Below are 144,179 nucleotides of genomic sequence, written 5' to 3'. Positions count from 1 at the left end.
CTTCCCATGCATAGTTTCCTGACCATAATATCTGCAACCACCAACATAATCCTTGAAAATTACTAAACCTCCAACTGTTGTTCCAACAGCACTTAAAGCAATAACTAAACGTGATGGTCTGTAGCGAACCATTTTCTTTTTGTAATCTGTAAACAAAATAAAGAAAAAAAAGTTTGTTCTTTTTGTATTATAAACAGAAGTTTACAAGAATTAATGTGAAGTTACATTATATAATAACCCTCTAAAGTATATCATGAAAACAAACAACTTTTATGTAATTCATAAGATGTTTTATCTTGTTGCAGAAAAATTGGGCATGAAAAATAAAACAGAAAATATTTACTTTGTTTCTTAAAGCTTCAGGTACAGTCTTCAGTTCATAAGTTAATTCAATATATGGACATGAGAATAATGAGATGACATAAGAAAAGTTTTGATAAAATAAAAAAGTGCCATATAACACATCTGTTCAACATGACTTTAATGGCACAAACCATATTATTAGACAAACGACTAAACAAAGTTGTAACTAAGCTCTGTTCAAATATATCTCTGCATCTATAGGCTTCCACAGCTTCAATTTAATATATCTAATCCCTTCTTTTATCTACTCAAACAGGTCAGTCTTGGAAAGAATGTCCAAACCCACAAGCAACTTTCAACAAATAAATAAAGCTTTTCGTATTGCTTTTCCAATCTGGTTTGTTTGTTTATGAATTTTGTGCAAAGCTACAGAAGAGCTATTTGCACTAACCATCCCTAATTTAGCAGTGTAAGACCAGAGGGAAAGCAGCTAGTCATCACCACCCATTGCCAACTCTTGGGCTATTCTTTTACCAATGAATAGTGGGATTGACTGTCACATTATAATGCCCCCATGACTGAAAGGGCAAGCATGTTTGGTGCAATGGGGATTCAAACCCATAACCCTCAGATTATGAGTCAAACACCTTAACCCACCTGGCTGATTCCACTCTGGAGAAAATAAATCTAAATCTGCCTCACTATACAGTTTAAATGACATGCACCAGAAATCTTTCTATTCTTATGCCACTAAATGCTGAGAGCTGACCCAACAGTGAAAACAATAAGCATGCATGTAATATCTATAATAAAAATTATGCTTCAATGCAGAATTTTCTCCTGTGTTTCTTAATTAGTCCACTATGTATTTCAGGTGAGATACATTTTAAACTAGCATTTCAAATTATCTTTTACTTTTTATACCACACTTTACTGCTCAGAAGACCTTCCATTTAATATCAAAAATCTTTATCTGAGCTGGATCATTAAAGAGGTTAAAATATGGTCCAAAAGTATGGAATTTTTACTTTCAAAATAAAAAAATTAAGTTTTAGAATTTTAAATTATCTGCTATAGCAACACCATAAAGAAATGATTAATCTTATTGAATTAATGGGTAACCTACACACATATGCATGGTTATGACACATTTGTAACCTAGATATTCAACATAATCAGTAAATGTACAATCTTGGGCCTGATTAAAGTTGGGAATATTTTCATTTTTGTTTAGACATTTTAACATAAATAGTGGCTGTTATTAAAATATACACAGTAAGTCTCTTATACGTAGTTTATTTTAAAATCTACCCAACGATATAAAAGTCGTACATTATTAAATGGCGAATACTTACGTCTATATTTAGGGGTATAGTCTAATGTTTACATATCGAGACGCAGATCTTAGGATCCAGATTCAAACGCGATGCCCTGAGCACACTTCGTAAGTGTTATGAGGCTAGTACGCCAAAGTCGAAACAGATGTATGGTAATCATTATCAGTATTTCGAGATAAAATCACACACTCTAATTTCTATTGTGTTTTATAATACTAGGCTATAGTGGTCAAAACTCGTGAATTTTATTAACATAAGTTCAGACAGTATTAACCTAGCAGTAGCATTCAGATATGGTTGGCATTCTAGCCTTTTAATATTATTTGCTAAATTACCTAAACATTTTTTATATGAAAAAAAAATCATTATACTTAAAAATAAATTACTAGAATCCTGGTGGCAAATTTCGTGTCAAATTTATGTATGTTACAGTTATTAAATTTGTCTTAAATATTGGTAATTCAAATACAATGTAATGTACACATTTCCATTCAGTATTAATGATAACTTGCTATAAATTCACATCCTGCTATTTACATAGCTCAAAAGTCTCTTGAGCTACTCGTTTTATTTGTTTACGGCTTTACAGCATATTTTATAAAGTTACTTGGATTTAGTCTGCCAATTGGAAAACCCCGCTAATACAGAGGTAAGTCTACAAACTTACAACGCTCAAATCAGCGGTTCGATTCCCTTCGGTGAAATCAACAGATAGCCGGATGTGGCTTTGCTATAAGAAAAAAACACATACACACCCAAATGAGAAAAACGTTGTCGAAAACATTTTTATTTGTACATTTCCAACTCAATTAAATATGATTAAATCTTTTGCATTCATACACCATATGTTTGTTGAATTTTTTGCAAAACTACTCAAGTGCTATTTGCACAAGTTACCCCTAATTTAAGATGAATTATTGGGATTGACTATTACATAATAACGTCCACCTTGGTTAAAAATGCGAGCATGCTCAATAATGGGATTTATGCCCATGTCACATAGTTTGTGAGTTAAGTACCCTAATCACGTCCCAGGTCATGGATTTAAAGTAGCACATATCATATATATTTTCTATGAAGGTGTTAAAGACAACAACTTAAATTGATTGAGAAATATCTTATAAATAATTCACAAGGAAAACAAATGATGCAAACTCATGTGTATTTTGTAAAGCTACAAAATATGAGAAATTGCAAAATAAAGGTGTTTGAAAACTGACCACAGAAATACACATTTCATAAACTCTAATTCACTAAGAGATAAAATAAAGACAATACGTAAGACAAGAGTTTGCTAAATTTCATGCTAGGCTATTCAAGATATATATGCTAACTATTCTTAATTTTCTAATGATAAAAGGAAGGCAGCTAGTCACCACGATCAACTCTTGAGCTGCTCATCATCAATGAATAGCAGCAACTGAAATGGTGGGCATGTTAAACAAGTTTTGATTCCGTCATCTTCAGACTGCAAGTTGAGCTTCCTAACTATCTAGTCAAGTAAAAATATTAAAGGACAGTTTATTGAGGCAGTGTCAGTGTTTTGTATATAAGAAAGGGCCAGATACTATACAGTAGATGTCTGTAACTTGTTGGAGATAGATGTAAACAATAAACAGACAGTACACAATCTACTTGTTTTAATATAATATATTCAAAACAAGTCAAATGTATAAACAAAATTTATTTTTACTATTTGTTATCAAAGCTGTATCTAAAGCTTTAAATATTTATCTTTCTTTGTCAAAAGTCCACACAGGGTGGTTCAGTTAATACAGAACTAGACTAACAAGATGAATTATTTCTTTTCTTTCTCTCTTTCACAATAAAACCAGTGATAAATTCACTTACGTCACCCTATGAGTTAACATAGTCGTATTTAGAACTTTAAATAATTATCTCCTTTTCATCAAAGTCCACACAGGTGTGTTTAATTGCTTCAAAACAACCTTTCACAAGACAAATTATTCTCCTTATCTTGCTTAAAAGTGAAACTCCCTTTAAATGTCACTCGTTACTATGAAACTAACAATCACACGATCTAACTTTGCTTTTACTGATTTAACTTTTTCTAACTTCACCTGTTCTCACTTGGTTGTGGATATATATATTACCCATCTGATGATTAGAACTTTCAACATACTACAAGTCACACTGTTGTAACTCAAGACAATGATAAAAATGCAGTATGTACAAGTAATGTGATGTCAAACTACACTAAAATGTACGACTCTTACCGATTTATGTAATGAAACTTGTCATAATTATTACTTTTAAAATAATCAACTTTCAACACTTGTTATGAAACTAAATAATTACATTATGTAACAAAATTTTTAATTTTTCTTCTTCCTGGGAAGAAAGTGTTATTTCCCACTTTCTTATGCCTAAAGTAAATGAAAAAAGACCTATATTTCTCTTCAAACTTTGCTTTTCTGACGTGAGTTATGAAATTTTCAAGTTTACACATTTTCCAGAACATTCCAGGTAGATTCAGTGCTAAGTAGCTGATAGAGAACTTTCTCGAATTTACAAGAATTTTCAAGAACTTTCTAGAATGCTGTAGAACTTACGAGGATTTTCAAGAACGTTTTAGAATTTTCCAGAACTTTCCATATATACATGGACTCACCACTCATCACTTCAATTTAGTTCTAGCTGCCTAAGTGAACACATAGACCTATCTGATTTTATCAGAGATGGCATCAAGAAGCTGCAAGCATTCTCCAGATGCATCCAAAAGCCTCAAAGCTATGCTGCTCCATAACAGGAATAAGTATCCATCTCTTCCCCTGGCTCATTTGGTGCACATCAAAGAGGAATACAAAACAGCGTCAAGACCTTGCTAGAAGTCTTGATATATGATGAGTATAGCTGGAAGGTTATCACAGACTTTAAAATGGTGGCATTCCTGATGAGTCTCCAAGGGTGCTTTACCATGTTTCCCTGTTATCTTTGCCTTTGGGACAGCAGGGACACTGCACCACACTACAACAGGAAGCACTGGCCACAATAGACCGAGTTCTTTGTGGGGAGGCACAATGTTAAGTGTGAGCCAGTAGTGGACTTCCAGAAGGTGTTATTCCCACCATTGCACATAAAATTGGGTCTTATGAAACAATTTGTTAGAGCTCTTGATAAGGAGTCTGCAGCTTTCAAGTACCTTCGAGACTTCTTCCCTGAGCTGTCTGAGGCAAAGGTCAAAGCTGATGTCTTCGTTGGACCATATATAAAGAAGATCCTGGAGTGCACAGAATTCCTCAAGAAGCTCAGTAGGAAGGGAAAAAGCTTGGGGCAGCTTTGTCGCAGTGGTATGGGACTTCTTGGGCAATCACAAGGCCGAAATTTATGTGGAACTGGTTGAGGCTCTGGTGCAGAACTACAGCAAAATAGACTGTAGGATGTCCCTGAAAGTCCATATCCTTAACGCTCATTGTGATAAATTCAAGGAGAACATGGGAGCATACTCGGAGGAGCAAGGTAAGCGCTTCGACCAAGATATACTGGACTTTCAAAGCCGCTACATAGGAGCGTATAACGAAAACATAATGAGAGACTATATTTGAGGGCTGATACGTAAAAGTGCTTTACATTACAGTCACAAATCTCGAAAAACTACTCACTTCTAAACATGTTTGTTCATTTTTGTATAACTTTAGTATAAATACACTTAAATCTTGATTCATGTGTTGTTTTATTCAGACCTTATGTGAATAAAAAGGTGCAAATTTGCCCGTTTTTACACAGAAAATAGGTAAATTTCTAAATTTGACGTGAATAATGACCATTTTCTGTACTTTTACAACATAAACAATTAAGAAATAGCAGATACTATCCAGGAACAAAATTTGTGTTAAATAACGTAATTAAATATTAAACCACTATGTACTAACCTTTATGCCCAACAATCTACTATATGTCCAACGCCCAGCATGACCAGGTAGTTAAGGCATTCGACTCGTAATCCGAGTGTCGCGGGTTCGAATCCCTGTTACATCAAACGTGCTCGCCGGTCATATGACTGTCAATCTCACTATTCGCTGGAAAAGAGTAGCATGGCATGGCGATGTAGTTAAGGTACTCAGCTCTTAATCTGAATGTCGCGGGCTCGAATACCTGTCACATTAAATATGCTCGCCCTTTCAGCCGTGAGGGAGTTATAAGTGACAATCAATCCCAGTATTCGTTGGTAAAAAAGTAACTCAAGAGTTGGCATTGGGTGGTGATGACTAGCTGCTTTCCCTCTTGTCTCAATTAAGGATGGCTAGCGCAAATAGCTCTCGTATAGCTTTGCGCGAAATTCAAACCAAATATATCCAACATTTATTCCATAAAGGACATAATGCACTATGTTCTTGAAAGTTGTTAGAAAATTTTTACGAAATCTCTAAATGAATCAAATAATTCATGTTAAATGGTATTGTACATCCAACAATAATTCCTTCTTTAAAAAGTTATAATTTTTTATTTGGTTATTAATTCATACATTAAGTCTCCTCATAGTCTGCACCAACATTTGCAGTTCCTTTGTCAGTCTCTCTTCCTATAGGGCCTCTAGTAGAGTTCTACCTTGACAGAATAATTTGTCTTCATCTTGATTTTATGTTGCTTGTTTGTTTGCATGCTTGTTTTTAATTTCGCGCAAAACTACAGGAGAGATATCTACACTCATCATCCCTAGTTTAGCAGTGTAAAAGTACTAAAGAGTAAGCGACTAGTCATCACAACCAATTGCCAAACGTTGGGATACTCTTTTACCAACGAATAGTGAGATTGACCATTTATTATGCCCCCACGGCTGAAAGAAAGAGCATGTTTGTTGTGACGGGGATTCAAACCCGCGACTTTTTGTTGCCTGAGTTCAATCTCTCCTGAAGTATCTTTATAGTGGTGCAGTGGGTTTTGTGCCTCTATTTTCTTTTTTTAGTCAGTTCTTTACTTATGTTGTGCATCACATCTCTTCCCAGTGATCTTATGTCTATCAGTTCTTCATTTTCTACAACAAATTCACCAGCTTCTGGTTCTGCATTTATGACAGCCACACCTGCAATGTCCATCTCTACCTCGTTAGCTGCACTCATTATGTCTTTTTCCCTCTCAACAACAGATTGGCATGCTAGATCTCTGTCTTCCCGTTTACTTTCACCTTATAGTGCATTCAATTGATTACTTTCTGTAGTGCAAAATGTTTTTTTTTTCACTTCTTGGGCTAGTTTGTCGTTGATTTTGAGAAGCAGAACTAAGACCTACTGTCTGACCTCAAAATGTCGATCCTTGGCATTCTTATTGCCTTCGATGTCTTTAACTTCACCACTAGAACTGCTTTGATATGTCTGGTTCAATACTCCTTTTTATTCTTCTGTTCCGTAAGTCTCTTTCCATTTTGTATTGTACTCGACTTTCTCTTGAGCACTTTTCCAAAGTTTCTGCAATGAAGGGTCTTTCTTCTGCACTTTCTTCATTTCCTGTATACCTACATTTAAAATGTAACTTTTTCATACTTGCAAGTGGCTTTCTGACTTTCTTGCTTTTCCTCCCTTCAGTTATTGTAGTGACTGCAAATGCTTCATCTATTTTATTTCTGTCTAGTTCCTCTAAATTTTTACTGGTTGGTATTTTCCAATCGTCAAGTCATATTTTGATAGCTTCGTACACATAGCTTCAAAGTCTCCTATGCAACATGGAGTAGTCACTTTTATATTTGCTATGGAAAGCTTTTTCACTGTCTCTTATCTGTCATCTGATTATCAAATACTAGACTGGTTTTCACCGCTGCACTACGGCACCCAGTGTCTCGTAGGACCTTCAGTTTTTGTCCCCGATATAGCCTTCATAAATTGGCATATTGTGATTTGTTATGATCTCTCCATACTTGTTACATGCTCCAATTACCACTGGCACTGCTAACTTCAACTGACTATTAGTCATACATTAATCAAACATGAAAATGATACTTCCCTCTTGCGTTGAATCTGACGTGTTTTCTTTATTCTGTTTCTTATGAGAACCACACCCATGTTGACAATTGCTCTTTTCTTGTTTCTTGTCACCACCATCTTTGTAGGTAGACTCAGCTGCTCTATGTCGATATTTCTACTGTTGCTTTTGATGATGGACTTGTACTCCTTTGCAATATGCCCTACTTTATAACAAATATAGTATCTTTTCTCCCATTTCTTTGTTAACCTCTTGTCACCTTTAGTTGACACCTATTTCTGGTCAGTCACCACTGGTTTTCACTTTAGCTTGTTATACTTAGATTCATCACTAAATAATCCCTTCATGTGTTTCAATACAGTGTTATATCTGCTTTGTCATTTCGTTCACATCATTTGGTACTCTCTCCTTCAGGAACAGTGGTATGTCAGTTGACCACATGATCACGAACTGTCTACGTATTAGTAGATCTCCCATTCCCTTAAAATGATTTTCACACTTGATCATGCCAGTCGTCTTGTGCGTATAGTCATAGATGTGTTGAAAACTGAAACAGTTTCTCCAGGGTCAGGTTTGACTTTCCTGAACTTTTGTGAAAATCTTCCTCATAGCACTTCAGCAAAGCCACTTTTATCTTGTTATATTTCATGGCAACTTCTGACATTATGCCAACATGTATCAGCAGGTCTTTTCCTGTGAGAAGTGGGCTGAGACACATTGCCTAGTCACCTTTGTTCCAGTTCTAAATTTGGGCAAATATTTAACATCTGTCCAGAAAGTAATCCATGTTATCCTTCTGTTCATAAAATCTGGGAAGCTTGTGTTGGCTGGTCATTACTCCATTGTTATTTTTGCGTCTTTCTTCTTCTTGTTGGGCGAGTTTTTCAATCTGAGATTCTGCTCTTTTATTTCCAATCTTTACTTTCCCTCATTTTCTTCGTACTTTCTCTGTCTAAATTATTCTCTCTCTAGTTCTTGTTGGTTAACAGAGTCTTGTAGTTTGTCATCTTTGAGCCCAAGATGCTCTCCTCTTCCTATCCCTTCATCAAAATCTTTTTTTTAACATATTTATAGAGCATGATTGTAATCCTTACACTCTTTTCACTACCACTACACTTGTGTGTATATAGGCCTACTTTTGCTGTCATTCCCATCTTCTTTCAAAGCTGTTTACCACTGTATAAGCCAAGCAGCATTTTTATAATGAATTTTGTATTTAATCTCATGTTAAAATCATATTTTTGTTTCTGAAAAAGAATTAAGCATCTGTATATTAATAATATTAAATTTAACATATACGGGCTTGTGAACAGTTGCATCAACAGTTCTTGAATTGCAGTTTGGGCATGACCTAGTAGTTAATGTGTCAAATTGTGGATTAGAAGGTCTAATGATTGTGTTGTGATATGCTACTGAACATGCTCCTACACTGTGGGTGTGTTGTAAGAGAGAGAACCATTTTATCATTGGTTGTAAATTCTACTCCTTGTTTGCCCTTTTAGATCGTAGTTAAAAATTAGGAACGGCAATACTTGAATTTGGCTGTTTAGTTTTTGTGTCACACAAAATACTCTAGTTCAAAATGTCGAACGCCTACACTTTTGTTTCCAATTGTTCCAATTATTACTGTTCTTTTATTATTATTCCAACTATCCAAGCAACATATATTGTCATTATAATTCATAATTATTTTGGATTACTTAGAACTTGTTCTGCTTAGTAGCTCAGTGTGATGACAAAAGAAATAATCAACTTATTGAAACTGATGCTTCAAAATATTTTTTTAATATAATTCCAATTATACAAGTAAACAACATATTGTAAGTAACCAGTTATATTAATGTCCTCGCTAATGCTTACCTTATTTGAATGAAATAATAATGGTTGGTTGCTGAGCGTTTTGTGGTTCAAAGCACCGCTGTTACCCTCGCTAAACAGTTTAGTTAAAAAATAAATTAACACAACCCCCAGCAACAAATTAGCAACCCTTATAGTATTCACTATCACCAAACTAATTTTATGTTCAATGAACAAAACTACCAACAAATAAATGGCTTGAGCATGGACAATCCCGTGTCACCAGTTCTAGTCAACATTTTCATAACACAGATTGAATCTCAAGCAATAAATTCATCCTTACACCCACCACTATACTGGTACAGATATGATGACGATACAGTTGCTTCATTCAAATCTACAGAACACACACTTATTTTTGTAATCACGTTCACTCCATACACCCCAACATTAAGTTCACCCGTGAACTCAAGAAAACTAACATTTCTCAACTGCAAGATCACAAGAACCGATACACAATTCAAAACAGAAATCCAAAAAAAAGATCAACCATACTAAACTATACATTCCCTGGGACTTAGCACATGTTTCTTTGGATTGTTTGTTTGGAAATTTCGCACAAAGCTACTCGAGGGCTATCTGTGATAGCCGTCCCTAATTTAGCAGTGTAAGACTAGAGGGAAGGCAGCTAGTCATCACCACCCACCGCCAACTCTTGGGCTACTCTTTACCAACGAATAGTGGGATTGACCGTCACATTATACACCCCCACGGCTGGGAGGGCGAGCATGTTTAGCGCGACGCGGGCGCGAACCCACGACCCTCGGATTACGAGTCGCACGCCTTACGCGCTAGGCCATGCCGGGCCGTTAGCACATGAAACAAAACAAAAACTCATCATATTAAGAAACCAAATAAACACAGACATAAAACTGTGCTCACCTGATAAAATTAATGAAGAAAATAAAACAACACTTCATCAACATCAACAAATTTCCTTCAAAAACCGTTGAAAAAATTATAAACACACACCTCTATCAACAACACAGTCAACAACAAACTATAAAACTTTACACTGCTGTATACCATAAATTCCCGATAATAGCGAAAAATAACCAACAGTTATTTGAGGGGGCTTACAAAAACTTAACATTCCGGTAAACACTAAATTTATTTAAAAACCGGGTACAAAACTAAAGCCTATACTATGTTAATTCTACACTGACAAACGTAACACCAACATTATGTATAAAATACAATGTAACAACTGCCGCGACTTCTATATTGGAAAAACAAGCAGAAAAATGAAAACAAGATGTGAAGAACACACGAAAAAAAAACACCTTCGCGCGTTTTCGAACATTGCTTATCGAATAATCACAATATAACCCTAGAAAACACTGAAATACTAAGTAGAAAAACAAATACAAGCAAACGCAAAATCAAAGAAGCCCTACTTATACAACAACTAAAAACTAAAATTGAATAACACCTTTATACATAAATTAATTAATAACATCTTATTGCATCGTTCTCTACAATCTCTACCCGTTTACACTCTCGTCAGTTGCAAACTCTCTTTTATTAACTTGAAGATGACCTAAGCAAAGTCGAAACGTTGTTTTTGTACTATATTTTAATTAAAGCTTTAATACCCATACCAGCCGTCTTTAAAATGAATAAAATATGTTGAACAGGTATTTCAGACAGATCTATTATATTTCTGGAAGTAATTACCCATGCATATTATTTTAGATAGTGCTAGATTGATAAAATCAGTGATTTTACAGTTTAAATGTTAACCTGTTGGATGAGATGAATATCATAAAATAAATATATACATGAGTATCTGAAGTCTCTTCTTTTCTTTTCTTGAAATTTAAACAAACTAATTATTTATTGATATCGTGGTTATATATTACATTTAATTTCAGGAGAGTTTAAATCTAATTTCTTTCAAACCGATGTTTCTATGTGCCAGCCCTGAAAGAGAGAAATATATTTAATAAATTAGCTGCTTTTTAAAGTTAGTTTCAAAAAAGTATTTTTATGAATTGCATACACATTTTGGGTTATAGCCAGATGGGTTAAGGCGTTCGACTCGTAATCTGAGGGTCGCGGGTTCGAAAACCCATCGCACCAAACAGGCTCGCCCTATCAGTCGTGGGGGCTTTATAATGTGACTGTCAATCCCACTATTCGTTGGAACACCTTAACCACCTAGCTACGCCGGGCCGACTTACAGAAAGAAGGCAGCCAATCAGAAACACATTCCATGTACGCTAAGTGATTGAATGTTACACTTGTAACACATCCAGATCTTAAAGTACAAGATTTTCTTTTTATATTCTACGTATTCAGATATTTTTGTCAGTTTCGTCACTTTATTTTATAAATTTATTTGAATGGTTAGTTTTATACATATCATGTAAGAATCATTTAACAGAGATCACTTCCATTCGTATCTTTCTTTTTGATTTGGTTCTGTAGGCTAAATTCGTTTAGATTTAACATCTTTAACAAATAAAAAAACAATATCTTAAACAAATAATTTCGTTAAAAGCATGAATGAAACAGTCGCTTAAATTTCCAGACCACAGAGTTTCTCCCAGTAACTCAATTTATACTTTACACATTTTATTTGCTTACATTAATTTTATATGGTAATATTTCAAATGAAAAATACATTTACAGTGTTTACTGCATGTAGTTTGTTTTAAAGAAGTAGGACGGAAATTATTTTGTACAAGTGTTAAAGGTGAATTTTCAACAAATTTAATAATTACCTTAGAAACTGTACTTTGGTTAGGTATAATTCTTGTGTTGTTACCATATTTTTAAACATTTTAGTTTTTGAGTAAAAAATGAAACAAAATATGCGGGTCCTCGAACTCAATTTCCTCTCGGTCGTTCGGATGTTTCCGTGACGTTTTACAACTATGACGTAATAGTTGCCAAACACGCTTCGCTGCGCGCCAACCATTTTGTTCCTTTCAGTGCTGGTATTTTATGTAAATCTATCGGTGCTTTTTTCGGATTACATACTTTGTGAGACTAGTTTTTGTCTTGATATTGCTACTTTATGTTTGTTTTATGATAACATGGTTTACTGCGTTGCTTATGTTTGTAAAAACGATTCGGCATTGGGCCAAAGCTTCTTCTCGTTTCCGTGCAAGGAGAAGGAACCGGCAAGGTGGCGACAGTGGGTACGGATGATCAGTAGGAAGAACTGGACTCCTTCACACCATGCATAGCTTTGTCAAAATCACTTTGAACGCTCATGTTTTGTGTCGGATCCCATTGTTTTGGATTCCATGAGTTTTAAGCCAGGCATATTGAGAAAAAAACATCAGCAGTAGACAGGATCGTCCCCACCATCTTTCCTCGTGTAGAACTAAGGACTGATCTCAGCCTGCAGCGTACAGGTTCCACCCCTCTAAAGCCATCCCTTAGCATCACGAAAAGAGCAAACTCGAAGGTATGTGTGCAGTATAAAGCGATAAACAATAACTAGTATAATATAATAATTTAAAAAGTACAAATTTTTGAACAGTGTAACTCGACATACACATTTCACATTCATGAGCGTGTTTTGCATTCGCGGCACCTGAAAGTTAGTGAAACCTTGATTTCCTAGTCAAGACAGTAGACAAATCTGTCCCAAATAGAGTATATTCCAAGTTTAAAAGCTGGTAGATCATTATGCAGATGTTTTTGTATCATTTTTACATATGGAAAAGTTTGAATACCATTTTTTTTCAAATTTAACATTTCAAGATAAATTGAAATAAGACTATGTCTTGAACATATTGAAGTAATCAAGTACATGTTATGTATTTAAAAAAAAACAACTTTGTAGACTTGTAAATAATCAAATATAAACTCCATAACATATTTCCATAAATCATCATAATAAAATTAATCTTAACACAGTATTTTGGCATTGTTATATTAAATGTAAATCTCATAAACCTCATAAAGCATGTTGTTTTAATATATAATCTTATTTCTTCAGTATCACTCACAGTTCCGCTACTCTCGCTCGTGGAACTGTCTTCATCACTAGAACTTGTCAGATATGTGTCAAAAGTAACTGTTCTAGGTTCGTTCAGAGTAGGTTGGAATTTATATGGCACTACTCGACACTGTTCAAAACACAAAAGTCAAAACAGACTTCGCCTCTGTTTCTCCGTATGCACTTGCCATTTTTATTTACATTCAACGCGTTGGCGTTGGCGGTTTGCTTGGCAACTATTACGTCACAGTACTTTTCCTAGCGGCAAACGTAAAAACTAAAATGCTTGGGTTGCCGCTCGGAAAGGGCTCTTTCTGCACCAACTTCTGTTTTATTTATTAGCACATATTTTTTATAAAAAATGTGAACCTGTAAAATTAATCAGTATGAGTAGTTATTTTGACTGCAAATTTTTCTTTTTCTGTAATATTCACCTTTAATAATTGATTTAAAATCACGAAAGATTATTTCGTTTATAAATTGGAGTAGATTCATTTGATGTTGAAAGGTGGCGCAAAATATCGAGACTTGTTCTGAATACCAGTTTTCGAAAGTTAACTTTTATATTGGTAATATTTTAACACTGTATTAACATACACATTGTTAAATAACTTGCATACAGTAGATTTTAGCATCAGTTCCATCAAAGTAACCACTTTTTGTGTAAGGTTCCCGCGCTTTCTTCCATAATCCAGCGTCGCAAAGTTGATCCACACCTTTATCAAAATTATCATTTTGAAAACGTTCAGAATACTGACTGTAATCACGCATTGTCCAGCAAATGTATCCGTCTGTTGTGAAAAGAACAAACAAAAACCAAAAATACACACGTTATATAATAATAGCATGTCACAATGCTTATTATAACGTTATAGACGATTAATCACTAGATTTAAATTTTAAAAAGAAAGAAATTATATCATTGCAACTTGTAATAATACTAACTACTCAGAATGTAAATTTTATATAAGAAAGTAGTGTTAATATAGTATCATTACACGAAAAAATCACACAATTATAATAATAAAATGAGTTTTATAACCTATCTCATATTGGTAACCACTACATATTAATTATTTGTCCATATATATTGAATGACTATTAAAAATGTTTATTATATTGTTGATAGTTTAGTTATAAACTTACTTTATGCTTAATTTCTGTTGTAATGTTAGCTTGTTAGAACATTGACAAATCTATACCGTACCACAGATTAACGTATTTGCTTGAATATAATGTGCGCTTTTTTCCCTCCAAATACTTCCAGAAAAAATAGACTGAGCATTACATTTCAATTTTGTTAAGTATTTTACTAGAAGCTCCCACTCGAAATTATTAAAGGTTTCAAAAATGCTTCTTGCGGGTAAGAATACCCGTCACACCAAACCTGCTCGCCCTTACAACCGTTGGAGCGTTATAATGTTACGATCAATTCCACTATTCGTTGATAAAAGAGTAGCCCAAACGTTGGTGGTGGGTGGTAATGACTATCTGCATTCCCTCTTGTCTTACACTGTTAAATTAGAGACTGCTAGCGCAGATAGCCCTTGTGTAGTTTTGCGCGAAATTAAAAAAACAACAACAAACAAACAAAAATACTGCATATTCAAAGCAATGAATGGGATGTATAATTACATGTCGTAGGGATCAAAAGAGGATGAAGCAAAGGTTTAAGGAAGAAAATCCGATGTATGCGATGGTAGCCATATTTGTAGCGATGACGAAAATTTATATGAAGATAATGATTAACTTAGTGCATTGCCACGTATAAACTTTTCAATACATTTCGTAAAATTGACACGTAAAAATATCAATGAATGATTTAAAAAAAAAGTATTGTATCGATAATTGTTACTGTATTTAGAAATAATTCAATACATTTTGTAAAAATGATGTGTTTTTTTTCAATTTAGCTTTCCAAAACTGGGCGCGCATTTTAATTCGGGGGCATATAATATTTGGGAAAATAGGGAATCAGATGCTTTATAGTGTCAATATAAAAGGAGTATATGAAGTTCATAGTAATCATGCTTTAAGTGTAAATAAAAAATAAAGCTATAATACACATAATGATTATACACAATACATTCATACATGTTCGAAGGAAGAAATACAGAGGTTATCCAACAATAGCAAAATGTCAGTGACGTATTATGATTTTAAGTCTAAGCCCTTACATCGTGATATATAGATTGGTTTGAAAACCAATAGACTACAACTACATGGTGAAAGAGTTTGTTTTGTTTGTTTTTGAATTTCGTGCAAAGTCACACGACGGCTATCTGCGCTAGCCGTCCCTAATTTAACAGTGTAATAATAGAGGGAAGGCAGCTAGTCATCACCACCCACCGCCAACCCTTGGGCTACTCTTTTACCAACCAATAGTGGGATTGACCATTACATTATAACGCCCCCACGGCTGAAAGGGCGATCATGTTTGGTGTGACGTGGTAAAAGAATAGCCCAAGGTTGGCGGTGGGTGGTGATGACTAGCTGCCTTCCCTCTAGTCTTACACTGCTAAATTATGGTCGGCTAGCGCAGATAGCCCTTGAGTAGCTTGCGCTAAATTCAAAACAAACAAACAAACAAATAAAAACTAACAAAGCCAACAATCTCTTATTATTATTATAGATAATTCTGAATTATTGTTTCATTCCTTTAATCGTACTAAATGTTATCGATGTGTTTGAAAGAAGAAACAAAAAAGTTAATAATCACAAAATAATTAGACTTTTTTAATAATTAAAGTCGAAACTACGAAGGGGCTATCGATGAAATTGCCTGATGCGCAAAGTGATGAGAAACCAAAAAATGGCCCAAATGGCTCGTCATGGAACTTACTTGGGGCGCATAAGTGACGGTCTGACCTAGGAGCTGAATCATGCATTTAAGATTGTATTTATAATATCTTCAATTTTATTAAAAAGAAGCTAGAAGTTAAGATTCAACTAGATAAAAATTATTGTTTCTCATACATCTATGTAACAGAGATCATACGATGTACTTCAAAGTACATTTATTGGCCACTCTATTAGGTACACCTATATAGTACAGGGTAGGACCCCCTTTTTTCTCCAGAATAGTCTGAATTCTTCGCGGTATGAATTCAATTGAGCAATACCATTTCTTGGGTATTTTGGTCCATGTTCTCTCGATAGCATCACCCAGTTCCTGCAGATTTGTGGGCCGCACATTCATGCTGCGAACCCCCCGTTCCATCTGATCCTAATGGTGCTCTAATGGATTGAAATCTGGGAACTTTGCAGGCCATTGGAGTACACCGGAGTCACTGTCATGTTCATGGAACCAGCTTGAGATTATGCGTGCTTTGTGACGTAGCGCATTATCCTACTGGAAGTGGCCTTTAGAAAGCGGGTAGACTGTGGCCATAAAGGGATGCACACGGTTAGCAGCAATACTCAAGTACGTTGTGGCATTCAAATGATGCTCAGTTGGTATTAAGGGGCTTAATGTGAGCCAAAAAATTCCCCGTGCCACTACACCACCCTGTACCGCTGGCACAAGGCAGGATGGATCCATGGTGTTTATGCCAAATTCTGACCCTACCATCTGCATGTCGCAGCAGAAATCTAGATTCGTCAGACCAGACGACGTTTTTCCACTCTTCAACTATCCAGTGTTGGAGATTCTGTGCCCACTGTAACTTCTTTCTGTTCTTACTGACAGCTGTGGAACCCGCTGTGGTCTTCTGCTGATGTTACCCAGCTGCTTCAAGGTTCGACGCGTTGTGCGTTCAGAGATGCCCTTCTACACACCATTGTTGTAAAGAGTGGTTATTTGACTTGTCGCTTTCCTGTCAGCTTGAATAAGTCTGGCCATTCTCCTTTTACCTCTCTCATTAACAACGTGGTTTTGCTTACAGAACTGTTGCTCACTGATGTTTGTTTTTCTGACCATTCCCTGTAAACTCTAGAGGATGTAGTGCGTGAAAATCCTAGTAGGTCAACAATATCTGATATGCTGGCACCAATACTTCTGATACCAACAATCATTCCATGGTCAAGATCGCTTAGATCACGCATCTTCTCCGTTCTAATGTTTGGTCGAACAACAACTGAACCTCTTGACCATGTTAGCATGCTTTATATATTGAGTTGCAGCCACATTATTCTCTGTTTGGCTACTTGTGTTAAAGAGCAGATGCATCTGATAAAGTGACCGCTGAGTGTATCTTGTACCATAACAATGATTTTGTGATGGCAACATGTTTAACTGCCTTATTCTCAAGTTTAAATATTCATGTGTCAAAGATAATATGATATACCAAGGCAATTATTATTTTAGTGTGTGTATATATATATAAATATTCCATGGTATATAAATAAATATATACACACTAAAATAATAATTATTTGGTGATAACTTGCTGGCTTACAAGTTTCCACTTTTCCGTTTGATGTTAGTAAATATTCAATCACAAAATATAATAATCATAAATATCTCTGTTCACAAGTTACGGTGTGATAAAAATAGATTTGTAGTGAAGGCCACATCTAAGTGTTAACTTAATCACACAAAAATAAACTGAAGTGTTTTACAACCCAACATGAATAAATGTTACCTGGTTTGACAATTCGTATCAGTTCCGGAAAACTATCTGTGTAAAGATGACCGGGAGCAAAACCTCCACAGACAACTACAACATCGTAGGTAGCTGTTATTAGAAAAAAGTAGAACATCTGAAGATCAGAACATTTGCACACAATTACATGATATTACACAATTTCAAACAGACTGCTGTTTACAAACACATCAAAACTGAGTGCTGATATCGAAACATCATTATAAACAACACATCAGAGATAGTTTCATGAACACTGAATATATCACTAAAGTTTTTAGGTCGTAGATGAAGTGAAACATAGAGACATCACCTATTTAATTACATTTTAGAAAGGCTTAGTTATATTTCACATTACTTTTGGCGTACCATGTAAGATATACTCTTAACACAGTTACAGTTCATAGATTTATAATATTCTACATATAATACGAGTAAAGTAAATACCAGAACTATTAAAATGCTCTCTTAGGTCCTCAATGGTTACGCACTAGATGTATGACCCATTATGTAGTTTTGCGTTAAAAAACAACATTGGAAATCGCGCAGTTTATAGACGTCAGTATCGATATTATTAGTTCATTCAATTCACTATAATAAAGTAATAAAGAGAATAAATCACTTTACAAATACGAATGATGAAGCATAGTATTATTTCTTTAAATATTTTATTTAAGGAAAGAAAAATTATTATTTTTTCTCTGCAGGAGTACTGTTTGTCTGATCTAATAATTCTTTCTCAACATATATCAACCATACTGAGTGAAATTAGAAACTACTAAGTAAGATTATACTTCCTGATCAACGTTACATGATTAGTATTTTAAATATGACGTAATTTCTTCGCTGATATTTTAACACTTTAATTGCAGGAGCAGCTCAGAAAACTATTCAAAGCGTATCACCTTTTTTGAAATTTTAAGGATGCAGGAATGCTAACAGTAACAACAAGGATTATCTTTGTTATGGTAGCTATAGCAGTACAATTCTGGTTCTTTATTCTCACCATTCTTAATAGATGATTTTCTGTTTTCTCCAAGTAGAGTTACGAAGTATTTATTATAGATTTTCTTTTCTTTGGCAATGTTGAGAAGCTCTTGGGATCCATCCAGAGCATCAATATCAGTGTATCCTTTCTTTTTAAGCTGAAAAGGAAAGTGAAATTGTAATAACACTACAATGTTAATACAATGAAAGTAAAATATATTATTATAAGTAATTTTCTTGCTCTCACTGAATTCTAAATGTTAAAGTCGTGGTGATAAAAGTCTCACCAAATGTGTGCCAAAGTATGGCAAGTGTTAATAATAGATTAACTCTGTGATTGATGCCAGAGTTTGACCCATTATTTGTTCTGTGTGCTGTGTCAGTCCTGTTGGTAATTTAGCTTAATTTCCAGTTGGAAAGTTGTATTACATAAATAAAGTTATCTGGAGACCATTTAAATATTATAATTTTAAATTGAGAAAACAAAGAATTTCTCTTTCGTTGTTATAATACAAGTTTAATCATCCTTGTGTGTGTTTCTTATAGCAAAGCCACTTTTGACTATTTGCTGTGTCCACTGAGGGGAATCGAAAGCCTGATTTTAGCGTTGTAAATTCGAAGACTTACCGCTGTCCAAGCGGGGGACTAATCATTCTCAAGTAAAAAATATTATTTTGCTATCTCTCCCTCAGAGGATCAGAAATAAACCTAAAGACTTACAATACTAAAAACCGGATTTCGATGCCTATGTTAGGTAAACATACACACACACATAGCTCGTCGTGTAGCTTTGCGGCTAAAAACAAAACAAGAAGAAGAATTGTAGACTAAATAGAAACGTGACAAAAACAATAAATTATCTAAAAACCATCAATTAATACTAAACATATGCCAAAACAAATTTCAGCTTTGACTTCTGTAAAAAACCGCCAAGGAACATTGAATGTGCGTCAAGTTAAGCCTCGTATTATGAAAAACCCATCAAGGAACATTAAATAAACATCTTAACAAGGCTTAGCCATAAATTATGTAAAATCAACCAAGGAATGTTCAGTATAAACCTTTCTTCACCTTCCCCGGTGTGGCTTTGCTATAAAAAAAAACACACACTCTGTACACCTCAGGAAATTGAACCCCAAATTTTAGTATTCAAACTCCGCAGACACACCAAGGTACAAGCGTTGTATTCGTAATTTAATCATAAATTGTATGTTAAGAAAACTATGGATAAAATTCAACATTGTTAATTTTTGCCTGTCATAGAGTTAATTTTAGATACACATACACACAGTGTAATAACTTATAACAAATGAAATCGTATCGATTTGAACCTGGTTCGTTAGCTTCGAAATCCATAAATTTATAACACAGACCATCCACGCATTACTCGTTTAACAACTCATGAAGCATACGATAAACAGCTCAAGCGATATCTTATTACTCTTGTTTCGCACTCGGACAGTTTTTTAGATGTTATAATGAAATTACCAGAAGTTGTTTTGGTCAAGCCAAGCAAACCTCTTCTTGTTGAAGTTTTTGTGTTTGCATTTCAAGATGATCAAAGTAATCTACATGAAATAATATAGATTTATAAATGCGTAAATCCGTTTAACTGAATAGATAATGCCACTTTGTTAAAATTTAAAATGGCAAATGTACTGTATGTAGATTTATTTGTTAGGTTTTGTCTGTTTTGAAAGCTTCACGAATGTTATCTGCGCCAATCGTTCCTAATTTAATGGTGATAAATTGAAAGTAAGCAGCTACTTATCACCACCCGCCGCTAACCCTTAAACTACTGTTTTACCAACGAAGAGGGGTAGTAAGTAAACTTTATAATAACCCCACGGCTGAAAGGGTGAGAACATTTGGTAATAAGGATTTGAACCCGCGCTCTTCAGATTGCGAGTCGAACAAATTAACTACCAGAGTACGTGTTTTATTTGTTAATAAATCTATTTTTAAACATGTTATATTTTATGATTATTAATTTAGTTATATTTTGGAAATAATTTTACTTGAGTCTGTATATATAATGTTTATATAAGTAAAACTAAACCACTGTACAAGATAAATATTAGATTACACCATTTTTTTCGTGAAATGTTTTAATAATATATATAGATTTTTGAATAGTTTAGGCAAATTACCTAAAGTGTAAAATAAAAGCTCTTATTTAGGATTTGGTTTGGTCCATTTTGAAATTCGCGCAAAGCTACACGAAGGCTATCTGCGCTAGCCATCTCTAATTTAGCAGTGTAAGACTAGAGGAAAGGCAGCTAGTCATCACCACCCATCGCCAACTCTTCGGCTACTCTTTTACCAACGAATAGTGGGATTGACCGTCACATTATAACGCCCCAACAGCTGAAAGAGCGAGCATGTTTGGTGTGACAGGGATTCGAACCCGCGCCCCTCGTTTTACGAGTCGAGTGCTTCTTTAGGGATACACAGTTTTATGATTTTAGGTTACAACAAGTACATAACTAGAATTTTTCCAAACTTTCAAAGCGAATTTTCAAAATCTAAATAATAATTTAAAAAAAAAACTCTTTTGGACCCCTCAGGTTTTAAAGGTATATTATAGTCTATGCTATCAAACATTGGTATAGAAAGCAAAACTAAACTCCCACAGACTTGCACAACAACTAGTAGCATTTATCATTTATTTTGGGACCAAACATGGCTAGGTGGTTAATGCGCTCGACTCGTATAGTGAGGGTGGTGGATTCGAATCCCCGTCACGCCAAATATGCTCGCCCTTTCAGCCTTGGGAACGTTATAAGTGACGATCAATCCCACTATTCGTTGGTAAAAGAGTAGCCCAAGAGTTGGCAGTGGATGGTGATGTCTAGCTGCCTTCCCTTTAGTCTTACACTGCTAAATTAGGGACGGCTAGCGCAAATAGCCCTCGTGTAGCTTTGTGCAGAATTCAAAAAACAAAACTTTTTTTTTCAGCGTAAAATTATAGTAGCAAAACAAATGGTATGCAAATCCAAGCACTAGTCCAGTGTTTTATTTGGTTCAAGAAGGAATATCCAAATATAAGAACTGTTAAAGCTGACTAAACAATGCACCTTTCACAACAATCGAACTGCACTGAATGAGATTTCGAACCAGTTACTGAAGTGGGTTTAGTTTTTAAATACAAGAACACTGAGATATCGCCAAGAAAGTATAGCTAAAAGCTTAGTTTAGGTTTGTAATTCATTCTTTTTCAACTCAGTTTCCTTAGTGATTATCCTTTTAACAGCAAACCCCTAAACAAAATGAAATTGTTTCATTGTCTTTGTTAAACAGAGGAATACAACTGCACATATGAATGGACCTCTTAAATCAAGAGAAAACCAATACCCAAGTTTCAATTCAATCTGAAGCAGTATACTGACAGAACTTAACAGTTAATTACACATAGATGGTAAAAATGAAATTACTACTAATTTACTCCTATTCTGAGTAATTATTCATATCTATGGAAAAATGTTACTGGACGTTATTTTCAGATCAGTGATCCATCGGTATGTCAATTATTTTCACGTTATTACTGACAAGTTTACAATGCTTATTTACAAATTTTACGAATTAACATGTGACATGTTTTAATGCTTAGTTCACTGACAGACTTACTTTCAGTTTTAAATTTACAAAGACTGATTGTGTACATCATGACTGAAGATGGTCATACCATCACCTAACCCTCTTTTATTCAACTTATCTTGAGAAGCTTATTTAACATTAATGAGAAAACTGTAAAAGAACGGTCACTGTGATTCGATTATAAACATGTATTTTCCAGCGAGTTATTTTAATTGCAAATGTTTCACGTCTTGTTAAAGAAAATTTTAATATCACATGCCAAGAGGTATTTTTTTCTTTCTGTCTCTTTTTTTTAAGTAAAGAAATACATTTTGACGCGTTCACTCTAAGCAGTTGCTTCACGGGTAAGAACATTATTCACTGTATTTATATTATTTTAAAATGATAAAGAAAAAGCTGTGTCTCAGATTTAAAAAAGAGGATACAAACCTCTATTCCTACTAATCCTGAACCAGCAGCTACGTCGAGAATCCGGGTATGTTTTGGTAGATGTAAGTCCTCAACTACGTCAGCCATTATTTTGGGAGCATTGTATTTCAGTTGCATACAATGCTGTGGTCAAAACAAAAAGGAATGGAGAAAACATGTTAAATAAATGTCATTATAAAGAAACATAAAACTAATATTTTTTCAATTAATTTTATGTCAAAAATTTAAAATTTTAATCTTTAAGCATGTATTTCGTTGATATAAAAAACAGTAATGATAAATCATAAAACCGAAACTTTTATTTAATATTCTCAGATAAAATGTTAAAATATTAAAAAGGAAAACATTTAAAAGCTGGGCCATCTCACATTCTTTAAAACCGAGACTGGCATCAGAATCCATTAAAGTTTCAGTTCCAGTTCTGATATTATGTTTACCGATATAAATCATTACTATAAGTTTGAACTTTATCATTCAGCTCTTTATCACAAGTGCTTTCGACTTCTTAAGTATATTTTTAACCATATTCCGAACCTACCTGTAGTCCATAAATCGTTTTACTTATTTGTCATCTAAAACTGATGACACTTACAATTAATTTTATCACTTATGACTTCAGTAAACAACTGCGTTTAATATTTGCTAATATCCTCATAAAAGAAATTCAGTGTTGAATTCAGGAGAGTGCATAAGCAACATTTTGCCTTGTGCAAAAATCCCTCCTGGAAATGCAGTATTTTCCCCATTTTGTGGAATATACTTCATCCCCATCAAGCTTAAACATTCCTCTCCTCCCTTGTGGAAAGGTCTGAATTCAACATTGGTTGAAAGAGAGTGATTTAACTCTATGATGAATAATATCATTCTAATACCCTGACACTCCAGATGACACTGGGGACCTGGCATGACCAAGTGGTTAAGGCACTCGACTCGTAATCCGAGGGTCGTGGGTTCGAATTCCCGTCACACCAAATATGCTTGCCCTTTCAGTCGCGGGGGCGTTATAATGTGACGGTCAATCCTACTATTCGTTGGTAAAAGAATAGCTCAAGAGTGAGCGGTGGGTGGTGATGACTAGCTCCCTTCCCTCTAGTCTTACATTGCTAAATTAGGGACGGCTAGAGCAGATAGTCCTCGCGTAGCTTTGCACAAAATTCAAAATAAATGAACACAGGTTAAACGGTAAACCTTTTCAAGTTTTTGATGAACACAACAGCTCTGGTAGTAAAGACGTTCCAGGAGGACGACAATCCAGAAATTGACAGACGACAGAAAGCTGTACGTGGTCTGCTCTGACGAGAACTTGATATTAAATAAACTATGTTGAAATGAATATACATGCAAATTTGATAAATACACTAGACAGCATCGATTTATTACTTAACTAAATCTCATATCCAGGTTTCAATTTAACGTATGTACATCAGTTTTTAATAACTACTTTATGCTTAACAGCTAAAGCCTAACATATTTAGCTGTTCTAGTTTAAACAGAAATATAAAAGACCAGGAAGTGACTTTATAATATGGCGTTTGCCCGGTTAGTACGATAATACTTGCCTACCTATTATGGAAGAAGAAACAAGATCGTTGGATATTCAGTATATTTGAAAATGTAACATTTCACAATCGATTTCACCGCATACAAGAATATATTGCGGTTTGCACAGTCAATGTTTATTTGTTACGCAAAGGGGTGAAGGATCGTTTGCACCTTCCAGTTCAATTTTGATAATACGTAATGAAACACGATAAATATAGATTACAGAAGTGATATTAGACCATTATGAGAATCTTAATTAACTCCTAATAAATAAGTTGTGGCGTTTTGCTGAACACAAATAAAAAGTTAACTTTTTCCTGTGCTTAGAAGCGTTAGTGTTATGTACAACATCGGAGAAAACTGTGCAATGTAAAGTAAAGTAATGTAATGTAAAGTAAACTGAATACTCTTTAAAAAGGAAAGTCATGTTTCTGGAACAAGAACAGATGTATTTTACTACTTTACGTGTGTAAAACATGAATAATACATTTAGTTGTATATTATTTGTTTGCGTTTTCTTATAGCAAAGCCACACTAGTATATCTGCTGTACCCAGCGAGGAAAACAAACATCTAATTCTAGCGTTGTAAATCCAAAGACTTACCGTTGTGCAATCGAGAGACAAGATATTTTTTGTTGTTTGTTTTTCATTACATGTTCAACTAAAATATTACATTTTTCTCAGTTTTCTACACGTTTCTATTGCATCTTTTTGCTTAATCCGGAGTATATCTTTCATACGTTGAATCACATACAATTAGTTGCTTTGTTTTTGTAGTAAATGATGGATAATTATTAAATACATAAATATATATAATTTAAACGGTTAACAAAGGATATGTTGTAACAAAGGAATAAAATAGGAAATTTCTAAACAGTATTTTTGTTTTCTGATTTGATTATATATGTATAAAAACTATTAAGTTCCATACTGTATCTAAGTCTTTCGCCCAGTTCTTGTACATCTCCATGGTTTCGTGACACGAACGCTCCTTCACAGCATTATTGACAGCATTAGAAGCTACATCTGCCATTTTCTTTTGGAAGAGCTCGAACAGGTTGTAATCCTAATAACGAAAATTTCCATGGTTACACAAGAATTGTCAAACTCCGAATTACATATGGTTACACAATACATGGCCAACTCTTAAATAGATGTGGTTACACTATAATTCATTAAATCTGTAAATTAGATATAATTACGCAATAAATAACCAACTCCGAATTAGGTGGTTACATTATAAATGATCAGTTCTGTGAATTAGATATGGTATACAATAAATGACCAATTTTCTAAATTAGATTTTTTACGTAAGTGTGTGTGTGAAAAAATAGGGAATAATTAAATATTTTGATTATAAATGACGGGAAACCAACTTAAAGTAAAAATGTGTCTCAAGACAGCTGGTATGAGTATTAAAACTTTAATTCAAATAAAGTACAGAACAACGTCACGACCTTCTCATGTCATCTTAGGTTAGTAAAAAGAGTTAATTATGGCAGTTGCAAATTTTTCTTGTTAACTTAAGATGGCTTAAGAAGGTCGAAACGTTATTTTGTACTTTATTTTAATTAAAGTTTTAATACTCATACCAGCTGTCTTGAGAACACATTTTGATGTATTGGATTTAGAATGTCCAGTCTAAGGAAAACCTGTAATTCTAACCTTAAAAACAAAATACACAAACATGAAATGCCTACCATGTGTATTAATAGTAAACCATAATTATAGGGCCCCTTCGATATAGTGGCCAAGGACAACAAGAGTGAATACGTACCCACTTAACAGCTGAAATCAGTGAACTAATATGAAAGTATTCAACGTTGAGTGTCCTGTTTTTTCCCTACATCTGCGTTGGTATTATTCCATCCTGACATGGAAAATTCCTGCTTCGTAGTTGTGATGTACACAAGCCACGTGACATGAAGATTTTAGTACAGGTCAAAAGTCGTAGAAAAACAGTGTTTCTGTACATATATATATATATTGTAAAGCATGAGCTGTGGCTTAACTAAGTGATGAAACAATGTGAAATGTAATGATGTATTTAAGTAACTTGAACGTGAGGACAGTAATCATTTATGTTTGTTAGAAGACAATAATAACAGAAGTCACGACATCATTGCTATGTAAATCTAATGATGTTTGCTTTTCTCAATTTTGCATTTTCTTTCACTCCAGACGATCTAAGCCTAATGCTTTGTTCAACTGTCTTTTAGTGGTAGTATAGTGTTTTTAATATTTTATTAATTTAACAAATTTATTCCTGACAAATTACCCTTAAAATGTAAAAAAATAAACATATTTCTGTCACTTTAAACAATATAACATAACCCTTACACCAAAAATAAGTTTCTGTATAATTCGTGTTAAAGTCTCATAGATTATTAGGGTGTTACATTAAGATACTTTTTTACATACAGGATGGCGAAATATATATATTCAAATTACCTGTGGAAAATGTAAGGTTCAATATGCAAGACCGCCTTCGCAGTATTTTGAGAGAGAAATGTCCCCAAAGCCTCTATTAAAAGTAGTCCCACAACTTTCCTCTCTCAACACTTTGACTCTCCAAGACATAGATTTGAATGTTTTCGCATACAAGAATAGAACACATACAGTGAAAATATTCAAAGGATTTACGTGCTAATCTAACAGAAAGAGAAGGCTACCAGATCAAAATCCTAGTTACGTTCACCGCTGGTTTGTTTGTTTGTTTGAATTTCGCACATAACTACTCGAGGGCTATCTGTGCTAGCCGTCCCTAATTTAGCAGTGTAAGACTAGAGGGAAGGCAGCTAGTCATCACCACCCACCGCCAACTCTTGGACTACTCTTTTATCAACGAATAGTGGAATTGACCGTCACATTATACAGTCCCCATGGCTGAATATGCGAGCATGTTTGGTGCGATGGGGATGCGAACCCGCGACCCTTAGATTACGAGTCGCACACCTTAACCCATCTGGCCATGCCGGGCCTCACCGCTGTTACAGCGATAAGTCTACGGATTTACATCGCTAAAATCAGGGGTTCGATTCCTCTCCGTGGGCTCAGCAGAGAGCCCAATATGGCTTTGCTATAAAAACACACACACACACACCCTAATTACAGTTTTTTCCTCGAGGCTTAACAACCGAGTTTAAAATAATAATGCAATATATCTCATGGCTACCAATTTTTAAAAAAAGTCAGCATTTTTCCCTTAGACACTTTCTGCACGCATTTACGCTCGTGACTGCGAAATAATTAATTTCAAAACATTCTAGAAATCTATCAAACAAAATGTCTCAGACGTTTGCAAGTTGTCTTGTAAAGCTTTTCCTTAATAGACTTGCCTTTATAAATCGAGATGTGTGTTTTTCTTATAGCAAAGCCATATGGGGCTATCTGCTAAGTCCACCGAGAGTAATCGAACCCCTGATTTAAGCGTTGTAAATCTGCAGACTTACCGCTGTACAAGCGGGGCGGGCAAAACATAACCTCGTCCGAACAGGGACTCAAACCCTGAACCGTTAGGTTAAAAGCCTGACGTTCTACCGACTGAGCTACCGGGCGTTTATAAATCGAGCGTTAATATTTGCAACAAGTTTGGTAAGCGATTTAGACTAAATATTATATCCTATTTGTCATCACTTTAAAACCTTAACAGCTAATAAACGCAAGGTTACAGATTAACTTATAGTTACGTTTATGGGGACAAGTATACAACTAATTCGTGTAAAATCGACAGAAACATACACTTCAGTATAACACCATCTGTTACCAAACGCTAACAGAATGACACATTTGAACTATACAACAACACCTGTTACCAAACACTAGCAGAATGACACATTTGAACTATGCAGCAACATCTGTTACCAAACACTGCCAGAATGACACATTTGAACATTACAACAACATTTATTACCAAAAAGTAGTAGAATTACATACTTGAACCACAACTGTTCTTACTTAAGGACCATTGGTAGTAACAACTTTAATCATTTCAAAGTGTTATATAACAATTGGTGAAGTTTTATACAACAATTTATCCTCCAAATACGAATGCAATCCCTCCCCTTACAAAAATTTACTGTTTCTTTTATCAAGTGCACACTCGTGATCCTAGTATCGTGATTAACAGTTTAAATATCTAAGTTCCAGGAACGTCCAAAAGTTAATTGTAAGTGCACCAAACCGATACTTAGTACATCAAGCAGAACAGTTTTACACAGCTAGAGGAAAAAGAAATGTTAAAACTGAGCCTATTCAGTGGTGTAAGAAGAATTTATAAAATGGAGGTACTTGGCTAGACATGTAGATTTTATAATAAGAGATTAAAAATATAAGGAGAGGTTAAAAGCGGTTCCCCGCCATACCAAATATTCTCGCTCTTTCATCCGTGAGGGCATTATAATGTTACAGTTAATCCCACTATTGATTGATAAGAGAGAAGCCCAAGAGTTGGCGGTTGGTGGGAATAACTAGCTACCTTCCTTCTAGACATACACTACTAATTAGGGACGTCTAGCGCAGATAGTGCTCGTGTAGCTTTGCGCGAAATTAAAAGAAAAAACAGAGTAGATAACGATTTATTTTAACTTGTAAACGTTTTATTTTACGACTCGGACTTATTTAAACCTTCTGATATCAAGTTGTTTGTAGTTAAACACAAAGCTACACAATGGGCTACTAGTGCCGAGCCCATCACAGGTATCGAAACCCAGTTTTAAGTTTTATAAGCCTTCAGAGTTACCGCTTTGATGATGAGGAGTGTATTAACGTGTATAGACACGTTGAAGTCGTTATAGAAAGTATCTTAGATAAACGCATTGCAGTTTTAGAAGTAAAAATAAAACCGACGTGTTCACAATGCGCTGATGAAATTTGGTCAATGTCTCTTCCAGCAGATACAAAGAATTCCAATGTGAGGTAATTTCAGCCCACAAATAATAGATTCACATTTATTTGAACCAAAATTTTCACACATTACAAACCTTATTAAGATTAAGAAAGATTGCACTTAGCCGTGCTCATGGATATTTTTATTCGTTTTACAAGGTTACGGCCATGTATCATAAGTAACCAAAATACACACACATACACACATAAAATGTTTTACACAGTCATCAATCCAAATGTAGAAAAATGTTTGGAGTCATAATTCGAAAACTTTAATTTGAATAATCTGAAACTAGTAACAGTCCAGATGTTTAGTTTCATTTGATTTAAAACAGCAGAAGCCAGGTAGTTGAAGTATTTTGAACTAATACACTTGTCAGACTAAAAATATATTGCGGTGACGTAGGGAGTAATGACTTGAGTTCAAGAGTTCGCTGCTACTCTTATTTCGAATTATACAAGTTGTTTTGTTTTTTTTACGGTTATACACCAGAGCTCACTCTAAATACAACAACAAAAACCCTTCTACTAAAAACAGAACACAATATTTGGATATCGATATATAGTTAATTCAATATTCGCATTTAAAATTGTTAATAAAACTGAAACTTTCAACTTTGAAGCTAATGTCATTCCATTTCCAACTACGAATATTCCAAAAAAGTTATATCACAATTTTTACTTCTCACAGGTTATTAGGCACAATATAATTTGCCCATCGAGGTTTCACATTACACAAAATGTATTAAATTTTACCGAAAATTTAACAATATAATTACCACATGTTACAGGTTTAGGAATATTACAGAACGTCATGGCCTTTTAAAATCCTTTACATCTATATCTTAATTTCTTGGGACTTTGTTTAGAGTAATAGTGAGCTGTTTTGGTGTATTAACTATTGTTTGTTCCTTTTATCTACCGTTAGTTCAAGTTAAATTATATAGCTTATATTAAATATATACTAGTTCTACATATAATATGACATAACGTCATTAGTTCGGTCATATTACTTTTTTATGATTACTCTCTTTGTAATATTAATAAGTATCAATTCTTTCCATTCTGTTATTTTTATTTAACTTTCTAGGAGTTTATTTGTACTTCGTTTGGTTTTTACAGAATATTTAGCATTTTTATTGCTTTCTATAGCCAGACAAATGTGTTTGTTACAAGGAGTAGTTATTAAAGTAAGAGTGTTAACGATTTAGACACACCACGCATTATATTTAGCAGACTGTTTTCTGTGTAAAAGTATTTAACGTTGCTATATATTTTTGGGCAGATCGGATGTTATTTTTTAATTTTGTATCATTATAAATATAAGTTTCTTGTTGTACTTTCCAAAAATTAATGCTACTTGTTCGATTTGGTTTAAACAGTAACTTGTGTTTCGTAAGTTATTCATCTTTAACCGGCCCAGCATGGCCAGACGATTAGGGCACTTGAATCGGAATCTGAAAATCGCGGGTTCGAATCCCCGTCACACCAAACATGCTTACACTTTCAGCCGTGGGGACGTTATAATGTTACGGTCAATTCCACTATTCGTTGGTAAAATAATAGCAAACAAACACCTCTAACTTTGTTGTTTTGTTTTTTTTAATTTCGCGCAAAACTACACGAGGGCTATCTGCGCTAGTCATCCCTAATTTAGCAGTGTAAGACTAGCTTGCCAACAGCATCCACTGTCAACTTTTGAGTTACTCTTTTAGCATCACATTGTAACGCCTTCATGGCTGAAAGGACAAGCATATTTGATGTGACGGGAATTCGAACATGCGACTCGCTAATTGCGATTTAAATGTAACATTTGAATCAAATCTTTTATATTCATTCATAGTATTTGATATTTGTGTTCGCTGCTTAGTTGACTTAACATTACATATTGTCAGATATTTTAGTAGTTTTAGACAATCTGTCTCTAAAAATTACACTATTACCATATTAATCAAGCATGACTAACTATGCTAGCTTGCTATGTCCCATAGCTGTGGACCGTATGTTGTCATCTATGCACTGTTAGATACAATACATTTTCTTAGCTTCACTGTATAAACAATCGCCAGCAGAATTCAGCCAAACTGAGATGTTTCAGACTAGTCTAGGTTAAATACAGCCTTTTACTGCACAAAAAACATTAATTTCATCAGATGAACACTAAAAGACAGACTATTACAATATTCTATTAGTATTCATGAGATGATCCATTCTCTACACTTGACATGACAGAAAGAAAAGCTGAGACAAAAGTACCCTTTCACTAAGATTCACAACCAACATGATTCATATTCTGTGCTAAAAAATACATCTTATCCATAATAAATGGGATAGTTGAATATGTATTAGTATCTACTGAAGACATATCGTGAGCAACACACAATATACTCTAAAGAAATTCTTCCGTTACTCAGTTAGATAATAAGAACAACCTTTACAAAATATCAGACGAATATTTGCCTTAAACAATCTCTAAAAAGCTTGGAAAGTAATGGTCAAAATGCTCTTTCAGTTCCTTTAATCTTTTGCTTAATGAATCATACCAAATTAATAATAATTAAATGGTTGACAGACGATGTAATAACTACATTTAGGCGTAAAACAACACTTGATAGCTTTGAAAGCAAGTGTTTGCAAAAGTTGACCACAGAATGTTAGTAATATAATGTAAAACCAAGGAAGTGATGCATCAAACATGATAACACAGCGCGTTAATCCTCACAATTGCTACAATATATGTAGGATCAATTGAGACTCTATTTCTACCCATAATGCAACACTTACATGTACATGATTACACATCTTCTTAATTTGAACTTCAAACTTCCCTTTCTTGTCCTCTGAAATGCAAAACCCAATATTTAAGCAACAGACTCAAGCTCACAGTCAAATATCAATACATCATTTACATAGACCAGTCATATCTCCTGTTGCAGCCTCTTCAGTGTAAACTACATTATCCTCTCAAAAGTGGTGTGTGAATTACTAAGACCAAACACCAGACACAAAAGTTCTACAAACCGTAAGGAGTATTGAAAGCAGTCTTCGGTTCACTCTCGTCATCCAATTCAACTAGTCAACATCTGGATATATGGTCTAATGGTTAAACTACTTGACACTTTCCATTGTCCCCAAACACTAAACTATCCATAGATATGAAACTGAATTAGTGTAGACATTCTATTCATCTACCTAAAGTTCAACAAAAAACCTCGACATATGCTTCTTTGTGCTGTATCTTAGCACTAACTATATCTCTACTGCTTTAGTGAATCGTTACTAGTTGTTGTTAAACTCTATTACATGTGGAAGCGTACAGTTCTCCAGTGTTTAGATAAAAACTGCATATACAATTTCACATTCTAGTTAAAAATCACAATTATTATTTAATCTAAACAGTTTGTTTAGTTTAAAATATAAAATAATTTATAATTCGTAGCTTTGCAAGTTTCATTTAATGTAATTTGTAAATAAAATGTATTGAAAATGTTTAAGACTTGATCTCTGTACAGTTTCAAATGGTATCACCAAAAACAGTGCTGTAACAGATGTGTTTAGAATTACTTTCCAATCCCATGATTCATCATTGTTTTATTCGGATCCCGTTACCTATTAGAAATAGACTTATACAGATTTTCATTTTTCACTTGGCTTTCCTTTTTTCTAAACATATATTTAAAAACTGCGAGAGACTTAGTGTTTTACTGCAAGTTTGTTAAAAAGTAATAAGTATTAGCTTCGAAACAAAATAGAATCGATACCTGAAGATGGAGACAATAGCTCTGATTATAGTAATTGTGTAACTGAAACTAGCTTTCTGTAACTAATAATATTTTTTTTTCATTGCACCAAAAATGTCAGTTTCTTTACTCTTAATTTAGTAGCAAAATGGTCCTGAGAACAAACTAAGAATGTACCAAATTTCATGCATTTACAATAAATTTACACTAATGAAATAATACCAAATTGGATATTTTACGTGCCCTTTTCAATCCGCACTCCATCAACCCTATTCAGTGCAACCGTATCGTGTATTTATCTGTTGTTTATGCAGTTAGTTTAAACATTTTACAGTGAGAAAAGAATCAGATAGGAATTACACAGTGTCACCCTATCGAAACTGAAACGGTTGATTAATTAATCTATTAATGAGATATGAATTACCTGTGTGTATATACATATATGTAATGATAGTGAGTTACATTCGCCCAGAACAATCTACAATCTCTTCCAATAATAAACCAATATATTCAACCAACAAATCACTGATCATCTTCTACTAAGTTAAACCCAGATTACTTACACAATCTTTAATCAACAACTGGATTTATTCTCAAATGTGGCACAACAGAAGTAGCCGTTGTGGCGCTACTAGTTTTATTTGCCTCAAATTCATTCAACATATTGTCATGCGCTGTGGTGATAAAACCAACACATGAAGTGCAGTTTTGTTTGTCTAGAAAGCTGAAAGTATTAGCTCAAACAATAATCTTTATGATAGGTTATGTAGTCTTAATGTTCTGAAATTATAGAAAGTTAACTATTCATCTTCCAGCTGGACAACAAACAGTACATTTCATGTATTGATTCCACTGCCACTTCACACGGTAAAAGTGATCTGTACCTTATCTTTAGTAGAATGTAGAATACCACTGTATGTTCAGAGATGCTGTGACATTCTGTGTAATGTTCAGTTATGAGGTCCGTTGTTCCTGGGCCTAATATGGACGGCACTGGATGACTTTCCAGCAGAAACATAGTTCATATGTTACAAAGTGAATAACAACCTCTACAGTATGTCTATCCCTAGAATACCAATAATATAACCTAGGTAAGGGATGACTACATTTGCTAAGTGATTAGCGTGACATAAATGCAGTCACATCTATCTAGTTATCTTATTACAAACTATCAGAATGAAGGCAAAAACATGTGGTTTCACTCAGATTGCCTAATGCACAGCAAGAATAACCAGTATCATAGCAACTCTGTACTAACCACGAACTCTGTCTTGCTCCGGTTCCTCTACTGACATATCCCAAACTCCACTCAGTCTCGAAATAGTTGGGCTCTCCATCAAATTTTTGAAACAAACTGCCCACTACACTTTTCCAAATCAATGCTGAGGCTAGATATGGGTTGCATTAATTTTCTGCTGTGGTGGCAAAAGCTTCAGTGCAAGACAGGGCTAGTTCACTTTGAAGTGATTCAGTTCTCCACTCCAAGGTATGTGGGCTGCTTGTTTGTCCTTGCTACTACGAGTTCTTACTTTTTTGTAACTTATTCAAAGTTAGAACTTTGAAACTGTCACAGCATAATATGTTTCACAAACCTATTAAACACCTAATTGCCTCACTAGGTAGTCCCTTCATAAATTTATCTATGATGCCCTCACAATAAACTAAAGCCACTTTTGGATAACCCTTTACATGCAAACTGTTTAGATCATCCACACAAATAGCCAAGCTATCGGCGGACCCTATATGTAAACTATACTCCATAAATAGCACTGTTTTTCATTAATGAAGTCATCAGCTAAAATGAACGTAATCGTATTCCAGTTCCAGATATTTCTTCATTCAAGATCTTGATAGAGTCAAGGGCTGGACCATTCAAGTTCAAGGTCAAGCATTGTACTACTTGTTTTTAAATTCAGAAATTAAAATTACTGACTTATTTGAAATGCTTCGGAAAATATTCCATATTCTTTTCAGCTACAACTCTAAACATTGAAGGAGAATCCGTGATGACGAGAAAACCCATTTGTATAGAAAAATATATATGTAAAAACGACTGGTATGGATTGAGAAAATTCTGTGTAGAGGAGCAAACAACGTTTCGACATTCATAGGTCATCGTCAGGTTCACAAAGAAAGAAAAAGGTAACTGACCGACTGCTGACCACATGTTTGATGGGGATGGTGTAGCTGAGTGTAGGAATATAGAGGGCGTGCTTAGATGTTTGATTATATTTATTAATATAGATATAAAAGTGTTCCTTTGTATTGATTTATTTTGGGCTTGAGTTGTTGCATAAGTAAGGCTTTTTTAATTTTGCGTTGGTTTATGTTTGTTTCTTTATTTAGTATTTGGGTGTTTTCTATGGTTGTGTTGTGTTTATTTGATTTGCAGTGTTCGAAAACGTGTGAAGGTGACTTTTTGTGTTCTTTGAATCTAGTTTCCATTTTCTACTTATTTCTCCAATATAGAACTCGTGGCAGTTATCACATTGTATTTATAAATAATGTTGGTGTGGTGTTTGCCAGTGTAGTTTTTACATAGTATGGACCAATAATTCTCAATCTGTGTGCCGCGGTGTTTGTGAAATACATTCAACTTTCTTGGGATTTTACAAGCAAGTCGAACACATTAGTTAATAAAATCTACTATAGAGACACTCTGAAACCTTCCAAAACATTCGATGGTTTTCATTGAACTCGAGCACTGAGAAGCTCATACTTAAATTTCATTCTCGACTGCAACGGTTCGACTGTTACTTTAATTGCGGCGCAACAAGCGCTTCGTACGTCATAAATGATGCATCAAACAATCAAATTGCTTTCATTCTGCGGTAAGCTATAGCTGCTACGCTGTAGGTAGGAATTTTATATCAACTGCAGAACTTCGTGCTTATCATGTATGAATTAACTATATCATTTATCCATGGAAAAATGTTTAAGTAAGTCTGGTGCTGCAAAGGACAATGTGTTGAATCAAAAGCAAGGAATCAAACGAAAGTACAAAAACGAATACATCGAATACGGCTTTATCGCTTTGAAATCGGAACATTCTCAATTACCATTCTCCCTATTCTGCAATACAGCTTTATCGAACGAGGCGCTTGTTCCTAGCAAACTGAAGAGACTTGGAAACAAAACATTCAGCTGTGAAGGATAAACCAAAAGAATATTTCAAGAATCTCGCGGCTCAACAACATGAACAATCAAGGAAGCTTGTGAACCATGAAGCTGCCCGAAAAAGGATTGATTGCAAGTTATAAGGTTGCTCAATTGTTGGCAAAATTGCAAGAAAGCGCATACGGAGGCCGGATCAGTCATTGCGCCAGCGTTAGCAATCATCGTTGAAACTATGCTTGAAACGAATGTCGCCAAAAAGGTTAAGCAAGTTCCACTGCTAAATGACACAATTTCGCGCAGAATTGTAGACTTATCGTCGGATTTGAAGGATCAAGTTTGCGAACACTTCGTAGCACCTGAAGATGAATTGTCTCTGTTATGGTCTCTTCAGGTTGATGAATCTACTGACGTTAGTGAAAAAGCTCAAGTTCTGGCTTTTGTTCGATTCATAAAAGATGGAAAAATTATAAACGAATACTTATTTTGCATAGATTTTAAAAGTACAGCGAAAGGCCAAGGCATTTTCGAGTTGGTGAATAAAAACATTTTGCTCTCCAAATTACATTGAAATAACTGTGTCAGCGTTTGCGCCAATGGCTGTCCTTCAATCCAAGGAAAAAAGAAAGGGTTCGTCACTCTGGTGCGTCAACAAAATCCAAACATTAGGATTGTTCACTGCGTGATTCACAGAGAGGAGCTCGCCTCCAAATCTTTGCCGAGAGATTTGCAGTCTGTTATGAATCAAGTTATTCAAGTGGTGAATTTCATCAAGTCTCGGGCACTTCAATCTCGTCTTTTCTCTCTTCTCTGTGAAGCGATGGATTTAGACTACAAAAAGCTATATCCCAATAAAGTTCGATGGCTTTCGAAAAGAAAGGTGTTAAAGCGTATTGTCCAACAAAAAACTGAAGTAATTTCTTTCTTGGAGGTTGAGGAAGCAGGTTTTGATTTTTTTTCGTGATGAGATCTGGTGGCTTAAGATTCAATTTCTCTCCGACTTGTTTGACAAATTAAATTATCTGAACTTAAGTCTGCAACGACCATCTGAAAACATTATTACTGCAACGTCCAAACTGAAGGCCTTCGATGAAAAGGTGACGCTGTGTAAGAATAAGATATCGAAAGGAGTCCTTGATTGTTTTCCTTCTGTTAACGAATGTCCGTCAAAGAAATTGTCCCTCAAATTTTGAACACATTGAAAACATATGTAAAAACCACAAAATCGTTAAAAATCGTTACTAGTTTTTGCCAAATGTTGGTTATTTTTCTGCTGATGTCGGAAATATATGGTATACAGCTGTATATGGTTTCGTGATTTTTTTTAATTCATGGGGTATATTTACTTTTGTTAGTTGATTTTGCTCTTTGTCTAAGTGTGTGAATATAATGTTTTCTACGGTTTGTGGAGGAAACTTATTGATGTTGATGAAGTATTGTTTTGTTTTGTCTAATTCGTCGTTAATTTTATCTGGTGAGCATAGATTTATACCTGTGTTTATTTGGTTTCTAAGTATGTTGAGTTTGTGTTTTGTTTCATGTACTGAGTCCAAAGGAATGTATAGTCTAGTACGAGTGATTTTTCGGTGGATTTCTGTTTTAAATTGTGTATCAGTTCTTGTAATTTTGAGGTTAAAAAGTGATATTTGATTGCTATTTTTCCTGTTCACATGTGAATTTAATGTTGGGATGTATAGAGTTAATGTGATTGAAAAAATTAAGTGTGTGTTCTGTAGATGTGAATCCCACAATGTTGTCGTCTACATATCTGCACCAGTATAGTGATGGATGTAATGCCGTGTTAATTGCTTGTGTTTTAACTTGTGTCATAAAAATATTGGCTATAACTGGTGATACTGGGTTGTCCATGCTTAGACCATTTGTTTGTATCTAATTGTGGTTGTTCAACATGAAGTTTGTCTTCATCGTGGTAAATTCTATGAGGGTTGCTAATTGGTTGCTGGGTTAGGGTTTCGGATATAGAGTTCTAAGGCTATCTTGTAGGCTTCAGCGGTTGGGATTCTGTAAAGAGGAATATAATATCGAAACTGGGCATTAAGTCTTTATGACTAAGTTGATTAAAGTTTGACTTGAAATTAAAAGAGTATTTGATGAATGAGCTGGCTGATGTTACATATTTGAAGAATGCCCATGCTATGTATTTACCAAGATTGTAGTTAAACGATTCATATGTAGACATTATTGGTCGCAATGGACAATCTGGTTTATGAGGTTTGGGGATGCCGTATATTTGTGAGTCGGTCTTGCGCAGGTAGGAATAAAGTGTTTTTGAAATTGTGTTGGCTTGTTTCATCTTTAATAGTATTTTGTTTAGTTACATTTCGTGTGTCTTTGTTGGATTTAGGTGTATTGGTTTAAATTTGTTTGTGTGATAAGATGTTCTTCGTTTTTTGGATGTATTCATTCGTGTTCATTATGACTATAGCGTTTCCTTTATCTGCTCTTAGAATGTTTTTGTTTTGTTTTAGATTTTTAATAAAATTAATGTCTCTTTTTGTTCGCTCCTCTACATAGAATTTTCTCAATCCATACCAGCCGTTTTTACATATATATTGAGGGTGAATCCTGTTTAGCCTTGCCCGCGTGAATCTGTAAGTGTGGCATAAACTCTATTCCACGGAATCTCATTCAACACTAGGTGGAGACTTCTTAACTGTTTGTTTGTTTTTAATTTCGCACAAAGCTACTCGAGGGCTATCTGTGCTAGCCGTCCCTATTTAGCAGTGTAAGACTAGAGGGAAGGCAGCTAGTCATCACCACCCACCGCCAACTCTTGGGCTACTCTTTTACCAACGAATAGTGGGATTGACCGTCACATTATACACCCCCACGGCTGGGAGGGTGAGCATATTTAGCGCGACGCGGGCGCGAACCCGCGACCCTCGGATTACGAGTCGCACGCCTTACGCGCTAGGCCATGCCGGGCCCTGTAAGACTAGAGGGAAGGCAGCTAGTCATCACCACCCACAGCCAACTCTTGGGCTACTCTTTTTACCAACGAATAGTGGGATTACGAGTCGCATGCCTTAACCCACCTGGCCATGCCGGGCCCTTCTTAACTGTTGAAGAATATGATTTAATTGACAGTTAGACAAGATCTACAGAAGAATGGAAGTTTCAAGCAGATGATATTTGCAGAGTTATATTGTTTGTTTGTTTATAATAACTGGCTTGTGTAAAGAAAGAAACTGTTTCAATCTACTTTGTGCTCAATCTTTACTTAATACAAAACACAATCAAAATGAGTGTAGTTATGTATGAATATGCGTTATTGAAGCTTTTACAAACCAATATAAAGACTAAGCATAATATATATATATATTCAGAGAAAGCACAGCATAATGTTTATAAAACAGTAAAGTCGCACTTCTCTGGCCACCTGCACTATCTACATCATTGTTGGACTTATCTATTGAAAAATAAGGTTGGTTGCATACTCTAAGTATTGCCTGATCTGCCAGTGTAAAAGATTGTAGTCTACTTTTATATAGTACATGTTTAACTTTTAAAAGATCTTTCTTATGACAAAGTGCACGTTGTACCGAAAGGGAATGATCAAGAACTATCAGTAACGAAAGCGAAAGGAACTTGACAAATATTGTATAGTGGTAAGATAATGAACTCTACTCTCATGTTATTACGATTTTATTTTCTGTTTATTTATTATTCCTACTATCGTTTATTTCAACTATGGATTTTTAGTTATATTAAAGTGCTAATACATCTTATTCCTAGAACACCTTGAATTTAAGTATGTTTGTATTATGAAACTGTTACAAGCTTCTCCTAATGGTGACGTACATATATAAACATTGTGAAATATTATGTAAATTAGCTAGTCACGTGAGATGTAATATCGTGGTCTAACAACTAACAACACTCTATCTTGATATTAACAAAACTCTACCTTGATATTAACCAATTCAGTTCATGAAATAAATAGAAAAAGTTATTGCCGATTTTTACTCGATAATCAATATTATCAATATTAATATCGAAGTTTTTGGAATCTGAATTTTTTTAAGGAGGATTAGGATTTTTCTTCTTTGGGTTCTTTTCCCTAATTCACATTTTTATTGAAATTAACAACATTGATGTTTATGTTTTATAATTTACTCACGTTTGTATCATTACATCGTCAGGCACGGATTTACTAACGTTTTTTTTTATTAAATTTGTATTCCAATTGTTTTAAAGTAGTCTCGTTTTGGATTTCTGTTGTTACAGTTTAATAAATTGTTTGTTATTTATCCATGGTTGTAGTGACATTTGTCTTGGCCCGTTACGTAGTTAAAACTATATTTTTCACTTATATAAGTAAAAGAATTGAGTGGTCTCAAGATGCAATAAGGTAGAAAATCCTATGCTTACATACCACAAATAATAATATTGAACCACGTTTGTTTGTTTTTTGTTCATTTCTGCATTAAGAACAAACCTATACAATAGGTTGTCTGTGTTGTACTCATCATGGGTATTGAAACCCAGTTTTGAGCATAATAAGCCTTCCAATTTACCGTTGAGCAACTGAGTTCGTCATATGTTAGATAAGATTTTAGAATCTAACACAAACAACTTATTATATTATTAAGTACAGTAGTACTTAATGGTAGGAGTCGACAAGAATTCCAAATAATTCGCACATCGAAAAAATACACTATTGAATTTCTAAGCGAAAAACCAGCCATTCAAAGTATTGGTTACCACATATTATGCACACAAACGCACACACATATACTAATGAGGCCCGGCATGGCCAGGTGGGTTAAGGCGTTTGACTCGTAATCTGAGAGTCGCGGGTTCGAATCCCGGTCGCACCAAACATGCTCGCCCTTTCAGCTGTGAGACATTATAATGTGACGATCAATCCCACTATTCTTTGGTAAAAGAGTAGCCCAAGAGTTGGCGGTGGGTAGTGATGACGTGATGTCTTTCCTCTAGTCTTGCACTGCTAAACTAGGGTCGGTTAGCACAGATAGCTCTCGAGTAGCTTTGTACGAAATTCAAAAAACAAAAACAAACATATGCTAATGATACGTTAGAAAGTTCGCTAACATTTCCGGTATAACACTTCAAATTTTCTATAACAGCAACATTTGTTTACCACCAACCTACGTACCTAATTACGTCAGCGGGGCTAGCCCCTATACAACTCAGACTATTGCTAGAAGGTGTTTTCCAGCTTACACGAGTAGTTTGTGGATATTCGCTTTTGACACTTCTGTTTGTTTGTTTGTTTGTTTGTTTTGGAATTTCGCACAAAGCTACTCAAGGGCTATCTGTGCTAGCCGTCCCTAATTTAGCAGTGTAAGACTAGAGGGAAGGCAGCTAGTCATCACCACCCACCGCCAACTCTTGGGCTACTCTTTTACCAACGAATGTAATCATTCATAGAATTGCTATAAGAAGTATCGAAAACAGATTGAGTGCTGCAATAAAAAGTACACAAACAAGTAAAGTGATACTAGTTTGATAGATTTCAAAACGATTTTCAATTCTTAGTTTGGTTGGCCTTGTAATCTGTATAGCTAAATGAAGCAGTGTATCCAACATTTTTTTATTTTCCGTTAAAATTTGCCACCCAGTGACAAAGCGTTATGCTTGCGGATCCACACCGCTAAAAACCAGATTTCGATACCCGAGATGGGCAGAGCACAGATAGCCCATTGTGTAGCTTTGTGCTTAATTCTAAACAAACAAACCGCTGAAATTTTATTTTCTCTCCTATTGATATTTTAATGGAAAATATGATTATGTTTTAGATACATGCCGGAAATAATAAATTTTAATGTTTGTGTGTTTGCGTGAATTTCGAAAAATATTGAAATTATTTTGATTTAAACAATATTTTAAATATGATTATATTAATATTACATTAGCATTTCTCCATTAGATATGTGTAGAGTGTAGGATTTGTATTTAAATCTCAAAAATATTTTGTTTTTGAAAAATTGATAATTGTGCCATACAGTAGCCTACGATAATCTTATGACTTGATAAATACAGTCAAAATTGTAACAATTGGAGAAACTAAAATGGTAATACATGTGACAGCTGTATTTTTTGCATCATTCATCCTCTACAATGTTTGGCCTGGATCAAGTATGTGCTATTTTATTTTTAAGGGATAAATAGAAGTGGTTTGGCCAATGTACTTTATAGGATACTAATTATTATGTCATATATCTTACAGACTAAAGATGCTACTAGTAACAGTATTACCCGTTGTTCCGTGTTAGTGCTGGTTGTAGTTAGTAGTAAAGTAACCGTGGCCTCGAAACATTTTTCTGTGTCTAAATCCCAATCGTTTTAATTTTTGAAATTTTAGTAAATGTTATTTTTTCTAATTTTATTCATTCAACGTTTTGTTTTCGAAAACCAGATTTTGCAAGTATTTATTTGCGTGACATAAAATAATATTGAATCTAATCTTTTATTTGTATAAATTATTTATTTTCTTCATGTCAAGACCGATTCTACAAGTATATTTATTACTGTACTTTAATTAACAGTATAATAACATTTATAGTGATGTTTAGTAATGCTAACAACATGCAACTAAATACACCAAATAACAATTTCATACCTTATAATTGTAAATATATTTTAACGTTTGGTTATTTATCAAAATAAAATTAGCAACTCATTATGTTTGGAAGAAAATTCGTGAAAAGTCATTGTGTTAATGGACAATTTATCTACACTGAAACTTCTAACACTAACAATGTAATAGTAGTTTTGTCGGTAATAGCAGTAATATTTAACTGTTAATTTCTGTTCATCTAAAACCAAAGTCTTTGATGTGTTGTTGCACTAGAACCTTGAAGAATGTTATATTTGTTTTTGCACAGAGTCAATTTTAACTTCACAGTTCATAGAATATGTCCACCTCTAAATCTTGTCTCATACATTGCTTATAATCTAAAATGTAACTCATTATAGCTAGAAATAAAGGTTAAAATTGTAAGTGCGTGGTTGTGTTTTTATCTTAAAATTATGTATTGTTCTGTGATATATGTTTATGTATGTGCAGCTTAAGTTTGCATTGTTTCTCTTATTCGTTCCAGTTTGAATGTGATTGTAAGGTAACATTGAACCAGGACTTGTAGAATGCATGCCAGACTGTCATGAATGTGCATGGTGCAATTAAGATGCTAACATGATAGTAATATTCCTATTAACATGACTAGGTATATATGCATGACATGAAAGAGCCTTCTTTATGATTTTTGTATTTGAGAACCATGTTTGCAATATTAATGTTTTCAAGTTTTAAATGAAATGAATAGAAGAATATTTGTACTGATTGGTTAAATTTCTTTTTAATTTTTATAATTGCTGAAATGTAAGATGGAATTACAAAACTGTCATTTTGTTTTCTCAGAATATGTGTACAAGTATTTAAATTTGTGTAAAGGACTTAGTTGTGTGTGATGTGACTAAAATATTGTTTGTATTTTTATAACTTTTTTTTTCGTACATGTTGTAAAAAAAGATATACAATACATGTCGTGACCCTGTATCAGAGATAGACAAAATGAAATAAGATTACATTCCCTCACATAGAGATACATTTCCTTATGAATTGTTTTGTTTTTTAATTTAATCCATGCAATATGTTCACTTTCATTGGTCAAAATTAAAGGAAAACAGATGGACCATGCATTCCTGATTGGGAAATCCAGTTAAGAAGATGAAATTCTCAAGAAAAATTAAATTATTCAAAAAATACAAGAATGTAATGTTTCTGTGTATTAAAGTTTACAGAAATATGATTTTAAAATGAGTCTCAAATTCAACAAGCTTAAATATGTTTCATCAGCATACACCATTTAAAGATAAAGAAGTGTCATCTGTATCTTCTACTGTATTGTGTAGATCTGTAGGAATGGAAACAGACAATCTCTTGAAGTCATTTTTCATGCAATGGGAATATGCAACAAACCACATAATACATATGTTAAAATATGCAACAAACCACATAATACATATGTTAATTCTTGCACCATTCCTGCACTGGTATTTTTTGCTGAAATGAATTAGAATAGGTATCTAGACTGTATTTAACAGTATTGTTTCTCTTGCTGACCAAAAATTCTATTGTATATTTAAAAAAATGCCCATAGGCACAAAATTCTGTTTGTTTAGGCTAGTAGACATTAACTGTAATGAAACAAACTTCATCTTCAGATGGTTTATTTTTTCTTCCAAGATATGTTGCCAGTTTTATTAAGTCCAGAACTGATAAACACCTTAGAACCAAGTTGATTACATACAACATAAATGTTATAGAATTTCCAATAACATGGTAATGAGAAAAAAAAGCATCTAACATTACTATATATATAAAAAAAACATTCTAGTTCCAGTCCATATAATGAATATAGTAATTGGATGTTTAAACATTTCAGTTCATATAATGAATATAGTAATTGGATGTTTAAACATTTCGGTTCATATAATGAATATAGTAATTGGATTTTTAAACATTTCAGTTCATATAATGAATATAGTAATTGGATGTTTAAACATTTCAGTTCATATAATGAATATAGTAATTGGATGTTTAAACATTTCAGTTCATATAATGAATATAGTAATTGGATGTTTAAACATTTCAGTTCATATAATGAATTTAGTAATTGGATTTTTAAACATTTCATTTCATATAATGAATATAGTAATTGGATGTTTAAACATTTCAGTTCATATAATGAATATAGTAATTGGATTTTTAAACATTTCAGTTCATATAATGAATGTAGTAATTAGATGTTTAAATGTACCAGTCCATATAATGAATATAGTAATTGGATGTTTAAACATTTCTGTTCATATAATGAATATAGTAATTGGATGTTTAAACATTTCTGTTCATATAATGAATATAGTAATTAGATGTTTAAATATTTCAGTTTGTGTAATGGATATAGTAATTATGTTTAAACATTTCAGTTTGTATATCAATATAGTAATTAGATGTTCCAGTTTGTATAATGAATATAGTAATTAGATATTCAAACATTCCAATAAAGTGGCACCAAAATACATAATAAGAAATTTAAATATAAAAAAAATTATTTAAATATCCCACCAATGTGATGTATTTAATGTAAATACAAATATTTAACATATGAAGGAAGCATAAGTTGTCACTAAAATGTTTAACAAACTCTACTATAGTGTTACCACATGCAAAATATGATAGTTTGTATACACCATCATACTTTGTAACTTGCATCTTAGGGTAGCTAGAAGAAGTAAAACATTTGTGGAACTGGTAACATCCTACCCAATTCTAAATGTCTTCATATTCTGTTGCATTTTAAGTTGATACTACATACAACAATGAGGTGTAATGCAATAACAATGTGAAGTTGCCAAAGATGCTACAGAAAGACTACAGTTAATAGAACCTGTCTGTGTGTCAGTACTTGTATGGTCACTGACAACACATTTTTTATTATGAATAAAGAAGCCAGGTTATCTGCTTCTGAAGCTGCTTATTTGCTGTTACATCCAGGACTGTCATATATACACAAATTGTTCTTTTTATATGATCAATGTTGGATAAAGTTAGCCATTGGTTTTTATTAATACTTAGGATATATATATACATTTTCTTTCTGGTATACCAACTTTTGAATTTTTAAGAACTCTTTGGCAGAGATACATTCTGAAAGCTATGGATGTAAGAAAACTAAAATGTGAGAAAGCCAGTATAAAACATGTTTAATGCACAAATGTGCATGGGCCAGTGTCCTTACATGATAATGTACTTCTCTTAGGCTCTACATAATATACTTTAGAAATATCAGAACCTTACCTAACAACTTACCTGTATTGTTTTTTACCCCCTTTTATCTCTTCTCCAATTGTAACAGGCACCATATTAAGTTTCACAGATATAACTACCCTCTGGTGTGATTGCTGAACCTCTGAGTATAATGAGTAATCAGTTTATGCATGATGCATGTAATATGGTAGTTAAATTCTTATTTTATATTTTTAATATGAATCACATAAGAAGAGACTTGATGTTTCTATCTGTTGATCTGCATTATATTTTGTGTATTCTCATGTGGTGCATATCAGTTTTTACCTGCAAAGTACCTTGCATCAGGAATCCTGAACACATGATTGGTTACATGTAATTGTTTTCTGTTTGTAAGTTTCATAGTAATGCATAATTTTGTATTACGTTTAGTGGATATCCAAGCATTTGGGTTGGGCACCAAATCTTGCCATTTCAGGATCTGAGGTAATACTGTCTGTATGTATCTGGACCATTTCCACTGTTTCTCCTTAACTTTCCTTAACCCTTAAATGGCTGCCATCATCAATTTATGCTGCTGCCTACATCATTCCCACTGTTTAAGGGTTATTGTCAATTTCCTGGATAATTTCAGTGTTAGTGATTACTTTAGTATCATTTGATGGTTATATCTCAAGTCTTATTTCTCGTTTCAGTTGCCCTTTAACTTTAAACCATAGTCCCCTTTGTTAGTGAGTTTTAACCTTTCATTCCTCTTTATATATTAATCAATATATATTTAACCAAGAAATTCTAATATGATTACAACCTCACATTATTAACATGTACAGCTCACTGAATGATGATTAAAGTTAAATTAAGTAAATAATACAAACTCTTGTATTTGGTAAAAGGTATTTTTGGAATTATAGTTACAGCAGATACACTGAAATTTTGTACAACTGTAAAAGAAGTGAGAAGAAATAAGCTATGGAAAATCGCAAGCTATTCAACAGAAAACAAAACAAAAAAAAGCTAGTGAATTTGATAACACATGACATTATATAGTTACGTCCACTTTCTATTATTGTATGTGTTTTTTTTAGTCACCATTTTATATTTCCATATAATACTATAACCCTTGAGGAAGGTGTAAGCCAAAATGTTAGGTTTGAATTGAAATAATTTTATTATTTATAACATGAGTAGTTTTTTGTAAGCATGGTTCTAATTTTTCAGTCAGTTCTGCAAAGTTTTAAATACTTGTACATATTGAGGTAACAGCCCTAGTTCTAAAACAAAGGATGAGTCCACTCATACTAATGGAATTGCATCACCTGATGAGGAACAAACACCATTGGCTTCCCTAGCAGCTTGCTACTGGGGTAGCAAGGATTTTCCCATACTCCATTAATAAACAAAAATAGTAGGAGGGAAGGAATTTGCATGGGGGTTAACACTGGAAAGATGCAGGTACTAGTGTCATCAGCCACAATAACCTGGAACTGTGTTACATGTTAAGAAACAGTTCAGCAGGTTATTGCCACTAATGACAACATGCACAAGCTATGTGTGATGGCAGGCACATTCCTGTTGTCATTTTTTTTAAGTGAGAGTGGCCTGTAAGACATGTAAACTTGCTGCAAAGTAGTCTTACAGAAGACCCCATCTCATTAGCAAATACTGAACATGGGCAGATGGACTTACCACTTTCCATTCTCTCACACTGAATGAAAATGTTGGGTATTCTCTTTGAGGCAATACCAATTACAAGGTGAGTTTTATTTACATAATTCAATATATCCAAAGGCACTTACCCTGGGTGTCTTTTGCCTGGGTAAACTGCACTTGACTATTCATTGGTAAAAGAGTAAACTAAGAGTTGGAGTGGGTGGTGATGTTTAGTACAGATGGTCCTTATGTAGCTCTGCAAGAAATTCAAACTAAAATAAACCCAGTTGAACTGCACATAATAAAAAGGGAAAGTGGTTGCATACACACAAACCTTTTTGTATTTGTCAACATCATACTGATCCATGTTGTAGTAATCTAGCACTTTCTACACTGATTCATTGGTGTACAACTCTTTATTGGATTCAGTTGTGTCTGTCAATTCAGTTCTGCCCCTGTTGTGTTAATGTGTTGATTTCTGGATGAAAAGTTTACCTGTTCCGGAAGTGTTCTTTCTTTTCATATTCCAGTGCACTCATTCTTTCACTGCAATCAATTTCCTCTTGCTTTAAGATTACCACACCTTTACCAACCCCCATCACTTTGGCAATGTGGGACTTTAGCTTTGGTTGACAACAGGTAGTACAAATTGGGAATTTTGCTACATTGCTAATGTATTTTCAATAGACCCCTACCTCTTCATACCCACTTACAACCCCTCCTCCCCACTCAGATGCCTGTATTTATGGTTTATGTCTGCCAGTTCTTGAAAATGAGGATTGTTTTAGAATAGTAGAAGGAGCTGGCTGTGCCAGTATAGACGGTATAGTATGTTTGGTGGAGGGTAGTTACATGATCAGCATGTGTTCTGAAATGCTGAAAAACTGATGATGTAGAAAGACTAATGTGCTGTAGTGGGCAGACCAGAAATGAGATAGGAATAGTATGCCTTGCCCCTACAGCTTTCAATCACTTTGTTCTTGCATATCATCATGCAAACTGGCCTTTTCTAGACCAACAGTTGTTGTGTTCTGTTTTATCTGTTTAGAGAGGCTGTTCCTAAGTCTCCTACATATTTACCAATGTCCAGATTTTGTGCCTTCAAATTACCCTTGCAACTCATTTATAGTACCTCTATACCATCTCTCTTTCCTTTCTGAGGCTTTCCACTGAAAACCTTAGGTTTTCCTGGTGATATCCTTTCTCTTCTTTCCTCTATGTTGTGACTTGTTTTTTTATCTTTGGTCCTGGCTTCTCATACTTGGTTTCTGTTGTTGGGATCTAGATCATAATGCAGCCTTAACTCATACATGTTTGCAGGATGTATGTATGGTTCTATTTTTACATTGTTACATATTTGACAAGATCCCTGAGTCCTTGCAATTATGTACAATAACAGTCCAGCCCTTCCATTCTTGTTACCCATTTGTCTCAGTAAGAGCCCAATATGGCACCCGTTCTTCCTTTTCTCTGTCCTTACCTGTTCTTCCTCCTCAGGGTGCCTCATGTTGTCATTTTCTTAGAAAATACATGTCACATTATCAACAGTGTTGGTGACTACTCAGTGGGATCTTGTCAGGTAGGAGCTTGACTTGCTGATTTTCTTCATTAGTGATATCCTTTTATTAAAAATCATTGGGTCCTTCAGATTTTATAGGAAGGATTTGTGGTTCCATTTCTTTCCACACCTCCCATGTCTCATATACCTGCTTCCTTTTGCCTTTTGTGCATCCTTCTTCAGTGGAGGTGTACCAGAATGAATGGAATATGTTGCACAGTTGGTCTGCTACTCAGAGATTTCCCACTAACTGAATAATATGGCTCATGTAGCTGAGTCTCTCACATTGCTTTTTGACCAGGAGTCTTGAATATCTTTGATCTCAAATTATTGGGCTATCTTAGCATATACCTTTTGTTTTTCTTCTAGCACTGTCATGTTTTTGCTTCCCTTGTTCTTACCATGTTAAACTGCATTCCTTCCTTATTTTCTGTACCCTCAGGTGTCCTAGTCTTCTTGACTGGGATATTAATGTGGCCCTACAATCCCTTAATCTACCTCTGATTGAACCTATTTCCTTGTGCTCCATGTTTCACCTTTTTCTAAAAATATATTTCCTTCTCCTCTTAGCATTTGGATGTCAAAGGTTTGCTTTTGGCTATTGATGTTTCACATATGCTTCAACATCACACCTATCTTCCTCTTTATCTGGATTGCTCATTCCTACCAAAGACCTTGGTACTTAGGGAAGGCAAATTTTCTTTTTCACCTCTTTTTCCTTTTGTTTCTCAGTTCTACCCTCAACCATGATCTGGATAGACTTTTGTGACCTGTTTGTACACTTTTTTGCTATATTGCCCACATGGCTTTCTTTTATGGTACCCATTCATGGCTCTTTATTCCTTGGCATTCATATGCTATTTGTGATCTATCACCTTCATCCCTCACCAGTTGGGTGTAATGTTTGACTCATATGACTTATTCCTCCTTGTCATCTTCCTACCTCATCAGGTTAGACACCTCACCTTTTCCCTTGCATGTGGACTACATCTAGTACACTCAGCTCCCATTATTTACACAATATTGTGGTTTCTTCTTTCTCAGGTTTTTGTCTCACACCAGTGGCTGTTCTTCAAGCTTTGATGCATCTTTGACTGGGTAAATCTATATTCATCCATTCTTTTCATTTCAGAGGCCTATGTTTCTTCATTTATTCTTTACATGGATCCCACCCTGTGGTGAGTGGTGCCTGACTTGGTATTCTTCAATTAGGAATCTGTATTGTATAGCCATGATGGCTCACATTTTGACCTCTGTAGCTTTTGGCTTTACAGTATGCATTGTTGAGATCGGATGTTCCATAAGATCTCTTGAATAACCTTGCAATGTAATTGTTTCATAAACTTTCCCATACTGGACTGTACCACCCATGGACTACATGGGTAAAGCATAAGGAAATAGCTGCTCATCTCTATCATTTGGTGTATTGAATAAACTGGTATGGTTAGGATCACTATCATGCCTCATTTCTCCCCCACTTGGATATGCTTCTCTCTTTCCACTCTTATCTACTATACACTTACTAGATGGGCAAACAGTATATCTGGTCAGAAGTGATGTGGTCCCCCTCAACAAATCTTCAGATCTCACTCTTACATTTCCAGAGATGTCCTTTGGATGCTTTCAGGGGGTACTTTTGTCATTCCCTTGCACTGTTTCTTCCACCTAATTAATTTGGGATTCTAGCTAATCTTGTGAGAAGAGGGAAGTGCCATTTCATAAGTTATGATTTCCCTATACTAAAAATGCATTTCTGATAGGTTCTTCCCTCCACTTGCACTTTCTACCATTTCTCCTTGCTTCCTCCGGTACTTACATCTGCTAAACTTCAAAGTGATAATTCAGTAGGATTATGTAGATGGAGTCACATATGCCCTACTCCTATTGATGGAGAAGTGGTGCATGATGATTTACCTGAGAGACATGTTGGAATCATTTGATTCTAATAGGAGGGAGGAGAAGACTTGTAGCATGTGTGAAGAAAAATGTTTGCACATAGAGAGTAGCACTGGACAAGAGTAGATAATAAATTTTTGTTGTTGTTAATTTCCAATGACATTAGAATGATATTTCATCAACTTAACTTTTGTTCTGTCAATACTTAGATACTTTTGTAAATTAAAATGCCACTAAAGTTGGCCACTACCCTTCTTTTCTCAAGTAAAAATACATTAAATGGTCATAACCTATCCCTTTAAAGTAACCTGTTCTATTATTTCAATCATCCTGGGACTCAACACATCTCTCAATACTTTCCACCAAGTCATTATCCTCCGTTGGATATGATGGGTGCATCCAGGAATGTAAGTAACCTAACAAGTGACTCATAATTATTATGCCTGTATGTACATTTTAAAATGTAATTAGTTTTATTATAAGCAACAGAGAACTGACTTGATAGTATGAGTAACTTACTGATACACTAATATACTTTTGTTCAGTGATGTTAATGAATGGGTTTTCTTCCTTGTTAAATATGTGATTCAATTTATAATCTAAATGCATTTCTGTGCTCTTTGTTTGTATATGGCCTTTAATTATATTAGTTTTTCATTATGCATACTAATTGTAGTACTTCAACATCTCTAACACAACTAGAAATACCCAATGGTTCAGTGTCATTAGGAAACTATACTAGTTATGTCCCTATCAATATTTTTAATGTAACTTGGGTTTAAAAAGCTAAAGCAGCAATGACCCCCTGAGGCACAACTCTGATAACAAATGTTTAATTTAACTGATTCATTTATTTTTTATAGTTTTGCTTTCTTTCACCCAGCCACTCTTTGTTCTTTTTAATATTTTGTACCATATAATTTTTTTCAGGTTTCTTTTCCTGGCATCCAACATGCATGTGTCTTGCAGTAAGTGTCTATTTTATTAGATTTTATACTGAATATCTAAAAGTAAAACTTGTATGTTCTAACTGTATTGCTTGTTACTTGTTTTCTAATTTTTATCATAATTAATGTGCTATCTCCTAAAAAAAAAGAAAAAAACTGTTGTAGTAGAAAATAAAACATTATATAATTGCTTGGTTATTTATAGGCTTTCACAATTAGTTATATTTTTTGTATCCATACTCTTACATGCATCTAGCTGTTCAAATCAGACAAGTTATATTTGTTTTATTGAACATGGAGAATTTTTGTAAAAGTTTACAGCAAATGTAGTGTGCAAGAAGTTGATCAGACTCGTGCTAGATCCTCATAAAGTTTTTAATTGGTCATGTAAACTTATTTTATCTTTATTCACATAGATAATTTTATATAGGAGGATTATAATTTGCTTCCTAGGTGCTAAACTACAGAATATTGTAAAGTATATTGATGGCCCAGTTGCTGCTATTAAGGGGAACATTCTTTGTTGTTGTTGTCCATGCATGTTATTCTTGGATTAACTGATTTAATCAAAGAGTATTTGGATGGTTTTCTTTATAACAGAATCTTTGTGCTAGATAATTAGAACATATACCTACAATTGACCAAATAGTCAAGTTTTACCCAAAGAGAACGAACCGGTTGGACATATGATGTAAAGTGTAACCTCTTAGTAACCTCTAAATATCATCTACTTGGATAGTGAAGAATATTGCCATCATTTTTGCTCAATGTGCAGAATTGCTGCAGTATCCTAATGGGTAGAGTAGATACTATCTTCCAGAGAACAACAAAGATAACTAGAACGAAACTAACTCAGCTGCATGTAAAAGCTGCATAGAATTAGACTAAAAGAAAAAATCTTAAAAATTTCTATGTTAATATAAGAAAGTAGAATACTCACTGTTCCTGCAAACCACAAATGTAGCAAAGAATGGTGATAGAAACTGTAAATCTGAAGAGTTGGATTAAACAGTGTTAAAAGCTGCTACAGAGGACTTGGGTTAGAAATATTCAGGTGCCCTTTCAGAAGTGCTAATTCATGTCAGCTGCAGTAATGAATTAATAGCAAGACCTAAGGCTTTTAGAGTAAGGATGAATTATATGCTTAAGCTGACCTATGTAATAGGATGTTTAGTGAGAAAGCTAGGAACATTGGAAATAAACAGATTTATTTGACAGGTAGGGCAATAAGAAGATTGGAAGTAGAAGCTTATGGCATTATGAATTAAATAATAGTTTTAATGATAATACAATTATGTCTGTCATATTTTACAGCTTGAAATTAACAGAACTGTATTAAACACTGTATGCAATGGGTCCTGACCTTCACTTCAAGCATTGAAGCATTGCATATGCTTTTTAATTTTCTCGTGGGAAAACTGTATATTTTGTAAATCCATCCAGGCCCAAGAAATGTTGCAAACAACATATGAAGCCTCATTGTTGAGAAATTGAACGAAAGTTCTTGAAATTGTCACAATTTGCTCATAAGGGAGTTAAATATTTAGCTGTCCTAGAAAAGGGGATAAAATAACTTAAAAGCCATCAGAAGGGGGAGGGGTAAATTATGCTGTTTTTCTAAGGAAAGGGATTATTTTGGTACAATTAAACATGCAGGTATCAGTGGCCTCTGTATTAAATGTGGAAGGTGGTGGATAAGATGAGATTTCAAATTTTTGTTTTGGTGGTGTGAAAATCAGTAAGAGACACATGGGTCCAAGGATATTTATGGTGGGACACAGCCTGGAAGTCAAAGACTGGGTATATGACAAATAAATGAGGGGGGGTGGAATCTGGTATTAATGTGAGAAGGAAAAGAAAGAGAGAGAAATATAAGAAAATTAAATCACACTGTCCTGATAACTCTCCACTCTGTCAGCTGGACCATGATTATTCAGCCAGATGGAATCCTGAATTACATTGATCATTAGAGCATTATTAACCAAGGATTACTTTGATTTATGACATGGTATGTCACTTTTGGTTTTTGTTTCTACTGTGGTCTTTCAAATGTGTACAACACTTTCAGTTGTTTTAATTGCATAATTGAACTAAATGGAGAAAGAAAAACATGATGATGGTTGAATGAATGTGTTGAGTCAACAGTAGGTTGTGTGGGCCCACTGTTTTTTGCCAAAAATTTAAAGTTCTTTTTCATTTAATGTAAAACAATATTTGTACTGTATCCAGCACTGAGTGACCCAGGTTAACTTTGAATGTTACACTTTATTGTCTTCTATTGATTGTAGCTTCAAACTTCTTCTCTTTTACTATAAGAACATGGCAATTTTCAGGATTTCTTCTGTTTAGTTTTTGCTTTTCAAAATAAAGTACAAGTTTCCAGAGCAGAAGTTCTAAATTCACCAGGTGTGAAATGTGACAGCTCTTTAAGTTCAAAGAGAGAATGCATCAATAAATATTGAAAAAAAACAAAAACCTGTTTGGACACATTGTGTTGGACTGTTTGTCTGCAACCACCATCAACCAGACATACGAGTTTTTATCCTATTTATTTGATGAAATTGAGCATCCATTGTACACCATTGTATTCAACATACTAGACATTAACACTGCTTTACAGTATATTTTATTTGTCCTATTTGTCTTTTTTTTTTAATCAGAATTTTATTTTATTTTTTAAATTAATTAATTTTTGACATTTTATCTCACAATGAAACTTTATCAGTATACAAGTAGGAAAGGTCTATGGGTCACTTTTCTATGGAATAAGGGAAAAAAAAATCATGGCTCACCTAAGTTGCTGCAAGGCCACCAAAAATTTCTCTTAAGTTGTGTAGCTGGCTACCCAAAAAACAAACTTAAAGGGCAGGTCACATATATAAAAATAGTGTTAATAGCATTAAAATGATTGAGTTGAGGCTGTAGTTGAAATGAAAGACTAGTATAAAGGGAATTACTGAAACTTTTGTTAGATTTGTAAAACACTGACAATAGAAATTAGTTTAAAATTCTAGAATGTAAGTCACTTAATAGCAATAGACTTTTTTAAAATGGACATAAGGATGGCTGTTATATATAATTATGATAATCAGCATGTTGGAATGATGATTTAAAAGATGATAATTGAGATATTTGATCTACATAGGTTGTAATAGGGAGTTTTGAGAGTACAAAGATTTTAACTAGCAGTTGTTACAGGCTGCTCAATCATACAGCTCATTGAGAAATAGTAAAATGAGGTCAGGGCTGTTACTGATATTGATGAGATAATTCAAGAGGGTTTCCCTTTTTAAATGGTTGAACACTAAACCAGAAGAAATACTGTTTTACATTTGTTGTTAACCATGAATGAGGATTTAATGCAATAGTTGAAATATTATGGAAAGAAAGGACCTTGTTGTTCTGGTTAATCAGACTCTTAAGCCATCCAAGCAATGTGTTGTTACTAGTGGGAAAAGTAGTTAGGGTTTAGGTTTGTATCTACTATAATATGTTAAAATGAAACAAAGAAGATTGTGACTTGTTTGTATGTATCTCTACTCAAGCTTTATTTATAGTATTGTGTTCAGCCTTGGACTTCATTAAGAGGGTATTAAACTCTTGGGAAATTTTCAAAGGAAAAATTAAGCATTATTGAATTTTCAAAATTATAAGTGTATAGAAGTGATCCATCGCCTTTCTATTTATTTCTTCATAATTAAGGATAAAAGTGGTAGGTATAGGAGACATAGATTTTGTGTTCAGTAGGATATAAGTCATCTGTGTATTAAGTATTTTTGAACAAGGTGGCTAACCTTTGGGATGGTTTGTCTTCAAGATGTGCAAGATACAACAGGGTGAGAGTTCAAGAGAAGGACTGATTAGTATGTGGAGAGTCAGGGTTACATATAGATCAGGGGTTCCCAACCTTTTGGCACTTGCAACATGAAAATGTAATTGATGAAATAAAATTAATGTTATCCCAAGCTACTTCTAACAAGGCTACACGACTCCCCTGCCAAGGCTTTGCTACCCCCCTGCCAGGGGGTCGCGACCCACCGGTTGGGAACCCCTGATATAGATGGATGATTTTTGATGAAATGAATAGTGAAGAGAAAGACTCCTTGTTGTCTTGTCCCTCAACTTTTATGTCATGTTTTGATTTGTAACTAGCATATCCTTGAATTCACCATAAAGTTCTATTTGCTTTGTTACTACTGTCTCAGTGGCTTCATTTACTTAACCTTTACTGTGCCAACATTTTTTTTTCAATCATTCTATTGAGTTAGCTTCCATATATCTCAAAAAGTCTTATCCATCTTGCAATAAATCAAAGGCTAAGAGCTCATCCAACAAACAAGTGCATAAAAAGTAAATGTTAAGAGCACATGTGTACTTTCTCTTCAGTGTAGGATAGTCCATTGTTATTAAGTTTAGAAATATCATTTGCCATTAGTTCAAAATGCTAAACAGCTAATATTCACCTTGGCATAATTTAAAAAAAAAAAAGAGTATTTATTTATTAGCAACTGAGCAAAATGATAATTTTTTGTCTAATCATAATTAAACTTACTACATGTAAATACATTTATGTGTATAAAGCATGTTTTGGAATTCACGATGACAAGAAAACCACTTGAATTAAAAATGTATCTCAAGACAGCTGGTATAGGTATTAAAACTTTTATTAAAATAAAGTAGAGAACAATTCAACCTTCATCAAAATCTTGTTCTCTACTTTATTTAAAAAAACGTTTTAATACCCATTCCAGGCATCTTGAGATACTTGTTTCAGAATGTTTTTCATACCGTGGAAAAGTTTAATGGAAAGTAGTGTCATTCATTATATGTGTCACAGCTTCAACAAATGTTGCTATGAAATTTTGTTTGCAACATGAAAGATCTACAATCAGATGGTATTTATTCCAGTGTATCATGTTACACAAAATTTTGTTTCATTTCTGTAACATGTATGCATGTTTGTTAATTTATATACTACATAAAACACTTTTAGGGCTTGACTGTAATCACTAACCATATTTTTCAGTGTATAAGACATCCCCTTATTTTTAAGGCTATCTTCAGGAAAAAAATATATTTCACAGTTATCATTTATTTATTTGTTCAACATCAGCCTAATCTTTTATCATTCTTTAGAATACTTCAAAAGCAGTAGAGGTATAAAACTTTTGACCTTCAGTGTATAAGACATAAATTTCTTATTTTGTTCATAAATTGTTCTTATAAATTTCTGCCTATATACGGTATATAGTTTCTGGAAAAATAAAGTTAATAATGGTTACTTAAATGTTAAGAGGTAGTGAGAAAAGTGTTTGGAAGCTACTAATGCATGTACTTGATTCCAGGAAAGCTGTATTCTTATTCTTTTAAGGTTACAGTTGGCTTACTCAATGTTTGGATCCTTTATTTTGAAACCATGGATGAATTTAACAAGCTAAATTACCTTCTGTCACCTTATGATGTGAAAAAACAAGGAAGAATTTCAAAAATGTTTTGATCAGAAGATATGTATAAGTACTGTGATATGATAGAGATGTTTATTAATATGTATAGTTATTTGTATTATATATATAACTTGAACACTTTGTTTCTTATGTTGTAGTATGGTTTGGTAATGTATGAAGCTATCCTAGTACTGTCTCGACAACCAATTTTGCACATTAAGTGGTCTACTAAACTTACAATACACTGGATATTGCAGGTATGTTTATATCATATTTCATATGACAAGTATAAATATATTTAGTTATCATTGTTATGATTTGTCTTTTTTTTATTTACTTGTTTATGTATATTATATTTTAAATTATATGCAGGAAGGAATAATTTTTGTGTGTATCAATCCTCTATATTATATTCTTTCTTTCTTTCTCATGAGCATAACATATGCAAGTTTCCATAATTTGGTGTAATTAATATGTGAGTAAGAATGAGTTATTTTTCCATTAAATTAACAGATATATCTAAAATTATTGTTCATTATTCTTGTAAGAGTATCTCCCAAGGTTTGTCATGAAAAATGACAATGATTTTGAATAATTTGAAAAGCACCCACAGAAGCAGTTTATTGAAACCTTTTGTTCACTAAAGATAGCATTTCATTGAACAAGTTTGAATGTTTTTATGCTATCATTATGTTTAGCACATGAAAAGTATCAAATACAAAAGCTGTGTGGTTATCTTCAATCAACTTTTTTCTGGATCTTAAAATGATATTTTATAAATATGATTATAAACGAAATCAGAAAAATATGAAATGTGTAAAACGATGCTATTTTACATATACTCAGTCAGATTGTATGTCTTAAAAATTAGATCACCAAGGACTGCAAAGTTTTGTTGTTGTTTTTCACTATATACAGTACGTTTTTCTTGTTCAATTTTATTGAATTAATGTCAAGAGAATGTATTTTGTGTTTTACACTATTTATGATAGTGAATTTGCAATTCAACTTTCATATTTTAAAAACTGATTTAAAACATACTACTGTGTGACAGAAGTTTTGAGATTTTCAAACCAGAAGAGTTGTTATTTATAGTGGGTAATAAATGTTTTGAAGAGAATAAATGAACCAAGAATATTTTTAAATTGTTGTTAAATCAGATAATAGCAAGAAGAGAAATAGCATGTATTAAGCATGATTATTATTGATATACTGATTATATAATGTTTTTAAATATTTTAAAGTGTAAGTTGTGTGTGAAATTTTATTAATCAAGAATTAGTCATTTAGATAAATAAATATCTTCGTGTGTGTATCCTTCATTTTCTCTGGAGATTTTACTTATCTCTGGCTTATTTGTACTTCTAGGGTATGGCAGTTTTGCTAGCAGTGGTAGGATTCCTGGTGATTTACCAAAGTAAAATTTCCAAGGGAAAGAATCACTTTGAAACACTGCATGCTAAGCTAGGACTGGTGACGCTTATCGCCACATCGGTTCAAGCTGTAGGAGGACTCTGTGCCAAATACCCAAAGCTGATCAGAAGACAACTTAGGCCATTAACAGTCAAAACACTTCACAGATTAGCAGCATGCATTACATTTAATCTAGGATGTATTAGTTTAATAACTGGTTTGTTTTCTAACTGGTTTCTTGATCAAATGGCAGATTCACACCCCTGGTGGAAATGTCTGGCAGCACTACCACCTCTTATGAGTGTAATTGTTGTGCTGCAGGTTCTTAAGTCAGTTTTACCTTATTTTAAGAAAAAGTAAGGTTGATGCACTTTATTTTGATAACTTAAGCAGCAATTTAAATGCTGAACTAACTTGGTTAATTTGTGGCTTCTGCATGTGATTGAAAAGGCCTTCTTTCATATCATAAAATATGGAAGACAATGAGCCTTTTGGTCAACTCAAGGCTGTCATTGCACACCTACTTTTTGGAACAATAAAGTTTTAAATCTAAATCCACCATTTATTTTTCAGGAAGTCAAGGATTACTTTCTTAAAGTCTTATAAAGTGTTGACTTCCACTATTTTCACCAACAACTCATTTAATTATCCAATCAGCCTGCAAGAAAAATAAAAGTGTCATAGTTGGACTTGAGCTTTTGTTTTTCAATACTTAAAAATGTGTCTCTTGTCCTGTTTAATGTGTTCAGAATATAGTACAAAAATAATTAATAGGCCTTCATTCTGTCACTTCCCTGGATGATATTGTAAACTTCAATAATACCATTTCTTACCCTTCTTTCCTGAAAAGAAAATAAGAGCTTTTTCTTTATTTTTTCCAAGATAACTCTTCCATTTCTGGAATAATCTTAATAGTGCTCCACTAAACTCTTTTCAATAAATCAGTATCCTTTATAAGGATACTAAAACTGAACATAGTGTTCCAAGTGAAGCTCAAATAGTGATTTATATTTAGAGAGAATTATCTCTTTTGATCTTTAATCAAAGTCAATAAATAAACTAAAATTCCATTAACTTATTACTAGCATCACTTAAATGATATCACCACCACTACACAAAGGTCTTTTTCTTTTGTCATGTTGTTACATGGGTTTCATCTGTTAAAACACGATGCAATGTATGATAAAACAAATACATTATATTGCACTTGCATTGTGAAAAATCATTTGCCAAGTATTTATTCATTTTGCCATACTAATTGGTTCAAGTCATTCTCGATGGAACTCTTCAAAATTGTCAGTGCATCTACAAGAATTTAAGAATTTAATTTCACAACAAGCACTGATCTCTGAGGCACATCACTGATAATAATATAGGTCCAGTCTGACTGGACTCAGTTAATAAGGTCCTTTCAGGTGCTCTCATCTAAACACTATATTCCATTTAGTAGGTCTTTTTCTCAAATTCTAATAATTTGATTTTATCAGCTAATATTCTTTGTCACACCATATCAACCAAAAATGTCCTACTGAGCACTGATTTCAGAGCTTCAGAAAGTGAAAAGCCTAATTTTTTTATTATGCTAAGTTTTTGAAGTATTTAAATAATAAGTATTGCAGTATTTGATTAAATATTGAATATAAACAAGACATTACACTTTCTTTCTAAACTACAGTAGTTTCCTATGACTTTGAATGTGCAGCTTTCATGAAAAAGTATTTGCTAACTTGTATTTCAATTTTACAACCTACTCACCATTTTTATTCAAGGAAAGCTTAATCAACGTGTTAATGCACTGTGCAAATAAAGTATCCAGAACCTCCATATTTTTGCACGAAGAGCTTGATAACACCAAGAATTTATTATGCAGGAATTATTTTCCTGTCCATTTCTTAGATAGAGTAGTTTGTAGCTATTGTATCAAGTGAAGTTCCTCGACCTTGGACTTTATAAGTTTACCATGTATTGATAAACATACCTTGTGTACTAAAAGAGCAAACTGTATATCTTTCTTAGATTGGCTCTGCATGTACACTGTGTTGTTAGAGCAGGTTATCACTGACAACATCAAGTATAATTTAGTGTTTTGAACAAAATAATATTTGATTTACTATATCACTAGGTGGCTGCAGATGTGAGTGAAAGAATTTCCAACTTTAAGAACACTAATTCAGGTTTTAAAGATCTTAACCTTGCCAGTGATGAACAAGGCCTATGTGTGAAAGAAAATTGCGTATTCATAAATAGAATCGGCCACTAACTTAACCAAGTCATTTTAATATACATACTGTTTCTTATATTGTACGAATAAAGGAAATATATTCACATAACTATGTTTATACTCTGTTTTTTTTTCTGTAATTTCATAGATTCTCTAAAATTAGATTCTCTTAGACACATATTGCTGAAATTGTAGAACAATATCTAAAGAAGGAAGTACATTGTGCAAGGTTGTAAAAAAGTAATGATAACACAGCATCTTAATTCTTTAATAATTTATACATTATCATGCTTATGTGTTGTTATGTTTTTTTAATTTGGAACATGCTGTGGACTTTTGCCTACTGTAATACTCATTCTTATAATTTTAATTGAAAAGAATAAATTTGTGTAATTATGTTTTCACTTTACTCATTTTATTTTACTGGGGTGATTAATTAATTTTGGAATGTGCACAAATCCATAGTTTTTTCTACTCAACATTCTTATTGGTCTTTGTGTCTGTTTAAGTGTCTTGTGTTGATTCATGAATATTTGTGGAGAAATATAACATATGTACTGAGTTAAAGAATATGCTACTAATTTACCTTGTAATTAACCAGCAGGTATATTGTTCAAAATGCTAGAACTAAATATGAAGTTCAGTTTATCACTTAGTTTGCTACTTGTCACTGAGTTATACTGGTTTTAGGGAGTTGTGTCTACTGTCAGTAACCCTGGACAAGGTAAAATAAATAAAAAAAAATATATATATCAAATTTAAGTAATTGTATCATACAATAAATAACAGGATCAATGATGAAAGGCCTAGCATGGCCAGGTGGTTAAGGCACTCGACTCGTAATCTGAGGGTTGCAGGTTCGAATCTTTGTTGCACCAAACATGCTCACCCTTTCAGCCATTGGGACATTATAATAGTGGTCAATCAGTGGGTGGTGATGAATAGCTGCCTTTCTTCTAGTCTTACACTGCTGAATCAGGGACAGCTAATGCAGATAGCCCTCATGTAGCTTTGTGCAAAATTCAAAACAAACCAAACCAATGATGAGAATAAAAAAAAGTCAAGTGAAAATAAATCAATATGCATGTCAAGAAAATCTCTTGCTTAGATTTTACATATAAAAGCAAATAAACAACAGAATGACCAACTATTATATGTAAAAGAAGCCTATTTGTGTTTAGTTTCTTACTTCACAAAACAAAATAGTTATTTTTGAATCTACATTTTAAAAAGGTATTTTTTTGCAAATTATAATAAGTAAAAATATTAGTTTTGTCTTTTACAAATCATGATATGAATGGTTTTTCTTCTTAGTATTGACAGATGGATACTAAGTTACCAATGAGACTAAGAATGCGACAACGGTATCTATTCTCTCCACTTTTCAACTCCATGTTCTCTTCACACCTTGTTACCTTAATATCCATTTTCCTTCAGCTGTCATCGCAACCATTAGATAAAAGTGTAACTTAATCTTTTTCACAAATTGTACCAAAAGCAAATACTGTTTTTAACATTCACAAGTCAATAAATAAACTACAAGTGAAATCAGAGATATCTTTACATGTTTTAACAAAAATAATAAGTAAATACTCTCAAACTTTCACAAATTACATCAATGGTTTGTATTAATTGCTCAACTCCTACAAGTTATCATAAATCTGTATTCACCTTTTAAAATATTTAGTTGGCTTCTAAGTTTATATTGGGAACTTGAATACAAGTGTACACTTTTCCAGGTTTTCATTTTAAATATAAAAATTGAACATCTTTTTTATTTTAATAATAGAAATGCTTGTTCCTAGTCTTAAGTCCTTCCTTACTCAGTGTGCTATGGTGTTGCCACCAATGAAAAAGTGACCAAAAATGAAAATACTAACCAAATTCAAGAAAAATAGACTTCTTTTCCAGTCACAGGCTAAGCCCAGTCCTTACTTATTACAGTTTCTTCATAATCTAAAGACATTCTGCCCTGTTGAACACTATGACCAAGAAAGTACACACATATAAACTTCAAAAAACTTGGTTCTTTATCCATTGAAATACAGCATAACTTCTGTAACTAACTGAGACACCTTCCCCAAAAGAAACCACATAATGAACTAGTTAAAATTAGTGTAGAATTTAATTGGTAGTTTTGATTATTCTAACTATTTAAGTTCTATGTGGAAATATTCAATTAGCTGAATACAGTTGATTTGTGAGCCCAACAATTAATTAATTAGTAAGTTCTATTAGTCACCTGGCCCTAATGGCAAGCCAATAGCCTATTAGAATAAGACTGTCATTTGTGAACTGGATGCAGACAGGCCAGTAATGTGTATATATGCTCCTACCATAGAGAAGCATCCATAGCACAATATCATGTCGGTCATCTCTATTTACTAGATGTACTTCCATAAGGCCCTCAAAAGTGTTCCATTTCGAAGTAAATCACCCAATGTTAAAAGTAATGATATTTCTATTTCTTGCATTTGAATTTCATATGATGTGATGTGTTGTAGTTTGTCAAGGGCATTATTCTTCTTATGATTCATTCATGGCATGTGGTTGTTTTACTGATGTCACAATAGTTCTAATTGCAATTTTAAATGTCTGTTATACCATTTTAATATCTACTGACTGATTGATAGACAACCTACTACTATATAGCTGTGTGAGTGGCTAATACAGGTGGCCAATGGTGCCCTTTTGGGGAAATAACTAGAAACTAGCCATTGCTACATTGTTTCCTCCCTCTAGGAACACCATGTAGAAAGGTGTCATCTTCAGCATGTGGTACTATCTGCAACAGATTGTGAATGTGAGTTGTGGTTTAATCATTGATCTCATATTCTAGAGATTTATATGCTATAATGTTTCATACAACTAGGCTCCTGATGGTTTAACACTAGCCCTGCTCATAACAGTAGCTTCATTTCTGTCACATATAAGAAGCTTTCAACATATACTAAATTAAGGTAATTCTAATATCAGTGATTGTACTTAGAACTCAACTGACATTAACTAATGTAATTAACGCTAATCAATAGAGCTAGAACCAACACTTACTAACAATTTGTTACTTCCATAAGTGTACTTATATCATTGGTAACTGCAATAGACTATGTCATATTGTACTTGTACCTTTAACTTATCATTTGATGTGTGTGTGTATTTGTATAGCAAGGCCTCATCAGGCTATCTGCTGTCCATATGGAAAACTAAATGACCAATGTAAGAATTAAATAAGCTACACCTGTTCAAACATGAAATACTTTTTCCTATCCAATATAGAATGTGAGAATTTAATTAGTCTATATCTATTACTGTTGTACCATTTGTTATTATAAGATCTTCCTGGACAACTACAACCCTGGTATTACCAAGTCAAGCTCCAAAACGTTAGCTGGCCAGATGAATAACATTAACCAATTGAGAAACCAACAGACTATGATGGAAAATTACCATTAGAGTCAAACTAGGCTCAATTTGAAATCATTTTCAAATTGAACAAGTGGAATAGGGAATAATAAATTAACAAGCTATTTGGTTTGCTGCCAGTTTAGAAGGGTCAGCTTTGACAACATTGAGTAATCTTCCAGGTGAATGCCATAACAACTGTCAAGCATTGATAGTCGTCTTACTCAAAAGGTTTAGAACGGCACGCTAGAAGAAAGTATCCAGAGCAATGTTCTGAAACAGGATACAAAAGAAAAAAAGCTTTTAAACCTTTTGAAGATATGGAAAGGCTTTCCCAATTACATTGCTGGAAACTTCTTAGGAAATGATGGATTTTTTAGCACACAACTAATTCACAAATGCCCTAATATACAAGAACATAAGAATTAGACTGAAACAAAGTACATTTACATCTGAAAGAAGCTCAGTTGTTAAGTCATGGATAAACAAAGATGCCATCATGAAATTAAAGGTTCAATATATTGAGTATTATTGATACTTCATCTATGGCTTTCAGTCATATGAAGGATTTATTATGAAAGTGTTCGAATACTTTACTGAGTGAAAGAGTAAAAACAATAAAAATACTTATTTTTATCTTACAGTTTTTATATCTAATTTGCATAGTCTGTTGTACCTCTTAAATGGATATGTAAAGTTTTTGTTTATCTCTTATTTTATCTACCTCAACATTAACTCTTGTTACACCAAACACGCTCGCTATTTCAGCTGTGAGTGAGTTATAATGTAATAGTAAATCCTACTATTCGTTAGTAAAAGATTAGCCCAAGAGTTTGTGGTGGATGGTGATGACTAGCTGCCTTCTCTCTAGTCTTACACTGCTAAATTAGGGACGGCTAGTGGAGATAACCTTCTTGTAGTTTTGTGCGAAATTCAAACCATTAACTCCAGTGAAATTATTAATGTATAGTGAAACTGAAAATTAAATTAACTGATAAAACCTTTAAATGTGTAATTTATTTACATTTACACATTATAAGACTATCAACTAGTAATCTTTGTAGTGTATGTTGTGTTTTATGTCATTTAGTTGCCTCACTTTGGACAAGAGGAATAGTTTTATTTTCTATAAAAAACAATAAATTATAGAATATCTCCTTAGTCGTCACTCATGAATGACGTGATTTTTACATAAGCATAAACCTAATTTTTTCTTAAATTTGGCCCGGCATGACCAGGTGGTTAGGGCACTCGACTCGTAATCTGAGGGTCGCGGGTTCGAATCCCCGTCGCACCAAACATGCTGGCCCTTTCAGCCGTGAGGGCATTATAACGTTATGATCAATCCCACTATTCGTTGATAAAAGAGTTGGCAATGGGTGGTGATGACCAGTTGTCGTCACTTTAGTCTTACACTGCTAGGTTTGGGATGGCTATTACAGATAGTCTTCATGTAGCTTTGCGCGAATTTCAAAACAAACAAATCTCTTAAATTTGGGTCTTCAGAAAGAATTTATGTAGCTTTTAAATTAATCAGTCACTGGTATATAATGATCCAAGACTACTATAATTTACCTGGCCTTTTCAGTATGCTATCAATAGATAGAAAAACTCATTATACTTTCAACAAGGAGTATAAACTTCACAAACGAGGAAACTATGGCAGATTATTATTCTATGGCTACTAGGTGGTATGTCTGGAAAGCCGTCATACGTGTACGCATTTCCACTAGTTATGTTTTCATGTCTGTAATCACTATTGCATTAATGCGTAATGCAGTACAATATTTCGAAGACGTGAAACTTCTCATAGTAAAATTCTTATTAAAGTTATTGTAAATAGTAATTTTTTTTTTCTTGGATGCTGTTCAAGACTGAATAAATGTTACAACTATGATGTCACAGACTGAGCCTCGTTTTGGAGCTATAATTTACAAATGTCTTTAATAACACAGGATAAATAGCTTAAAGTACAGGAAATAATTCCTTTAATACATAATAGCTTTTACTGTCACATTTGTAAATCATAGTTTAATATAAAATACAACATCATGATCATAATATCTTTCAATACAAACAATAATGTTATAAAAACAAGTTAACAATATTGAAACTTTTACGACAAACCAAATTTAAAACATATGTAATTCGTTACAGTATTTATGAATTTAATGATTTCAGTATTTAACTTCAGTATGACAATATATAAACAAAATACATATTAATGTTGTAAACAGTATGTGTGTTTTCTTGTAGCAAAACCACAACAGGCTATCTGCCGTGTCCACCGACAAGAATCGAACCACTATTTTTAAGCGTTGTAAATCCGAAGACTTACCGCTGTACCAGTGAGGGGCTTTAAACAGTAATCCATCTTAAATTACAATGATAATATATGCAATATGATTTATTTGATATCTAAAGGACTAGACTCTCATAAAGTGAAATGAATAAGTAAATAATTTAATAACCATATAACAGTGCACTGAAATCAGGTAAAATGTGTCTTTAAGTGTAAATAGGGTGTTATTTTTTACTCTCTGTTTTGGTAATGCTAATTAGTGTTTTCGTATCCTAGCATATTTTCCTAAAATACGTTATTCTAATTGCATGCTGAAAACGTATTAAAATATCTAAGGTTTTATTCTTCATTAAAAAGAAGTTTAACGTTTCATTATTGATAAATTCGAGAGAAAACTCTATAATTTTACAAAAGGACTTTTCATAATCGCGTAAATATCCATAGCTCTTAGGTCAACCATTTGCTCATAATGTTAAGCAAACATTTTTTTTTTTTAATTTCGCGCAAAGCTGCACGAGGGCTATTTGCGCTACCCGTCCCTAATTTAGCAGTGTAAGACTAGAGGAAAGGCAGCTACTCATCACCAACCCCCGCCAACTCTTGGGCTATTCTTTCATAAACGAATAGTGGGATTGATCGTCAATTATAACGCCCCCACGGCTGAAAGGACGAGCATGTTTGGTGTGACGATGATTCGAATCCGGGACTCTCAGATTAGTAGTCGGGTGTCTTAACCACCTGGCCATGCCGGGCCCCAGAAAAAGAATAAACTTCATAAAATTATATTATAACCACATTTGACTTATTTTTCATCTCATTAATAGACCACATAATAATAAAAGTTATCTCACCATCGAAGTGATTACACAGGAGTGGTATTCTTAAATTGATACAGAGAGAGAAAGTTACTTTACTGTTTCTCCTCAGGAGCAGAACAGAGTGATTGAATTTCCTCAGGTTTAGAATTTTACACTTGATTAAATTGAACAGTTATGTACATCTGAAAAATTTGTTGTGATTATTATGAGATGACCAATAGGATACTCATAGTGCTTATTCATTCATCCATGGACGCAAAGTCGATACAATTGATTTTTTTACCTTCCTTCACATCATACAGAACTTTAATAGAGTTAATTGTACTGCCATAGATGTTTCCCCATGTATATATCCAGGCAAGAAAATTATTAAATTTGTATCAGTGTGTTATATATGATTTAATTCATACTCCCAGATCGAAATAAACGTATATCCCAGAGTTTCTAATTTATGTTGCCGTCCAATCTACGTTTTATAAAAAAAAAAAAAAAAAATCACATTGGTATATTTAAAACAACATCCATGGTGTCATGATACTAACATAAACTATAACCATGATAGAAACATCTGTAAAATTCATATATAGTGTTACACTCTTTACAGCAATTGTCAAAATATTATTTGAGATTCTAAACTCGCCATTGTTAAGGAGATATTGGTAATTACCACCACCTTTAGACTGTTTCATGTAGTCTAACCACTGTATACTTGCCTGACTATAGTTGTTAGTTGTACTGTATCCATGGTTAGGTACAAAAGTTTTAGACCACGGTTGTATAAATTTGCTTCAAGATAAATGCTGAAAATGACAAGAAACTCATTTCTCTACTGTAGACGCCAGTGAAAAAGTATGCAAATACCAAGTTAACAATATCTAATGACATAAAATAAATAACACGTGTGCTTCAACAAACTTTAATAAAATGTACACTTTGTATTTTATCATAATATAAGCACACTGGTAGGATTATGTATTTTTTTTCAGGTATAATAATTTTTAGCAATATAACTCTCAAGAGAAGATAATCTTACTGATACATCTTGTTTTGAAAATCAAAGATATACCCATCCTCTCGACACTGTCAGTACCAGTCAAGAAAATTCTCTCTTACAAGTATTGCCATGGTTATTGCTAAATAGAAGCTCATATACGAGACCTCAATACTTTTGATTTGACCTTGTGTTAAAAAGATGATGAAAATATCCTTTCTGCAAATTGGTTAAGGCAAAAGTTATATGGAACAATGATAATAGTATGGGGATAAAGTTGAAGCTATTAATGAACCAGGTTTTAAGGGGTTTGACAGTTATAACCATTATCTATCCACCATTAAAAATAATGCCAAATTATAGTCATTGACAGATAAGATAACTGAAAATGTCAAATCCTTTCATGTTAAAAGCTATGGCTGTGTAATAGTTATGTTCTCTGGAAAGTGCAAACTCACGAAACTTATTACATGCATAGTAGCCTTTAATTAAATGCTGTCTCTTTACCATTGAAATCATGTACCACACAATAATTTACTTCACGAGTTCTCGTTTTTTGATCAGTCTCAAAAAAAAATTAGACGAGTCTTTAATATCTTTTGAATGGAAGAAGAATGTAGAGGGCAAAGACATTTTTTTAGATTTTGCACAATGTGTTTTGCTACACCTGTGAAAATAACGACAATGTTTTTCGATAATAACAAAACATGTTTTACATTGAAAAAATGTGTCCCACATTAAAAACACTCGTTTGCTACTTGTTGATTTATGTTTACTGTAACAGTATGCAGATTCGCAATATCTATTACAATAAGCACAAAGGAGGGGTTGAGTATTTATGCATCCGTTACTGTAACAAACATTACAATAACTCTATTGGACTTTGGCCGTCTTGTTTCCGTAAGGTTTGTTTGTTTGTTTTTGAATTTCGCACAAAGCTACTCGAGGGCTATCTGTGCTAGCCGTCCCTAATTTAGCAGTGTAAGACTAGAGGGAAGGCAGCTAGTCATCACCACCCACCGCCAACTCTTGGGCTACTCTTTTACCAACGAATAGTGGGATTGACCGTAAATTATAACGCCCCCACGGCTGAAATGGCGAGCATGTTTGGCGCGATGGGGATGCGAACCCGCGACCCTCAAATTACGAGTTGCACGCCTTAACACGCTTGGCCATGCCAGGCCGTTTTCGTAAGAATCAGAAGGAAGAAGTTGTCATAACTAGACTACGCATTAGTTACGGTATTTTCACTCACCGTTTTTTTTTTTTTTTTTTTTTTTTTTATCTGAGACTGATGCACTCAAATCACAATAGCCTACACTTTACATGTGTCGTCGTTACGACTCTGAATGACGGCACGATTTTAGACATGTTTTATCCACAGGTTTAACCCTAACGTTGGACAATGTCATTGGTGATGGTGACACTGTCCGCCTTATAAATATTTTTAAATTTTTGAGGGCCATTGGCCTTTTTAATGTTATTTAAGTTTTTAAGCAAAAAATTGGACGAACTTTGATTTGTTTTGACATTATTCATTTTGACAAATTTTAATAATTATACTTTATTTTTGATTTTTACCTGTTATTTGTGGCAGATAGCCTAGTTGCTTTGCGCCATAAAACTCCAACCAACCAACCTCTTCTATTCTACAAAGACTAACTGTAATATTACATGAATCGTGGAAATCGTTGTAGCCATGCATGTAAGTAATAATCTTCGTTGATCACTAATATATTTGTAACAGATGGTCTTCTGAAATATGTCAAACCTATACTACCATTTCTTGGATATGGTGTCAATCCTACTGTTGCTTTTATACATGGTGCCTATGTATTTAATAATAAATAGACCACAGTTTAAACCATCTTAGGGTTAATGAAGAATGGTTGGCACAGCTGAAATTGTCGCTATACGTTATTGCCAACAATGACTTTTTTTTTTTTAAAACGATCAGCCACAACATTAACCATCTTAGGGTTAATGAAGAATGGTTGGCACAGCTGAAATTGTCGCTATACGTTATTGCCAACAATGACTTTTTTTTTAAAACGATCAGCCACAACATAAGTTATCTTACAAATGCTACCTACAGATACTTTTACAATTGTGATATCAATTTTAAATTATTTATCTGATGTTAATCTTTTTTAACCCGATAAATCATTTTGGTATTTGACAGGACCACGTGAGACGAAAACACAACCTTGTCTTTAAAACATGTGCTACCATGGGCCCAAGAGTTTACAGTCTGCTACACAAATCACTAAGCCCAGACAATCAGAGTGGTTAAAAATGTCACAAAAGCAGTAAAGTTGAACTTAATTCGTATTTCTCCACAGATCAATTTATGTGAGGAAAGCATTATTTAATTAAGTTAAAAGACAAAAAAAGGAGGAAGTAATAATTGAAAACATGATTAATTAACCTGACATCTGTATTCTTTGAAGGGTGGTATTGGCAGAATATTCATATTGAGGTGACTGTGAAATGGGTGGCAACCGCCTATTAGAGAAGCACTTGTATTAATGACCATATATGCCGGGTCCCTGCTTAAAATAAAAGTCTAAAAATATTAGCATATTTGTGAAGTCTTTAATATTTCATCAGAACTTGTATTTCTTAAAGTTCTATTGATATAAATGTTTGTTACTATTCCTTTATTTAAAACTAACGTAGTATATAGTTTGGCATAATTACCATTAAATATATATATTTTGAAAATATATATAATATCTAATCGTTATGATGCCAAAACTGGCGGTTTTGGCTCATCATCTTCCTCTATCTTCTCTGCTGAGATAACTTTTTTTCAAAGGTTGACAATCCAGCCATTCTGTTGTCGTGTGTAACTACATTTGTTTTTCGTGATGACGAGAAAACCCACTTGTAAAGAAAAATAGAGATGTAAAAATGCTGGTATGGGTAGAGAAAGCTCGTTTAATGCGCATCATCCTTTATACAAACAGTTTGATATAACTTAAAATTAATTTACTTTTTCCTAAATCCCCTTATGGAATAAATTGTGATGTATGGCGATAACGCACATTTTCAATTCTGTTCAGTTTAAAGCAAGTTTATTTGTTTTACTACGCAAATTGACTGAAATTTGACTGCCATTATTATATAGCGCAGTCAGAGACCAAGTGTAACAATGGGACGCGAACTTGGGACTCTCAGGTTTACAATTAAATAACTTTAACAAAAGACCACTGTGAATCGTCCTTGGAATAAAATAACTAAAATATCATGCTCAAGAACAGCTTTAGTTCCGTTAAATAGAATAGGTATATAAATAAATAAACAACTTTCAACACCAGGCGATATTCGTGAATGAGATTGTACTTTCCATGTATCGTTTAAGTAGTAGCGTAGGCCTCTAATGGTTCGTGATGGGGTCTGCGATAGTAGACAAAGTTGTTGAAGTTGGTTTGTTGTAATTTTAATGTTTTATTTTTGCTGTCTGTTTATAGAAGTAGACTTAAAAGTTCGTAGAATTGGCAGCAGTTTCTGTTTTTCAACTTATAACAACAGTGATCGTTAGTGGGTGTCTCATTCAGTTATTGACTTATTCAGCCGTTGTCACATGAGTGTTGGTTGGCAGCCGTGAAACAAATAAATTAAGTTTTATAGTACTTCGTATTAAAAATTAAAATGTTTCCGTAGTGCAGTACTATACATTAGTAGTATAAAAGTCACAATGGTAGTCCTATCCTTTCTTCTAAATTTATGCAGAAAATCTAAAATTTGAGAACTCGTGGCTTTGGAACCATCTTCTAACTAAACTTATTGGTTATCTTGACTACTACGCTGTAGTACTGTTACTACTAGTGCTACCCCTGTAATAATTACAGTAGTAGTGTTATTAACAACAATCAAGTTTACTTTTAAATGTAAATAAAAATATTGTTACAAATCGAAACCAAACCTAATATATAACAAAGACAAGAGTTTCATAAAGTTCTGAAAATGACTGATTCGGGAGATTTGGAGTACATCTACGATGACGCAGATAGCCACACAAGTGAGATTGCAGGTATGTCTTGACATTGAAGGCTCTCTCCGCTAATTGTTTATTTATTACAATAAATTCACATAAATGTAAATAAACTTTCAGTTTATTTTACCATTATTATTATGTCAACACTATTGTTCTTTTTTTTGATAGAGCTACTTGGAATTTCAGCAGTACTATAACATTATTTATGGACAGTAAGGAACCATTTAGATTTTCGATCTCGCCTTTGAGAAAAATAGAAGTTTAAAGTAATCCTTAATATTTCAGAACTAATCAATTTCCATCATAAACTTGTAAAGTGCTGGCTTCCTCTACTGCTGATGGAAACTTCTTCCCTAAGCCTATCCCCTGTCAGAAAAACAAGATCGTCTAAGTTACATTCTAGACTGTATTTTCTAAATCTTTAATTTATATACCCTTACACTGTTAAAATAAATCATATCTTTTTATTCATAGTATAGATAATCTCTTTTTTTTTTTTTCAAGAGGATTAAGGGAAGAGATCTTAACGTTATGAAATAATTTTTCCATCCTTGGTTTCATCCCAGTAACTCTACTTTGAACATTTTCCACTGATTTTTAGAACAAAACTCTACACAGCATTCCAAATGAGACCTAATTAACAATGTGTATAGAGAGTTATATTTTTTGCTTGAAAACAGTGTTTATAAATATATCGTGACATTCTGTTGGTTATATTAGCACTCAGGTTTGTCTTGTATGGTGAAACTTTCAGGCATAGACTTGTCTAGTAAGTTGTATCTGACAGCCTAGAAAAGGAATAAGTAAGAAGTGTACATATTAGCTACTAAATGCTAATATTTTTAGTTTTTCCCAATGACGGGTGTGAAAAGATGATGAAGAACCAAATGATCACTTGGGTGTAGGTTATAATAATAAGTTAAGATGTGGGACAAATTATGGAAATTAACATAATTTGTTTTTAAATAGCCATGTTCTCAAAAAGTAGAAACACTTGTCTTCCTATCATGGAGAAACTGCTCAGAATTATCCACACAATACAAACAAAAAAGTTGGACAGACAGGATGCATGATTCTTCCTGCCTCCACAAATTTTGGCTTAAGGCTCATCCAAGCAGTTTTGTATTTGATTTTTTTATTTGCACTACTCATCTAATGACAAGAATAAAGGTGTAAAAGATTACTAAATTTGTAAAGGCCAGTAGTGGTTCTTTCATATTATTTATATTTTATCTTCTATGATTTTTTGGTTTTGTTAGCCATGCTTGTACATTGTTCTAGCATTAGTAAAATAAACATTTTGACATGCATTTAATAACAGATAAATTGCATGAAATCCAACACTTTGTTTTTTATGGCTGCTTTTTAGATACCTGTAAAAAACAAAATTATTCTTGTACACTTGTGTAAAATTATAAATAAGTACAGTTCAAAATTGCAGCCTTTTAATTTTCACAGTAAGATTCATTTCATTTTAAACTGTAGATCAGTATATGGTTAATTTTATTTATGGTGGAAAATGTATTTTGCTTCTTAATTCTAAGATATCAGTGCTAATAACTGGTGTTTTTTTTTTCTGTATAAAAATGATCAAAACATTTTTTTCTTATATTGGTGATTTGTTTATAAGATTATACCCAGAAAACTTCATTGTAGGACATTTTTTCAATAATTCAGCTATGATGTTGTGCTGTTTCTCATGTAGTGTGTTTTTATCTGTTGGGAAGTGAAAATATTTGAAGATAATACATTATCTTTTGTGACATTATTAATTAATATTATGTTTTAACTAAATTTCTTCTTTACCCAGTACTTGTAAGAAATTAACCCTTTGTGATAGGCCACAGGTCAAAGTTCATGTTGCATTGTTGACTTGCATTCAAAATTGTATTTAACGACTGTGCTATGAATTTATGTAAGTAAGTTTGATATCAAATTATAGATCATAATACAAACTTTATACCTGAGATAATTTCTCAATTTAAAAAGTAAATATTAAAAGAACACATCCAAATATAGATTTTAGTGTCATGTGGTATGTTGAATGCAGCACTGTTTAGAATTAGATGTTTGTGATGTTCAAATACCCAGTTTATAGTTTCATAGAAATTAGGAACTTAAATTACTAATATTCAAGTTAGAATATAAAATATGAACCTCGTATCTTTTTATTTTGTTGAGATATGGCTTATGTACTGAATCAAACACAGTGACCCTATTCAATATATGATATGAATAACCAATCAACAGCTTTTTTAAGTCTAAATACAGCTTATTACTAAGCTTAATAAATTATAGTTGAATTCTATGGAATCAGTATAGTTATTTAATATTTTCTTTTAAAAAAATTTGTTTGATGTCTTCCACGTGTGAAATTTTGAAAGGCTTAGCAACCTACGTGCAGCAGCAACCAGGTACAAAGTTCATAGTGGAGGAGATAATTGTTTGCTTTACTTCTTGATTTATTGTTCTGTATTTTAAGAAAAATAAGTTTAATTATTTATTTCTAAATAGTTGTAATCTATATATATAATGTATAATAATTGAAATGTTACTGTATATTACAAAATACTAGTCCACTAAAACACAGCCAAGACAGGACGACTGAACATCAGTTTTATATTACTGAATACGTAGCATAAATGCACATGCATGACATCAATGTAAGTTATGTAATGTTAGGTAAGTGTGACTGGAAGGCCATTATATTAAAAAATAATAAATATATATACATATTCATATATAGTGCTATGAGACTTAAGCTACTTAGACAAAATATTTGTATTTTCTTGTTATAACAAGTCATCATTCTAGCATGCAAAAAGCATAATTTATATTTATTTTCTAATTTTTTATGATGGTTACAAGGTTGATCAATTGATAGACCATCCCCATAGTTATAGAAAATAATGTATAAAGCATTACTGAAAACAAAAATTTGATATGTATTTAGGAGGTTTTAGAGATTATGCAAATAATATTTGAGAATTCTGGGACAAAGAATAGTTTTTAATCATAACATGAAATCACTTTCACTCAGACTACTAACAAAATAGAATATATTTTTGTAGACAAATCTTTAGTAAAAATATTTCATTGAAGAATCTGATTTTGTGTTTACATAATACTTGTAATCTTTACTACAAGTCTACTAAATTTTGTAATGATATACAAGCTGTATCAAAGTTATAATGCAAGTATTTAACCTGTGCAAATGTGTAGACAAACTCATGTATATTACACCGAGTCCATAGCAAAAGGGTTAATCAGAAATACTAATAGGATATGATCCCATTATGTGATCAAAATCATTTTATTATGCACATAGGTTTCTATTTTCTGTTAAATTGTGATTTTAAAACCCTTTCCTTTACAGCCTGGCTGCTTTTGTTATGTCAATTGAACATAACCAAGAGAAAAAGAAATTTTGTCAAGAACTTAACATCATTTAGTAATCATATGGAATTGTATTTGAGTTATAATGAATATCACTATAAATGCTTTGAGGCATCATTAAATAATATGATATAGAAGTCACTCCTGTATACAGTTAGTAAATGTTTACATTAATTAAAACATTTAACATCTTTCTTTTACATTCAGAATATGTGAAGAATTTATGTTCTCAGCTTTTTCAGGCATAATGTGAACCTGACGATGACCGAAGAAGGTCGAAACGTTGTTCACTCTTCTATGTAAAATATTTTCTCAACCCAAACGAGTCGTTTTTGCATATATATTTCTCTACAAGTGGGTTTTCTTGACATCACTGGTTCTCAGCTTTTGTTTGTGCTCATGGTGTCCTAGGTTATCAAAATAACCATGAAAAAATTTTGAAGTTAAACTAACAAAAGTATCCATTCCCAGTGATGGGAAAAGTTTTTAAGTTAATCTATCAATTGTAATTATTTCACAGACTTTAAAAAGATTTAATTTGTTGTACTTTTGGTTCCACTCAGAGCAGAAGCTCTAACCTTTTTATACTTCTTATTGCAAAAAGTAATTGTTGAGCATTTCAGTCATGCTAAGAGCCATTTATCAATAACATATGGTAAATCTACAATTTTTGGTCTTTAAGTTATGTCACGTTTTGAAATGTGAATGGTAGTGTAATTGACACCTAACAGTTTAATGTAAAATGTTCTGCTTGATAAGTAAAATATGGCATAATTTCAAAGGTGAATGACAAGCTATGTTTGTGTGCATAGCTTTTCTAGTGCAGCACAGGAGACAAACATTCAGACAGAAATCATGGGTCACAATATATATACACACACACAAGACCTCACAGCTTTCTTTGACAGGTGGTTATGTCATCCTTATGTTTTCATTTCTCTGTGATATTTCATGTAAAGACTGTTACATGTTTCACCCATTTCAGTAATCCAGTGATATGATTTGAAAGGCTAGATGAATAAACTGATATGTGAAGGTATTTCTAAAGTAGGATAAGAGTTGAATGTAATTTCTGAAGCTGTGAGAAAAGGCACTAATTAAACCATATGTGTTCTAAACTTCTTAGTCCACAAACATTTTCTCTAATTCTTTTACATGTCATTTATTCCTGGCAAAATGAGGAAAATTTCTTTAACTGTAATTTATAGTTTTCTTGTCATTTTGAAAATATTAATTTTCAATTACACAAAAAATATTAACTGTTTGTATTTGAATGCAAAAGAGCTTAAAAGGTTTCTTTAATTTTGTAACTCTTTTAAGAACCATTATCTAATGAGTTTGCACTGTAGTACTTATGAGCTTGACTTTTAAATTTAGAACTGTGTTATCTAATCAGGCTATGGAATTGATTGCCTGTTAACACTAATTACATTGCTCAGTGTTTCTTAAACTGATTGTTTAATTGAAATTACAATCAATTCAGTTAATCAAGATTAGCATTTCCAATTATTGTAATAGTTGATTAATCAAACTTATTAAAGGAATTATCAAGGAAGTAATCAACTAATTGAAATTAGGGTTTCCATTTATCTGTGTTGCATTAATAAACATGTGCATATGAACCACCACATCATCAGAAAACTTTCCAGTAATTTAAATTGATATCTATTAATACTTTATATTTCAGAATTGTCTGGTTTATATTACGTTGAAGTAAGTGTAATCATTAAAATAGACTTGTTTATGACTTATCAACTTTTCATTGTGGTTAAAGTTCTTCACATCATCAGTGGATCAGGTACAAGTTTATGTAAGTGGTTTTTAATTTCAGGCACATGGTAAGAATTGTGCATGTTTCTGAAATTAAGTTCCTGTAGTTCATGAAACTGTGTAGAATAGGAAATTCTTTTGTTGCAGTTAAGACAATTGATTACAATGAAATGTTATATTTGTATTCTGTGCATGTAAAGTTGTTTCAAAAAAATTGTTTTAGTTTACATTTTCCTTATAATTTCTGCCATGTTAATGTTATTAACATTAAACATTAAAGCAAAATACATTTTGTAATGTAAGATTAAATACATCTTGTGTTTCATATTTTTTAAGATTTTGTGTAATTGTTGATAATGGCATTGATTTTATGTCTTTAGAACTTTTAACATTATTGTTTTTAATTCTTAGAACTTTATAGCTATACAGAAGAGTCAGAGTTTTTGCAAAATAAGAAAGCATTTGAAGATTTGATGGAAGAATATGGTAAGTACTGTTGTTATGTGTATACAAGTATGTATGCAGTAATATATATATATATATTAACATGTATATTTTGAAACCATCTTTTCATTTTTTATTTCCACTCCTGCAAGATTTTTAATTAAATGACCTAAAAATATATAAAAGCTGAATAAGAAATAAAAATGATCACAATTTGGAGAACAAAAACCATGAACTTGCTGACTTATTAAAATGTCTTCCAAGCAGAGGTTAACTGTATGTATTCTAGCTAATGTACCATTGGAAAACACAGGAAAGATATGGAATCAAAATAATCCAGATTTCATTTCAGTTTAACGTTCTTTTAAAAATTGTTTTAAATTTATTAAAAATGTGTTGAGAATATGTAAATAAATTTTATGTCAGGTACACTTGCTTGTGAAATACTGAAAGCCAATAGGCTTTGGTTTGGTTTGGTTCCTACTGTTGACAAAATGAGACAGGAAATTTACAAATGTCCTTACATATTGAGAGTACATGTAACTCAACTTTCTATATGACTTACTACAAAAGCATCAGCGGATCCTACAAATGTCTTACTTTCATACCAGCATTTATATATGCATTTCAAAAGTCATGTTTTTAACTTGGTTTGATGTTCTGATGCAACTATTTCCACCATCTTTAGAATTTCTGTGCTATTGTTGGAGGCCGCACTTGAACGTTTTGGTTAGTAGCTTGCAGTGTAATATTGTGCACGCTCTCTAGGCATTATTAATGTATTCATGCCATTGTATGCTGATGTTCCTGGTGAGTGTATCAATCATGTGGATGTTTAGTCTCTGTAACACTCAACACTTTCTTTTGTTTTTGATAAAAGTCTTCTTTTTTTTCTCCAACTTAATTGCCTTCTGTGTTTACAGAGCTTGACTTGTGTGCTATAATGTTAGCCCTAGTGCTTCAATATTTCTGCTGGTAACATTTTTAATTTTTCTCAGGTATATTCTATATTTTCTCTATTAAACTATTTTGGTTATGCTTGAGGTTGGTTATGAGATTATTTCTACTCTTAAATTTCTTCTTTCCCAAAGTGATGTTTTTAGTTTGAAGATATTTTTTTGAAACTAGTACTACATTCATATGTTTCATATTCTCCTTCTCAAGTTCTTGGTTTTGGGGGTGGGAATGGGTCTTCCACTTGTTTTTTTTTTACTTTTGCCCATTACCAGTTCTCTGACTTGCATGCTAAGATCTAACTTGTTTACAAACATTCTTTTTCTTTACTATTACTGGTTATTCTAATTTTCTTGATTATTTTGTTGAGGGTCATATTTACTTTGATGTCTTCTCCCATGGGTCTTAGTGTTATTGGTTCTATTACCATATGGCTTTCAAGTTCCATTAACACTTTTACCCATTGGGCTTTGTTGCAAGGTACTATTATTTTAAATAGATGGTCTATGTATGTAAACCTGATTCATAAATTTCATTGTAATTTCAATTAATCAGTCAATTTACAAAGTTAATTGATGTACTTGTTGCTCATAGGTAATTGATTATATTACACAGTTCTGCTTGCATCTACTCAGTATTTCATTAATATGAGATTTCATGCTGACACTTTTGAATTCTTCACCTGTCTCCTTTGGATTTTTAGTCCCTCGGGTTTTAGGTGAACATACTTCTCCATCTGATAAACACAAATTCTCTCTGATTTGGGAATGAAGACTCCTCTTTAGTGGCAATTCCCTTGGACTGTTTTTACTCCATATACTGTCAATGGAATCTTGCCCCTCTATATAGTTTGTCCTTAAACTTGTTGTCTTTTGAAATTTTTCTTACTGTCATCAGATATCTTCAAGTTTTTCATATGCAAGTTTCCTGTTGAATATTCTCCATTTTTCTTCTAATTTCTAATATGGTTATTTTCACTTGTATTTATCCCCAGAACTAGAATGATATATTGGAGGACTGTTTTTTGTAGTGTCTGTAATCTTCTCAGATATCCCATTGTTACTTTATTTTATTATGTAAGAGATTTGAACTCAGTGTGAATGTCAGATGTTTCTATCCTTGTTATATCAACACTGTATTCTTGTATTTACATAAACTTCAAATATGGTGTGTAACAGATTTACTATTTTGCATTTATTTTTATGACCATGCTTGTTTCTGCATAGTTTTCTTTTTTGTATGTGACATGTATTCTTAATTGCATTGTACAAGTCCCACCTATTCTTGAAATTTGTAGAACATTCTTGAGTGTAAAAATCAACAATTCTAGTTTAATGAAAGCATGCTAGAATATTGTTGAAATTTCCACAAACCCATGTGAGTCCTATAAAAAGTAGCTAGCCGAGAGACGGAGGTGAAGAATATTATTGGACAACTACAGTCAGTGTGCTATAGGCCTAGGAAGCTATAATTGTGATTAATGTCTATTAATCAGAATACTACAGAATTGGACCAGGAACATTTATAGGTTTCAAACATTAAAAACTGTCAAAATGAATATCTTTGGACATTAGTACTTTGATAAGGATATTAAATATCTTTATCTGCAAGAAGTGAACTTGGAAGCAGTATGAGGCCAATCAAGCCTAGCTAGCTTAAGTGAGGTGCAACAATATTCACTCAGATTTACTTTGCTTGTCATGGACCTGGATCACTAATAAAATATTAAATTCTAGACTGGATATAAAACTCAGTATTGTTTGTAAGTTTGTAAAACTCTTGTATATGAACCATCATTTGTAATAACTATTAGTAATAACCATTATTATAAAATGTATTGCTTTTATGTTTGTATATTAAATTGTATTTGTGTTAAAAAAGGAAATTGTATGTATCAATCTTTTTGACAAATAATATAAATTTGGTACATATTTACATTTTATTATCTTCTAAATTCAAATTTCCTTTTATTTAAAATAGTAACACATTAACATATGTAACATAATAAATCAGAGACTTGTCTAAAATAAGGTATAATACATAACTGGTGGCATATCAATAAGTAGGGTGAGATTCAATCTCTCAGCCTTTATTTGCTGTGGCTTTTTTATCTTCTTTTGGCAACAGTAAAATCATGACTTTAAGGTGGTATTTCATTACCTGATGTATTTGCAATAACATTGTATCATCTTCTGATGCTTTGTTTTTTGCCAAGTCCAGTTTTTATAGCAGTAAATGCTTTGAGTATGTTAAGGGAGAATGTTTTTCTACACGCCTCACAATTCCTCAGTTTCTTTCTTAGGTATTAGCCGAAGTCAGTTAGTTCCATTGTCCAATACTTATTGTCTTGTGCAAACCTGTTCCACCATAGTGTTTACTCCTCTTTGTTCCATACAGCTAGCTTCATAGCTGGTTGGTGTGCAGTCCTTTTGTTAGTGTCACAGCAGTATATCTGTGATCTTAGTAGGAACTAAATTTTGATACCTATGGTGGGCAGAGTACAGATATTCTATAGTGTAATTTTGTGCTTAATTGCAAACAAAACAAACATCCTTTGTTACTAAAGCTGGCATCCTTTGATTAGTCTGATTAGCTACATTCCTGCAGATGTTCTTCCTTGGAATTTTTAAAGCATACCAGAGAAAAGTGAGTGCAGCAAAACATATAGCAGGTAAACTTGATGTAGTTTTAAGCTAAAATTACAGATATTCCAAGAGGTAGTTGTTATATGTTAATACTTCTAAGAATCATTATTTTTCTTCTTTTATCACCTTAAATATTTGAATCATAAAATTCCACTTTGATGGAGGGAATTAAAATTATTTAAATATACTGTGAATTTTTTGCAAAGTTTTAAAAATTTTATATTTTTAAGCTCTTTCTAAGCATCAGGGATGAAATGATATAATTGAGGTGTAATATTTATCTTGAAATTCAGCCTACTGTGTAGAAAGTAATTTAATTTGTTCAAATCAACATCAAATGCTACTATTCATATATATGTTCAACAACTTCTAGACAAAGATAATCAGTTTTGTAACAAAACAACAACCCAGTCTTATATCTTCAACTGGATAGTTTTAATACTTGTTTTGTCATTGATTTGTAGAATTTTTTGTTAGATTCTGCTTGGGGTGCTTAGCCTTGACTTCCTCTTCTTCAACTGACATTTAGGTCATCTTTTCCTTTGCTTCTATCTCTGCCACTCTTGCTCCAACCTCATACCTTTTTTATCTGGGAGTATCATCCTTCACCTTCAAATGTAAGATTTTTCTGGTCTGTTTCTTACCAGTTGTGCTTCTCTGATTGCATAGCCTTCTATTATTCTATTTGTGTTGCCCTTCTACTCCCTCTGTTTATGAACAAAAGTGGTATGTTCTTCTGTTGATGGTCCATATGTGACTCTCTACCACTAGGCAGCCCTACTGTTTTCCACCTTTGATCTTTTTTTTTATGTGATTGTTTGACCAAGAATTGTTCAATTCTACCATACCAGGCTAATGTGTTATCTTGTCAGCTACCTTTTCTGATTGTTTCTTTTCCTCTGCTATTTTTTTTTCTTTGTTTCAGTTTTTCTTCATTCAGTGTGCCTCTTGTGTAGTTTCTTTGCTGAACTGAACACAAGCGTGGTTCTACATGCACACGTGCGCACGCGCGTGCACACACACACAGACCCTGTTTGCACAGTTGACCACTTGTTCCTTATACCATCTCTTTTCAAATATTTTTCCTTCTCTTTCTTGCCAGTGATTGTTTTAGATATGATCCATATTTAGTAGATGTCTTCTACATTTTGTTTCACATATCTTCCTTGTTTTTATTTCCTAATGGTTGCTTTCTTCCTACAGTTTGGGAGGGGAGGAAGATTGTACTTTTTCTCCTTTATATCTTCCATCAGCTTTGGTGCTTTATGGTTGTATAGACCCAAATCACCTTTTATGTTCATGAGTTTTGGGGTTCTAGCAACATATTTTTGCCATGAGATCCCTCTTCTTCGAGTGATCTTTCATCCTTTATATTCACCAGGTGGATTTATCAATTCGTCTTTGTTGTATATTCCTCTTTGGATGGGTATATGCACATGCTGCACTATGTCTCATCACATTAAATATGCCATTGATTCACTCTCAGGCCTTGCACTTTCAATGACAATTGGACCAAATCCTCCAAGTCAGAATATAAAGTACACCCCATACCATTGTCTCCTACTGCCTCTTACATTTTGCAGTTCTGTCTCCCTCAGAGTATTGTTTACTTCCAGTTGTCATTCTCCATTCTACTCACTGTCTGGTGGATGTTTCTTTTACTTCATTACTCATTTCTAATCTTATACAATTTGCTTCTCGAAACCCAACTAGTGGCAGTTATTACCTCATTGTCTATACTTACTTTTCTAAACCAACATCAAATCATGGATAACAAAAAAAGTGTTAAATCCATCTGCTGTGACTCTTGAAGTATGCACTGTTGAGATGAGATTATATATATTTCATTTTCTGTTCAAAACTCTACCTTCAACAGACTGTCATGAAGAAAGCCAGCACTTTGGGAGTGATTGATCATTTTATGGTCATCTCTTCAAATTAGGTATCATTGTAACCCATTGCAATTTCGCTAGTAAAATATCATTGTGATGGTTAGGTCTAATCTAATATGAGCATCTTCCTGGTGTCTCCCCAACATGATTCTTCCTTTCTAGGGTGGTCAGTTTATAAAGTCCTTCATCAGTTGTGTGATTCTTTTGGAGAAATTCCTTGTAGAGTGCAGTGGGAAGTGAGATAGGAGTGTCCATTTCAGTGTAGTGTACTTGTGTGGGCCCTTTCATCACATCAGTGTGGCATTGTAACTATTGTATCTAGAGAGGTACATTTATTGCTTCTGAAGTTGATATTTTTTTTACCCAAAAGTATATTTCCAACAGATACCTTTTCACACCTTTCCACTTATTCTCCCCACCACCAATTTGTATAATTTTTGCCTTATCTAATAGTGAAGTTCATTTCAAGTGCAAGTGCTTATGGGGATCAACCACACATGAAAGATATGTTGTCCTCCTATTAATGGGCTGCTAATTTTCATATGATAATTATGTTGCTCAGTAATGTAGTTCTTGTTAAAAGTTGCCTTAGCTGGAAGTTGTTTCAAGGTTAGTGGCATGCACAGAATCTCAGAAGCAGACACATAAGGAATAACTACTGTGTACAGAATGATAATTTTAAGTTAAAGTAAATCTTGTGTTAATATAAAATTTAAATTATAAAATACAGTTTATTGACAATGTATTTATTTATTTTGGTAATAAAGTAATATAAGTTTTGAATGTGACTGTAAAAGTTTGTTATGTATCTTGATTCTCCTGTGTCTGTAGGGTTATGTGAACCATAAGACGAACAAGTTGATAAAAGGCACGTATACAAAACTATTACGTGCTGGTACTTTTTCTTTAAAAATTTGGACAAAAATTTTTTCTACAATAAAATTACTTGAATAGGGTGAAATCTTCTAAAGACCTAATCACCAATATTAAAACTAGGTGACTAATGAAACTAGAGAACTCATGAGCACAAATGTAAAGAGTGTTTAAGTAACATCATCTCCAGAAAATTCAAAGAATGTTTGACCCATCACAATATGTCACTAGCAAAATAAGGTTAAAGCAGCCCAGGGCTGAGTTATGTGCCTGCTTTGTACATGTGCATGGCATAACTGCAAACATATTGGAAATTTTGGTGAACAAGAAATGTTCATCTTTTTAAATTAGAAGACAAAGAAGCAACATCTCTCATATGCTGAATAGTTAATAGGAAGTAATCCATTGGTACTTTACTGTTGATATATAAATTGCTTATTTTTATTCGGTTGTTAGGGTTTTGCACTTCTGAGGTTTTCAAAACTTTAACAAACAGTTTTGTTCAGTAATTTTATCAAACTTACCATATCTTGCCTTAAAACAAACTAAAGCATTATATGTGTCTTATGGACAAGAGCACAAGGCCTATAATATGGCAGTTTTAGGCTAGTTATTCAGAGATGTGTTGGTATATAAGAAGTGAATTTGGAGCAGCTACTTCAAACATTTTGAAAAGCAGAACTCTTATGACAAATATAGGGGATTATCTTTTTAATGATACCTAATTCAACTCTGTGTCCATCACTAGACAGCTTGTGGTAGAGATATAATTGTTATTCCATTATAGTAATATTGACAGTGTAAAGAAACTATTTTTAAGCATAAAATCTAGCAAAAATTTGTCAGTTGCACTTTAGTTTGTCTCATGAAACTAACTCTTGCATTAACGTTAATTATTGAACAATAACCATATGTTACACTAAATACTTTTTACATAGCTGTGAGAAGTAAACATATTTCAACCTCGGGTTTTGATGTTAATAACTAAATGAACTTCATAGGCTCATTGTTTTTAACTCTATCTCAGCAGTTTACTTTGCAGTGTTTCTTTTGTACATTAAATTGTTATAGTTCTCTTCTTTCCCGGCATGATATCAGCATTTAAAGATTCCTTTGTTTTTCCTTTTGACATTTCATGATGGTACACTGACTATCTGTTTTAGTTAATGAAATGCGTTTGAATTTATTTTCTTTGTTGAAGGCTTGAAAGATGTACACAATAGTAATATTTGTTTTTTTTTATCTATGAACCAAGGTTCTCCTGAAAAGTGGAATGAAATGACTGAAGATCAAAAGCATGTTGTAGTCTTAAAACTACTTGATGCCATAGAAGTTTCTCAGCGAGCCTCTCGTATGCTTGCTGTTCGGGCCATTTTGTACTTAGTACAGGGTGTTTTTGGCGAATGTTTGACTCTCGATGAGCAACCTCGATTAGCCCGAGAAAATATTTTTCTACTTTATGAAGCTGGCGTTTTCCATACCTTCGTACAGCTGTTAAATATGGAAGCAGAGTAAGTTTTTCACTTATTTGTGAGACCATTTTCAATTTACTAATATTCCATATATCATATAGTTTGTCTCCCACATACCAATAAAATGTACGTATTTTGTAAATTTATTTCTGCCCACTTAATATTAAAGAATATTTCCTATCATGAGATTTTTGTAATGTGTTTAGTTTAAGATCAGAGGTTTGAAAAAGCATTTGCACTACGTTTGTTCCATAAACTAAACATTTCCCCATAATTGTATTTAAACTTTTTATGTACTGTTTCCATTCTAGAACATACCTTAAGGATTTATCTGTTGAAGGACACTGTATATCTGTTTTTATATGTGATTCAGTTTACAAATTCACTGAGATAGCTATCATGTGAGAGGAAAGTGCTATTTTTATTGGTGAATCTACAAAGTTGAGTAAATGGTTCTAATTGAAATACACCTTAGGTAGTCCTATTCCAGTTATAACCATAGCTAGTTGGCACAGAATTCACTCTTGTGATTGTATTTGTATGTAAGCAACAACTTAAGACAACTTTACATGCACCATCTTATTTTATTTTTCCTTGCATGTATTTACTTGTAAAATAAAATATTTTCATTTGAAAAACCCTTGTGCCTCAACTCCTACTAATTTGAAATAATTTATTCATAATTGTGGTTAATAATTCCTTTCAAACCATTATACATTGTAATAGTTATACCTTTTGGTTAATCCTATTAAAGAAACCATATAATAGTGATTTCTGCAGTTATTAGGACTTTTAGATTGTTTTGGAAAAGACAACGTAAAAACCCACAGTAGCATAAATAGCAATTGCTGGAAGATTTTTTATTCTAACAATCTGTGGTGAATTCTCATCTTGTATGACTGTGGCATTTCTTGATAGAGACTGAGCAAATTATGTGGGTCTGCTGTATAATGAGAAGTTTAGCAAGATATGTTCCAAAGTAATTCTGAGTTCTACAAAAGTAACTGAGATTGTGCTAAGTAATAAATGGGCTGAAAATATTTTGTAATACTCAAAGAAACAACATTTATTTAGATGTGTATAGCATCTTTGAATAACAGACAGTCGTTTTTACTGGAGTTGATTATTGACCAGACTGGCAATACTCTCTCAAAACTTGTTTCCAAATTGACCAACTCACTCAAAATGATGTTTCAAGCTGCTTGAATCTCACATTAATTAGTTGATTTGGTAATGTTGGACTTACCAAGAATATCTAGCTCAATGCACTAGACTGGTCATCCCCATTAAAACATAACAGACAGTTTAAGCCTGAGATATCACTTGACTTAGCATTGGAGATCACTGCTGTGGATCTTCATGCACAAAGCATGGCTTTACAGTTATACTTCAAATTGTCAGAGCAGATGTTATTTCCATAGACTGACAAAGAATGAAGGCATCCAGAATGAATGCAACTTAATGTCTTTCTTGGCCACATGTTATGTGCAAACTCACTAACTAGAACAATAAAATAACTCTACATAAAATCAGAATGTAGAAATGCATTTAGGTAGTTTCTGTTTCCAAGCATTGATTAGTTTAACTCCTTAATTCATATCTGGCTGTGTTACATTTAATCCCTGCCAGGCTATGTTATATTTAATTCCTGCCAGGCTATGTTATATTTAATCCCTGCCTGGCGATGTTATATTTAATCCCTGCCTGGCGATGTTATATTTAATCCCTGCCTGGCTATGTCATATTTAATCCCTGCCTGGCTATGTCATATTTAATCCCTGCCTGGCTATATCATGTTTAATTCCTGCCTGGCTATATCATGTTTAATTCCTGCCTGGCTATATCATGTTTAATTCCTGCCTGGCTGTGTTATGTTTAATCCCTGCCTGTCTGGGTATATTATGATTTAATCCCTATCTAGGTATATTTAATCCCTGCATGGCTGTGTTATATTTAATCCCTGCATGGCTGTGTTATATTCATACAGATCCAGATTATTCTGTTCAATGGTAAGTTCAGTCTTCTCAGTGTACAGTTGTAAGATAAATATTTGGTAGAAGTTTGTGGTTACAGATATTTAATCATTTTGATTATCATTATTTCTAACAAAAAGAGTTTGCACTGTTTTACTTAGTGTTTTACATACTAAAATTAAATTTGAAATAAAACATTGTGTTGTAATTGCTTGTATAGTGAGTTGAGTTCTTGATGGCATATCCTAGTTTGGTTGTTTTTTGGTATTTTTCCCCACCAAAATCTCCTTTCAGATCCTTTGTAGCTTAAAGCTGGAAGAAAAGAAATAGTGTGTAGTCAATGTTCATTGTTTCTTCAAGGTAATCTAGATTTTTTGTGTTATTCTTGAGAATTTGATTGATAAAATGGTTAGGGTAATTAGTAGAAGTGCAGCTTTAAAAATTGAATCTTGTTATGAGAGGTTGATCTGAATGATAGATGCATATGGCTCTGTCATGTAGCCACAGAATTCTACTGTGTTTTGGTGGTAGAATATGATAAAGTTAAGGTGTCTTCTAGGAAGGATGAGTTTTTAGTAGACTCATATAATCAGCGAAGTTTCATGAAACACAGTGAAAAGGGTGAATGTTTTTATCTCTTTAAACTTCTATAATGTATTTAACAGTTCTTAAAATTAAAATATGAAAACCAAAAGAATATTCTAGGTTGTGGGCTGCATTGAAAGAATGTTACCTACTTTCCATTTATAGATTTCAAGATGTCTAATTTTAGAGACCCAAAATTTTTAGAGATATTTGCCATTACAGGAGACAGTGAGAACTCAACAGGTAGGTTGTGGAGCTGATTATGGAAATTATGTTTTGGATTTTAAATTCAAAATAAATTGAGTCAGTGCAGGTAAGTTAAGTAGTGATGTTAATAAGTTTAAAAAGATTTGTCATTTGCTAATGTAATTTTAAAATGGATAATGTTTTGTTCACTATAACAAACATGAACTTATTAGATATTCTATGAATCACCAAGAATCTGAAGGGGTGTTAGGACCATGGTCTTATATTGTTAGTAATCTTTACTAGGGTATGGTAGGCTCTGCTGAAACTTAGGGTTAATCTAAGATCCATAAGTCCAGAAATTATTCTTCATTCTATAGTTAATAATAAATTGTTACCAAAGTCTAGCTTATTATATTGCTTCTATTTTGGAATCTGTGGCTGAAAGCACCAGTTAATTTGCATAATAGAAAACCTTGCTCTGATTACTTTTTGCTGTTTTTCGTAAGTTGCTGTTAATATCTATTTTATTTTCTATTTTCTACTTGAGTTAATTTATAGAAGCTTATGTTGTTCAGTTTCAGTAGTATAAATGAAACTATTCAATTGTAATAATTATCTATCATCACAGTTTAATTGCCTTTTTCAGCTGTTAGTGTTATTAGGAAATGGTTTTCTCATATGTTATTGATAAAATTCATTGCAATTCCATTCAAATAGACTGCTTTCTTACATAATGTGACTGTTTTCAAAACCTGCGTTGTGGGCAGAGTACAGATAGTCTCATGTTGAGCTTGTTTTTTTCTGTTTTGCATAATGTGAGCTTCAATGAAAATACAGAAACGTGATGATTATTTAGAAGCTACAGTCACCTTTATAAAGCTTTTAATCCAATGGGTTAAATTAATGTATACAAAAGCAGGTTAAAAATAATTTTATAGAATATTTAGAAGATAAGTGTTTTTCATCTTGTACATTGTTCTTCAGAAACAGTAGTGCAGCAACATCAGCTCTAAGAAAACCAGCAGTTTCCCTAGGAGATAGCACAGATTTGAGAGTCATACTCAGTGTTCTGTATACATTTGTAGAAGTGATGAGGGTTTCCGCAGACTCGGACTCAGACGAAATGAAGAAGATTCAAGAGAATTTCAAAAATGAGCTCAGTTAGTATTTTGGTTCAACTATTTTCTAGGTTTAAACTGAACATTTATTCATATATATTGTTATTATTTATTTATCTTTACTGAGGAGAAACTAGATTTGAGTGTCTTGAGGAAAAACATTTGTTGCAATATTTATATTAATAAGTGTTTACTCCTGAAAGTCTTTCATCTGTTGCTAATATGTTTTTGTGAGTATACCTTATATATAAATTTTTAATTTAAGAGTTTGAAATATCCAGAAACATAAAATTTGTGGCATTTAAATGTAATGAAATGTTATTACTTGGGATTTATAATTCCAATTTTGCAAGGTGTCACAATGTGTTCATGGTCTTGTGTTTTAAGGTTTATAAGTAGGAATAACTTTAGTTCCAAAACTGTTTTCTAAATGTTTGTTTTGTTATGTTTTTCACAGGTAATTGAAATGTAATAATGTAATATCCATAAACAGGAACATTTTTTGACAGTACTTATAAGTAATACATTTTAGAAAGTTTAATATTTCTTGAGATTTTCCTTATTTTCCTTTCAGGCCAGCCACTTATTGGTGATGAACTGCTAGCAGTAACACTGTTTCAAATGGTCACCAGGTTTTGCAGTGGGTCAGCTCCACATTTTCCAATAAAAAAAATTCTTCTTTTGCTTTGGAAGACCATTTTGGTAATTTACACTCATTGTTTTGCTGAGACATGGTTTCATATTGCCCTTCTTTGTTACTGTATTTTAATGTAAATAACCTGTGGACTGTATGTTAAATTAGTCTTCAAAATGCCAATTACAAGGTATATTCATGAGCAGGTAATAAGGCTTTTTTGTTGTTGTTTTTGAGACTTAAATCTCCGATTTTCTACTTAAGATATTTGTTTATGTTACTGTTCAATGTATGGAATAATTCATTAATATGCCAACAAGGGTATCTGTTAGGAATCTCAGTTTTTCTCTGGTCAAAGAACAAGGTATAAATACAAAAGCTTTAAATGTATTTATCAGTATTTGAAGAGATTTTAGTTGTGACTTAATTAATTGTTTGCATATTCCAAGATGAGTAGGTTTCACTTTCAGTGTGTTCTATAGCCTCACCTTAACCTTTAACCAGTGGTTAGTTTCACCATATGACATAACCACAATGGACTGAGTTAAATTACACTGCACAACAAAATTTTTGCTTCTTGAACACTGTTGGGTGTTCCTTATAGAATTTTGGCTGCTGATCACAAAAATCACATCCAAATTTGCCCATCATGTACTGTTTCATCGAAATCTTCAGTTTTGTCATGTTTTTTCTTATATTTGTGTCCAAAAATTTTCGTTTCTATAAGAGACCTAAGAACAATATTTTGTGCAGTCTGGGCATGTCCAGGCATGAAATCAGGCCAGGTTGGAAGCTTTTCTGTGGAAGTATGCAGCCTAGGCATGCCTGGGCAGGCTGGAGCTAGCTTTACACTGTTTCAGCAGGCTATAAAAGTGGCTTGCATACACAGATGCTGCTTATTGGATTAATATAGACCTTATAGTGTGTATGTATTATTTCAGAATATAGCATTGCCTCAGTAGCACTGTAACAAGTAAGTTAGATGTTATAGACGTTTTACAGGACGATTGGAGTCAGTCAGTATGTCTCGTCAATGTCGTAACAGCCGCGATACATTCTGCTATATTTGTGGCAAGTATACACTTGTTCATCAGAGACGCTCAGTAACTGCTCTTACTTTGGCTGTAAAATTGGTGATCAAGACCAGGAATGGGCACCTCACATTTGTTGTGCAACATGTGCTGTCTGTCTGAGAGCTTGTGGCTCAGAGGCACTTGAAAGATAATGCCGTTTGCTGTCCTGATGATATGGCGAGAACAGAAAGACCATGTGATAAACTGTTACTTCTGTTTGACTAGTGTGTCTGGTTTCTCTGCCAAAAACAAGAAGTCAATTGAATATCCCAATCTGCCTTCAGTAATGAGACCCGTGCCACATGACGACAGTCTTCCAATTCCAAAACCACCAGAGGAATGGAACTTAGACAAACCAGATGAAGAAACTGCAATGCAGGGAACTGGCAGTGACATTGATCAGGATTTTGAACAGTACTCCTCAGGTGATCTACATCTCATAACACAGTCAAAATTAAACGATCTGGTCAGAGATTTGGGTCTGTCAAAAGCAAAAGCCAAATTGCTGGATTTGAGACTGCAGTTTGCTGTCACCAGGTATGAAAATTTCTGTTTTCCAAAGTTGTCAAGATGATGTAACCAAATTCTTTGCACAAGTCGATTGTCTCTGTTTCTGTGTTGACATCAAAAGATTGTTCTTTGCTTTGGGTTGTGACCATGACCCACAAGAGTGGCGTCTCTCTATTGATTCATCAGTGTTAAGCCTCAAAGCTGTTCTGTTACACAATGACAACGTTCACTCTTCAATACCTGTTGGCTATGCAGCACACATGAAAGAAACCTGTGAGAACATGGAAATGTTGCTGAAGCATATCCAGTACAGTAAGTACAACTTGAATATCTGTGGAGACCTGAAAGTCGTTGCGCTGTTACTGGGACTGCAGCTTGGCTATACAAAGTACATTTGTTTCATCTGTGAATGGGACAGTCGAGCCAAAGAGCCACATTATTCTAGACAGAGCTGGCCACTCCATAAAAAGTTAGTTCCAGGACAGAAAAATGTGACGCGTGAACCGCTTGTCGACCCAGCAAAGATTTTTTTGCCTCCTCTTCACATAAAATTGGGACTTATAAAGAATTTTGTGAAAGTAGTGAAGAAAGAAGGCAAAGGTTTTCGTTATTGAAGACAGATGTTCCCAAGAATAACTGAGGCCAAGGTCAGAGAGTGCATTTTTGTTGGCCTTCAAATCAGACATGTTATGAGTGACAAGCAGTTTGAAAATTTGTTAGTTGGGCTGGAAAAGATTGCCTGGAAAGCCTTCAAAGACATTGTTGACAATTTTCTTGGCAATTACAGAGCTGTACATTACATTCAGCTGGTGGACAAACTTCTCAAAGCATACAAAACAATGAAGTGCAACATGTCACTCAAGATTCATTTCCTCCACTCACACTTGGACTTCTTCCCCACAAATCTCAGTGCTGTCAGTGATGAACATGGTGAAAGGTTTCACCAGGACATTGTTACAATGAATAAATGATATCAGGGCAACTGGAATTTGTCAATGCTTGCTGACTACTGTTGGACATTGCAACGTGATGCACAGGACATTGAATACAAACGAAAATCAGGACCAAAACACTTTTAATTATGTTGAACTTAATAACATATTAGAAACATAAGCACAATTAAATACATTATTGCCAGTAAACAGTTAAAGTCTATTTTGTAGGGTTCCTACGTTATGAAGCAAAACCAAAACTATATTTGTGCATACCCACCAGGTACCTGTCACAATCAGCAAAAACTTTTCAGGAAGCAAAACTTTTCAAAAAAATGGTTGTGCAGTGTTATCAATGAAATACAAGTTTCTTGTGTAAATTTTATTGTAATATCTTTAATAACAGTTCTTTTGCACATGTTACATGCATATATCGAATTTGATATGCAATACCTTAATGAATAAAAATAGAAAATAGTTTCTTCCCAAATAAGTACAATTTCACCCTGAATGACGTGTAGCAACAGAAGGAAATTAAGTTGCATCTTCAAATAAAAATACCATATTTTCCGGTTAATAAGCCGAATCGCCGAATAAGCCGAGGCCAATTTTCAGCTCTGAAAATGAGGGTTTTTGCTTATTACCGCCCAATAAGCCGAAGCCATTTTTAAGAAGTGACAAGTTTCTTCAAAATGATTTCTTAGTCTCGTTTCAGCGTCAGCATGCATGTTGTGTGTGATCATTGGCGTTTTGTAGTAAAGCTGAAAGTGTCGTATTGAGACAGAGATGGAATCAATATGTCATTCGTTATTGGCTCCACTCACTGTAATTAGGTAACCAATGAAATTCCAGAAACAACGTTTCACTGTAGTTTTAACATGCTTTGCTGATGGGACAAAATTACCGCCTATGGTAATTTTCAAAAGAAAAACATTTCCTAAGAAGAAGAAATTTCCGAAAGGAGTGATCGGCCAATAAGCTGACCCCCAAAAATCAGGTCCAAAATTTAGGGCCAGAAATTCGGCTTATTAGGCAGAAAATACAGTATATGAATGTTTGTCCATGACCTGGAAATGTTTTACTTAAATCAAAGTTAAAGGCAAACCATCTTCCATAAAGCTGTTAAAGTCTTCATCTTCTATGTTGCTGTGAAACAGTTGATGCAGCCCTGACTTGGTAAGTGTAGTTGTGTTGCAATCCACATTATCATTAATCTCATCCTTATCTTCCTAAAAGATTCATAATGGTTAACACTTTGACAGCATTTCATGCTTCTAGAGTTCGACAGCCAGCTTCAGTATAACTGGCCTTATTCATTTTCCAAGAGGCTGTATATTTGTGCCTTCTTTCCATCATTCTTTTCTCCCAACATTTTCACAACTTCAGTTTGAACACTGATTATGGTATTGTCAGGTAGCTGCAGTTTCTTTCTGAGCCTTCTATGGATCATGGCTATTTTAGTGTAAATTTTTTAAATTTCATCTTGATGGAATAGCATTTATGGACTCATGTACAGTAAAAAATTTTTATGTGGTGAAGAAGGTCCTTGGACTCCATAGCAAGCAGCTTTTCAGCTCATTCTTCCATTTTGTCTTCATTCATCCAGTTTATTTTGTCTGTCCTCACAAAAAGGCCATTGGAAAAATTATCTTTGGGCAGTGCTTTTCATTGAAGATGACCATCAGTTTGACCTTGGTCCCATCAATGAAGCAGGACAATACAATGATCAAATTAGTTTTTTTCCATGTCCAGTAGTTGTGATGGTGATTGTTGAAAGTTTTTGTTTTGACAGTAGCATATCATAACTGACAGGCACATCATCAGTGTTACTGAGAAAATGTGGTAAATGGACATCCAAATCTGTATTTTTCGTTTCAGCAAACTCTGACAAGCTTTTCACTTTAACTTTCCAGTCCATGGATAGCTTTTGGCCAACAGTTGTTCTGGCTGTAACAGATAGTCTGTTTTGTTTCATTACTTTGAAACACCAAAAGCAGCAATACCAATCTACTTGGCTATTTGTTATGCTTGAAGGCATATTAAGATCTTGGTTACTGAACATTCAACATCTCTGTGATATAGCCCAACCTTTCAGATATTTTTGATTGGTCACTTTGCATGTTCACACTTCATGTTTCATATAGTTTTTTGGTATTTCTTTTAACTTTGGTTGTTTCCATCATTCTTGAACAGATTTTTTGTCCACTTCAAACACGTGACAAGCATCTCTGTTGCTGTATTCTTCTGCATTCTGAAAAACATTCAACTTGAATTCAGCCATATTACTTTTTAAGTATTCTGTTCTTGGTATCGACAGCAGATATTGTACAGCAGTAATTTGTTACGACAATTTTTAATAGTATCGATAAATTCATAAATTGATATAAAAATCACTAGTGGTGAATTTTATTGAATGGACGGTAACTGGCTGTTGTAGAAACACAAGTATAGAAGGTGATGTTTTGAAAGTCTTTCACCTTTCTTCTTCAGGTCTATATATGTGTGTGTGTTGTTGTTGTTAGTCTTTATAGTATTCTTGTAGATTGCGGAGGACATGTTTTATAGAGTATTTTTCCATTATGTTTGGTGTATACTAGGGAGCAGTGTATTTATGTGAAAATACAGTATGTCACATAAAAAAGTAAAATGAAAATTATACTTACTAGAGTTAAATAACAGTTACATTCAGACTTTTGAATTTAATTTTCATTTTGGATAAAGTTTAGATATTCTGTATAGTTTTAGCTCATTGCATATGATTTGTAGTATTTATATTGTAACTGAGTGTCATTCTTATTTATTTCTGATATTACATGAGAACAGTAGCATAACTATGTTTCTTAGAGCTGCCCATTTTAAAATGAAATATGAATGCTGTGTGCTTGTGAAATATTTTTAGAATTCAATAAACATGTATTTGTATGCAGTACAACATCAGTTCTGCATACTTATTTACTTTTTTCTTTCATTATACATGAGGTTGTGCTCAACAAGTCAGAAAATGATCAATATTTTGTACTTTTCCTTTTGAAATGCAGTTACAGACAAAATTTAACATAATACTTGTCACATTGTGATCTTAATATTGTGATGCTTAGTATCACTAGTGTCTTAAAATACAGATTTATTAGTTAGAGAAGATTGATAATTTTTGTGTAGATGAAATTATCATATGCCTGTTATTACACAGCTTTATTAATTAGAAAGACTTAATATTTTTACTATGGGCATCTCACAAGGTTTTCATGAATTATATTTAAAATTTATAGCACTTTCTTATCATGATACATAATAAACTTGGCATCAGAGCACAGATAATAATTCAAGATTTAATACCAGTTTTAATTTCTTAATTTTATTAGGTAATATTTGACAAAATTCTGAATGTCCTGTAGTGTGAGAATTGTGGCCTTTGTTCTTTAGATTTTCCTCTTTAGGTTATTTACCAACCTTCTGAAAAGTATGGAATTTAATGTAAGTTACTCAGTGTAATATTGTTCTCACTGAGGCAAAGCATAACTGTTATAGTCTTCAATCTTATTTTGTTACAGAGCCATAAAATCAAAAAGTGCCAATAGTTCTTTTTGACAATTAGTACTATATTATTTATAATAAATAGAAAACCAAAGTATTAAGCTATCAAATGATGTAACATATTATGTTGTATTCTGTGCAGAGAATTGTCAGTTTCACTTGTAGTTCAAGCTTTATTTCCACAAACACATCAGTGAGCTTAGCTGAATTTTTAATGGCTCTTATCTTACAGTTAGAAAGCCAGAAATACTGTGATATTTATAGGACATTGTTTGCTTTTAGCATGTTATTATTTTGTGTTCTTTGGTGCATTATTTAATTAAAGTTATCTAATATATAAAAATTAGAAACTTTTTAGGTTATATTAGATAAAATATTCAAAGAATATTAATACGCATTTCTCATGAGGTGCAATTAGCCTTGTATATAATTAGGGTAAATAACAGAATAAATATAAAGTTTTACTGAAAAAGTTTGAAGTGTATTTAGGTTTTATAGATCTGGCAGATGAAATATGAGATTTTTCAGATGAAGAAAAATATTTTTAATCTTGACGTAATCACTTTGCACTCAGAGTTGTCAACACTTTGACACCCTATACTGATGGAGAAAAGTTTTATGTAAAACACTTCATTAAAAATTCTGGGTTTTTGTCTATAAAAGGCTTAATTAATTTTGAAATCTTGCAAAATTTTGTGAAGATAAACAAAATATTTTAGAATTTACAGTATGGAAACTATGTAGGTCATTTGGAGGTAGCAGTTTGGCTGATTCTGTAGTGAGTAAGTTTATTGGATTGATGAAATCATCACATGGGTGTTAATACACAGCTTTATGAATTACGTAAACTTAATAATTAATTAATGCAATGTTTCAGTGGACATTCCTAGGTTGTATTTGTAGCCAAGTTCTAAATATAATGAGGTTTCAACTGTAGTATTTATTTGTTTATGTATTATTTGCTGGTAATTCCTGTTTCACCCTGTACTTAAGCTTTTTAAAGGAGCACCAAATGTCTCTAAGAAAGTTAAGGCCACATTTTGCACCTTAAGAATTATAATTTTTTAAAACTTGCTACTAGTTATTAATAATACAAAAGCAGATGCTCTGTTCGAAACTATGTCACCTCAGTGAAATTGATTGACACCATTAATTTGGTTTATGATTTATCATATAATAAAACAGAAGCAGAAAAATTATAATCTACATAATTATTACCATGATGAAACAAGATGTGTAAAAATAAATTGTTTTCTTATTTATCATAGAATTTAAGATAGTTCCTTTGATGTTTACAGTTGTCTCTTGGAGGCACTGAAGAGTTACGTAAGTTAAAAACAAAGTATCGAGAAGAAGCTGGGCTATCTCCAGTTCCTGATGATACTATAGAGGTCACAAGGACCATGCGGGCTGCCTCGCCTCCTGCTTCAGCTGCAGATTTAATTGAAGCTCAACAGCAAAGGAGAAACAACAGACCATTTAAAAGAGTAAGTTAGCTGTGCACCAAATCAATGATTTATAAAATGTATGAGAGACAAAATTAATATAATTAGTTTTGTATATAAATAATTAAATCTAAATACTTTGTCATTGTGATGTGTGCAAGTCCCTTGATGTTGTTGGGATAAACAAGTGATGTTTACACTTTTGTTGTATCTAACTGAATATAATAGTTGCTAAAAGTGTAATGATTCTTATTCATACTGAACTTAATTCTAATCCTTTTAAGGTCAGTATGTTGTCTTTCAACTAAGATTTTTTTTTCTCAATTTATTTGTTGTAGACCTTTATATACAAGTTCTTAAATGAATTGTAACTTTCTGGTGCTGCTCTGTTCAAAACAATTAATGGATAATCATAACATGTAATATTGATGAAAAGTCAAGGCAAAAAATCTCTTTTTCAAATAAATTTAATCACCTTCTCAACTCGTTATGAGAAACGTACTGAAATGTGAATGATTGGTAATTTAGCTCATACATATAGTGGTCTCATACATTCTTCTCTTAATTGTAATACTAATTCTGTTACTGCACTGCATTTATTTGAGGCTTATTTTTACTTTAAATAGCTTGTAAACAGTGAATTTTTGAAGATAGTGATATCAAAAGCTATAAAATTCCAAATATTTACAGTTTTTGTTTTACAAGATTCATGTTTCTGGAGATAGTAAGAATATAGATGTGAAACTAGGATTACTAAGTGACTTATAACTGTCTTTTGTTTTGTACTTACTCAAGTTTGTGAAGATATAAAAGTTCTTTTCACATTTCAAGGCTACTTGGGGCTTTTGTCTTGTAAGTTATTAATAGCTTCTGTTAGTTTTATGTCATTAAAAGGTAATAAATTGACAACTTTCTCTCTATCTATTTATTTGACTGAAGTAATTGCTTTGATAGTTAATTTTATATTTATAAGAACTTGTAAATAAGTACTGTAATTTAGTGCCACAATGAACACTATTTTCATATTTTGCTCCTTAAGTAAATGTAGAAATTATAATGTCTTTTTTTAGCACATGCTAGAGGAGGATATAAAACCATTTTAATATGTAAAATAGAATAAAAATAAATGCTTCTAATTTTTCTTAGTTTTAATGCATTGCACATTTTTTTATCATCCCCTTTCAACAAAATGGCTTAGCTCATGATATTGTGAGATCTACATGATATGTGTATGAATTCTACTTCTGTATCAACAGTTAAATAGGTCATGCATAATAGCATGATTAGTAGCTACATTATGTAGAAGTTTTTGTAATAAAATCATAAATTCATCAAAAATTTCAAATATTTTAATAATATCCATGGTTACCATGTCATGTTTGTGTTTCAGACATCGTGATTTCTATGAGTTATTAACATTTATTAATGCAACGTCAGATGTAGCAGTACACCTGCCACCAAGCTTTAAGGATTAATATATTCTTTACTAATTAGAAGCTACAAATATAACCAGAGTTACTTAATGTGAAATTGCTTTAATATAAATGGTTTGGCAAGTTAAAATTCGTTTTTTTTTTTTTTTCAATTTAAAAAATATTGATTGTCAATTAACTTTGTCATTTAACTGATTTGTTAAAATTAATAAACACGGAGGAATTATCGGTGACTATATGTAACACTATTAAGTTGTTAAGCTGTTACACAGATAACACTCCTATATAATTGCAAACAGTTATAGCAAAATAGGAAGTACTGGAAAGGGAAAATAAAAGTCTGCCAGGCCTCGTGTACTGCTTAAACTTTGTCTAGTAAAGCAAACTTTAAGCTCTTTGACGTGTTGATTTTTTTTAGCATACCTGTATGTTTCTACAGTTTTTCTCTAGTGTATATGACAAAATGTAAGCATGTTAATATGTTCCTTCAACTTCAATCAGTATCAACAACTTTTCTTTAAAGTATCTGATGTTTAACCTTGTACATTTGTAAATTATTTTAAGTTTTTCACATTGCTAATGGAATTACAATTATATAAGCAGTAATTAAAAATTTCATTTTATTATACCTGATTTGAATATTTCTTATATTCTTTGATTTCTACCTGCAAATAATTATCTCTGTAGAGAGAGAATCTAGTGTCACCATAATTTATCTTAACAAATTGAAAATGTTGTTTGTTTGTTTTCATAGTTATAAATTATCCAACACGTGACAAGAATATTTACAAGGTTTATAATATGAAGTCTTAGGACAATTATTTTTCAGGAATAATTTATTTCTTTAGTTTTATTAGCATTGTTTTTTGTATGCAAAAAATCTGAGTTTTTAACGAAATATTTTTACTAAAGATTTGTTTGTGAAAATGGTCTGTTTCGTTACTATTCTGAGTGCAAAGTGATTTAATATTGTGATTAAAAAACTACTTTTCATTCAAAAAATCTCTAACATTATTTGCATAATCTCTATAAGTTAAATACATTTCAAATGTTTGTTTTCAGTAAGATTTTATATTTTGTTATTTTCTATACTCTGACTATGTGGGGATCTGTCAATTGACAAACCTTGTAACCATCATAAAAAAAGGAAGTTTAAATTATGTATTTTTCATGCTAGAATTACTACATGTTATAACACAAAAATACAAATGGTTAGTCCAAGTAGCTTAATTCTCATAACACAGTATATTTACATATATATTTATTATTTTTTAACATATTGACCTTCCAGTCATGCTTGGCTAACATTACATAACTTACATCGATGTGGTGCATTTGCACTTATGTTGTATATTCAGTAATATAAAACTGACCTTTAGTTTTCTCTGTCTTGGCTGTGTTTTAGTGCACTAGTATTTTGTAATATAGTCACATTTCAATTGTTATACAATATATATATGTATATAGATTATTACTATTTAGAAATTAGTTATTAAGTTTATTTTTCTTAAAATATGTAACAATAAATCAAGAAATAAAGCAAATAATTATCTCTTCTCACTACAACCTTTGTATTAAGCTGCTACTGGACATAGGTTGCTCAGCCTTTTATAGTTTTGCACATTGAAGATACCAGACAAAACTTTTTAAGGTTTTCTGTGTACAGTTGAATAACCAAAAAATTGTAAACAACTATACTGATACCATAGAATTCCACTATAATTTATTAAGCTTGGTAATAAGCTGTATTTAGACTTAAAAAAGCTGTTGACTGCTTATTCATATGTCACATGTTGAAGTGTATATAAGGGACTGTTTCCAAAAATGGAAAGAGGTGAATGGGGTCACTTTGTTTGATTCACTACATATCTCAACAAAATAAAAAGATATGAGGTTCTTATTTTATATTGAAGCTTGTCAACATTACTCATTTTAGTTCCTAATTTGTACATAACTATAGACTTAATATTTTGACCTCACAAACATCTAATTTCAACCAGTGCTGCATTCAGCATACCATGTGCTTCACTAAAATCTCTATTTAGATGTGTTCTTTTAATATTTATTTTAAATTAAGGAATTAGCTTGTATATAATATTAAAGCTTGAATTGTGATCTACAATTCAATTCCAAACTTATTGACATAAATTCATAAAATAACAGTTAAATAAATTTTTAAATGCAAGTCAACAAATGCAATGGCATGGTTTTTGACCCATGACCCATCGTGAAAGAGTTAATTAACAAGGGTAAATGAGGTATGTAAATTCATGGTGTATTTATGTATCAGAGTGCCAGGATACTATACACTTCTCTCATCATGTTTATTGAATTTAGTTTTTTATAGAGTTACACATTAAGCACTGGAACAAATACTATGTTTCTTCAGAGTAGATAAAACAAATTACAAGAATGGTTAAAATGTGATTTGAACACAAAGAATGGTGGGATGGGTAGAATTTTGAAATTTCTAAAATTTAGAAAAGATTTGTCTACAAGCTCTGGACTTGTCAGTGTAAATGGTTTCCATTTACCTGTAGTTTTTTAATTTTTCCATAATGTGAAATTTAAGATTGTGATTAAAATACACAGCATACATCCTTCTTCCCTTTGTTGCTACAGAGTTTAGCAAAACAAAGTAGCATGGAAGATCCTCTGGGATTTCAAGATATGGAAGGAGAAAATGGTACTGATGAAGAACTTCGTGACATTGAAGAACGACAGATTGCTCTTGATGAAACTCGTCTAACTAATGAAGATCCTAGACCACCTTCCCCTCGACCATCTACACCAGTTCCAAGTGGAGTGCAGTGCCATGCTTTGCTGTTACCTAATAAGGGACTTCCTTGGGTGCCCAAAGTACGTCAGAAAGATATAGAAAACTTCTTGGATCATACAAGAATGAAGTTTGTTGGATATCAACTACATAATGACAGATCTTCATTGGCTGGTCTCCCTCAGCCTATCCATGAAGGATTAAAGGTTTTGAAACAGGTATGATTTTTATTTGACTTTTTAACGTTTATACAATGATAAATGTTATTAGTTTGCACAATCAAAATTCAGTGCCTCATTGGTTATAAATAGAAAATGTTGTTTGTCTACAGAAACATTTGCCTTTAAACTTTAAAATTATTATTATGGCCACATTCCACAGTCATGGTTAGTATACTTTGAATATTAAATTCTGATGAAATTATACTTTGAATTTTTTCAAGTTTCTAGTTAGTAGTAATTAGTAATTTTTTTCTGAAACAACAGTCATCTTCAGGTTGACCTAAGAAAGTCGAAACATTGTTCTCTGCTATATAAGTGTTAATACCTGTATCAGCCATGCTGAGATAAATTTTTACTTTAAGTGGGTTTTCCCTCGGTGTGGATTCCTGTACATGGTGAGGGGGGACCTTCCAGGCGAGGCTCTGTTCTTTCAGTTTAACTCCTCTGGGATCATAACATCCACCCATTATTTGCCCTGCAAGGTTATCTGTGAAGGGGAGGAGAGGATCCTGGTGGTTGAGGGACCAACCCTAACACACCACTTTGGCCTTGAATTCCTGTAGATGCTTGGGTCAATCATCTTGTCCACTTGGGCTAGAGTCAACCAAGTACCAGTGTTTGATGTTCTCAACAGATACTGTGGACACTGTAAGTGATGCTGATGTTTGGGAATAGTGCTCATGAAACCCTGGCATTGCTGCAGTGTTTTTGTTTGGCATTGCAGTGTATCCCCTTGTAGGGCTCCATGGTGGGTGGGGTCAGTGGGCACCGAAATATTCTTTTTTTTTTATTATGGATTCTCCAAATAAAAACTTAAAATAGTGAAAAACAGTCCATAGGTAAACAACCACATCTTGAAGATTCTGAGCAGAAATCTTCAATATCTGTACCTCATTTTCTTGTACTACAATCTCTTTCAGACAAACTTTTAGGGCAGATGTCTCTCTTTTTCATTCAGAAGGGACTAGAGGGACTTACTGACTCTCAAAAGTCAGTAAAGAAGCTTTACTCTGGTGACATATTGGGGGAAACATCCACATCTCAACACAATGAACTCCTCTTCCATTCAAAGGCAATTGGGGGTATACCTATTGAGGTTACACCTCATGCTACTTTGAATTCATCACGAAAAGTTATTTTTGAGAAGGATGTGAAGAACATCTCTGAGTCAGGAGTTACTGCAGTGAGGCGTGTCTTCACTTTCAAAGATGGAATTATGATGCCGACCAATGTTCTAATTCTGACATTTACGTCACCAGGTCCACCTGCCACCATCAAGGCAGGTTATCTTAATTGCAAGGCACAGCCATACATTCCAAACCCTCTCAGATGTTTTCAGTGTCACCAGTTCAGTCACTCGAAGACATCATGTTGTGGTTCCTTGACGTGTGCTTGTTGTGGTGGCAAGGACCACATTGTCTATGAGTGTGAAATGGACCCTTGTTGCGTCAATTGCAATGGCTCTTTCCCATCCTACTTTCATTTTTGCCCTAAATTGTTGGAAGAAAAAGAGGTGCAGCATTTGAAATTGATACAAAACATTACTTACTTTGAGGCTTAAAAGTTGCTGTCCACCACTTCATCTCGGACATATGCTGCTTCACTTTGTTCCACTACTACAGTATTTCTGGGTACTGGGCTACGTTGGTATTCATGGAAATGAGCTCACCATCACTGGAGCTAAATCTATCTGCTCTGGCACTGTCACTGTGCCTGTTCCATACATGGACTATGGTCCTGTATTCAAGGCTTGGCTCTGTGCCAGTTGGCAGTCGACTTGGAGTGAGCAACATGAAAACAAGCTTTTCCAAATAAAACCTTCTATTCGACTTTAGCTATCTTGCTTCCATAAGGTTTGGAAAGAGGAAGTTGTTCTAACTAGACTATGCATTTGTCACAGTTTTTTAACTTATCATTTTCTTTTATCTGGGACTGATGCACTACTGTGTTGTCTGTGTAACACTCAGGTCACAATAAGCCATATTTTGCTGTCTTGCCATCATTACGACTCTCAATGACAGCACCATTAAACATGTTCTGTCCCAAGTTTTATCTGTAACATAAGACAATGTTATTGGTGATGGTGACACTGTCCACCTTAGAAATGTTTTTAGTTTTTTAAAGGCCATAAATCTTTTTAATGCTGTTTAAGTTTTTTAATTTATACATTAGACCTTTTTTTAATGTGAGTCCCTTCTAAGAATCAAAGTCAATCTAGTTCAGTTTGAAATTAGAAAATGGCTATAGCATCAAATAACTCAGAACCACAACTGAAAGGGTCAACTTCAGGTCACTAATGGTGGTTTTTGAAGCTACCTGTTAGTCTTCCTAGCAAGTTATGATAATTACAGTTATGCTACAGAAAGTCCTTTACAATTTGTATTACTGTAGTTTTTCTCTTACCACTGTAAACTAGATGTAAAAATTGGATTTAATGCTATTTATGTCTTTAATTCAAAAATTAAACATTTTATTTATTTTACCTTAATTTCCTTTCATGAAATTTACTAATTTTAACTTTTTACTGGATGTTTGGCACAGATAGCCTAGTTGCTTTGTGCCATAATACACCAAATGAACCAAGTGGGTTTCTTGTCATCACAAATAAGAGATTGAGTTGATGTGGCAGCCAAGATCTCTTCCAGTGACTTAGAGCTTCTCATTCTCTACTCGTATCAACAGGAGCTTAATCTCCACCATATGTTCTATATAGTGTTAGGAAATATTTTGTATGGTCGTGATATATAAACTGAATAGCAAACAGAGATTCAGATGGAACTTCCTAAATAAATTCTACTGTAACTGAATATTTGGCATCAAATTTACAACTTAATGACTGTGGTTGCATAGATCTGCAATTACCGTTCTTAACCATTGTCAAGCTTTCATATATAATGTGCACTCTGTATGGAGTGAAATGAAACAGACTATTACAGAAAAGAGGGTATATTAGATTGTGCCATATTCTGTCACATGCTACTTTCAGCATATGTAAGAAAAGTTTTATGTATATGCCAAAAACATATAGAAAATTTTGAACTTTCTAGAATTTGATGTTGAGGTAAAAACAATATTAGTCTGTTGATTATTTCAAAGTTTGCACAGGAATAAGTTAAAACATTGCTCAATTCATAAGACTTTATTATGCTTTAATAAGCATGATTGAATTTATGTATTGGTAATAATAGATTTACATCAGGAGTAAGTTAATTTTTTAATAGATTGTTATGATGTGTTACTTTTCCATTAGTTAGCTCTGCAATAAATGTACTAATTTGTTTGTTATTCAGCACATGTATACATCCTTAGCTGAAATACAAATTAAGAAGGAAGAGGATATTGCAAAGCACCCTTTATCTCAGGTAAGTGTGTTTGGTAGTCCTGTATCAGTCAGAGCAAATTAATTACTAAAGAAGAAAACACAGCTCACAAAAAAACTGTAAGCTACATGAGAAATTTCTTTGATATTTTAAATTAATATAATAAAGTCACATCTGACTAATTGAGACTGTGTATACAATAGTAAAAAATAATTTTTTTATCTAAACTATTGTGTAATATTTCATATTATTAGAACAGAATGTCTTTGTACAATTATTTTCTTTAAAATCTAAATATGTTGTTTGTTTATGTGAATTGTAATAAGCATAATCCGTACACTGATAAAATGTTCTTTGTGGAAAATCTTGTGGCAATAGATGGCTTTTACCTGTATGAAACTCAGTAATATTATTCTGTATTTTACCAAAGAAACTAATAAATAATGTCAAACTTTTTAATTTTCACTTATAACTACCCTTGTTTGTTTCAACTGGTTTTAGGTTGTTCATCAGTTTCATTTTTTTCTCATTAGTGTTTTATTAAAATGAGCTTTTAAAAAGATATATAATGTGTTATAATCATGAAAGTTTTAATTTTTTAACCAGACTCATTTCAAGATAAAAATAATTAAATACAATTACTTTTTTTTAGATACTCTTAATTTATTCAGTGTGTAAAATAGCATTCAGATCTTTTTTTTGTCTTTTGCAGATCACTGCCTTAAGAGGTCTTTCATTCTATACCCAAACTTATTGTTTTAGCTTGATAATGAGAGACAAAAGAGTCTTTAAAACACTGTTAAGAAGAATGTGTTAAAATCTTCACTTAACATTATTTTTATCAAACATTTAAGACTTATTTGTTTCTAATGCTTTGTCAGATTTTGCCATTTAAACTGTTAACTGCACTTTTTGTTCTGACTGATTTGTGTGATGAAAATTAACTTTGGGACCTGAATAAGTACAAATAGGTAATTATTTTTCTGTAACTATTCCAGAAGGAATGTAATGTTACTCAGAATGCTGTTGAATTATTTTATCAAGTGATGTTTCCTAATCTTCCCCAGTATATGGTAAGAATTAATGAAATGGATTATGTGTACTAAACGTTTTTCTTTTAGATATCTTGTGACAGAAAGTTCAATTTAAAATAATAATATGCACTTAAAAATCTGGTTGTTTTTAAATTGATAAAACCAGTTGTTTTTGTTGTTTTTTGAGGGGGTGAAGAATCATCATTTTATAAACTGTTTTTGTTATAGTGGAGAAAGTTATCAAATGCAACTATCAAACTATATCCAATAATGAAAGGAAGGAAAACCTTTTTCACTCAGTTTATTTCATTCTGCTAACATTTCAGTTTTTATTAAGAGAAACTGCAATACAATGATAGTTATAATAAACCCATACACTTTCAGTGAGCACTGCAATTTTAAAAACTGTCTGATAGTCTTAGATATTATTTTAGTAATTATTATAGATACTTTCAATTCATAAGTATGTTAAATAAATAGTGTAACTTACATTGTATTTACTTAGGCTTTTTTGATTTTATAAATAAATATATAACTAAATTACTGTTGTCATATTCCATTGCTGAGTACTTACTTTGAGGAAGCTCTAAATGTCATGCATCCAGTTGTAGCTGAAATTAGTAATTTTGATTTTAAGATTGTGGTACTTCAAAGTTTTAGTAGTGAATATGATCATTGTCTCATAATGCTAAATTGAGGTATGTAGGTTGAAATTTGTGGCTACTTGTAAGATTGCATTGTGGAAAATCCCTGTTAAACATATTAATATAACAGTAATGTGAGAACTTAAAATGAAGTACATTTATTAACATCAAATTCTATAAGTATTTTTCTTATTGCATTATTGAAATTTCATCTTAGTACCTATTTATATGATTGTGAAGTTAAACTGAAGTACATATAGTAAGTTAAACATTTGCTGCTTAGATTGCACTACTCAAGATACTTCTTGCTGCAGCACCTACATCTAAAGCTAAAACAGAGTCAATCAACATAATTTCTGATGTTTTACCAGAAGAAATGCCGTAAGTTAAACAACTGTAGTAGTTTTCTAGCTAAGAGAATTATTATCTCTAAGATTTCTTTCTAAGAGATTAAATGTAGGTTATCAAATATGAAATAGCAACTATTGTTTTTTGGTTGTTAACAAACAGAGTTGTTGAAATATTTAAAAGTTCTGTAAAGTATTTTCATAACACCATATCTCATGTGAAAGGCTATTTCAGGCTAGGTTAGTTTGCATACTATTCTGTAAGATATTAAATTATACTAACTTGTATGTAAGAATTCAAACAGTGAAAAAAAATTTTGTTCCTTCATTATCTGTTCATGTTCTTCTTTTTTTTTCTTTTTAGTAATCTAATTTAACTGTTAGTTAACTGATTTCTGTTTATAGGATGACTGTTTTACAGTCGATGAAGTTAGGAATTGATGTCAATCGACACAAAGAAATTATCGTTAAGGCAATATCTGGAATCTTACTTCTTCTCCTGAAACATTTCAAGATTAACCACGTGTACCAGTTTGAGTATATGAGTCAGCAACTTATGTTTGCCAACTGCATACCCCTGGTGTTAAAGTTCTTCAATCAAAATATAATGTCATACGTTGGTGCAAAAAATACGTGAGTGAAACGTAATTGTGTTGATTAAACAATTATTTGCTACATATTTTAAAATGAAATTGAAGGTGTAGTGTGAAAGATTTTATTTCATTTTTACTACAGAATGTATGTTAATATAATTTCTAGACACCTCGTATATTTATCATCTTATTTTTTTTCACTTGTAATTGCTAGCTGTGTTGTGCAGTATAGCTATTGGAATGTTCTGTGTTAAGAGAAACTTACAGATTTAGTGTGATGATTTGTATGGTATGGTATTACAGGGATATTTGTGCATCTCATTGTTTGTATGTATTTTAAAACAAAGATGTAATTGAAACTGTGTGTATCCCTGCTGAATAATTAACAGTTAATAACTTATGGTAAGGTTGTGACAATCATATATCAGTTTTAGTTATTGTTAGTGACCTATAGGATCACTTAAGTGTAATTATTTAAATGATAATTTTCTATATTATTATTGTTAGATACTAATTACTATCTAATTTATTGTATGTTTTGATTTCTGAAGTTTTAAGTAGGTCTGTCTCTGCAGTGGGAAGTGGCCAGAATTTAGTGCTGGTTGGGTCTTTCTGGTTGAAGGGCTTTTGTGATATCCACTTATTCAAGGTTTTCACGCTTAGGATTCCATGAATTCAAGTTTCAGTAACTTTTGTGCTTGGTTGAGTGAGAATTTTGCACTTAAATGAATGTAGAAGGCTTACCTTTATCTTTCATGTGTGTGGTTCACATCACATTACTTCTGTATTATTTCAGTCTATCATATGATATTCTTTTCTGTCATCATATGCTATTGCAGATGGGCATTACAGTGTTTTGCATGTGAAACATCTGGATTGTAATTTTTATTGGTCTTTTGTTTTGGTCAAATATATTCACAAAGATATAGTTGTCTGTTGTACTTTTGCTCTCTGTTGGGCCTTTAATTGTTTTGGTGTGTACCAACTGCATTTACGTCGTAGTGTGACATTGAAATTCTTACTGCATTTACATTGTAGTGTGGCATTGAAATTCTTCTTTTCAAACCTTGTGACTTCCTTTTGTTAGTGATATTTATCTTTACTATTCTTAGAATTTGGAGTATTATGAATTTGTTCAATCTGGAAACTAGATAGTCTGTGACATTGGTTTTTACACTGTTGTGGTAGACTTATTTATAGTGAAACTAGGCAGTCTGTGGTGTCTGTCTTTACACTGTTATTGTATACTGATTTGTAGTTAAAACTAGGAAGTCTGTGATGCCTGCCTTTACACTTCATGGTTGACTGATTTATAGTGACACCAGACAGTCTGTGGTATCTGTCTTTACACTGTGGAAGACTGACTGTAGTGAAAAACTAAGCAGTCTGTGGTGCCTGTCTTTACTGTTCTTTTAAACTGATTTATAGTGAAACTAGGCAGTCTGTGTTATCTGTCTTTTGATGTCTGTCTTTACACTGTTGTGGTAGACTGATTTATAGTGAAAACTAGACAGTCTGTGATGTCTGTTACACTGTTGTGGTAAACTGATTTATAGTGAAACTAGGCAGTCTGTGATGTGTCTTTACACTGTTGTGGTAGACTGACTTGTAGTTGAGGTACCTGTGTGTGTTTCACGTAAATTCCTGTTCTATAAAAGTTTTGTTTTATAAAAAAATTATGCTCTGGAATGAGAGTTTTAAATTTTCTTTTATTTCAGTTCTGTGAGATTTTGTCTAGTTTGACTCTGAATAGTGAATCTACATAATCTCTAAAGTACTTTAAGTTATATAATCTGTCAACACCCCCCAAAGTGAAATACTAAATCAGAAATCCAATAAAACCATGCTTCAATATTGAAACAAATACCACAGTACATATAAGATCGAGAAATGCTGTAACAGTGATGATCTATAACCTATAATGTGAAGCTAGCAGAGTCTGATGCCAGTATTGTTTATCAGCTTGTGTTTAAGTCTTTGGGTTTTCATGTTCTTTTCCTGCTAGTTAGTGAATGTCTTCTAGTAAAACACACAAACTCCTTGAACCCATCTGGGCATTACTTTATGATGTATTTTTGTTTGAGGACAACACATTAAATATTTACTGTTCAGAAGTCTTGATCTTAGCCCTGTCTCCCCAAAACAATGCAGGCATAAGAATTGTTTGCTATATTTCTAGACAGAATGTCATGAAGTGAATACATTAGTTATTAAACAGAATTGGCTATTTGCAAAACATGGGTTATTAAATATAGAATAGGCAACTCACAAAACATGAAAAGTTACCTTTCAATTCAAATAATTTGGATTTGTTTTTAGAAAACATTCTACTACAATTTATTAAAATTCATGAAAATGTAATGTTACCAGTGTAAAACATGTATACCTGTTAAGAAATTAGTTCACATTGTAAATGCCATAAAAGAATTCACAATGACCTCAAAAGACATCACAATTAGTTTGTGATGTACCCACAAGCCATACATTTCCAGAATATAGAAGATTTGTAACACAAAAGATGATAAAATGAAGAAAAACACAACCATTCTGACAGTGGATAAATGGAACAATAAACCATATTTCCTGCTGTTAAATGTCTGAAAAACATAATTATCAGGACAGTGTATATATATATATATAAAGGCAGAACAACATTCAAGAAGAGCCACGACACAATACAGGCATATTTAATAAATATCAAACCACCTAAAGATTCAGTGGAGAGCTAAACCATCAATAATTACATCCCTTGAGAATTTGAAATCTTCAATTTAATTGAGAAAAAGAAAGACTTAACAGTAGTCAGAATTGTGAAATATAACAGAAATACAGGAGTTTGTAGTATGTGTCTATCTCAAATAACCCATCGCCCTAGAGAAGATTACTGCAAAATAAATTTGAATAATACAAAACACATGAAGGAAAGATAAATGAAGGCTGATATTTCTACCTAACTGATAATATACACCATCAGCTTAGCATAAAAGTCAGAAAAACCTGACACTTGTATAAGAGCTATGAAAGTGGTATCAGAGGTGAGCAGCTAACAAATTAACCTTTATAGGGCAATAACCAACAATAAAATCTCAGCTCTCACCATTAAAAACTTTCTTCAAAATGACAGCAGATTAAAAATCAGAATTTAGGATATACACTAGTTAGTATCTGGGATAAAATATCGGTTACCATCATTAAAAGCTTCCTTGAAAGTGATAAAACCTAAGATACAACCTAGTTAGTGATTAGTATCTATTAATAATAGGAAAGAAATGAATATACTAATAAATTAATAATTAGAACAATTATGATGATGACTACTGTGATTAGAAGTGTTTCTTTTATAAATGTTTATCACAACAAGTTTTTGTAATGTTATGGACACAGAATGGGGTTTGTGTTATATAATAATTTTATTACAGTATGTTATAACAGTAGTGATATAATATAGTTTGTAAGTAATTTTATTAGTTATTATCGTTCACAGACTGCAGTATTTACTGTTGATTTTTCTTACAGGATCTCAGTCATTGATTTTCCTGCATGTGTTATTGGTGAACAGCCTGAACTTACAGCTGAGACTTTGGTGGGTCATTTTATGAAGAAATATATTAGCAAGTGAGATTTGATGTAGCATCTTAAAAAACAATTTAGTTTTTAAAATGTACTTGTTAGAGAAGAGCAGTTGCTTTGAGTTTTTTTTTCTGTGTCTGGTACCACAAACCATTTCATTCGTGATTTTTAAAGGTACCGTAGTAGTATTAATTTCCACTGTGTAGAAATAAATTTATCTTTCTTTATAATAATGAAAATGTAAAAGAATTGTAGCAATGTATGGCAATAATTCCAGATATTAACTGTATTGATATGACTGGATATTACTTAGCCATTAGCCTGTTCAAGCTGTAAGTCTGATAATTCACAGTTCACAACCCATTTTCACAAAAATGGCTTCAACTTTTTGGTCCACAAGTGCACCATAAAAGTGATAGTAACTTTTCACTCATGTTCAGACAAGAGAGCACAGCGAATGTTGTTGACTGTCTGCTTTTGCTGTAGTTTATCACCACTCGGTGTGGATTTCTGTACATGGTGAGGGGACCTCCCAGGGAAGGTTCTGTTCTTTCAGGTTACCTTCTCTGGGATCTAAACATCCACCCATATGATTGCCATGCATGGCAACCCATAAATGGGAGAAGAGGATCCTGGTGGTTGAGGGGCCCAACCCTAACACATCCCCTGAATAAGGACAGTAAGGAAAAAAGACGTGGTTATAAACAGAATGGTTCTCCAGCCACTTCGCCTATGCGTCATTAAAAATGGCCAGCTTGATACTATGGAACTATCGAGGTTTACATTCTAATCTAGATGACATCAAAACACTGATTGCTTCTTACCATCCTGTATGTCTTTCCTTACAAGAAACATTTCTGAAACCTGCTGATACAGTGACCTTTCGGCAGTTTTCTCTGTACAGAAATGACAGGCCATGTGATGGCTGAGTACATAAGGGGTGGCACTGTTGGTTCATCAGCAGGGTGGGGACCCTGTCTTTGTCACTCAACACACCCTTGGAGGCCGTAGCCATCCGTGTTTCCTTGGGTCATACAGTCACTGTTTGTTCTCTCTACCTGTCACCTGGAGAGACATATGATCAATCATACCTTGATGCTCTCGTTCAACAGTTACCATCTCCCTTTCTACTTCTGGGGGACTTTAATGGACATCACATCCTTTGGGGAAGTGCTGTTATTAATAGGAGGGGTCGCTCTGTAGAGTGTATGCTTTCTGATCACAACCTTTCTCTTTTCAGTACTGGTCCTTCCACTTATTTTCACGCACCTAGTCAGTTCTTTACTGCTATTGATCTCTCGGTTTGCTCCCCTTCATTATTCTTCCATTTTTCATGGAGGGTTGACAATAATCCACGAGGCAGAGATTGTTTTCCTATACTTTTGAGAGAGACTGGCCTTGGTCGATGCCATCCTACCCGTGTGCCCCCGGTGGAAGCTGGATCAGGCAGACTGGTCCACTTTCACTACTCTTGCAGAACTTGATCCTGCCATCATCTGTCAGCCATCAATAGACAACTGTGTGGCAGCAGTAACTGACTGTATTATACAAGCAGCTGCTCAATGTATTCCCAAAACCTCAACATGTTTTCCACTATATCCTTGTCTATGGTGGAATCCTGCCTGCCACATGGCATGGAAGCCTCAAAACACCACTTTTCAGCAGGCCCGTGGGCCTGGGATACTTCTTCTACCACCAGTTCGGTCAGATATCCCACACTTTCAAACCCCACACCACCTCTTTCAGCAGGCCCTTCATCGGTGCACATGCTAGGTGGATAAGACATCAAAGCCAGAAGGAATCTTGGATTAAGTTATGGCATTTTGTGAGGCCCCATATATATGGGTTACTTGGCCATTTACCCATGTTTATTAAAAATTTTTAATGGACAGGAAATTCCAAGTTCGTGTGGGTTCAACACTTTCCTGTTCTTTTGTACCGGAACTTGGAGTCCCTCAGGGCTGTGTTTTGAGTGTCACACTTTTCAGTATAAAGATTAATGCCATCACTGAACAACTCCCTCTCGCTGTTGCAAATGGGCTCTATGTCGCTGACTTTCACATCTCGTTTCAGTCGTTGAACATGAGATATATTGAGCGGCAACTACAAACTGCCCTTGATCATCTACTGAAGTGTACCATGGCAAACGGCTTTAATTTCTCTCTCTCTAAAACCGTTTGCATGCACTTTTGCTGCCAACGGGGTATTTACCTTGATCCTGAACTCCTTATCAGTGAAGTTTTGTTGCCTGAGGTCCCTGAGACCAAGTTCTTGGAATTGATCTTTGACCGTAAGATGATTTTTATACCACACTTAAAGCAGCTACGGGTTAAATGCACAAGAGCACTGAACATCCTCCGTGTCCTCTCTACTGCCAGTTGGGGAGCAGATCGATGTTCTATGTTAAAGATATATCGTGCTCTTATTCGATCGAAACTCGACTATTCATCAATGGTCTATAGCTCTGCCAGACCCTCAGCCTTAAAGATGCTGGACCCCATTCATCACCAAGGACTTTGACTCTGCACTGGGGCTTTCCACACCTTTCCAGTTCAGAGCTTATACGTAGAATCTCATGAACCTTCTTTGCACCTTTGCCGTTTGCAACTGTCTTTACTTTATTCTTCAAAATTTCATTCCTTATCAAAGCATCCTACCTGGGGTTGTGTTTTCCTTCCTCGGTGGGCCATACTTTTTCAGAACAGACGATCTGCCACTGCTCCTTTTGGCCTTTGCGTCCAGGCGCAATTAGATAAATTTGGTCTATCCTTGGATAACATTGCAGAATCCACTGGTCAGCCCATCCCACCATGTCTTATAGCAGCCCCCAAATGTGACCTTTCTTTCAGTCATCTGAAAAAAGCAGATACTCATGATTGGAAGTACCCTCTTTTATTTACTGAAAATCTTTCGAACAATCTTTCCATTCGAATTTATATGGATGGTTTTAAATCAGGTGACTGTGTGGGCTCTGCCATGTTTGCTGCGGTTATGTGGTTGCACGCAGAATCCCCTCTACAGCTTCTGTGTTCACTGCTGAACTGTATGCCATATCTCTTGCCCTGGATCATATTGAAGCTGAGCAGTACTCCAACTGCACTATTTTTTTCAGACTCGCTTAGTTCTCTACTGGCCCTGGAATCACTACACGTTGGCTCACACCCTGTTTTCGCTTATATTCAAAACCGACTGGCCCATTTCTCATCAACTGCTACTTCTATCCAGTTTTTCTGGATCCCATGTTATGTTGGTATTCGTGGGAACGAGCTTGCAGACACAGCAGCTAAATCTAAAATCTATCTGCTCAGGCACTATCACTACTGTGCCTATTCTGTACATGAACTATGGTCCTGTATTCAAGGCTTGGTTCTATGCCAGCTGGCAGTCCACTTGGAGTGAGCAACGCGACAACAAGCTTTTTCAAATAAAACCCTATATTGGGCTTTGGCCATCTAGCTTCCGTAAGGTTCGGAAGGAGGAAGTTGTTCTAACTACACTACGCATTTGTCACAGTTTTTTAACCCATCGTTTTGTTTTATCTGGAACTGATGCATTAATGTGTAGTTTGTGTATAGTCAGATCACTATAAGCCACATTTTACTTTCATGCCATCGTTACGACTCTCAATGACAGCACCATTTTAAACATGTTCTGTCCCATGGTTTGTCCATAACATTAGACAGTGTTATTGGTGACGGTAACACTGTCCACCTTGATAAAGTTTTTAGTTTTTTTAATGGCCATTAATCTTTTCAATGTCATATAAGTGTTTTATATTTCTTCATTAAACCTTTTTTATTGTGGTTCCCTTTAAAGAGTCACAATCTCTCTAGTTCTATTTGAAATTAGAAAATGGCCATAACATTAAATAACTCGACATCAGGACTGGAAAGGCCAACTTCAGGTGATTAACGCTACTGTTTGAACTACCCGTTAGTCATCCAGGCGAGTTATTATTACAAATTTGCTGCATGTCTTTTAACACTTTTATTGCTTTACCTTTTGATAATGGCTGTAATGTCACATAACCTGGAACCAGGACTGGAAAGGCCAACTTCACGTGACTGACGATGGTTCTTGTACTTACCTGTTAGTCTTCGTGGCAGGTTATGATAATTACCATTATGTTACATAAAATGTCTTTTACAACTTCTTTTACTCTGATTTCTCTCTTAACATTGTAGACAAGATATCAACATTGGTTTTACGCTATTTATGTTTTTCAATGATGTTTTGTTTTACCTTCATTTCCTTTTATGAATTTTACTACATTTACTTTACTTTTACCTTTTTACCAGACTTTTGGCATAGATAGCCTAGCTGCTTTGTGCCATAAAACACTAAATCAACCAACCAATCTAGTTTATCAAATCAAAATTAGGAACACCTCTAAATAAAATTGTAAACAAAAAGTGCATTTATCCAACTGTTGGTGATATGGAACAATGAATGTTGTAAATATAAACGTGGCAACTTTGAAGGCTTAAGTAGAGCTTATACCAGCTGTTTAAATTGTATGATGATAAATTGGTGTAGTAAGTGTTTTTCCTGGACACAACATTACAACTAACATCAGAAACAATGTACTTATGAACATCAAACTTTTGGTGTTTTTTCATTATCAAGATATTTTTACTCTTGTATTAACATTACAAAGTTCACATAATTTGATTAGGGAACATGTACAACTAAAAATAAAAAAATCTTGGTGACAGTGTATGTTTGTGTGTATGTGTAACATTATAGGGAGCTATGTACAGTGAAAAAAATATTATAATAGTTCGTTTGAATATAAGTCAGTACTATTTTAGAGTATTCATTTCAATAATTCTTATTTCTACCACCTGTTGATATTTGGGTTAATGGTCATGGTTTTAAAAATTGACAGAGTATTACTCTCTTTTGCATGACTCATTCATGGCACAGGAGACAGCAGAAATAGTTTATTATGCTTCTCCAAGTTTTTACTGTCGTCTCTTTTTAGTTCCTGTGAAATCAGAGAATTGAAAACTTGTCTGAGACCTACCTCATCAATCAAAATGGAAAATATGAGTTTTTTAAGGCAGTTTCTTTGGATAATAAAAGTGGATATACAGAATGTTAATCTTCAAATTTTCCAATTAATTTTCTTTGACTTTGCCTCCAGAACACAGTTTACCTGTTCACTGCTGTTTCATGACTTCAAATTAGTCTCAGCTCCTTAAAGTTTCTGTTGAGTAGTTGGTGTTTTCTGATCTTTTCCATTTACTCAACATTAAATTTTACTTCTACATGGATTATTGGCTTATTCTGATCCATTTTTCCATTCTTATTAAGTGCTAAGAGAATTACAGAAACTTGTTGCTTTCTCCTATAGCATTGTTCCATTGCTGCCAAAAAGTTTGTATCATCTGCTGTTTAGCTCATTGCCACATGGCTTCAGTGGCTAAAATCAATTAAACTCTGTCACAATATAAAGGGGGGAAAAAAAGTGAAAGTCCCTAGTGTTAAAGCTAATGGATATTGATATCCATGTGCATACTTGATATTAAGGTGTTGGGAATTAAGGTAAAAAAGGAATTTGAAAGTGTGACTTGATTGTTGAAATAGCAAGTGTGTGTCATCAATTTTGCTTTTGTAAATAACAGGTTTAAAGTCACATGGGTAGTTTTTCTAGCCACATGCATTCATGGTAGCACAGAAGATTGTTGGCTATCATTGGATGACCCACTGTAAATTCCATCTATCTGTCCATAAATGACACAATAAGAGGAAGTGGTTTAACTTTGTAGAGAGGTCAGGAATCTTTGAAAATTGTTTGTGGGTGAAACTAAGATACTGCTCAGTATCATAAGGAAATCAAGATTTCATGTAATTAATTGCAGCAGGTTTAGAGTAGCATTAAGCCTAATCATTTTCAGTGCAGTTTTAATAATCCAAAGAAAATGCTGATTATTTTTATCCTGTATTGTTGTATCACATGTTATCTTACCTATGTTTTATATATATATTCCCTATGTAAATAAAGAGTTATTTTATTTAACTGATTGTTTTAGTATTCTGTTGAATCCATACTTCTTGATTGTGAATACTTTCTTGGCCAGTTGGTTGTAATGCTCTTTCCACCTGAACGTGGCTCAAAGTGGAAGCATATTGATGAGGCAGTATTCTATTCCATTATATTAGTCTAAGAGTTGCCAATTGGTAGTGTAGACTAGCTACTTTCTTTCTGGTCTAGCAATTCAAAGTTAGGGATGGATTGCTAATGCATATACCCATGAAGTGGCTTTGGGCAAAATTCTACAAGCAAAAATGCAAACCCTGATGTACAACAATGATAATATTTTTACAAAATCAAGACTGTGAGCTAATAAATGTTTTAAATTGTCAGTCAACTTTGATTTAATATATTAAACAGTTTTTCGTTGTCCATTCATTCAGTTACTTTGATTGATAAAGAGTAATATAAATTTGGTATAACAAACAGTTCTTTTTTGTGGAAAAAATTAAAACTTAATGTAGTTTTGTGCAAAATAATCTAACTAAACCTAACAATTCACAACCTAATCTTCTTCCACAAAAACGTTTCTCTTTTTGTTATAATATTATAATTGAATTGAAGTGTAAAATAATGTATCAAACATTTAAAAATAAGTAAGGTTTTCACAGACATCTTTTAACATTTTGTGACTTAGGTAAACTTTTATATGTAACACACCACTGAACTGGTAGCCATATTGAGTTACAAGCTGAAAGTAGCATAAAAGCTTTCATTACGTACTTGGATCCCCAGCCTGTGACTTTTGAGTTTTGAAGTTTGGGTGTCACACCAGCAACTAACATTCTTTATCAGGCCATGGGTGCAGGCAAGCCTACAGTGGATTTATCTGCCTTTGTTGCTGGACCTCAACGTTCCTCCCAAACAAATCCCCTCGGTGTGGATTCTTGTACGTGGTGAGGGGACCTCCCAGGGAAGGTTCTGTTCTGTCTGGTTACCTTCTCTGGGATCTAAACATCCACCCACGTGTTTGCCATGCGTGGCGACCCATGAAGGGGAGAGAGGATCCTGGTGGTTGAGGGGTTAAACCCTAACACACCACTTTGGCCTTGAATTCCTGCAGATGGGCGACCTTTGGGTGGCCCCCCTTGGGTCAATTGGCTGGTCCACTTGGGCTAGAGTCAACCAAGTACCAGTGTTGGAAGTTCTCAACGGGTGTTGTGGACATTGTGCCTGATGCTGGTGTTCGGGTATAGTGCTCACGAAACCCTGGCATTGCTGCATTGTCCTTGCATGACATTGTAGTGCATCCCTTGTAGGGGTCCATCATGGGTGGGGTCAGTGGGTACCAAAATTTTTCTTTTTCCGTATGGATCCTCATTTAAAAATTTTAAATAAAATAGTGAAAAAACAGTCAATAGTCTTGAAGACTCTGAGCAGCAATCTTCAACAACTGTAACACACGTACCCCATTTTCTTATATTACATTCTCTTACAGAAAAACCTTTAGGGCAAATGTCCCCCTTTTTTATTCAGAAGGGATGAGAGGGTCTTGCTGGCTCTCCAAAGTCAGTAAAGAAGCTTCGATCTGGAGACATACTGGTTGAAACATCCACAACTCAACACAGTGAACTCCTCTTGAATTCAATGGCAATTGTGGATATACCTATTGAGGTTACCCCTCATGCTACCTTGAATTCATCATGAGGAGTTATTGTTGAGAGGGATTTGAAGAACGTCCCCGAGTCGGAGATTCTCGCTTGTCTCTCTACTCAAGGAGTTTCTGCAGTGAGGCGCATCTCCACTCACAAAGATGGAGTAACACTGCCAACAAATACCCTCGTTTTGACATTTACATCATCACGTGCACCTGCCACCATCAAGACAGATTATCTAATTTGCAGGGTATGGCCATACATTCCAAACCCTCTCCGATGTTTCCAATGTCAGAGGTTCGGCCACTCAAAGACATCATGTCGTGGTTCCCTGACATGTGCTCATTGTGGTGGCAAGGACCACGATGCCTATGAATGTGACATGAACTCACATTGCATCAACTGCAATGGTTCTCACCCTTCTTACTTTTATTCTTGCCCAAAATGTTTGGAGGAAAAAGAGGTGCAGTGTTTGAAAACGACTCATAACATTAGTTATTCTGAGGCTCGGAAATTGCTGCCCGCCACTCCATCTCAGACATATGCTGCTGCACTTCATTCCACAACTACAGTGGGAGTGCAAACAGATCTCTCTGTGTTTTCAAGAGAATCGTTTTCTAAACAAATGAAAAGCCTTTTGACCTCCATGGTTAAAAAGATTGATGAATCGACTTCCACACCCATCTCTATTCCTCCCATACATTCCAACAAACCTCAAGATCCACATCCCTCAGTTTCAAATTCAGGCATTTCTTCAGATACATCTTTTTCTCCCACCCCAAGAGGCAAAATAATCATTCGTTTGTGTCCTCAGTCACTGGAATCTCCTTCCAATAACAAAGACCTGCCCAATCGACCCAGGGCAGGATTCATGGAGGTTGATAGACCTCCTCCGACTAAGGACAGTAAGGAAAAAATATGTGGTCATAAACAGAAGGGTTCTCGAGCCACTTTGCCTATCCATCATTTAAAATGGCCATCTTGATACAATGGAACTGTTGAGGTTTACGTTCTAATCTGGATGATATCAAAACACTGATTGCTTCCTACCATCCTGTATTTCTTACCTTACAAAAAACATTTCTAAAACCTGCTGATACAGTCATCATTTGGCAGTTTTCTCTGTACAGAAATGACAGGCTGTATGATGGACAAGTACATGGAGTGGTGGCACTATTGGTTGATCAGCATGTGCCCACCCTGTCTTTGTCACTCCACACACCCTTGGAGGCTGTAGCCGTCCGTGTTTCCTTGGGTAATACCATCACTGTTTGTTCTCTCTACCTGTTCCCTGGAGAGACATATGATCAGTCAGATCTTGATGCTCTCATTGAACAGTTGCCGTCTTTAATGGACATCATCCCTCTGGGGAAGTGCCGTTATTGATGGGAGGGGTCGCTCTGTAGAGTGTATGCTCTCTGATCACAACCTTTCTCTTTTCAATACTGATTCTTCCACTTATTTTCATGCACCTAGTCAGTCCTTTACCACTATTGATCTCTGAGTTTGCTCCCCTTCATTATTCTCCCATTTTTCATGGAGGGTTGACAATAATCCACTAGGCAGTGATCATTTTCCTATAATTTTGAGAGAGACTGGCCTTGGTCGATGCCATCCTACCCGTGTGCCCCGGTGGAAGCTGGATCAGGCAGACTGGTCCACTTTCACTACTCTTGGAGAACTTGATCCTGCCATCGTGAATCAGCCATCAATAGACAACTGGTGGCAGCGGTAACTGGCTGTATTATACAAGCAGCTGCTCAGTGTATTCCTAAAACCTCGACATGTTTTCCATGATATCCTCGTCCGTGGTGGAATTCTGCTTGCCACTTAGCACAGAAGGCTTGAAAACGGATCTGGGATACTTTTCGTAGAGATCCCACACTTTCGAACTGCGTTGCTTTCCAACAGGCCCGTGCACATGCTAGGTGTTAAGACGTCAAAGCTAGAAGGAATCTTGGATTAAGTTCACAACTAACATATCTTCTACCACCAGTTCCAAGGTCATATGGGACGGGATTGGAAAGGTCAGTGGGCACTACAATTCCGTCCCCCTCTCGATCTTACTCTCTGATGATCAGGAGGTGGCTGATGTCCGGAGCTTCAGCTGGGTATCTAGCACTTCTGCTTGTTCCTCCATCTTCTTGGCCTTCAAGACTCGGGCAGAGCGTTCACCTCTTTCCTTTCGAACTGACTGTCTCTTTGACTATAATTGTCCCTTTACACTGGTGGAACTGAAAATGGCCCTTCATCGGTCTGGCAGTACATCTGTTGGACCTGATGATGTACACTATGACATGCTGCACCATCTATCTCCTGCTTCTCTTGATGTCCTTCTAATTGCCTTTAACCAGATCTGGCAGGAGAATGTTTTTCCTGATGCCTGGTGCCAGGTTATTATTGTACCTTTCTCTAAGCCATTGACATTCAGAAGGAGGAAGTTGTTCTAACTAGACTACTCATTGGTCACAGTTTTTAACTCATTTTTTTCTTTATCTGGAACTGTTGCACCAGTGTGTAGTTTGTGTAACACTCAAATCATTGTAAGCCACATTTTACTTTCTTGCCATCATTACGACTCTCAACAACGGCATTATTTTAAACATGTTTTTTCCCAGGGTTTATCTGTAACATTGGACAGTGTTATTGGGGATGGTGACACTGTCCATCTTGATAAAGTTTTTAGTTTTTTAATGGCCATTAATCATTTTAATCTCATTTAAGTGTTGGATATTTATTCATTACACCTTTTTAATTGTGGTTCCCTTTTCAAAGTTTCAATCTCTCTAGTTCAATTTGAAATTGAAAAATGGCCAGAACATTAAATAACTCGACACCAGAACTGGAAAGGCCAACTTCAGGCGACTAACACTGCTGTTTGAATTATCCGTTTGAACTACTCGTTAGTCGTCCTGGGAAGTTGTTATTCCAATTTTGCTGCATGTCTTTTAAACTTTTATTTCTTTACCCTTTGGTACTGGCCGTAATGACACATAACCCGGAACCAGGACTGTAAAGACCAACTTCAGGTGACTGACGGTGGTTTTTATACTTACCTGTTAGTCTTCCTGGCGGGTTATGATCATTACCATTCTGCTACAGGAAGTCCTTTACAACTTTCTAGACTGGATGTCAACATCGGTTTCATGCAATTTTCTGTTTTTAATTGCTGTTTTGTTTTTACCTTCATTTACTTTTACACATTTTACTACATTTACTTTTCTTTTACCTTTTTACTGGACATTTGGCTACTCATTATTACGATTTTGATAATGGCTGCTATGACACATAACCCGGAACCAGGACTGAAAAAGCCAACTTCAGGTGACTGACGATGGTTCATGAACTTACCTGTTAGTCTTCCTGGTGGGTTATGATTATTACCATTTTGCTAAAGAAAGTACTTTACAACTTCTTTTACTCTGCTTTCTCTCTTAACATTGTAAACCAGGTGTCAACATTGGTTTTATACTTTTTCTATTTTTCAATGATGGTTTGTTTTACCTTCATTTCCTTTTCTGTATTTTACTACATTTAATTTGTTTTTACCTTTTTACCGAACGTTTGGCGCAAATAGAATAGCTGCTTTGTGCCATAAAACACTAAATCAATAAATCAATCAACCCAAACAAGTAGAGCCTGTTCAGACTAATGACAGCTTATATCATCTGTTTTCACCTCATGATTTTGCTGTACTTATCCACACATACATACAACCCGAGAAATCTGTTAGACCCATTGTAGTCTTCTTGGATTTTGTTTCTCAAGTATCTGACATTTTATCCCTTCCTCCTGTTTCTTATGAGTTACATCCTTCTTTACTATATGACCAATCGTTCCCTCATTTTTGGTTTTTCTTTCCTCCCCCAGCTTGTTTCACAATTAAGCAATGGAATTATCATGCCTCACCTCCTCAGGCTTCAGATTATTTTATGTTTTGATACTATTGTGCTGACTGTCCCTCCTGAATGGCCTCCACACAAAGAGGGCTATAACCATTCAGTGCAGAGAAGGGTGGAGGTATTCTGTGGGTGTAGATGATTTACTGTCCTCCTCTTTGTGACATACGATTACAAAAGAGCAGTGCATTAAAATGCAGTTCACCCCTTTTATTGACAGTTCTCATCCTTCACCTGCATGGAAGTCAGTACTCTGTGGCTGGGCTTTGGATTTAGAGGAGAACCACTCAATGTAAGTTCTTGCATATTTCAAGTAACCTGTCTTCATTCTTGATTTCTGTACTGGATATCAGGTCCCTGGATCAATAGCTCAGTGCTAATACTTGTGTCATACCTGGGATATGGCAGGATTCTCAATCCCCTGACCCCTTGGATTTTAAGTTAGATAGTATGATCCTCGTCCTTCTGCTCCGTGGATGTCAGTTCCCAGTGGCATGGATTTTGGATGTAGTTGACTTTACTGAGTATGGCTGGCCTCACCTTAGCCACTGTACCCGTTAGGACACATCTAGTGTTATACCCACTTTTCTATTCTTGGGATAGAGTTACTACGTTTATTTTGTGTGGTTCAGAACGTGATTCTAACACAGTCCTCTCCCATTTCGATGTGCTCCTCTTCTTTTCTGTCCTTCTCTGCATTTCAGAGGGGCAAAGAGTATAACTGGTTCAGAAGTGGCATGGTTCCCTTATATGATCTTTGGATCCAAATCTCTTTTTCCAGGGGTACCCTTCAGATGATTTTGGAGGATACTTCTTTCATTCCCTTAAACCAGTTCCTTCTCCTTTTCAGTATTAGATTCTAGCTAATTTTGTGAAAGGAGGTAATTAAAGTTGCAAAAGTTATAATTTTCCTGTACTGAAAATGTATATCTGATGGGTATTTACCTCTCTCTCTCTCTCTCTCTCACGCGCGCGTGCGTGCGCGCGCACACACACACACACACACACACACACACACACACTTCCCACTCTTCCTCCTCAGTTTACTCTGGTTCATACATCTGCTAAACTGGAAAGTGATAATTTGTTAGAAAAGAAAAGAGGGATTTGCATGAGAAACATGCTGAAATCCTTCAATGTCAATAGGTTGAAGCAGAAGGCCTGTGGCATGCATATATAAAAAGTTTACGTATAGAGGGCAGCACTATATAAGAATATTTAATCTTTGGAGTGAAGGTAAGTACTTATCAGACATACATTTGTGGTATAGAAAAATTATCAAAATTATTAAGCTTTATAACTTATTCATTTTTAGGAAATTGGTGAACAACAGCCGTACTGCTGGAGAAACATATTTTCTTGTATCAACCTACTCAGAGTTTTGAACAAACTAACAAAGTGGAAACATTCTCGTATTATGGTTGGTATTGTTTTTTTGCCTTCATATTAATACTCCAAACTGCTAACCCTAAGTTCAGTTTTTGCCCTTCTAATTGTAATTTTTATCTTTTAAATATTTAAACTTCTTACTTGTGTAAATATATATAGCTGCAAATCTTTGTGACTTAAGCATGCGTGTTGTGTATATGTAGCTCAAGTGTATTTTAATTAGTAAATTATTGTGATATCAATTTCTTGTTTTAAATTATCCAAGCTTCCTTAACTAAAAAAAAAATAAATTAATATATTCTGGGAAAGCTAGGATAATTTTCTACTTCCCAGTTTATTCTATCTGTTCCTCCTGTAAATTTCTAAACTTTTCACTTAAAATCATTTTTGGATCACATTCCGTCAGAAAGTGTAACAATATCATGACTTTGTTTTTTTTATATATTATATGAAGGTAACAAATTAATTTTATTGGTTTATTTATTTTATTAAAGTAATTACCTTTTGTTTCCTTTTCACTTTGTAAAACGTCTGGTTGAAATTTGAAACTATGAAGCCTTATGGTGGATTTTGCCCTAACTGTACCTTATAGATTAGTAGGATGTTTTCATGAAGTAGTTGTCCACAATGCCTAAAAGTGAGTTAACATATGCTATGGTAGACCTTTTCTATAAACTAATATTATGCTATCTCAGGCACATGATAAGAAGAAAACAACCATGACTCTACAACAAGGTTTTTTTAAATTCTTTATTTTTTTTACAATGTCTTCAAGAGCAATCATTTTAACTGTTAGGCTCACAGTTAGAACAACACTAATGTGTGTGTGTTTGTAACCTTATTTTCAGCTTAGTGGTTACAGTGATGTTTTATAACAACATCTTATACAGTTATGCTACATAGTGGCTTTTATTTTATTTAAACTAGTGAAAATACAAAAATGAAAAGATTCTAACTGGGGTTCAGAAATATTCAGCTGTTATACTTTAATTATTTGTGTAACAGTTTCTTTTTCAAGGTAACTGTTATGAATGCAAACATAAGAGTGACCTATGCAAATACCACTCAAGTGGAAGTGATTCATACCCCTAATATTCTATGTGTTAGTACTATATTTTCTGTGCTTTTACAATACTCATGTTACTGAGGTGTGTGACGTGTATTTGGTGTATTAAATGATTCATTATTTTCAGTTTGTGTTACATTTTACAGCAGAATTGTACGATTTGCTGTATTACGTGCATTATTACTCTGAGTATGTTCTATGAATTACACGATCCTTTACTTTTTTATATTTTTGTGCCAGTTTTTTTTAATATTTAGTATTTTATGTATATTTTGTTTGTTATGTGTTACAGTATTGTTGTATGTCTGGTGGGTTGTATGCCGATACCATTGAATGTTTAGTGGGCTGATTCTAAAGAACCATTCTGTATGTGTTACGTACTACAGTGCCTTTCTTTGTTTGGTGTTTAACAGCATCCCATATATTTTTTTTAATTTTTACTTTCAACAACATGGTACTTGGTTTTGGATTAATAAAAACACCTGGGAAAACACATTGATTTATAAATGATTAAAATATCTTTTTTTCTTGTAGAAATATCTCAGAATAGATCTTTAAACATTTTTTCAGATAATTCCTATTCCAGGAGTGAAAAATTACCACTTTTTTTATGTTGTATATTATTTGTTTTACTTGTGAAATGAACCACGTTGTTTCTTGATATTTTCAGATGCTGGTGGTTTTTAAATCTGCTCCAATCCTGAAACGAGCACTAAAAGTGAAACATGCCATGATGCAACTGTATGTTTTGAAGCTACTGAAGATGCAAACAAAGTATTTAGGACGACAGTGGCGGAAAAGCAACATGAAGACGATGTCTGCAATATACCAGAAAGTTCGGCATCGTCTTAATGATGACTGGGCATATGGAAATGGTAATATAACATAATTTTGTGTTTGGTTTGATTTTTAGTCTTAAAAGCATTAGGTGAAAAGTAGAATAGTCCTCTGTTGCATATTTTATTTATCGAGATTCACATATTGGTGAAGAAAAAATATTAACTAAATCATTTTTATGTTTTTATTTCATACCTCTGTAAATACTGCTCTTTACAAAAGATTTTTTGCATATTTTTGTGCTGAAATTTATTCAAGAAAAATGGCAGATTTTTTCCCAATTGCTGATTTTTTTTAAATAAGTAATGCATAACTTTAACTTTATTACTTAATTTAAGTATTTGAACTTAAGCTAAACTTATTACAATGTTAAATTAGTCAATTGGGTAATATTTTTATTTTCAGTTTTTTTACTGTGACTTTATACTTTACTATCACCTCATTTTCAGACCTTATTCTTCTTATTGTTTAAAAAAAATCTATTGATGCAAACAGAATTGAGCCTTATGAATTCTAATATTGTTGTAATGGATGATTTTATTGAAAGTGGTTGTAGAAATAATATGAATTATATCAAGTTTTACAAAAGTTGACCTCAAAAGACTGCATGATATTGATTGGTAGCTAATCAAAGGTAAGTGAAGCTTTTAAAGTTCCTGTTAGATTGATTAAGGTAGATCAGGAGCACGTGTATTTCAACCAGATCTTTTGTTTATTGGAAGAATAGAGGAATTAAAACCTCTAATAAATGAAAAATCACTAGATAAAATATTTATATTAAGCCTAATATGGATGATAAACCCATGTTGCCTAGTAACACCAAATCTCACTTGAAATATTTGTTTCTGTAGATATTTTGAGCATAAAAAATCAGTTAGTTAGCGGATACTTGAGAACATGGGTAAAATGTTAACTTTTTTTTAAAATTAATGCCAATTAATATTCTCATGCTAATTGGTTTCTTTTATGGTGGAAATGATTTACATTTATTATCTAGAAAAACTCGTTGAGAATAAAACTCCTAGCTCTGACAAGGTTTATACTAAACACATGAAGCTGTTTAACAAAGGGAGTGGAGTCCTTGACTATTTAGTTTAGAAGTCCTGTCCTTTTTAAACACCTGAATGTCAAAAGTTAAGATAGTTTCATAGTGGAATAATTTGACATCCAGCTGTTTAAATGTCATTGTTTTTCAAATGCAGGGTTTTTGAATAATACTTTTTAACTCAAAATATGCAGCTTACATATAAACATTTGACATGAACATTTTCTTACACTGAAAATATATTTCTGTCCTCTAAACATTGCTGAAAAAATTTTAATGCTCGACATACCAGTTCATGTACGCTACCAATATTGCACCATATTTGAACATGTACATAGTATGTGTAAACTTTCCACAAATGGCATCGTAACCACTTTGTTCCCTCTCATATTTCCACTTAATCATCACTTTTGAGAATTGGCAGACTGAAAGAAAAAGAACACTGGCAGTAGGTTAGAGAAGTACCTATGAGAATAACATTTTCAACATTAGAAAAAAGCTAACTTGTGATTTGGTCATATCTCTTCTCACACAAAACTATAATCCTACATTGCAAAGGTGGAGGGGTCTGTGTATGTGCACAACATTAAAATCAACCAGGAAGTGACTGTCCAAAATGAATTGAAATGCTCTAAGGTAAAACCAAAGCACATGCTGGAATGGGTATGGTCTCTTCCCTTGAAGCAGGAAAAGCAAATATGATACAGGCAGAAAAAAAGGATGTGTACACATGCAATTTGTTTAGAAATGTACAATCAATAGTAAAATGTAAACTCAATGAACTGTGTAGATTCTCATCCTCAGATAAGGTTCCACAACTCATTTTTGGCATTAAGAGATTGAGGACTAGAACAGATAAAAACAAATATAGTAGCTAGTGCATATGGACCATGTTACATATACACACATCAACTCCAACCATAAGTATTTAGAAGGTGATACATTAAGCAACCAGAACTATGAAAAGGAAGTTAGCAGTCAGCCAACACTGAACAAACTCCTAAAATAATCATAGGAACAAGAAGTACAACAAGCCAAACTCAACTGTTTGGGGTTGTGTCATTGCCTTAACTCAACAGGGCAATATCTGTAATCACTATTACAAAAAGAAATCATAACTCACTCAACTATAAATTCAAGGAAGAAACATCTTGCATCCTGAATTACAAGGAGGATGTGGAACATTCAATTGTAGGAATAGTATGCATATATCCTGTTGCCTGTATTACAAGGCAAAGTGTCCCAGACTTAGCTGTGGGAGCAGAAAAAGAACCTCCTGCAATCAGAGTTAACACAAAGAGGGACCTACACTGCACACTACCATAGGAATAGGGCAGTGTCATCCTGAACCCAGTATTACAAGGAGGATCCCATGTAGGCTGGACTTGCTGCATCCAACAGTTATCTGTCTGAGAAAATGTATTTAAGGAAAATGGAAAAAAGGAAACCAGCTTTGCCCTCTTCTTTCTGAGTGGAAAATCATGAATATGAATGGAAAGCTAAAATTCTAAAATTCACTCAGAAGGAAGCCTCTGTTGTTCACCACCCAAACAGTTGGGAAGGTAAAGATTAATTCCCTTGCTTCACCAGAAGAACAAAAAAAGGGAAGTAAATGCAATAGGAAGTCTGCAGAAAGGAAATTTTAGTGGCTGTCCACAAATCCCCCAGTTGAAAAGCAGACGGACTCTGATTTATTCAGTCAAAGGTTTAACAGGAATGGATAGAAATCCTCTTCTGCATTTTCATGAAATCCATGAGTGATGGTCCACCACTGAGTGATACTCACTGATATCTAGAATGTATGTGTTATATACTACTGACTATGCCACCAGTGGTTTCTTGCAGAACTCTCCATTTATACAGTGAGCATTATAGCACAATAAGTAAATAGTGCAGGTTTGAAGGAAAGCATACATGACCAGGCATCAGCCACCACAAAATGGAATCTCATTATCAGTGGTTAAAAAAAATAGTTTGTGAAAAGAAAACGTAAGAAGTGATAAGATTTACCACAATCAAAGATGAATGATATGCAGAATTAGCAAGGGCAGTAGACAATACCCACCTCAGGAAGATACAGCCAGATCACGCAGGAAATGAGAGACAAAGGTGTTGGAAGTAGTCCATATTCTGGTCTGAACAATTTTCTCCAACAGACAGAAAATACAAGCAGCCAAAGATATGATGAGATGACAAATTTGGTTAGAAGGAACATTCTGGAGACAAATTCTTCCATGGATAGGTCCATATACAGCAGCCTAATGAGTTGATGAATCCAACCAGTAAGTGTGACAAGGATAGAGTATGTGAAATGGAAGGGTTCCACGGAATAAAGAGTTGGGAACATTAACTCTGAAAGGAAACTCTGTGTGTTGCATAACATTGTAAGGAGTTAACCAAACAAAGAGGAAGGTGTTCAACAAGGCTGCCCGATAGCTAGACACGATGCAAGTGAACAAGAACTTTTTCAAACAGTTAGGTAAAGAATTGGGAAAGATTAGAAATAGAAGGATGGAAGGGGTATAAATCACATCTAAGAGAGTGTAGGTGGAAGGTACAGCATGATCTTTGTTAAATGGACATGAACAAAGGTCTGAGGGAATGGGAAAGGAAGGGTGCAATGCATGAAGAGGGATTGTGAATACATCTGAATAGACAATGTCAAATTGAAGTTGAAGGAATAGAGACCAAGACAGACATAAAGGTATACACAGAGAGATTTGGATTAGGAGTAGAACTCTGGAGAGGAATCAAATAGGAGGGTAAGAGTAGATGTAAAAACTCCTCCAATCTTGATTGTATGTGTCCACCATCATAGTTAATGGATGTGGAATGGGAGACCAAAGAAAAAGAAAGTTTAGTGTACCAGTGAGTGGTGAAGACATATATGAGGTATCCTTAGCTGGGAACATAGCCAGCAAAATATCTTTGGATCAAGGGACCACTTTGTGGCAAGCTAAGACCACAGTGTGGTGACTTTGAGCCTAGAAAAAGAGATTCAGGATCTGAACTACAGAGTCTTGGAATTGGTATATCCCTGTTTGTAGTATAAGTGACTGTATAGTTGTCAGAGAGTATCATAACCACCTTCCCCTGTAGAAGAGAGAGATGTGGAATAAAGCTCGATGAACTACTATGAGCTTAAGAATGGTGATATGGATAGAAGACTTCTTGATCAACCAGAGAATGGAAATCTCCTTGGAGTCGAGGTAAACATCCCAACCTTCTAAAGATGAGTCCACAAACAGATGTAAATCTGGATGAAGTGGAGGAAGAAGCATCCCTGCTGTGGTCTGGTCGTCACTATATAACCACCAAGCCAGAGAATGAAAGTTAGTAGGCTGGATCCATAAATCCAATTAGAAGCTCCATTGATCTAAGAGTGTCCAAAGTAGGGAACACATCAAGGCTGGACCTATGGAAATGAGAGCTTCAAAGGAAGCTTATAACCCACAAAGAGATAGAACCTCTCAAAGTGTGAGTGAATGCAAGATTGAGAGCCTTGTGGAGTATGTTTCATATTCTGCAAATGAAGAGGAGGATAGTGGGCCCAAATAAGGTAGGAATGAAGAAAAAACTCCAAATGAATTTCGAATTGAGTATGGGTAAGAACAGACTTCCCCCTCTTTTATCAGGAATCCCACCTGTGCTGCTTCTTTGTAGAAGCAGAAGAGTGTGATAACTGAGGTTTTAACAGAAAGAAGTGAACAGCAGCCAGTCATCTATGTAAAGATGAGTACAAAGCCCCATCAAGTGAAGATGTCAACTAAGAGCTCAAACCTCCTGGCAAAACACTTAAAGAGCCAAGATTAGTCCAGACAGTAGGGTCTTGAATTGTAAAAGTCATCTTCAACCAATAACTGTTGATGATGTGGGCACTCTAGGAACAAACCCCAAATTGTAGATTATGAGGAGAAAATTTAGTTTTTTATTAAAAACATGAAGGAAGAAGCTAAAGTGAAACTGTTTATGAACAGGAAAGAAACACTGACAATAATTAGAATTATTAGGCACGTATTAAACAGAAAAAGTTAGTCAAGTAAACAATTTATTAGATGTGAACAACAAAGTAATAAACAATATCTAACTTACATACATCTAAATTAAGTTAGATGACAAAGGACACACAATTATTTAACTTATTAAAGCACTGATGACATGAAATTGTTAAATTTTCCATCTGTAAAGAAGGACTGAGCCACTGAAAGAACATCTGTGGCTTGCCTACCACAGGTATATCCATCATGTGTGAAGTGTACAAGCCAAAAAAAAAAAAAACTACCAAAGGGCCACTTGGAGAACTGGAAACTATCTGAAGAAAGGAGGAGGACAAACCTTCCTCAAAGTCAATGACATGATGCCATGACATCTGGAAAAAGGTAAAGAAAACTAGAAAAAATCACCATGTCTCAAACATGCAGCAAAACCAGATTATGCATTGACCAACAATCTGATTAGTTAACTATAAGAGCTGTGAGAGCAGTTTTCTCTGCTGGACATTTTATTCACAAACACATTACATGTATAAAGATCTTTATTATAATTCCTAAACAGATTTTAAACTTTACTCATTCATACATATATATATATGTATAGGGGCTTTCAGGCAATCTTTGAGTAATGTTGAACATACAAGTAACATTTGCAAAATGACATTTAAAGACAGCAAATTGTGCAAATTTATTTCTGAGGAGTACTGTACAAAGATGTTCATTTTGATTGTTGAGCATATATTGGCTCTCAAGTTTTATGAATCCTGCTGTTACATTTTCATTTACTTATCTGTTTAAATATTTGCTAGTTTTAATCTAGAAAAAGAAAGTTACTTTTGAAACTTATAAAATTACTAAAAAACTTTTAAAATAACTTTCAACTTTTTTTTTGTTTAGTAAAAAGAGTATTATTGTTGATTTTCTTTTTAATGTCTAATATTTATATTTTTATCAATTATTTCAATGTTTTCTATACCCCAGATCTTGATGCAAGACCCTGGGATTTTCAAGCTGAAGAATTTTCTCTTCAAGCAAATATCACTCGGTTTCAGGATCGTCGCTACAATAGATGTGGTCTCAGTCATGATGCAGATTTCCAGCCAGTAGACAATAACTTTCTCAGTGTGTTGGGTAAAGAGATGGAGCTGACAGAAGAGTTCAAACAACACTATGAATCCTGGTTATTTAGAGAAGTGTTCCAGGCAGACGTTGACTGGAACCAGTTGCTTAATCCAAAATATTTATGAAATAGCCTTTATGGTGTAATTTCTTTTCTTTTATTATAAATATAGTAGATACTTTATGTAACCTTGTTAAAGATTTATTCATCTTCTCTATAATTATTATATTTCTTGTACAGTGCATTTGTACCCTCTTGTGTATATTGTAACAGGATTATATTCATGTGTTTATATGTAGGTCAATTAGAAAATAAATTTTTACAATGCATGTTTTATATTAATTTTCTTGTAATGATATTTTGAATGCATTAATTCTAGAATACAGAAATATGATAAAATTATATTTATCTTGTAACCAGTATATGTTTCACTTAACACTCTAATCATATTTTGAAATAGCCCTTCTAGTGTGGGAAACATTTTCTGATGAAAAAGAATAGTCAACTCTTCAAAAGATAGTCAAAAGATAAAATTACTGAATCTATATTTTCATTATTGTAGTATCTCAGTCCTACTCTGATGTTTTTACTTTACTTATTGATTATATTAACACTAATGACATAATCTAGTTCTTGCACTCAGTATGCTTTTAAAGCTGAAATTATAATTTTGTTTTGATATGCATAATTGTAATTTAAGTAAACACAATGATGTAAAATTGAGCCTCTTAAACTGCACATTGAACTAATACAGTTAAGTATAAATATTTTTTAAACTGGGTATACTATGCTGTGTGTTACACTTCATTAAATAAGTTTGATAAACCTAGTTTTGCTGTAAGTTATAACATGCATTATTTCATAAGTATTTCATAAAAAAATTGTAAAAATTGGTTATTAACATCAGTCTTTCATGTTATACGTGGCTTGTTGGTTATAGAGATTAACTCACTACCTGTTGTCATGGAACTGAAACCTCTTATCAGATACGTTCTCTTCTCTCAGCTGTTCTCTGCTAATGTGATGATCAATTTTGCTATTTGTTGATAACAGTAAACCCCAGAGTTAATAGTGGGTGGTGGTAACTACCTTTCCTCTAGTCTTTCTCATCTAAACAGTTGAGAGCAAGAGAGAAGGTTGAACAAAATGACTGTATTAATTCTGAGTTTCTTAAGACAAAATTGGGAAATTTAAAGAACCGTGAGTCTCCTGTGCCAGATAATATTTCGTAAGATGTTTTGAAGGAGATTAAGGATTGGATATTTGAACCACTTGCTACTGATTTTTGTAAGTCCTTGAATAATGAGCAAGTGCCAAAGGATTGGAAGCTAGATAATGTCATTCTTATTTTCAAGGAAGATAATAAAAATTGTCTCATTAGGTCTATTAGTCTCACATCAGTTGCAGTAAAAGTTTTTGAGAGTCTGATTAAAGATTCATTGCAAGGTCATTTAACAACGTTTAGAATGTTATTGGATAGTCAACATGGTTTCACTAAGGGAAAATCTTGTCTTACAAATATTTTGACATTCTTTGAAAATAGTAATGCTTATATAGATGAGGGTAAAGGTATGTATTTGGTTTATATGGATTTTCAAAAATCATTTGAGAATTTACCACATAAAAGCCTGTAAAAAGTATCTCAATATGTGGGGTATAAAATTAGCTAATTTGATAGAATGGATGAAAGAAAACAAAGGTTTGTTATAAATAGGGTTTAGTCAAACTGGACTAATGCCACAAGTGAGGTGCATCAAAGGTTCAGTCTTAGGACCTTTGTACTTTTTGAATTGCATCAATGATATAAAATGAGGCAATGATCAATAAACTACCTAAATTTACAGATGATAATAAGACCTTGGGTGTTGCTACTTTGAAGAGAATGCTGCTTATTTAAAAAAGGATTTAGATCATTTAGTGAATTGGACAAATAAATGGCAGATGGATTTTAATTATGAGAAATGCAAGGTATTGCATATGGGTTATCATAATTTTAATTATAAGTATAATTTGGATACTAATAACTGTGTCAAGAAAGAAAGGGATCTTGGTGTAATAGATGAACAGTCTTTAAAATCATCCAAGCAGTGTGCTGTTTCTAGTGGTAGGGTAAATAGCATTTTAGGTTGTATCTAAAGAAATATTGAATACGAGTCTAAAGAAGTTATAATTTTACTAGACAAGTTGATATTTAGGCTACTTTTGAAGTATTGTGTTCTGTCCTGAGCTCCTTACCTAAGAATTGACAATAAATTATTGGAAAGGGTTTAGAGGAGGGTTACTAGAATGGTATCTGGGATGAATTGGTTGCCATATGAGGAAAGATTAAGATCTCTAAAACTGTTTATTCTTGAAAACAGAAAAATTACAGGGGCTACAATTGAAGTATTTATGATTGTTAAGAGAACTGATGGTGTTGATGCATCATCTCTTTTCTTACGTAATGGCAAGAACAGTAGGACTAAAGGGACATACATATTCCTTTTGGCAAGGGTAAGAGTCATCTTCAGCTAAGACAGTTTTATCTTTCTAACGGGGTGTTTGCCTCTGGGATGGATTGCCTTCAGATTTTATGAGAGAAGGAAATTTAAAAGTTTCATAATTGTATGAATGACAGCAGCTTGAAGAATTTAAATGTATTTGTTTAACAGTTTTAGTTTAGTTTAGTTTAGAAGATGGGACAGCTAAGATGAACCAATAGCTTCCTCGTTGTCGCTAAACTTTATATTACCACTTAATTAGTGTTTTTGCAAATAATAATATATATATATATATATATATACGAGGGCTGTTCAAAAAATACGCGGACTGACGTCATAAAACAAAATGTACTTTATTTAGAAGTTACAGGTCTGGGACCCCATCAAAGTACTCTCCTCCCCAACGCACACACGTATCCCAACGGTGTTTCCACTTGTTGAAACAGTCCTGGTACGCTTCTTTTGTAATGTCCTCCAGCTCCTTCGTCGCATTTGCCTTAATCTCGGGAATCGTCTCAAATCTTCTTCCTTTCAAGGGTCTTTTGAGTTTGGGGAACAAGAAAAAATCGCAAGGAGCAAGATCTGGTGAGTAGGGGGTTGGGGAAGAACAGTGATCGAGTGTTTGGCCAAAAACTCACGAGTTCTGAGGCACAAATTTCGCAGCAACGCGGTGCACCTTCAATTTTTCGGTCAAAATCTCGTAACAAGATCCAACTGATATCCCACACTCTTCAGCAAGCTCCCTGACAGTCAGACGTCGATTTGCCCGCACCAGGGTGTTGATTTTGTCGACGTGTGGGTCGTCAGTTGACGTGGAAGGACGTCGAGGACGCTCATCATCTTCAATGGACTGTCGACCATCCTTATAACACAAAATTTCACAGCAAGTCGTTGCTCCTTCAGGTCATTCATTCTGAAATCCGCCAAACGAAAAAATCGCACTTCACTTAAAACCGCGTAGCTAATACACAAATGAAGATATCTGCAATCGGGAAATGGCGTCGTAATCAGCTTATCTGTGCAAACCTAGCGACACCAAGCGGATTCCCCTGAAACCAACTGGAGCCGCGCAATTCAAACAGTCCGCGTATTTTTTGAACAGACCTCGTACACACACATCCTGTAGGATATACATTAATGAGGATAAAATGTAACATCACTTTCTAGTGCACTGCCTTGCAAGTTGTTCTGAGCCTGGATCTCTCACGACTTGTGTGGAACGGCATTCTTGACCAAACTCTTCAACTTCCCGAATCACAATGAAATTGATGACATGAGGATATAAATTTATATTTAAATCAAATTCTTTCGCATTACGCGGAATTAATGTTTTTCTTTTAATTGTTATAGTTTTCGTTAATATATCTGCCAAGCCTATTAATTTGACAGCGCCTACTCATATTTCCATGATTATTATTATTTTATCATTTTTAGAATTTATGTTTATTACTTTTCTGTTCTTTTAATTTCCGAAATCCAATTTCTATCACTTTATTACTTGTTTTCTATTTTAAAACTGTTTATAGAACAGCTTTAACAGTATTCCTTCTAAAAATATTTTTGTAACGTGCTCCATGCAGTACGTGTAGTTTAGTATCTATACATATTCTGAACCTTCAACGATTTTGTCTAAGCCTTTTTTTTTTTTTCTATGTAACTCATTTTGTACAGCCTGAGGCCTGGCATTGCCTAGCGCGTTAAGGCGTGCGCTTCGTAATCTGAGGGTCGCGGGTTCGCGCCAAACATGCTCGCCCTCCCAGCCGTGGGGGCGTTATAATGTGACGGTCAATCCCACTTTTCGTTGGTAAAAGAGTAGCCCAAGAGTTGGCAGTGGGTGGTGATGACTAGCTGCCTTCCCTTTAGTCTTACACTGCTAAATTAGGAACGGCTAGCACAGATAGCCCTCGAGTAGCTTTGTGCGAAATTCCAAAACAAACAAACAAAATGTACAGCCTGACGTAGGGCTACTGCTCATAATGTTGTGATTAATAATAATAATAAAAGTTTTTGTTATAGATGCATATTTTTACAGGTGTGTTTTCTAACATTTTTGAACATTTTTTCTCCACGTCTTGCGGTATTTTCTGTTGTAAGGTTTTGTGAACCTGACTCTGTGATTGTATGTAGTATATTACGACAGTTGAGCAGGATTGGTGTAAGATTGCTTTACACAAGCTTTTCAGTAAACCTACTTTCCTTTATATGTGTGTGTGTGAATCTCTTTCTTTACAGTATTTCTTCATATGATTTCCATTGGCCAGGAAAACTGAAGAAAAGTTATACAGTGGAGCGCCATTAAGCCGCGGACCAGTTAATCGCGAAATCGCTTAAGCCGCTGTAGCAAGTCTTGTCCCAAAATAATTGATGTATTGAATCTACTACCTGGCTTTTTAAAGTTTCTCATAACTCAGCATGAAACTAACTTTTTTGTTTATATTTATGTTTTTAAAAATGTGAAATAAAATGGTTTGAAATGTATTTTATTTGTTTTTTCTTATTGTTTAACTGCCAGTTAATAAATTCGGTATTAAAAATTTAATAATTTATGCAACTGCGCAATATCGCTACCACGAGATTTAAAATGGCGGCCCGCATGTAACACGGAAAGACGAAATTTTACAATAAAAAGGTTTATTTTTATTGTAATCTTTATATTATTAATAAATCTTAATCAAAATTGTGTTGTATACTTTATTTATTAAAAAGGGGAAAAGCGATCCATCGCAATGCATTGGTCGTTTGTGTTAAAACGGCACTTGTCAATTGTATCTGAATAGTCTATACATTAATATTATAATGATCACGCAATGGCCCAGATGAGGCTCCTCGGCGGAGCTGTTGGCGGCTTCGGCTTTTCAGTCACAAAGGTTTAAGCCGCGGTTAAGCAGGTTGACCCAAATACCGCGGCTTAACAGCGCTCCACTGTATTCCTGATTCTGAATGCAACAAGGTATTTAATTTTACACACAAAAATTAGGGAAGGTCAGAACATTTTATCCGATTCCATGATGCTTGTAGGCCACAGAGAGCAAAAAGAAAACCGTTTTGACTATATATAACATATGTTGGCAAAACCTGCGTGAAATATTAATGAGATTGCGATAAAAAATATCATTAAAAAGTGTGATTTACTCGTATATTATCATCCACGCCTCTAACATGAAAATGCAGATGGATTGTCTCACCGTACAGCAAGAGTAACTGAAGGACCCAGATGTGTATTGGTATTTATTGTCATGCAGCAAGGTAAAGCATAAAGGTGAAAACTGTATTTTGTGTGTGTGCTACCAAGGAAAGAAATCATCCAAGAATGGTAAACTTTAACAGAGAATTGTTGGATCTCTGTAGAGGATACATTACTTATACACTTCCTAAGACAGATATGTCATCGGTATAAATACTCACCATCGTCAACTACTTCTTATTCATTGATTAATACATCAGCACAATTCATATCTTATGCACAGAAGGAGCAATAGATAGCACAATTTGGATAACCAAAAGAGATCCTCATGATTCAGAGAACTTAAGCTACATAGCCAATATTTCTTAGTTATGAAAAGTGTTGGAAAGACAGGCACTCATCATTCCTTGTTGCTTGCCCAGTTTGTTAATCCTAGCCAAACCAATTAAGTCGAACACTTGCTGTGCATTATGATTTATGAATAAAACAACTGAAAAGAGGTCTACATATTGTTCACCATCTCATGCTTGGATGGGAAGTATGGTTGTACCCAACAAACAGACACTCCATAATGTCTATAGGAATACAAGAAGTTAAGGTGTGCATTAATCGATGTACACGACTTAATAACTTTGAAAAATCGCTCAGTGATATAAAATGTTGTGAAAAGACAATAAAAGAACTGGCAATACGCAGTAGCTGCATGGAAATAACTTGGATCCAGCTAGGCTGGTTCATCGTTCGCATTCTGGCAGATTTGTCTATTGATATATGAGTTACAGTGGACACAAAACATACGTGAAACATGTCATTGCTTAAAATTCCATTCATCAGCTTGATTGTGAATCTTAGGTTGACACCTGTAACACGGAGGAAGAGAATGCTATTTCAATTCATATGGACTCACTTCCTGAAGAGGGAAGAGCTTAAAGTACCTAACTGGCTGTCCAAAACGAGTCAGATGAAAAAACACTGGAAAGAGCAGTAAACGATTATCCCTACAATTGAGAAAGTTGCTAACTTTGGCTTCCCAATTAATGTGGATGGTATTAGACAATATCAAGCTAAAACAGCTCAAGTCACAAGATGAAATGCCAAGCTCATAATTAGTTTTCTCATATAAAGAATAATGACTAAGAGTTCAAAACTTAGATAAAATGGTATTAAAGCTTTTGCTATTACCTATTTTTCTATGGTATAATGTAAGCCTTACTTTTTGTGATTGTCATTTAATTTACTATATTAGCTAAGGTGGATATGTGGTTGACAATCAGTGATTGAAATATAGTTGCTTACTGAGCTGCTGATTGAAATTTCTGGTGCAAAAGGTTGTCTAATAATTTTATAAAATGATTTCCCTTATATGACAGAGGGACGAGCCTGGTGCTTACTAGATTCTTCCCGTTTACCTGTAAAAAGCATGACGTTTATTCCTGCAGTGAATGAGTTGTGTCTTCTGTGGGTGTAAGTTGAGATGCAATAATTACAGCACGAATATTAATCTGATAGAAGATAATTTCAACTGGAACATTCTAGTTTCGCTAAAACTGACGGCTTCTACATAGTAGCACATTATATGAATGGAACTTCTAAGATGCAGCTTGGGAAATATTTCAGTAAGACAATGATGAACAGAACATGCACGTTTACTCCGTTTCAGAAAAAGACTTATATGCCTTGTAACAACATGCGGATATGTATTATGTCCACTGCAGGAATTGAACCTCATATTTTGGCGTTGTAAGTCCGTAAACTTACCGAGACTTCACAATAGAAAGGAAAAGGAAATGTTCTGTTATTAAAAAAAAAATTCTTCGACTCATTCTTCACATTGCGTACCTATATGACACTGTGAGTCAGTTACCCTAACAACAAGGCTATGCCAGGTCCAGTTACCTTCAGTACTTTTGCAACTAGTTCACAGTATTAAATATAAATTAAGCCCAGCATGGCTAGATGGTTAGAGCGCTCGACTCGTAATTCGAGGGTGGCGGGTTTGAATCCCTGTCGCACCAAACATGCACGCCCTTTCAGCCGTGGGGGCGTTATAATGTTATGGTCAATCCCACTATTCGTTGTGTGTGGTGATGACAAGCTGCCTTCCCTCTAGTTTTACACTGCTGAATTAGGGACAACTAGCGCAGATAACCCTCGTGTAGCTTTGCGCGAAATTCAAAAACAAACATCAATAATCTATAATTTTTCGAGTGTATGTTCACTTTTACTTGATTCTGAAGAAATATTTTTATTAAAAAATTAAGGTGTAATGGAACAGAAGCTTGACTTAAAGGCTTGAAAATAAAAGTATCTTTTAATGCTAAGCATTCTCACTTAAACTACCGAGCAGTTAAATAAGCTAATATTTTCTTAAACTGAAAATGTATTTGTGAGATATCACTTACCACAAAGTTTTCTCGACTTGTATTGCCATTTATCGGCGCAAATATTCTCTCACCATAAACGTTCATCGCCCCATTTATTTCTGCAAATTAATATGCAAATAATTATGCAGCAACCCTCCACCTACAGGAGAGTAGCACTACCCGTATTTTAACTAGCGCCCCCTCTAATTTTGCAGCTGTTAATCACTTCAAGGTTTGTCAAATCACACCATACCACATTGGAAGTAGAGAGAACGAGTGTGTTTTCTTACAGCAAAGCCACAGCGAGCTATCTGCTGAGCCCACCGAGGGGATTCGAATCCCTGATTTTAGCGTTGTAAATCCGAAGACATACCGCTGTGCTAGCGGGGGGCAAGAGAGGACGAGAAACAAATAAGAGGAGGTATTTGGTTTAAGAAAATGTTAACTTCCGATACATTACCTTACTGCCTCTTATTACCAAAATTTCATAATGAACAGGTGGAAGGCTGTAGAGAAGATGATCACCCTTGAGGAAGCAAGAAATGAGAACCATAGAGCATGAGAAGGAACTAAAAACAACACAACACACCACGTTTGTGCCAAGTATACTCACTGCCTGGTTGTAATGTGTTGCTAATAGTGCGGGAAGAAAGGAGTGATCCTAAAAACAGTTACGGAAATAATGAGACACCTCTATCATAGGGTGTGAAAGAACGTAAAGGCAAGTTCAATCTCATCTAACACCTGGCTGCATCTGGAACTGTTAATCATTTCCACAACAGGAAGAGGGTCCTTTATCTTTTATCTTATTAATAAATACTGAGAGGGAAGAGGAGCTTCTGCATCAAGAACACACCTCAGTAGGCATGCACCTTCAACACCAGATCTACCAAGAACCAACACCTGCCAGACGGCATGTAGTTGAAGGACCCAGTCTAAAACCCATCATTTGTCCAGTCCACAGTAGGAAGTTAACTAACATTACATCTGTAAACATTCCTGTGTCGCATCCAGCTGCAACCAATAACAGGTCTACTTGGAACAAAAATCCAGTGTACAATATGAAGAGGGGTGACTCTATTGGGTGCATCTCCAGTCCAAAACCTGGAGGCACTGGGAATTAACCTACCAGTCCGTGGTAAGAGGGCAACCTTCCAAACATATGTGAGGACTTACGTGGTTGGTACAACTCCAACAAATACCCAATCCCCAGAAACTAAGATTTGGCAGAAAGTAGGAAGGAGGATGCCTCAGTCAGAGATGTAAACTGCAATACAACCAACACCTAGTATCACCTGGAATTGTACATCAGGTCCGTGGTAGGAAGGGCATCACGTCATTTACGCCAGCAAAACGTCATTTTCGTATTCTCAACTGGGTGGTATTGTGCACATTCAGGAGGACAGATCTCCATGGTAAACTATCACAGCAGATAGGAACTGGTAAGTGGAAAGGGATCCCATTGTTCAGAGGACAACAGCACTAGAGATAGTGCTATGGGTGATCACAGTATTCTAATTTGAAAAGTATAGTAATCAATTGACGAAATTGATCAGCCAACACCTGACAAATGCCCAAAATAATACGTCAGATCTACGGTAGGGGAGTTTCAAACACCACAGATTCTCAGAGATAGGCAGTAATCCCTGTTTGCTTTATCTATGACAGTCCATGAATGTACTGTCCAGAACAAACAAATTTATGAAGTGAAAGACTGTGAGGTATACCAACGAGTGGTTCTGCAGAATATCTAATGTCAGTGATAAGCTTATTATTACCTAGATGTGTTAATGACATTGTATTTTGAAAGCACAGAAAACACACTGACAAAGTCGATCAACCAAAATATGGTGGAATTTGGAATTGTTCATCAGGTCCAGAGTTGGACATCAAAGTCATCTAGCATTCTATGTGATTCCAGGTTTTACAATAAAGATTTAAAGCTAAATACACTTGTCAAGCAAAACTCGCCACAGAGCAGGATCCAAATATGTAATAAAGGCTGCTACAAAGAAAAGAAAATCAACGAAGTACTTACCACTCCCAGATTGAAATGTGCAGCCAGTGACATGGTAAGGTGATGAATCTGATGGAATGAAAACATGAAGCAGCAACAGTTATCAGTAGAAACTGAAGAAAATGCCAGTGGAATTAACTGGTGAATTGAACATAGAATAATAATGAGAAAAAGGTCACAGGAGAATTGAGGAGATCACGGAAAGACAAAAGGATAGTCTGATTAGGAAAGGTAGATGGATGGAATTCTAATGCTCATAAAGGTGGGAAAAGAAGGGGGGGAGAGGTGTGGAAGTAGAAACATCCTTTCGAGCAGCCAAAGTCGTGGGCGTAAAAGATCGAACTGTAACGACGAAAACATAGGAATTAGGAAAATTAAAATGTAGTAAACATCAATTGAAAGTGTATCAGAATAACGACAACAGCAGGAACAGAGACTTTAAGGGTAGAAAAGGAATTAAACAACATGGATAAGACTCACAGTTAGAAAACACAAGTTGGAAAACCAAAGTATGGCAGATAATGCAACCATATAACCCACAACAGAGGACACCAAAAGGCTCTGTTCAAAAAGCCCAAACAAAACAGATGATATGTAAGGAGATGTAGGATAATGACAGACTAACAGTGGTATGTTTATCATGTAAGTTGGTAAACTTCCATAGGGGAAAGACAAAAAAGGACAAGAAATAAAGGAAGATTTACGTAAAAACCTGTCTCTCCAACTGAGGGACTAAACAAAGCCATGCATGAAGATGGAGTGCACGTATGGATGGATGATGTATGTCATAGTGTAGGTGATGAAGTGTCAGAAATAAAGGAAGAGAAACGGGAGACAACATAGAGAAATGGTACTGCAGTGAAAATGACAGAGCTACAGGTAGAACAATATCCAGTGATATGAAGTATAGAAAGGACACGAGGGGGGAGATAAATAGGACAATATGTACATAGGTACTAGCTTGACTTATCACAACTGAGAGTATTAACTGCTTCTGCCAGAAAATGGGGAATGACTAAAAATGGGGAAGTGGTGTATTGGGAAGAGTGGTAAAAGTATTCAAATCTGGGA

The 144,179-nt window shown here is 33.9% G+C and overlaps 3 protein-coding genes and 1 pseudogene across 12 annotated transcripts in view; 2 read left to right on the top strand and 2 right to left on the bottom strand.

The window, feature by feature from the left end:
* The window catches only part of LOC143240895 (retinol dehydrogenase 13 pseudogene), a 5,713-nt pseudogene extending 1,999 nt beyond the window's left edge, over window positions 1-3,714 (bottom strand). The window contains exons 1-2 of one of the 3 annotated variants that reach the window (XR_013022020.1): window positions 3,492-3,714; window positions 1-146 (exon numbers count right to left, since the gene is read on the bottom strand). The exon at window positions 1-146 is cut by the window's left edge and continues 1,999 nt beyond it. The product of XR_013022020.1 is annotated as a retinol dehydrogenase 13 pseudogene, transcript variant X3 (transcript). Of the gene's footprint in view, window positions 147-1,635; window positions 1,980-3,491 lie in introns of those variants that run through there. The other 2 variants (XR_013022019.1, XR_013022018.1) reach the window with 2 other exon arrangements.
* Window positions 3,715-13,929: 10,215 nt separating this feature from the next.
* LOC143237463 (methyltransferase-like protein 27) lies at window positions 13,930-26,458 on the bottom strand. Of its 2 annotated transcripts, none has more exons than XM_076476737.1 (6): window positions 26,306-26,458; window positions 25,460-25,594; window positions 22,986-23,108; window positions 18,979-19,117; window positions 17,973-18,065; window positions 13,930-14,180 (listed from the first exon to the last, which is right to left on the bottom strand). In XM_076476737.1, the coding sequence occupies exons 2-6, from the start codon at window positions 25,559-25,561 to the stop codon at window positions 13,993-13,995; spliced, it is 645 nt and encodes a 214-aa protein (XP_076332852.1). In that variant the 5' UTR covers window positions 25,562-25,594; window positions 26,306-26,458; the 3' UTR covers window positions 13,930-13,992. The 2 variants fall into 2 exon arrangements, with proteins under 2 accessions (XP_076332852.1, XP_076332851.1); XM_076476736.1 differs by having other exon boundaries at window positions 26,229-26,356.
* A 15,744-nt stretch (window positions 26,459-42,202) lies between these two features.
* Window positions 42,203-61,607, top strand: LOC143236621 (putative transmembrane reductase CYB561D1). 3 transcript variants are annotated; one of them, XM_076474945.1, is made up of 4 exons: window positions 42,203-42,392; window positions 52,100-52,137; window positions 57,719-57,817; window positions 58,929-61,607. In XM_076474945.1, the coding sequence occupies exons 1-4, from the start codon at window positions 42,326-42,328 to the stop codon at window positions 59,331-59,333; spliced, it is 609 nt and encodes a 202-aa protein (XP_076331060.1). In that variant the 5' UTR covers window positions 42,203-42,325; the 3' UTR covers window positions 59,334-61,607. The 3 variants fall into 3 exon arrangements, with proteins under 3 accessions (XP_076331060.1, XP_076331061.1, XP_076331062.1); XM_076474947.1 differs by lacking the exon at window positions 42,203-42,392 and adding an exon at window positions 42,528-42,681; XM_076474946.1 differs by lacking the exon at window positions 52,100-52,137 and having other exon boundaries at window positions 42,224-42,392.
* A 9,924-nt stretch (window positions 61,608-71,531) lies between these two features.
* Strip (striatin interacting protein) lies at window positions 71,532-133,393 on the top strand. Of its 4 annotated transcripts, none has more exons than XM_076481909.1 (15): window positions 71,532-72,743; window positions 78,285-78,359; window positions 85,937-86,192; window positions 89,885-90,060; window positions 90,593-90,720; window positions 98,000-98,188; window positions 102,202-102,573; window positions 105,867-105,938; window positions 106,898-106,969; window positions 107,858-107,955; window positions 108,327-108,554; window positions 112,031-112,097; window positions 124,931-125,035; window positions 126,741-126,945; window positions 132,926-133,393. In XM_076481909.1, exons 1-15 carry the CDS (start codon window positions 72,677-72,679, stop codon window positions 133,189-133,191), a joined length of 2,376 nt encoding a protein of 791 aa, XP_076338024.1. In that variant the 5' UTR covers window positions 71,532-72,676; the 3' UTR covers window positions 133,192-133,393. The 4 variants fall into 4 exon arrangements, with proteins under 4 accessions (XP_076338024.1, XP_076338023.1, XP_076338026.1 ...); XM_076481908.1 differs by having other exon boundaries at window positions 106,895-106,969; XM_076481911.1 differs by having other exon boundaries at window positions 72,073-72,743; window positions 78,295-78,359.
* The last annotated feature ends 10,786 nt before the right edge of the window (window positions 133,394-144,179 follow it).

Source organism: Tachypleus tridentatus, chromosome 13, assembly GCF_004210375.1.
Source record: "Tachypleus tridentatus isolate NWPU-2018 chromosome 13, ASM421037v1, whole genome shotgun sequence".
Classification (NCBI taxonomy): domain Eukaryota; kingdom Metazoa; phylum Arthropoda; class Merostomata; order Xiphosura; family Limulidae; genus Tachypleus; species Tachypleus tridentatus.
The sequence above is the reverse complement of the archived record's forward strand: the minus strand, read 5'-3'. Positions and strand labels throughout refer to the sequence as shown.

What these genes read in the sequence shown, in the direction of transcription:
- Strip (XM_076481908.1), top strand. Translation starts at nt 72,677, where the DNA reads ATGACTGATTCGGGAGATTTGGAGTACATCTACGATGACGCAGATAGC. An exon ending in CAAAGCACCCTTTATCTCAG is followed by an intron (nt 105,939 to 106,894) that starts GTAAGTGTGTTT and finishes TAACTATTCCAG; the next exon opens with AAGGAATGTAATGTTACTCA. An exon ending in GGAAACATTCTCGTATTATG is followed by an intron (nt 125,036 to 126,740) that starts GTTGGTATTGTT and finishes TGATATTTTCAG; the next exon opens with ATGCTGGTGGTTTTTAAATC.
- LOC143236621 (XM_076474945.1), top strand. Translation starts at nt 42,326, where the DNA reads ATGGTAATACATGTGACAGCTGTATTTTTTGCATCATTCATCCTCTAC. An exon ending in CAATGTTTGGCCTGGATCAA is followed by an intron (nt 42,393 to 52,099) that starts GTATGTGCTATT and finishes AATTTTTTTCAG; the next exon opens with GTTTCTTTTCCTGGCATCCA. An exon ending in CAATACACTGGATATTGCAG is followed by an intron (nt 57,818 to 58,928) that starts GTATGTTTATAT and finishes TTGTACTTCTAG; the next exon opens with GGTATGGCAGTTTTGCTAGC.
- LOC143237463 (XM_076476736.1), bottom strand. An exon ending in CAGGATTAGTAGGAATAGAG is followed by an intron (nt 19,118 to 22,985) that starts GTTTGTATCCTC and finishes TTTCCTTTTCAG; the next exon opens with CTTAAAAAGAAAGGATACAC. An exon ending in AAAATCATCTATTAAGAATG is followed by an intron (nt 18,066 to 18,978) that starts GTGAGAATAAAG and finishes TTCTAATAACAG; the next exon opens with CTACCTACGATGTTGTAGTT.